The sequence below is a fragment of the Pleurodeles waltl genome, chromosome 4_1, assembly GCF_031143425.1.
Source record: "Pleurodeles waltl isolate 20211129_DDA chromosome 4_1, aPleWal1.hap1.20221129, whole genome shotgun sequence".
NCBI classification, from domain to species: Eukaryota; Metazoa; Chordata; class Amphibia; order Caudata; family Salamandridae; genus Pleurodeles; species Pleurodeles waltl.
The window spans coordinates 46,472,389-46,616,567 of NC_090442.1; the positions used below are offsets into that span (position 1 = coordinate 46,472,389).

The following is a 144,179-nucleotide window of genomic DNA, read 5'->3' on the forward strand; positions in this document are numbered from 1 at the left end:
GGCGGGATTCCGCGGTCGCGGCGGTGTATTGGCGGTCTTCTGCACGGCGGTAAGCGCCTTTTACCGCCAATGTTGTAATGACCCCCATAATTTTCTTATTGTGTGTTCTAACCTTTTTCTTACTACAGGTCTCCTTTCCAGCTGTTCCCTTCCTAATCCCCTCTTGGACTCTCTCAGTCTCTTGATTTATCTATCAGAGTCTTGGAGCTGTTCAGTGGTGTACGTGTTGGGAACGTGCACAGCAATGGCTACTAGCCCTGAGCGTGGCTACCCCCTCTTTGTGCCTCCTCCTTGAGGGGAGGGGGCACATCCCTAATCCTATTGGGGGAATCCTCCGTCTGCAAGATGGAGGATTTCTAAAAGTCAGAGTCACCTCAGCTCAGGACACCTTAGGGGTTGTCCTGACTGGCCAGTGACTTCTTGTTTTTCTCATTATCTCCTCCGGCCTTGCTGACAAAAGTGGGGACGCGGCCAGAGGGGGCGGGCATCTCCACTAGCTGGAGTGCCCTGTGGCGCTGTAACAAAGGGGGTGAGCCTTTGAGGCTCACCGCCAGGTGTTACAGTTCCTGCAGGGGGAGGTGAGAAGCACCTCCACCCAGTACAGGCTTTGTTACTAGCCACAGAGTGACAAAGGCACTCTCCCCATGTGGCCAGCAACATGTCTGGTGTGTGGCAGGCTGGCAAAACTAGTCAGCCCACACTGGAAGTCGGGTATGTTTTCAGGGGGCATCTCTAAGATGCCCTCTGGGGTGTATTTCACAATAAAATGTACACTGGCATCAGTGTGCATTTATTGTGCTGAGAAGTTTGATACCAAACTTCCCAGTTTTCAGTGTAGCCATTAAGGTGCAGTGGAGTTTGTGTATGACAGACTCCCAGACCATATACTCTTATGGCTACCCTGCACTTACAATGTCTAAGGTTTTGCTTAGACACTGTAGGGGCATAGTGCTCATGCACCTATGCCCTCACCTATGGTATATGCCTTAGGGCTGTAAGGCCTGCTAGAGGGGTGACTTACCTATGCCAGGGGCAGTGTGAGGTTGGCATGGCACCCTGAGGGGAGTGCCATGTCGACTTAGTCATTTTCTCCCCACCAGCACACACAAGCTGGCAAGCATTGTGTCTGTGCTGAGTGAGGGATCCCCAGGGTGGCATAAGACATGCTGCAGCCCTTAGAGACGTTCCCTGGCATCAGGGCCCTTGGTACCAGGGGTACCAGTTACAAGGGACTTACCTGGATGCCAGGGTGTGCCAATTGTGGAAACAAAGGTACAGGTTTAGGGAAAGAACACTGGTGCTGGGGCATGGTTAGCAGGCCTCAGCACACTTTCAAATCATAACTTGTCATCAGCAAAGGCAAAAAGTCAGGGCGTAACCATGCCAAGGAGGCATTTCCTTACACAACCCCCCCTCCAAGCGAAAGAGGATGAGACTAACCTTTCCCAAGAGAGTCTTCATTTTCTAAGTGGAAGATCCTGGAAAGGCCATCTGCATTGGCATGGGCAGTCCCAGGTCTGTTTCCACTATAAAGTCCATTCCCTGTAGGGAGATGGACCACCTCAACAGTTTTGGATTTTCACCTTTCATTTGCATTAGCCATCTGAGAGGTCTGTGGTCAGTTTGAACTACAAAGTGAGTACCAAAGAGGTATGGTCTCAGCTTCTTCAGGGACCAAACCACAGCAAAGGCCTCCTTCTCAATGGCACTCCAACGCTGCTCCCTGGGGAGTAACCTCCTGCTTATGAAAGCAACAGGCTGGTCAAGGCCATCATCATTTGTTTGGGACAAAACTGCCCCTATCTCATGTTCAGAGGCATCAGTCTGCACAATGAACTGCTTGGAGTAATCTGGAGCTTTTAGAACTGGTGCTGTGCACATAGCTTGTTTTAGGGTGTCAAAGGCCTGTTGGCATTCTACAGTCCAGTTTACCTTCTTGGGCATTTTCTTGGAGGTAAGTTCTGTGAGGGGTGTCACTATTGATCCATATCCCTTCACAAACCTCCTGTAGTACCCAGTCAAGCCAAGGAATGCCCTGACTTGAGTCTGGGTTTTTGGAGCTGCCCAGTCCAGAATAGTCTGGATCTTGGGCTGGAGTGGCTGAACTTGGCCTCCACCTACAAGGTGACCCAAGTAAACCACAGTTCCCTGCCCTATCTGGCATTTGGATGCCTTGATAGAGAGGCCTGCTGTTTGCAGGGCCTTCAAAACCTTCTTCAGGTGGACCAGGTGATCCTGCCAGCTGGAGCTAAAGACAGCAATATCGTCAAGATAAGCTGCACTAAAGGACTCCCAAGCCAGCAAGGACTTGATTCACCAACCTTTGGAAGGTGGCAGGGGCATTATTTAAACCAAAGGGCATAACAGTAAACTGATAGTGCCCATCAGCTGTGGAGAATGCTGTATTTTCTTTTGCTCCTGGTGCCATTTTGATTTGCCAGTACCCTGCTGTCAAGTTAAAGGTACTTAAGTATCTGGCAGCACCTAGTTTGTCAATTAATTCACCTGCCCTGGGAATGGGATGGGCATCTGTCTTGGTGACAGAATTAAGTCCTCTGTAGTCCACACAAAACCTCATCTCTCTCTTTCCATCTTTGGTGTGAGGTTTGGGGACTAAGACCACTGGGCTAGCCCAGGGGCTGTCAGAGTGCCCAGTGACTCCCAATTCCAGCATCTTGTGGACTTCCACCTTGATGCTTTCCTTAACTTGGTCAGACTGTCTGAAAATTTTGTTTTTGACAGGCATGCTGTCTCCTGTGTCCACATCATGGGTACATAGGTGTGTCTGACCAGGGGTTAGGGAAAAGAGCTCAGCAAACTGTTGTAAGACCTTCCTACAGTCAGATTGATGTTGGCCAGAGAGGGTGTCTGAATAGATCACTCCATCTACTGAGCCATCTTTAGGGTCTGTGGAGAGGCGATCAGGAAGAGGTTCACTCTCAGCTTCCTGGTCCTCATCTGTTACCATCAACAGATTCACATCTGCCCTGTCATGAAAGAGTTTGAGGCGGTTCACATGGATCACACTTTTGGGGGTCCTGCTAGTGCCTAGGTCTACCAGGTAGGTGACCTGACTCTTTCTTTCTAGCACTGAGTAAGGGCCACTCCATCTGTCCTGAAGTGCCCTGGGAGCCACAGGCTCCAGAACCCAGACTTTCTGCCATGGCTGGAATTCAACCATAATAGCCTTTTGGTCATTCCACATCTTCTGGAGTTGTTGGCTGGCCTCAAGGTTTTTGCTTGCCTTTTCCATATACTCTGCCATCCTGGAACGTAGGCCTAGTACATAGTCCACTATATCTTGTTTAGGCTCATGAAGAGGTCTCTCCCAGCCTTCTTTCACAAGAGCTAGTGGTCCCCTTACAGGATGGCCAAACAGAAGTTGAAAGGGGGAAAACCCTACTCCCTTCTGAAGCATCTCTCTGTAGGCGAAAAGCAGACATGGCAAGAGGACATCCCATCTCCTTTTGAGCTTTTCAGGGAGCCCCATGATCATGCCTTTCAATGTCTTGTTAAACCTTTCTACAAGACCATTGGTTTGTGGATGGTATGGTGTGGTGAATTTGTAAGTCACCCCACACTCATTCCACATATGCTTCATGTATGCTGACATGAAGTTGGTACCTCTGTCAGAAACCACCTCCTTAGGAAATCCCACTCTGGTAAATATACCAATGAGTGCTTTTGCTACTACATGGGGCAGTAGTGGACCTAAGGGGAATTGCTTCAGGGTACCTAGTGGCATGATCCACTACCACTAGGATATACTGGTTCCCTGAGGCTGTGAGAGGTTGAAGTGGACCCACTATGTCCACACCCACTCGTTCAAAGGGGACCCCCACCAATGGAAGTGGAATGAGGGGGGCCTTTGGGTGTCCACCTGTCTTACCACTGGCTTGACAGGTGGCACAGGAGACACAAAACTCCTTTACTTTCTGGGACATGTTGGGCCAATAGAAATGGTTAACTAACCTTTCCCAAGTCTTGGTTTGTCCCAAATGCCCAGCAAGTGGAATACCATGAGCTAAAGTTAGAATGAACTCCCTAAACTCCTGAGGCACTACCACTCTCCTGGTGGCACCAGGTTTGGGATCTCTTGCCTCAGTGTAGAGGAGTCCATCTTCCCAATAGACTCTATGTGTTCCAATGATCTTTCCTTTGGTCTCTTCAGCAGCTTGCTGCCTAAGGCCTTCAAGAGAGGGACAGGGTTCTTGCCCCTTACACAACTGTTCCCTTGTAGGTCCCCCTGGGCCTAAGAGTTCAACCTGATAAGATTCCAACTCCATAGGCTCAGTTCCCTCAGAGGGCAGAACTTCTTCCTGGGAAGAGAGGTTCTCTTTCTCTTGTTGTGTTGAAGCTGGTTCCCCAGTCTTCTTTCCTTTTCTCTTGGAGGGTTGGGTCTTTTTTCCAGGCTCCAACACCACTTTTTCACCCTGAGCCTTGCACTGTGCCCTTGTCTTGACACACACCAGTTCAGGGATACCCAGCATGGCTGCATGGGTTTTGAATTCTACCTCAGCCCATGCTGAGGACTCCAGGTCATTTCCAAGCCAACAGTCTACAGGGATATTTGAGGAGACCACCACCTGTTTCAGGCCATTGACCACTCCCCACTCTAAAGTTACCATAGCCATGGGATGTACTTTAGTCCGATTGTCAGCGTTGGTGACTGGATAAGTTTGTCCAGCCAGGTATTGACCAGGGGAAACCAGTTTCTCTGTCACCATGGTGACACTGGCACCTGTATCCCTCAGGCCTTCTACACTAGTCCCATTAATTAAGAGTTGCTGCCTGTATTTTTGCATATTAGGGGGCCAGGCAGCCAGTGTGGCTAAGTCCTCCCCACCCTCAGAGACTAATGTAGCTTCAGTGTGAACCCTAATTTGCTCTGGGCATACTGTTGATCCCACCTGGAGACTGGCTATTCCAGTGTTAGCTGGAGTAGAGTTTGAAGTGAAACCTTTCTTGGGACAGCCCTTGTCTCCAGTTTGGTGTCCCTGCTGATTACAGCTATGACACCATGCCTTTTTGGGATCAAAGTTTTTACCCTTGTACCCAAAATTGGATTGTGAAGAGGCTTTGGACCCTCCCTCCTGAGCAGGTTTTTGGGGCCCTGTAGAAGACTCTTTACTTTTTCCCTTGGATGTCTCAACACTCTTCTCCTGGGGAGTCTTTGTGACCCCTTTCTTTTGGTCACCCCCTGTGGAAGTCTTCGTCACCCTAGTCTTGACCCAATGGTCCGCCTTCTTTCCCAATTCTTGGGGAGAAATTGGTCCTAGGTCTATCAGATGCTGATGCAGTTTATCATTGAAACAATTACTTAACAGGTGTTCTTTCACAAACAGATTGTACAGCCCATCATAATCATTTACACCACTGCCATGAATCCAACCATCCAGTGTTTTGACTGAGAAGTCAACAAAATCAACCCAGGTCTGGCTCGAGAATTTTTGAGCCCCTCTGAACCTAATCCTGTACTCCTCAGTTGAGAATCCAAAGCCCTCAATCAGGGTAGCCTTCATGAGGTCATAGGATTCTGCATCTTTTCCAGAGAGTATGAGTCTATCCCTACATTTTCCAGTGAACATTTCCCAAAGGAGAGCACCCCAGTGAGATTTGTTTACTTTTCTGGTTGCACAAGCCCTCTCAAAAGCTGTGACCCATTTGGTGATGTCATCACCATCTTTATATTTAGTTACAATCCCTTTAGGGATTTTCAACATGTCAGGAGAATCTCTGACCCTATTTATGTTGCTGCCACCATTGATGGGACCTAGGCCCATCTCTTGTCTTTCCCTTTCTATGCCTAGGATCTGTCTTTCTAAAGCCAATCTTTTGGCCAACCTGGCTAGCAGGAGGTCATCTTCATTGAGGCTGCCCTCAATGCTTGCAGAGCTGTTGGACTCTCCTGTGAAAGAAGCAACATCTCTGACTATCACTTGTGGAGACAGGGTTTGAGAAACCCTGGGCTCCCTATCTAGGACTGGAGGTGGGAAATCCTCCACATCACTAGCTTCCCCCTCTGTGAAGATCTCATCAGAGGGGTTGTTTTTAGCAAACTCTGCCGAGAGCTCCTGGAGCTGTACTTTGGTAGGGTTTGAACCAGTCTTTATCTTTTTGATTTTGCAGAGAGACCTTAACTCTGACATCCTAAGATGCAGGTAAGGGGTGAGGTTGAGTTCCATCACTATCTCTTCTGCAGCAGACATTATGTTTCTAAAAGTTGGAATACTTTTTAAGAATCTAAAACTATCTCTAGAACTTAATTCAAACTTTTACAAAACTTTTAAACTCTAAAAGAAATGCTAACAGGGACTAACACAAGGCCCTAGCAGGACTTTTAAAAATTTAGAAAAATAGCTCAAATTTCAAAAATCAGTTTCTATTGACAATTTTTGGAATTTAGTCGTGTGATCAGGTATTGGCTGAGTAGTCCAGCAAATGCAAAGTCTTGTACCCCACCGCTGATCCACCAATGTAGGAAGTTGGCTCTGTATGTACTATTTCAAAATAAGAAATAGCATGCACAGAGTCCAAGGGTTCCCCTTATAGGTAAGATAGTGGCAAAAAGAGATAATTCTAATGCTCTATTTTGTGGTAGTGTGGTCGAGCAGTAGCCTTATCAGAGGGTAGTGTTAAGCATTTGTTGTACACACACAGGCAATAAATGAGGAACACACACTCAGAGACAATTCCAGGCCAATAGGTTTTTTTATAGAAAAAATATTGTTTCTTAGTTTATTTTAAGAACCACAGGTTCAAGATTTACAAGTGATACTTCAAATTAAAGGTACTTCACTTAGGTATCATAGGAACTTTGAATCAGCAAAATAGCATGTACAGTTTTGGCAAAAATGGCAATAAGCTATTTTAAAACTAGACAGTGCAAATTTCAACAGTTCCTGGGGGAGGTAAGGGTTTGTCAGTTTTTCAGGTAAGTAAACCACCTACAGGGTTCAAAGTTGGGTCAAAGGTAGCCCACCGTTGGGGGTTCAGGGAAACCCCAAAGTTACCACACCAGCGGCTCAGGGCCGGTCAGGTGCAGAGGTCAAAGTGGTGCCCAAAACACATAGGCTTCAATGGAGAAGGGGGTGCCCCGGTTCCAGTCTGCCAGCAGGTAGGTACCCGTGTCTTCGGAGGGGTGACCAGGGGGGTTTTGTAGGGCACCGGGGGGGGACACAAGTAAGCACAAAAAGTACACCCTCAGCGGCACGGGGGCGGTCGGGTGCAGAGTGCAAACAGGCGTCAGCTTTGCAATAGGTTTCAATGGGAGACCCAGGGGTCTCTTCAGCGAAGCAGGCAGGCAAGGGGGGGGCTCCTCGGGGTAGCCACCACCTGGGCAAGGGAGAGGGCCACCTGGGGGTCGCTTCTGCACTGGAGGTCGGATCCTTCAGGTCCTGGGGGCTGCGGGTGCAGTGTCTTTACCAGGTGTTGGGTTCTTAGAAGCAGGCAGTCGCGGTCAGGGGGAGCCTCTGGATTCCCTCTGCAGGCGTCGCTGGGGGAGCACATGGGGGTCAACTCTGGGTACTCACAGGGTCGCAGTCGCCGGGGAGTCCTCCTGTAGTGTTGTTTCTCCGCAGGTCGAGCCGGGGGTGTCGGGTGCAGAGTGGAAAGTATCACGCTTCCGGCGGGAAACGTGCAGTCCTTTAAAGTTTGTTTCTTTGTTGCAAAGTTGTTTCTTGTTCGGAGCAGAGACGCTGTCCTCTGGAGTTCTTGGTCCTTTTAGATGCAGGGTAGTCCTCTGAGGCTTCAGAGGTCGCTGGACCCTGGGGAACGCGTCGCTGTTGCAGTTTTTCTTGAAGTGGGGAGACAAGCTGGTGGGGCTGGGGCCAAAGCAGTTGGTGTCTCCGTCTTCCCTGCAGGGCTTCAGGTCAGCAGTCCTTTCTTCATCTTAGGTTGCAGGAATCTATCTTGCTTGGTTCTGGGGGCCCCTAAATACTAAATTTAGGGGGGTGTTTAGGTCTGGGGGGTTAGTAGCCAATGGCTACTAGCCCCAAGGGTGGCTACACCCTCTTTGTGCCTCCTCATTGAGGGGAGAGGGGCACATCCCTAATCCTATTGGGGGAATGATTTCTAAAAGTCAGAGTCACCTCAGCTCAGGACACCTTAGGGGTTGTCCTGACTGGCCAGTGACTCCTGCTTGTTTTTCTCATTATCTCCTCCGGCCTTGCCGCCAAAAGTGGGGCCGTGACCGGAGGGGGCGGGCATCTCCACTAGCTGGAGTGCCCTGTGGCGCTGTAACAAAGGGGGGTGAGCCTTTGAGGCTCACCGCCAGGTGTTACAGTTGCTGCAGGGGGAGGTGAGAAGCACTCCACCCAGTACAGGCTTTGTTACTAGCCACAGAGTGACAAAGGCACTCTCCCCATGTGGCCAGCAACATGTCTGGTGTGTGGCAAGCTGACAAAACTAGTCAGCCCACACTGGAAGTCGGGTATGTTTTCAGGGGGCATCTCTAAGATGCCCTCTGGGGTGTATTTCACAATAAAATGTACACTGGCATCAGTGTGCATTCATTGGGCTGAGAAGTCTGATACCAAACTTCCCAGTTTTCAGTGTACCCATTATGGTGCTGTGGAGTTCGTGTATGACAGACTCCCAGACCATATACTCTTATGGCTACCCTGCACTTACAATGTCTAAGGTTTTGCTTAGACACTGTAGGGGCATAGTGCTCATGCACCTATGCCCTCACCTATGGTATAGTGCACCTTGCCTTAGGGCTGTAAGGCCTGCTAGAGGGGTGACTTACCTATGCCATAGGCAGTGTGAGGTTGGCATGGCACACTGAGGGGAGTGCCATGTCGACTTAGTCATTTTCTCCCCACCAGCACACACAAACTGGCAAGCAGTGTGTCTGTGCTGAGTGAGGGGTCCCCAGGGTGGCATAAGACATGCTGCAGCCCTCAGAGACCTTCCCTGGCATCAGGGCCCTTGGTACCAGGGGTACCAGTTACAAGGGACTTACCTGGATGCCAGGGTGTGCCAATTGTGGAAACAAAGGTACAGGTTTAGGGAAAGAACACTGGTGCTGGGACCTGGTTAGCAGGCCTCAGCACACTTTCAAATCATAACTTGGCATCAGCAAAGGCAAAAAGTCAGGGGGTAACCATGCCAAGGAGGCATTTCCTTACAGGGAGTGCATAATATTTTGAGTTCAGTAGCTCAATCAGACGAGAAAGAAACAGATGAAGTAAGAAATTAAACCACCAGGGAAATAACTCTAAGGTGCCAGACCCTCTGTATTTGAATATAAAATCATTTATTAAGCTGCCATACTTGGATATCAAAAACATATCAACCTGAATAATATTGCACGCCAAAAAGTATGCTAAATGACATGACAAAGTAAAACAATCTATGAAAGTGTTTATAATCAGAAAATGGTGGAAGTAAAACTGAACAAAGCTGAGCGATGAGTCTACCTGAACAACACCTTAGCAGTGTTATCTGGTGGGCTCTCTGAACAGTGGTCTCTCCCAGGGAACTAGAGATGCTAAAACACTTTTGTTAATGTGTATAAAATGTTCTCATGTGGGGGGGACTGAGCGCCTGATTACGTCCTTGATGGATGGGATACTCCATCACAAGTGTGACGGATATCCCGCCCGCCGTTTTACAAGTTCCATAGGATATAATGGAACTTGTAATACGGCGGACAGGATATCCGTCACGTTTGTGGCAGAGTATCCCATCCGCCAAGGTCGTGATCAGGCCCTAAGTGTTATTTTGCAGTATCTTTATGGAACAAATCCGTTTATCAAGTTTTCAAAGTACAGCTAAAATGCCTACAACCTGGAAGCTGATGTGGACTTCTGGGCTTTTGTCACGCAATAAAAGTTCTCTCCTCCTCCCCCTTGTTTCTAACCCGAATAAGACCGGCTCTTCGGTCCCTTCCACCTCTGGAGATTTACTCTCCTGCATTTTACATGCCTTTCCTGATTTCCTTTCTATGCCTTCATGTTCTGAGAGCTCAATGTATCTACACTGCGCTCCTCATCCCTGTAGTTTGAGCAAATTGTGATGGGATGATTGTAAGCACTCTGAGTATCAGGAGGAATCTCGGTGGCGAGATAGCCTAAAATGGGACCCATCATGTGCCGAACCTCGGGGGTCCTGTGTTATCATGAAATCAGTCTTTTCCAGTCCCAGAAGATTCCATAATCTACATAGGCAGTCTTGTATACTTGGTGACCTTGCTATCTCCCATAGGGCTGTTACAACCTTTCTGCCAGACATTTGGAGACTGGTGCATTTTAAGTCAAATAGATGAATAACCTGGTTCGGGTCTGTGCTGCCAATTTACAGTTCACATTTGTAACTATTCATTTTAATTCACTCACATCATTTTCTTTTTCTGTGTGATTTAGGCCTGGGCCGGCTGGCCAGTGGAGCCAAGACCAAGTTTACGTCTGGTTGAGGCATAACAAACAATTTGGGGAAAACATGTGAATCAAGCCTTTTATAAAACACATTGTAACTGGTGATTTAAAGACAGTTTGTCACGTAAACACAGAAAGGGCAGACAAATAACCTTTCACTGTGCCCACCACAAAGCCTTGCTGGGCCAATGAAAGAACAAACAAAAGAACATCCTATAATTTAGTGAAGGGTCACTGTTTCAGGCACCACAACAAGCAACTACTTTTTCCCAGTGCACAGCAGACATTTTGTAGAATGGTAATTGGCCGCAAGAATGACATCAACTACCTCGGTTGGCAACTCAAACGAATTACGTTACCGCTACTCGATCTTCATGCATGGAGGTGCAGGTTGTGAAAACTCGGATGCAGGAGCCTTTCCTGTTGCTGAGACAGGAGGTTCTCCTGAAGTGGAAATCTGATCAGAGGACAAGTACTTCGGATCAGTACCTGTGGGTACCACACTCTCCTACCCTTTTCTGGGATGATGACAATGACTTGGGCCCTATCTGTCTGGAACATCCTAAGAATTTGAGGCAAGAGCAGTAGCGGTGTAAATACATACAGATGTCCTTACTTTCATTGTAGCCAGAATGCTTCTCCTAATGGGTGTCTTGGGAAATCGTCAATGTACAGAATTGCTGACAATGTGCATTCTTGACAGTGGCAAATAGATCTAGCCAGGACATACCTACAGGACCTGTGTGTGCCACCCGGTGTTCGGGATGAGGATGCACGAGGACAGAAGACCAAGAAGTATTAGAGCCATCCTCAATGAAACCCAGGGCTGATTCCAAAAGGTCAAGATCATATCCTGAATGCCCCAGGCTCTCTGTTGCAGTGAAAAGGCCTTAAATGCTACTGTCTCCAGAAGTGCCCAATTAATGTTATTCTCTGCACAGGGCTCAGGTAGGACTTTGGCTCATTGATGGCGAAACCCAACAATTGTCTGGAGTTGGTCTACGTCTGTCTGTGGTGAGTTTGCCTTTAGCAGGAAGATGTTGAGGCACAGGAATATGTGTACTCCTGAATGCTGGCACCACAGTGACAATACATTCACACTTGTCAACTGTGCCGATGAGTGCACATTGCAAGGGGACCTTGCCTGTCATGTTGTGCTTCGAGTTATGTGAGTCAATAGGTGTAGGTGTATGTGTGCATGTGGCATGTGGGTGTTGTGTTGTGGTCTAATGGCAATGAATAATGGTGTGTATGTGGAGTGTTGTGTCGTGTGTGATGCAGGGAGACGCATACATGAAGGGTAGTGTGTGTGTGTGTGAGAGACTTATCTTGTGGCCAATGCCATTGTCTGATGTCCATTGGGTCCAGCGATGTCCTCCCTCTGTCAGAACACAGCCTGTACAACTGTACAATCTAAATTCGGCCAGTGGGAACTCACCTTCCTGATGGCTAGTAAGGGCGCTCCACCATGGTGGTCTTTGTCTCAGCCGCAATACCTCTAAATACAGAGGGCGGAACACCATCGACTTGATGGTTTTCTCAGACCCACTGCCGATTTGGCGGTAACAAAGACAAGATCTAAATCAGGCCCTAAGTGTCATGATTCGAGCTCAAGCACCACTGACCTAGCTTGTGCTGGTCTTTGACAGATATCTGCTTCCTGCAGTGTTCATGTTCACTAGGGACAAGGTTCCCTAACACACTTTAACTGTTGGAAGACTGCCAAATGGAGCAGACTGAATTGAACTAATGTCCATGTGCAGGGTGGCACGTGTATGTGGTTTCGCTCTGTCGCTTATAGGACAGTACAGAGTGACCATGGTCCCACATTGCGCCACCTACTGATGCACATGAGCATTGTAGAAAGAATTCTCCAGATCCAATCTGGTGCCTGGGTGTATTCTAAAGGTGCAGAATCTGCGAAAAGTATCCATCATAAGAGTTTTGTTGTTGTTTTTTACAAAAAGAACTCTGCAAAATGGGGGTTCTTTTCTGTAAAACAATTAACAAAAAGCCGGAGGGGCTTGGAGTTTCCTCTAGGGACGTGGGGGACATATAACCATTTTTCCTCTTCATGGCTTGCACATTTATCAGGAGAACCACTCGACAAACAGTGGATCTTCAAACGCTGTACAGCTGTCTATTCTGGGGCGGGTGGACTGCAAGCAAAAAGATTTCAATGGTGCAGCTGCACGAGGCCCCACAGCAGAAACCCAGCAATTCTCTCAGCCTTTCAAATGAGGTGTGAGAAACAAGATGTGGGTATGACCTCCCAATTGTTAAGGTTTGCCTGTTAAACTTAAAATGCATTTTCCACCAGCAGGTCACCCTGAGGGCCCTTGACAAGCAAATTAGTTTGTGTTAATTTACAAATGGCAATTTGGCAGTTGGTATCTAAGCAGATCTTTTATTAATTGATGCTAAAATGAAACATCAGTGGCGACCAGAGGGAACCCTCAAGGACTCCATGACTGATGGGTACTAGTAAAGATATAAAATATACTAGCTAAACTCACTGTTTTATGGTCAGCACAAGATATAACAATACCAGACAAGGTTCAATGTGTAGACCCAGGTCAAAATGGAAGACATTATCAGGGAAGTCAAAGCCCCAGAGAGATTAAATATAACCGGCATGGACAGTCCTTCGTTGGCTTGGGCAAGGGTGTAATCACAAGCCCAGGCCAACAATATCTTTGCCTCGGTATTGATGAAGTCCAGAATTCTGGTTGTTTAATAGGTCCTATGGTTTCGCCAATGCTGCCTTACTACAACATTCTCTAAAACTGTGGCACCTTCCGATAAGCTATCTCTGGTTACATCATTGGATCTAAATTGCATCTCTTTAAGAGGAGGTGGTTATCACGGGTCTGTTAAGGGCTGAGGGACAGCATTTCACTTAAAGGAGGGGAAAATTACTATACAGTCTGTTCAGTCGTTTCGCAAGCAATATTGGACTGAATGTCAAGATATTTGGAAATTAAAGTTGTATTAAAGATATTGTACAACAGTGCCTCTCCTCTTAAAGAAAACTTGGGGTTAGAGAATCTACACAACATCATACACAGTCCTTGGTTCGTTCCCTGCCACATCAATTCAACTTCACAAGTAGTTATTTTTTTACTCCCATGTGCTCTTTTTATCTTTAAGGCATCACTTAGTTCCTTGACCACAATTGTGCTGTTTGTCCTCAGCCAAGTGATGACCAGGTGACAAAACTGTCTCCTGCTACCAAGACCTCCATTAAACTATAGGCCCATTGAATAAAGATCACCTTCCAATTTGGGGAAGATTGTGTCCCTGGCATCTCTATGCAGTAGGTCACTGGACTCCGTCAACCTATAAGATTTCAAATCCAGCTTCCAAACAGCAATGGAAGGTAACACCAACTGCGATCTTTCACTCCCCTCGTCATCATTTTATGACTAGTTGTAAAACATGGATGACAAATATAAAATATTGTGTGATGTTTAGAGTGACAGTTTGGCTAAGGCATTAAAACCCAAAAACAATCTACAAGTGATGATGGTTTTTTAAGTTTAGCCAGTGGCGCTTGTGTAAGGTGGATGCCTGGATGGTTTGAATTTTGTATTTGTGAGTTCTTTGGTGTCCCTGACACTAGTTCTTGACTATGGTTATCTGAATCAAAGACTCTGTACACTGTTGCAACTTTTCTCTGTGATGACCATTGTTGGAAACGGCCCTTTTTGAAGGGTTATCCCCAAATGTTTCACCTTCTTCCTCCTATTTTTTTTCATTTGTTTTTGCTGGTTTATTGTCTCTGCACCTTACCACTGCTGATCAGTGTTAAAGCGCAAGTGCTCCCTATGTACATTGTATTGGTGATTGGTTTATCTATGATTGGCATATCTGATTCACTGGTAAGTCCCTAGTAAAGTGCACCAGAGGTGCCAGGACTATAAATCAAATGGTACTAGTGGGCATGCAACACTGATTATGCCACCCTCATGAGTAGCCCTGTGAACATATCTCAGACCTGCCACTGTAGTGTCAGTCTGCAGTTTTAAACTACTGATTCAACCTGGCCCGAACCTTCCCTTTTAATAAATGTAAGGCACCCTAGGCCCTAAGTAGCCCCATGGCAGGGTGCAGTGTATGTTAAAGGTGGGACATGTACTGATGTGTTTTACATGTCCTAACAATGAGATACTGGCAAATTCGTTTTTCACTGTTGCAAGGCCTATCCCTCTCATAGATTAACATGGGGGATGCCTTTAAACTGACACCTGCGAAGCCGCACTCCGGATCTCATTGCAAGGAGCACAACGCCCTGCATTTATAAGTTACTGTTTTGCGGGTCTTCGCAACACCATAGCTGGCCTGCGACGTAGCAGCCGGCTTGAACTGTTGGATTTGTTGTTCACGATGCCGTGATAGCCCCAGACAGAGCTATCAACTTCAAGGAACTGTATTTATAAGTTAATTCTTGCAAAGTTCATATCTTTACTATTGTATGTTGGATTTTTCTCGTTTTGGTCTTGTTTTATGCAGATAAATATTGGCTATTTTTCTAAAATAGGTGTGGTGTGCTTTTGTAGTGTTTTCACTGTGTTACTGTATGTTATGTGCAAATGCTTTACACTGCTTCTGAGATAAGCCTGACTGCTCATGCCAAGCTACCAAGGGGGTGAGCAGGGGTTATCTGAACTGGGTATCTCCCTTATCCTGACAAGAGTGAGGGTCCCTACTTGGACAGGGTGCAAACCTACTGCCAACTAGAGACCACATTTCTAACAACCATGGTCAGTCTTCAATAAACTGCAACTTCAGCCGTGCCTCGTGAGATGATCGATGACACAATAGTGTAAGGTTCATGCTTACGAGGTGGATACTCACAGAAGATGGAATGAATGGTATTGTATGCTTGGTATTGCATGCTGTGCTCACTCAGTGTCTGAAATAGGATGGGGTGCGTTCACTGTGTGCCTTGGAGTGACTGAGTCAGACGATAATGAGTAGATATCACTTAGAAGGAGAGCTAGTGCCGGGGGCAGTCTGGGCAAGCCCCTGCTCTTGTACACATGATGAGTGGTTGTGACTGGTTAGTTAAATACACTGATTGCCTAGCTAATACCTAGTTCTTGTTAACACTGTGTCAAACTTAGCTTCTTTATTTGATCCATAACCAGTCTGTTTCTAGGTTCAGTCATAAAATCAACTTAATGTGCCACAACAAATCTAGAACAATTTACAAGTTTCAAGGTTTTGGCCAGATGCTGCAATCACCAGCGGCCATCCATATTCCTCTCCCTCTTTATGGGGAGGACTTGACGATCACGCTATAACATGCCTTCTTCTGAGCCATATAAGTGTAGTTGTCTTTAATTCTATATGAGTGTCTCTCATAATTCTCTTTTTATGCATTGGTGAAAGGGTGATAACAACTACATGTGCTCTCTGAGCAGCTCATGGCCGATTCTCTGGTATTTACATAATCTCCACTAGATGGAACTCACAGTCGTTTCCCATTTTTGAATGTATTTTCTGGTGGACCTGCAGATGGTCCTTTCGATTGAATCCTTTTCCGCACACAGTGCACCGATGCAGTCTTTCTCCTGTGTGCATTTTTTGGTGCCTATGGAAGGCTCCGATTTGATTGAAGCTTTTTCCACACACAGTACAATGATAAGGTCTCTCTCCTGTATGTATTCTCCGGTGTATGAGCAAATTTGACATTGCACCAAAGCTTTTGCCACATTCAGTACATGCATATCTTCCTTTTACATTGTGTGCTTGATGATACTGACTATAGCTGGTCTTCTGGCTGGTTTGCCCACTATCCGCATGCATGTATGGTTTGCTGCTCTGCTGTGTGGTTGATTCACAGAGAATGCTGCTGTTTTTCACTGTACTCTCACAGCTCTTGTTTAATCTCCATTCGCAGGATGTTGACTTCTGTAGAGCAATGCAAACTCTTTGCCATTCTGCACTTTTCTCTCCTCTCTGTTCTTGACTACTTGCTGGTGGCATCTGGCTATTAGAATGTGTTTTCTCATAAACACTCTGGGCCATGTTTACTTTTCTCTTTTGTGCCAGAGATTTGAAAATTGTTGGTTTTTCATGATATTTAAAAGAATTACTCATGTTCCTCTTCATCGATCCATTTCCTGTAGGATTGAAATAAATGAATGTTAGCTCTCTAGAAGTGAAACAGTTAATAATAATAATATTTCCAAATCAGGAGTGCATCAAAAGACAAGAAGAGAGCAAGCTCTGAGCACACAGTGAAGCACTTCCTGGCTGAACTGTGGATACCATGTGGTGGAATCACGAATGACTGACCGACCACCCAACGAGTGTTGTGAGGGTAAGCAGTGAAGACATTAGGCATCCTTTACATTGAGACAATAATAGCATCTCACCTGGGGGAGGGCATTGCTTGTCTGACGGCAGCCACAGACTGTGAAAAGAAGCTGAGAAATTGATGAGTTCAGCCCCCAATGTAGCCACCCACAAAGGCCACCAAGTGAACAACCGCTACAGCCTAAAATGTGCAGAAAGAACAAACTTCCCAGACAGGCTACTTGGAGGGAACCATCACCACCTTTTTACATGTGCGGACATGCAGAATGAACCACAAAGACAGACCGCCCAGAGAGAGACACTACCATCTTGTCACATGGAGAGAGAAGAAAATTAGTTACTTACCTGTAACTGCAGTTCTCCAGTATTGGTATCTTTCATAGATTCACATGCTTGAATCATCCCCGTCGTCGAGGTGGGAGCCTCACGGTAAACTTAAATATATAAAAAGCAGTAAGTCAGTAAAAGTAAAACCAGTAGGCCCTAGTAGGCCTCATAGGGTATTTTACAGTCTATCCACTTTGTTTTGTGAAAAGACCCAAACTTGAGTATCAACCAATCAGGATTCAGCCCCTCCCAAACACTCCCAACAGAGGCTGAATTCCCTCAGATTTTCTAGTAGGAGTGTGAAGTTTAATATCTGTATAATAGGGGAGCCTCTGAGGGGAGGAGGGTGGGTCGCATGTGAATCTATGAAAGATACCAATACTGGAGAACTGCAGTTACAGATAAGTAACTAATTTTCTTCTCCAGTATTGGATCTTTCATAGATTCACATGCTTGAATCAGAGTAACGAGCAGTAATGTTTTCTTACTTACTGAATTACATTGACTGTAATTCCATCGTAATTCTATACGTGATGTGATTCACATTAGTTCAGTTTTAAATATGCACTTACATATAATTATATTTATATTCATAAACATCCGAATATAAGAGCAATAAAAGGTGTGTGGCAAGAAATCCTGACACAATTTATGCTATTATTGTGGAGAATACGACACGTTAAACAGTATAAGAAAATGAACCATTAATGACCATACCTCGAGTGTGGTGGTGGGATGTGTAAGAGGCTCACCTTAACGAAATAGATGCCTCAGCACTGCTTGTCCCACTGCTGTATCGACCTGGTTAGTCTCCTCTAGACAGTAATGTCTTGTAAATGTGTGTTGGCGGGACCATGTCGCTGCTCTACAGATGCTATGTAGTGGTACACATGCAAAGAGTGCAGCTGAAGTGGCTACCGATCTTGTAGAGTGGGCTCTCACCCTGGTGTGGAGCGGCTTTCCTGCTTTTGAATGGCAGAATTGAATCGCCAGGCCAATCCATCTTGCTAAAGTCTGTTTGGACACCGCGTGTCCCTTCTTTGTTCCGCCGAATGCTACAAATAATTGATCCGACTGGCGGATGGCCTGAGTTTTCTGTAGATAAAACTTTAAACATCTTTTAATATCGAGAGAATGTAATGTTTTTTCCGCCACTGTTTGCGGATTTGGAAAAAAGGTTTTTAAGATGACTGGTTCATTTAAATGAAATGTTGAGGGAACTTTCGGAATGAATTTAGGATTTGTCCGCAGGATGACACCTGAGTTTGTAAACTGGAGGAACGGCTGTTTGATAGTGAACGCCTGAATGTCACTGACTCTTTTTGCCGAAGTAAGAGCTAACAGTAACGCTGTTTTCCATGCGAGGAATTTTAGGTCAGCTTTGTGGATCGGCTCAAAAGGAGCTTTCATGAGCTGCATCAACACAACATTCAATGACCATAGAGGCGGAGGTTTCCTAATTGGCGGGAAGACCCGAAAAAGGCCCTTCATAAATTGTTTGACAATTCTTGTGGAACACAAAGAGAGTCTGTCTGGTGATCTGCGGTATCTGGAAATTGCTGCCAGATGTACCCGTATGGAAGAATATGCAAGTCCTGATTTTGCCAGGAGCAGGAGATATGGAAGTATCTGTTCCGGAGTAGAAATAAAGGATGTATATTTTCCGCTGCACACCAAACACAAAACCGTTTCCATTTAAGTCTATAGGTTTTGTTGGTAGTGTCAGCTCTAGCTTTTGCTAAGATGTCTCTACACTCTGGGGAAATTTTGAGATTTAAGTATTCATTGTGTTCAGGAGCCAAGCCGACAAATGAAGAGACGACGGATGTGGGTGTGTGACTTGTCCCTGGTGCATCGTTAAAAGAGTCGGACTCTGTCTGAGTGGTAGATGTGGTCGTTCGGAGAGCATGAGGAGCTCCGTATACCATATTTGTCTGGGCCATCTGGGAGCTATGAGTAGAAGTCGACACCCCTCCGTCTTCATTTTTCTGATGACTCTCGGAATGAGCGGGATCGGAGGAAAAGCGTAGGCATAAACTCCTGACCATCTCATCGAAAACGCATTCCCCCACGAATCTTTTTGGGGAAGCCAACTTGCGTAGAACTGGCATTTCTTGTTCTCGAGAGTGGCAAATAGGTCTAAGTTTGGTTTGCCCCATAATAGAAACAGGCCATTGAGAGTTTTCTGGTCTAGCTCCCACTCGTGATAAGGAATCACTGTCCTGCTCAGGGTGTCTGCTAGAACATTGATCTGTCCTGGCACATGCTCCGCTTTTAGTGAAATATTGTGTTTGATGGCCCATGTCCAAATTTGTTGGGCTAGCTGCGAGAGTTGTAGGGATCTTGTGCCTCCTTGCTTGTTTAGATAAAACATGCTGGTCATGTTGTCCGTCCGGATTAAGACGCTTGAACATTGTATCTTTGGCAAGAAAGCTTTTAGAGCTAAGTGTATTGCTTTGAGTTCTAGATAATTGATGTGGAGCTGGCTCTCTTGCTGATTCCAGATTCCGCTGATTTGCAGGTCCTGGCAGTGTGCACCCCATCCTTCGAGAGAGGCATCCGTTGTTACTATGTAACTTGGTGTTTGAAGAAGAAAAGACAGCCCTTTTGAGAAATTGGTTGGAGTCGCCCACCACCTCATAGTGTTCTTCATTAGAGGCGTTATGCGAATCTTGTCTTCGAAGGAGCCGTGGACCTGTGTCCATTGTATGTCCAATTGCTCTTGCAGGGGTCGCATATGGAGCCTGCAATCTGGGACTAGCGGAATGCACGATTATATCATTCCGAGCAATGATTTGTAGATGCGGACTGAAACGAACTTTTTTCTGGATAGGTTGTCTGCCAAAGAGGTTAACTTTTGTTTCCTCTCGTGTGATGGGTACGCTTTGCTGCGTACTGTGTCCAAAATTGCTCCCAAGAAACTCAATGCTTGTTTGGGGTATATCTGAGATTTCTGGTAGTTGACTACAAACCCCAGGCTGTGTAACAATTGAAGGCAATAGGAAATATGATTTGTTACTTGGAATTTTGAGGGTGCCTTTATAAGCCAGTCGTCCAGGTAAGGGAAGACCTGGATACCTGACTGGCGAAGATGTGCTGCTACTGGAGCTAACATTTTTGTGAAGATTCTGGGGGCTGATTTGAGACCGAATGGTAGAACCCGGAATTGGAGGTGCATACTTCCTACCCTGAACCTTAAAAATTTGCGATGTTTGCGATATATGGGGATATGAAAATAAGCATCCTGGAGGTCTAGGGATGCCATCCAATCTCCCGTGTTTAAGAGACGCAGGACATCCTGCAACGTTACCATCCTGAACGATTGTTTCTTTAGAAACTTGTTTAGTGCTCTCAAGTCCAGGATGGGGCGCCAGTCTCCTGAGGGTTTCTTTAGAAGGAAAAACCGGGAGTAGAATCCTTTGTTCTTTTGAGATAAAGGGACTGGTTCTATTGCTCCTTTTGTTAGCATTATTCTTACTTCCCTGAGAAGTTGGTTCAACCTCGGAGGCGGTGTACCCGATGGAGGGACACTCGGTGGTGTTTGCATGAATTCCAGAGTATGACCTCTGGTCACTACATCTAGTACCCATCTGTCCGATGTTATAGCCTTCCACTTGGGGAAATAAGAATTGATGCGACCTCCGACCTTCAATATTGATTGGGGAGGTGTTGAGATTATCCGCTGGTCATTGCTTTCTGCCTGTATCTCTTCCTCGGGCAGCTCCTCTTCCTCTAGCCGGATGTTTGTAAGCTGCGGCTGGTGGTAATCGATAATGCTGCTGTTGTTGATGGTGCTGATGTCCTGGTCCTGTGGAGGAAGATGGATATTGTGACCTGTATTGTTGGTATCCACCTCGAAAGGAGTAATTACCTCTACCCCTTGCTCCACGAAAAGGTAGTTTTTTATACTGCAGGGTACCTAGGGATTTTGCTGTATCGGTATCCGTCTTGATAGCCTGCAGCATGTCGTCGACATGTTTGCCAAACAAACTCTCTCCATCGAAGGGCATGTCGAGAACACGAGTCTGGACTTCTGGTCTGAATGAAGTAGCTTTAAGCCACCCTTGTCTGCGCAGGACTGCTGCTCCAGCTAATTGTCGAAAGCCACTGAGGGAAATATCTATTGCACTGTCTATTATCTCTGCGGAGACCCTTTCTCCCTCCTGCAAGACCTTTTTAGCTTCCACCTTGAGATCTTCTGGCAGTGAATCTACAAAAGCGGACATGTCTGCCCACATCTGGCGATCGTACCTTCCCAGGATGGCGAGGGAATTGGCCGCCTTGACCGTTACTGCAGCAACCGAGGAGAATTTATTACCGATATTGTCTAGTCTCCTTCCCTCTTTGTCTGGGGAAGACGCAATAGGCGTAGAGGGGTTTTTGGATCGTCGTTGAGCCGCCTGTGATATAACCGAGTCAGGTTTCGGCTGTGAGACTAAACAGGCCGGAGAATCATCTGGGGCCTTGTATTTTTTCTCTAGCCTTGGCATTTGTGAAGGCACTGTTGCCGGGTTTTTCATTGCCTTCAAACCCTCCTGCCATAAGAAATCCACAATCGGTATGGCTCTTACAGATCTCTTTGATGGCTCTTTAAAGTCATACAAAAACACTCAGTTTCATGGGAAACAATTGCCAGGCCAAAACGTTTCGCCGCTCTCTCTATGATATTATGGAAACCTCCTATGTCTTCTGGAGGAGAATCCACTGGAGCTGCTGGAGGTGGAGATGGTGTGGGAACGAGATAATCGTCCCATTCACTAGCCGCTGAATCTGCTAGCTCGCCCTCTTCCCTTTCGTCGTCCGACGAGAGGTAAGCTTCCGGAGCTTGGCTAGTTACAGGTCGACTAGCCTGTGGCTTTTCGTAAACATTAGTAGTTTGAGCTTGCTGGTAACTCTGAGGTCTAGGTGGCGTGGACTGAGTTGACGGTGGGAACCTTTTATAGTAGTCCTTCAACATATGTTGTAAATCTGTCACTAATGTGCTAGGCATAGCTAGTGGCGATGGTTGGTTTGCCTGTGGATAAGATGTTGAAGCATAACTATGCTGGTAATGTTGATCCTCTTCTTCATCAAACTCTTGACATTTGACATTTAGTCGGGCTACTAGCTGCCCCAAACATTCCTTGATCCTCATCATCATCATCGTCTAAAAGATGTTGCGGTGGGTATGGCAGCACTTTACTTGGTGATGTATGTATCGGCAAAATGTCAGATGGCTTGTCCCCTATATTAATAAGGGAAAGGGGTAAGAATCTGGTGGAGTCCTCATGATGGTATGAGGAATGATCTGGTGAAATGTCCAAAGGTTTGTAAACTGTTAATGCTGTGGTGATCGTCGGTTCCATCGTCGACGGTTCCCTCGTCGACGGTTCCCTCGTCGACGATTCCCTCGTCGACGGTACTGTCGTCGACGGTACTGTCGTCGACGGGTCTCTCGTCGACGCTTCCGTCCATTACTGCGTCTTTGTCAATGGGTCCTTAGTCGACGGTCCCTTCGTCGACGGGTATTTTACCGACGACGGTCGCTTCGCCGACGTATCTTGCGTAGATGGGAGTGCCCTGGATGATTTGTGAACCCAGGAGGCCTCCGCTGTCGACGCTGTGGTTGCCGACGAAGCTCTTTTGAAGATTTTTGCAGTAATAATCGTCGTCGATGACAACGGCGATGATGTCATAATCATTGGTGAGGATGGTGTTGTGAACGTCGACGATACCGTGGTCGCTGTTACCGTCGACACTGTCGTCGACGGGGCGGTCGTCGACGGTTGTTTTTTCACCGACAAGAGTTTTTCTGGCTCTTTTTGTGGTGACAGAGACAGGGATGGTTTCTTTGAGGTGCTTTTCCGGTGTAACGGCGTAGTAGGTTCTGAATGAACCTTTTTTGTTCCATGTTTAACTGCCTCTTCAGTTAAGACTTGTTTTGTCTTTTTGTGCATTTTTCTTGGTGGTTCATCCGCACCTCTATCTCTCTCACCTGTTCTTTTCTGAGGGCGAGAAGTTTGTGGTGACTCTTCGCTGTCTGATGAAGGATGCTCTAAGGCTTTCTGTTTTTGCAGCCATAAGAGAAGTCTACCCTCTCGGTCTTTGAGGGTTTTTTGACTAAAGGTGCGACAGATTTTGCAGTCTCTCACCTTATGGTCTGGATGAAGGCAGTAAATACACTTCTTGTGGGGGTCATCAATATGTAGTCTCTTCTTCCCACAGTTGTCACAGTCTCTGAACAGACCCTTCTTTGCCTTTTCAGACATAGTAAAGTTGTAACTAGTTTCCTGAGAGAAAAAACAATCTTCAGTCAGAAAATAGGAAAAAAACTGAGCAGAGCTCAGGGAGACTCCCTTCACACGACGTGCGGTAGAAAATCTGAGGGAATTCAGCCTCTGTTGGGAGTGTTTGGGAGGGGCTGAATCCTGATTGGTTGATACTCAAGTTTGGGTCTTTTCACAAAACAAAGTGGATAGACTGTAAAATACCCTATGAGGCCTACTAGGGCCTACTGGTTTTACTTTTACTGACTTACTGCTTTTTATATATTTAAGTTTACCGTGAGGCTCCCACCTCGACGACGGGGATGATTCAAGCATGTGAATCTATGAAAGATCCAATACTGGAGAAAATGCCACTTAGGCAGCCATCCAGAAAGAGCTTTTGATATCTTCTAACACGTACAGACCCGCGGAACTAGGTATCAAGATAGGACACCTAGAGAGGACCAGTGCCATCTTGTAAGATATAGGCAGAACAAGCTACCTTGAGACAACCAATGCCACCATGTAACAAGCAGACCCACAGAATGAACCTCCCAGTTTGAGCCACTGCCTCCTTGTAACATGCAGACTGAAGGAGCCATCAGCCAGGATACTCCGAGAGAACCACTGCTGCCATCTAAGGTGCAGACCTGCAGAACAAACCATCCAGACAGTCCACTCAGAGGAAGCCACTGCCACCTTGTAACATGCAGACTGAAGGAGCCATCCAGCCAGGATACTCAGAGAGAACCACTGCCACCTTGTAACACAAAAACACAATGAGACACCCAAATAGGCCACATATAGCAAAACATTGCTGCCTCCTAATGTCCAGACAGAATTAACTACTCAGACAAGCAAAGCTCAACCTGAACAGGCTGCCAAACCCTGCTGTGCCTTCGCCTAACACCCTGTCTTCCAAACAAAGCCTGACGCTCATTTTAGTGTTTGGCTTTGCTTCTACTTTGATTTTTAATCACTCCATAAAACTCAACAGTCTGCTCTGATCAGAGAGGCAGACATATACAGCCTAATTCGTAAAGGTAACTTGTGAGTAAGTTTACACCTTTGAGTAAATTTTAGTAACTTACCCTTTTGTGGAAAGTCCAGCACTACACATAGACTGCACTTTTGTAGGAATTCACCCTTTTGTAGAAAGTGCAGCACTACACATATCCAACCATTGGTACTTCAACATCCTCCCATAAGAAATACTGGAGGTGGGACTTACTCAAAACTGTAAGTAGCTACAAAAGTACAGTTTGGGAACAACAATTTGTAATGAGTTTCATAATTCTACTGTAGTACTACAAAAATACTATAAAGTGTATTTTTGAGTTAGGCCCAAATTGTCAGTCGAATCCGATGCCTAAAAAGGAATTGGTAACTCACCAAAGAGAGAAAAAATTTCTCAGGTGTGTCTTATATTGGAGTTGGTCCAGAAAGCACGCTTTTTGTTATTTGGTGTAAATCTGTTCAGTAGTTTAAGATTTTAAAGGACATACATATTTGTATACCTAGGTCTGCAAATAATTTACGACGAATTGCAAATGTGCAAGCCAACTTGATGCTTGAGCAGAAAGTTGCAGCGGCCATTTTAACTAACAGGATACCATCCCTGGGAATAAAAAAAAAAAACATGAAAAGTGGTAAAAGGGGTCAGGGCTGGAATATATGGGTGTTTGAGAGACCCCGTATGTGTAAAAGACGTAAAAAAAAACGTTTTTATTCCCATGTGTGAAGATGGTGTGATGCTAAGCGTGGCCCCAGTGGAATGTTGCGATGCATTCGCTAAAATCGGCGGGGAAAAATTATTTGGACACTCACTCAGACACTAATGCACTCACTCACAGACCCACTCACAGTGCCACTCAGACACTTACACACCCACTCACAGACCCACTCTGAGACTCACACACAGTTGCAGACATACTCGGAGCCTCACACATCCCCTCACAGGGCCACTCACAGACTGACACACCCACTCACATAACCACTCAGACACGTATGAATCCACTCACAGAACCACTCAGACATTGTCATACCCAGTCACATGCCCATTCAGATACTCACTCCCACTCACAGAGCCACTCATGCACCTACTCAAAGACCCACTCACAGACAAACTCAAGCACTCATGCACCCACTCACAGACCCACTCAGACACTGATGTGCCCACTCACATACCCATACAGATACTCAAACACCCACTCAGAGACTCACTCACACTCTTACACCGACTCACAGAACCCTTCAAGACACTCAAACACCCTCTCACAGACTGTCTCAAACACTCACACACCCAATTACCCTCTCAGAGACTTCATCCACTCATAGATCCTCAGGCCCATTCAGAGACACTCACACCCACTTAGGCACTCATGCACCCACTCAGAGTCACAGTCAAACACTCACGCACCCAGAATCCCACTCACACTCTTATACCTACTCACACACCCACTCACACACGCGCTTGCAAACCCACTCCCAGACTCACACATCCACAAAGAGGCCCACTCCCAGACTCACACATCCACAAAGAGGCCCACTCCCAGACTCACACATCCACAAAGAGGCCCACTCCCAGACTCACACATCCACAAAGAGGCCCACTCCCAGACTCACACATCCACAAAGAGGCCCACTCCCAGACTCACACATCCACAAAGAGGCCCACTCCCAGACTCACACATCCACAAAGAGGCCCACTCCCAGACTCACACATCCACAAAGAGGCCCACTCCCAGACTCACACATCCACAAAGAGGCCCACTCCCAGACTCACACATCCACAAAGAGGCCCACTCAGAGACTCACTCACTCAGAGGCACTCGCATGGATTTGGTGCTTACGGGGACCAGCAATGCTGCGGCAATGGATGGATTAACACAAAGAAATTAGGTTACAGGGATGTTATAGTTAGGAAATAGAATTAAAAAAAATACAAGGAGGTTACAGTTAGGTTCTGAATATACTCACACAAAACCATAGAAATTCAGCACTTATAGTTAACTCAATTAACTATAACTCATGCCCTAAGGTAACTATAACTTGCGCCTTCACCATGCAATGCTAATTACCCCAGATATTAGACCACTCATAACATCTTTGATAACATAATTGAAAATATCACTGTAATATTTGCAGTAAAATTATTGAGGACAAAACTGTGCAAGGCGAGGGCGCCAGTTATCTTAGTTCTTAGTTACCTTAAGGGCACGAATTATCGTTTCTTGAGCTAACAATAACTATTACTACTGAATTTCTATGGTTTTATGCAAATAAATTCAGAACCTAACTATAATGTCCCTGTAACCTTTGTCTGTTTTGTATATATGAACAAAAGCGCATAGTGATTCAGACACCGTGCTTCAGTGGATTCTTTTGAAGCTTATTAACTGGATTCTCCGTTCCTGTAACTCTGAACCTGCCCTGATAGGGTGTTGGGCTCCTTGTGCTTTGCAGACACACACATATATGTGTTATTACGCAAGCAGTATGGACTGGCTTTGAATCTGTTTTTCTTTCTGACCCATTGAGATGTGATTAACAAAAGTTTTGCCTACAAGAATTGCAGTAGTCTTGTCCCATTGGGGCATGATATGAGTAATAATTGTATTCAACAAGACAGCTATATCATATGAATTGACTGATTTGATAGCAGCCCTCCTTTTAAACCAACTCATTATGCAGTGGAAATGTATGGGGTTATTAATGCTAATCACTGCCAGATGTAGAGAAATAATTTGGTGCTGTGAATCAGGGACACTCCAAGATGGTGCCCTGTTTGCTAGCGTGATGGTCACACAGTCTGTTTTCAATGTTTTACACTGGTGTGACTATACATGGTGACATAAGGCCCGAGTCAGATCTTGGTTGAGGGGAATACTCTGTCACAAACGTGACAGATGTCCTGGCTGCCGTATTTTAATCACGTTTTATCCTATGGGGATCGTAATAGGGCGAACGGGATATTTGTCACATTTGTGACGAAGTATTCCATCTGCTGAGATCTAAATCAGGCCCATACTGGTTTGCCAATGTTGTCTGTCATCAAGGATCTATTGTCAAATGCATCAGCAATCTGGATAATGGATGAACACTAATAAATGAACTTTCTGAGCAACTTGGAGTGAGCGCTGCTATTGTGAAAGGATTACAGTTTTGTGGGTATGTATGTCTTCACTGAAAAAAGCACGCAGTTAAAAAGTAAGTTATGTTTAAGGCTCACATGTGAGAAGTCACTGGACTCCTCAGTTACGTTTAAGAATGGTCAAAACTTACTAAACAGGTGTAAGCAAATAAAATAACATTGTTATCATGTACAACCCTTCTGTAGAAGTATCCATGTATGGATGGACAAAGCAGGAAATCCTCACTCCAAACACCTCTCTCTGTAGAGGGGACAGGGCACCTGTAGCTAAAAGGAGGGATGTACAATATTGATCTGCGAGAGCTGAATCCATGCAAGATTTCCTGGCTATCCTCATGATTATCTTAAAATCTGGGATAGCTCTGGCATTCGCATACCAACACCAGACACCTCGATCTAGTATACAACCTAAGCAGATCATAAAGAGTTTTAATGTCTGATTTTTAACAGAACCAGATTAATCACTGATTTCTTTAACAGTTGCAGTACTCTGAACTATTAAGGTGCATACGCAACACTTCTGCACAAACCACTGATGTCTCATCTAGGAGACTGGAAAATGTCTCCAGTTCTTCCTGTATGAGGTATCCAGACAATTGTAAACCTATCTGCTATCTGTTGGAATTATAAGCTTGCCCCTAGCTTCCTTTGTGGCTTAGCTAAAGCTCTTGTACATTGTTACAAGAAATAGTAGCACTGGTACTAACAAGCGGGTTGTTCCTAACTCTGACGTATGAGAATCAAAACCAGTCACGGGCACCTTAAAAAAGTATGAACTAAGAAGGGTAGTTCAATTGAACACCTTGGTTGTTGTTCAGTAGACTAGAGTCAAAGCACTTTTAAAGTCTCCTCTGCACAGAATATTGATGCAATACTAAACAGCACGATGTCTGCACCTGAAAGACTGCTCCAGCTCTCTCTTGTCCGATAGGCCTGGATAGCAGTGGAGCGAGTCTCTCCGTCAGCATTAATACCGTCCGGTGAACCTCCAGTCACGACTCCAAGCTCTGAAATGAGAAAACAATTCTAAGTGTAGGCAAGAATTCCGGTTAGGCATAAACACTATCACTGCTCATCATGGGACAAAACCCCTTCCATGTGCTGGTTCTAGAATGGTTCTAAGAGTAGGTAAATGTAAACTTTAGCCATCTTGATGTTAAAATAGTTCTGTGTAAGTGTAAATAAGCCAGAGAGACACCAACATTATCACTGCTGATTGCAGACAAGAAGGTGGTTCTACATCTAACTGAAGGTCTCAGAAAAGGATATACACTATGGCTGCTGGTTATAAATTAGGAGAGAAAGGAGAGAGAGGGAGCGATAGAGAGAGAGGGAGAGAGCGAGAAAGAGAGAGAGAAAGAATCACAGCCATAGACTCTCTTACTGCTGAATAGAGTACAGGTATATGTGAATATCCCAGAGAGGCATAAAACCAATCACTGCTGATTATACTTCAGGCTCCCAGCTTTCAATTTGTACTCATTTTTCAGGATAAATACAGACAGAAAAACATCTATTTTCCTGTCTGCATTTATTTTTAAATACGGAAAAATACAGAAAAGAACCCTCTAAGCATCCGTTTGTTGCATGTAGTGCTGTAGATTCACATGCTGTGCCTACTCCTGCCATCTATTTTTGGGGTCAGACGTTGCACATTGTTTTTCTTCAATGAAATCTTTCAAGTCACGAGGTCTCTATAACTCCTCTCCTCTGGCAATAGATGCGCCACTCACCAACATGTCACCAATTCATTGCTAGATTATTCTCGCCCAGCAGGTGAGAGTAAGTAATGAGTAAGTGACCATGCAAGTAAAAAAGAAAGATTTTAAAAGTAAAAGATTACTGAAACAACCACTGGCTTCTGGGAGGAGGGCGGGAGCATGTGAATCTACAGCACTTCATGCACTGAGTAGAAGCTTACAGGGTAAGTAACCTATTTTATTCATAGTATGTGTGGTTGTAGATACACATGCTGTGCAAAGACTGTAAAGGAGTACTCTCTTACGACATGGCTAGCCAGTGGATGGTGCAAAAGTCAGAAACAAAGTCCTGAGGACAGTTTGACCAGCTCTGGGCTGCTCTCTTGCCTGGACAACCACATAAGTGTTTTATAAATGTGTGTGGAGTGGGCCATGTAGCAGTTCTACAAAGATCAGCTATGGGTATACTACTCAAGAACACCATAGTAGCTCCCTGTTTGGGACTGGAGTGTGGCCAAGAGAGGGAAGGGAAGGCTCTTTTAGCTTTGGCATAGCAGGTCTAGATGCATTTGACAATTCACCTGCTAATCACTGCCTCTGAAATGGGATGACCTTTAAGAGGCTGGAAAAAAAACATACAAACAGCTGTTGTGTTTTTGCTGAAGGTTTTGATCTTGTCTATATAAGTCAAAAGAGCACAACTAACGTCAAGTGTGTCGAATGCCCTTTCAGCTACAGAGTCAGGTTGAGGGGAAAAAAACTGGGTGCTCTATAGACTGGTTGAGGTGGAAAGGGGAGACCACTTTGGGCCAACACCTAAGATTGGTTATAAGAAGCACTTTATCTTTATGGAGTTGGGAAAAAAGGTTCTTGAAGAATGAGGGCCTGCAACTCACTGATGCACCTAAGTGATGTGATAGTTATAAGGAAGGCAATCTTCCAAGAGAGGAACTGCATGAGGCATCTATGCAGTGGCTCAAAAGGGAGTCCCATGAGTCTAGAGATTATTAAGGTTCCAAGCCACAGCACGTAGCACCCTCGATGGAATTATATGATTAAGGCCCTCCATGAACGCTTGAATAACAGGGATTTTGAAGATGGAAGACGGTTTCCTGCTCTGCATATATGCAGCAACAGCACCTAGATGTAGCCTGATGGATGTTTAAGCCAATCCAGACCTTTGAAGATGTAAGCAGTGACATGTAATGTCTTGCACTGTACAAGTTGGAGAACTGATTTTGGTGTACAATAGTGCCCAAAACACTTCCACTTTGCAGTGTAGTAAGTGCGTGTGGTGGGCATATAGGCTTCTCTGAGAATGTTTATGCACTCCTACAGCAGAGCAAGATAACCAAACTCTAGGACCTCAGAAGCCGAATTGCTAGGTTGAGGTGTCTGGGGTCTGAAGGCCGGACTTTGCCTTGGTCTTGAATGAGAAGGTCTGGCCTATGGGGGAGCTTCTCGTAGGGGACAATGGACATGTCCAGCAGGGTTGAGAGCCATGGTTTCTGGCCCATGTTGGAGCCACTAGGATGAGGCTGGTGAATGTTTGCCTCAACCTCCTGACCACAAACGGCATGAGCGAAGATGAGGAAAAGCATAGGCAAAGATCCCTTACCAATTCATCCACAGAGCACTGCCCATGGACTGGGAGTATGGAATCCTGTCAGTGAAGTTTTGGCATTTTGCGTTTTGAAGGTACAGCACAACAGTTGTGTAGTCTGTACGCACTGCAACTACCTTACCTTGAATCAGGATTGGCGCCGCAGGATAACCAAGCTGTTCACCTCCCTTGCAGTAGTATCAGGTGCATCTAAAGCACACCTCATGGTGGCATTAGAGATGGCCTTGTCTTCCTTAGCCAGCTCTTCCACCCTCTTAGGGTATTGATCAGGGAGGTGCAGTAAGAGTCCCTCCATTTCTTCCCAGTGGGCTATCTCGTACCTGGAGAGGAGGCCTACTGAGTTGGTGATATGCCAATGAGTGGTTGAACCAACCGTCCCTCTCTTTTTCGCAGCATCAATCCGCTTACTCTCAGTGTCAGGAGGCGGAGCATCCCTGATGGCCTGTGCTGCTGCTCTTTTTCTAGGAGCAGTGCACAGCTTTGATGTGTGGCCACTTATGAGGAAGGGTGAGAGATGGGAGGTCCTCACACACAGTCCGGAGGTGACGAGGTTGTTATAGCATCTTCTGGAGCCTCTTGTTCCTCTCCCAAGAAAAGCTCCTCACCTAGCTCCAAGATGTCAGAGTAGATGTATTCAGGGGCTTGTGGGCCAGGAGGTCTGGCAACTCATCCAACCCCACTTCTTCTTTGGCACCCAGGGGATTGGCCTCGCTGAAAATGTCTGGTGTCTCAGAAGAAGAATGGGCCCTCCTGCCATGTATCCACCTGTGGTCTTGATGCTACCATAAAATCCTTTTACCACAAAACACTGAGCAGTAGTCACAGTGGCTCTTGTCATACTCTGGTGAGAAGCACGAGTTGGTGACAGCAATTTGGCCAGTCCAGGGATACTTAGAATGGCACTAGGGGAATCTCTTGCACGTCATCTGTTCCGATACTTGAGGAGTGTCTTCATTCTCTGATCTGGTGACCCCAAGGGCTGCACTTTGTCGATGTGTTCTAAGGATGGAAGTGGTGCCACACACTAAAAACCATGTTGAAGAGTCTTTTCGCAATGGAGTGGAGGACAGCAGACACAAGGCCGTGATGGGAACTGACAAACCAGTCTAGACCGGGAGCACACTGGAACATGTCTAAACACGATGGCTGAGAAAGGCAATCTAATAATGGAGTCGGTGACATGCGCATCTACCGCCAGAAGAGGAGTTACCAAGACCTTGTAACTCAAAAGACATCTTTGGAGAAAAACAACTTGCAAAGCTCGAGCCCAGAATTAGATGGCTGTATTATACACAGCATGTGTATCTACAGCCACACATGCTACAGACATAGGTTTTCTTTCAGATGGTTATCACTACTGTCTTTAATCTGTGCTAGATCAACAGTGGTGTAGACTGATAGACAGGGCACCTAAAAAAGCTTAAATAACTGCAGTACAGTTTTTTAAGCTGTTTTACAATCCAAATGATTTCAGATGACTGCACTATACTATAAATTGCTAAACCCCATTGCATAGTCAAACATAAGTAATCATTTGGTGGTTAAATAAATGTGGAAATACTGCAGCTTCTTTCTGTAAGCTAAGCAACATAAAACTAGAGATAAACACTGATGGAGATTGTAGGAGGCTGGCCTGGCTTATAGTGGGTACCTTGTGGTACTTACACTTTGTGCCAGGTCCAGTTATCCCTTATTAGTAGAATAGAGGTGTTTCTAGCAGCTTAGGCTGATAGAAGGTAGCTATGGCAAAGCAGCTTAGGCTGAACTAGGAGACATGCAAAGCTCCTACTATACCACTTATATCATATAGCACAATATCATAAGAAAACACAATACTCAGTTACTAAAAATAAAGGTACTTTATTTTAGTGACAATATGCCAAAAGTATCTCAGAGGATACCCTCACTTAGGAGGTAAGTAATATACACAAATTATATGTACACAAACCAAAAACAGGTAAGTAACAGTAAGAAAAGTAGTGCAAACACTGTAGAATCACAATAGGATGCAATAGGTGAACATAGGTCCAGGGGCAACACAAACCATATACTCCAAAAGTGCAATGCGAATCACGAATGGACCCCAGACCTATGGGAGATTGTAGAGGGTCACTGGGACTGTGAGAAAACAGTAAGGGTGTCCAAAATACCCCACGCCCAAGACCCTGAAAAGTAGGAGTAAAGTTACCCTACTACCCCAGAAAGACAGAATAGTCGTGATAGGGGATTCTACAAGAACCACAAGCACCAGCAAAACACTGAAGACGGATTCCTGGACCTGAGGACCTGTAAAGGAAGGGGACCAAGTCCAGAGTCACGAAAGTGTCTGGGTGGGAGGGGGAAGGGGGGGGGGGCAGGAGCCCACAAAAGCCCGGATGAAGGTGCAAAAGGGCTGGAAGAAGCCGAAGATTCTGCAACAACGAAAAGGGCTAGGAACTTCTCCTTTGCATGGAAGATGTCCCACGGTGTGCTGGAGGTTGCAGAAGTGTTTCCAGGCAGAAATACCGCAAACAAGCCTTGCTAGCTGCAAGAGTCGCGGTTGAGGATTTTGGGTGCTGCTGGGGACCAGGAACTCATAGAGCCCCCGCAGAAGTACCGGAGCAGGCACTTAGAAGATCTGTGAACTCAGAGTCACAAAAGGAGGGTCCCACGACATCGGAGTCCAACTCAGCGAGGTGGGCAATGCAGGACGGAGTGCTGGGGACTCAGGCTAGGCTGTGCAGAAAGGAAGTCCTGGAAAAGTGCACAGAAGCCGGAGCAGCTGCAAATCACGCAGTACACAGGTTTGCTGTGTGGCGTGGGGAGGCAAGGACTTACCCCCACCAAATTTGGACAGAAGGGCCACTGGACTGTGGGAGACACTTGGACCCAGCTCCTGTGTTCCAGGGACCATGCTCGTCAGGATGAGAGGGCACCCAGAGGACCGGTGATGCAGACGTTTGGTGCCTGCGTTGGCAGGAGGAAGATTCTGTCGACCCACAGGAGATTTCTTCTTGGCTTCCAGTGCAGAGCATGCACCACCAGGAAACAGTCGAGAAAGCTGGCAGGATGAGGCGCTACAATGTTGCTGGTAGTCGTCTTGCTACTTTGTTGCAGTTTTTCAGGCGTCCTGGAGCAGTCAGCGGTCGATCCTTGGCAGAGTCGAAGAGGGAAGTGCAGAGGAACTCTGGTGAGCTCTTGCATTCGTTATCTGAGGAACAGCCCAGAGGAGAGACCCTAAATAGCCAGAAACGGAGGTTTGGCTACCAAGAAAGGAGGCTTGGCTACTGAAAGAGGTAAGCACCTATCAGGAGGGATCCCTGATGTCATCTGCTGGCACTGGCCACTAAGAGCAGTCCATTGTGACCCAACACCTCTGAATCCAAGATGGCAGAGGTCTGGGACACACTGGAGGAGCTCTGGGAACCCCCGCAGGAGGTGCAGGACAGGGGAGTGGTCACTCTCCTTTCCTTTGTCCAGTTTCGCGCCAGAGCAGGGCTAGGGGGTCCCTGAACCGGTGTAGACTGCCTTATGCAGAGATGGGCACCATCTGTGCCCATCAAAGCATTTCCAGAGGCTGGGGGAGGCAACTCCTCCCCAGCCCTTCACACCTATTTCCAAAGGGAGAGGGTGTGACACCCTATCTCAGAGGAAATCCTTTGTTCTGCCTTCCTGGGACTGGGCTGCCCAGACCCCAGGGGGGAAGAAACCTGTCTGAGGGGTTGGCAGCAGCAGCAGCTGCAGTGGAAAACCCGGAAAGGCAGTTTGGCAGTACCCGGGTTCTGTGCTAGAGACCCGGGGATGCATGGAATTGTCCCCCCAATACCAGAATGGTATTGGGGTGACAATTCCATGATCCTAGACATGTTACATGGCCATGTTCGGAGTTACCACTGTGATGCTACATATAGGTAGTGACCTATATGTAGTGCACACGTGTAATGGTGTCCCCGCACTCACAAAGTCCGGGGAATTCGCCCTGAACAATGTGGGGGCACCTTGGCTAGTGCCAGGGTGCCCACACACTAAGTAACTTGGCACCTAACCTTCACCTGGGTACCTAGGTACCATATACAAGGGAATTATAAGGGTGTTCCAGTGTGCCAATGAGAATTGGTAAAATTAGTCACTAGCCTACAGTGACAATTTTAAAGGAAAGAGAGAGCATAAACACTGAGGTTCTGGTTAGCAGAGCCTCAGTGATACAGTTAGGCACCACACAGGGAACACATATAGGCCACAAACGTATGAGCACTGGGGTCCTGGCTAGCAGGATCCCAGTGACACATATCAAACATACTGACAACATAGGGTTTTCACTATGAGCACTGGGCCCTGGCTAGCAGGATCCCAGTGAGACAGTAAAAACACCCTGACATATACTCACAAACAGGGCAAAAGTGGGGGTAACAAGGGTAGAAAGAGGCTACCTTCCTACAGAGATGTACAACAAAAAAAAGAAAAACAAATCCCATGAAACCAGGAGCCCTAATTATAAAGCAATTTTAGGTATACAAGAGTATACCAGAGAGGCATAATCCCCTCACTGCTGAATACTTAAAGCAGTTCGAAATATTAGGGATTATCCCAGAGAGTCAGAAACCTAATCGCTGCGTATTATAACACTGTTATAAATTCAGGCATTTATCTCCGAGAGGCATAACCCCATTCACTGCTGATTGTAAAACACTTCAAAGTTTGTGTGTGAATACCCAAGAGAGGAATAACCCCAATCACTGCTGATTACAAAGCAGTTCAAAGTTGGTGCTTGAATATCTTAGAGAGACACAAACACCTTCACTGCTGATTACAAAGCAGTTGAAAGTATAGGTGATAATGGCAGAAAGACAGAAACACAGAAGGGGGAATGGGGGGGGGGCAAGAAAGAGAAATGAGAGAGAAAGAGAGTGAGAGTGAGGGCGTGTGTGTCCCCTCGAGAGTATTAACTCAATCACTGCTGATTATAAAACAGTTTCTAAGTATACAGGAATATCCCAGAGCGTCAGAAAACCAATCACTGCTGATTATTAAACAGTTTCCAAGTACAGACAACATTTCTAGGAGGCATAAACCCAATCACTGTTGATAATAAAAGTGTGTGAGTGGATATCCCAGAGAGGCATAAACCCAGTCACTGCTCATTATAAGATAGCTGCAAGCTTGTGCATGAATATCACAGAAAGGCACAAATCCAATCACTGCTGATTATAAACCAGTTCCAAGTTTGTGTATGAATATCCTAGAGAGGCATAAACCATATCACAGCTGATAATAAAGCAGTTCTAAATATAGGCGATTATCTCCGAAAGGAATAAACCCAATCACTGCAGACTACAAAGAAGTTCTAAATACAGGTGAACATCCTGGGGAGTCAGAAGCCCAATCACTGCAGATTATAAGCCAGTTCCAAAAACTGATGAACATCATAGGCAGTCATAAACACACTCACTGCTGATTATGAAGCAGTTCAACAGACACACAAATATCACATAGAGGCATTACCCATATAATTGCAGATTCTCTGGAAAATGTGTTGCTACTACACACCAAGCACCAAGTAGATGCCACGTGCCACATGATAACATTAGGTGAAGCGAGCTCTCACTTTAATCCCAGCAGCACATCAATGTAGAAGCATTATAAACTGTGCGAGTTTAGAAGGACTCACTCTCCAAACTCATGAAAATAAACTTGGAACGGATCTTGGGAAAAATGTGAAGGACCGGGGGGCAGGAAATGTGAGAAGCAAAACCTGAGGCCAGCATCATTTTACACCTCACATAACTCTGGGGTGAATAGATTCATACTCAACATTCATACTTATGGCTATGAGACACTCTCAAGAAAGCTAACCTTTGCAGTAAAAGAAAGAACAATATCACCATTTGATATGTGTTGTAATTATTTTTTTAACCTTTATTTTTCTTTTCTATCTTTTTCTTACTAGTTCTCATATATTCTACTCCTCATTTCCTGAAGTCTACTTTCTCTTACTTCAACTCACTTTTGCTCTGTCAGCAGGTTTCGCTATCCTTAGCCTTAACTTCTAATAGCTTTCTAAGTGGTTAGGTAGAAAACTGAACAAATGACAGAGCATGCTACTCTGATGTCAACTGCAGTGTTTGCAAACAATGTAAAATGAGACTTCCAATCCCAGAATTTAGTAACCTCTGTAACCCTCAACATCTCTTCTCTGTAATGTGTTTATAGTGGGTCTCTGCAGGTTTTGAGGCATATGCAGCTCACTTCTCTTCCAGTGCATTTACAATCGGTCAGATTTACATCAGCCTCACAATGGGACATGTAATTCCTACTGCACAAGTTAAAACGTATACTATTGTAAAACCACGTTACAGCACCTGGGCATTAAATCAGATCAGAAACTGAAAAACATCTCTGATGATGAATCAAACTAATCTTGATCTGACGGCAGATGCTGGATAAACCAAACCTGTGTACTTTTACTGTTTGGTCTGTTGTAGGAAATGACCATCTTTTGTGTGGTGTACCCCCAGATTTTTACCTTGACTGTTTTTGTTGGCTGTAGAGCTGCACGTTACCCTTACTAACAAGTAGTAATATGCATGTGCTCTTCCTTTAAACATGGTTGAATTTGCATATTCCTAATTGGTATATTGAACTTGGCTATAAGTCATTAGTATGTGGTACAAGCTGTAACCAAGGACTGGAATGTTATTGTCAGCACTGGACTGTAGCACCCATTGTGCCACCCAACTAGTGGCATTGGAAACCACACCAAAGGCCTACCCCTGTAGCTTGGCTGTTGCAGTTTTTAACTGCAAATTTGTCCTGTCAAAATAACCCCCTTTGAAAGGCCTAAACCTTTCTTTTAAATATTAATATGTCACCCCTAAGGAGACTTTATTGCCTATAAGGCAGGGCACATGGCATTTAAAAGTAGGACATAGGAAACTTTAATGTTAGACATGCCCTTACAGTGAAAAAGCCCCAAAAGCTATTTTTACAGTAGAAAGGATGTCTGTTCCACAGTAAGACACTGGGTTACATCATTACATTTTATAATGCTGATTTCAGTCTGGAAAGAGCTAGAAATATAATTCAAAGGCTCCTTAATTGTTATTTAAAATCCGATTTAATGGTAGAATCAATTATTAACAACTTTCAAGGAAAATGTACATTTGGAAAGTTATCTTCCAGATGCCTAAAGCCTCTAAAGGCCCATTAGCTCCAGATGTTACCTGGCAGTTGAATAACCACCTTGATGAAGTGTGAAGGTCTTGGTTAGGGGTGGTGTTTCTGTTCATCTAGCACAATGACCATCTGGGCTGTGCTCAGGAACTAGATTAACTTCAAATATGCTTACCTTTGCACAGACAAATGTTAGCTGACACCTGGGCAGAGTCTTTCTGTGCTCCCTCCGTCAGGCAGACTCCAATACGAGAGGGATAGGAGATGGCCCCAGAACTGGTTTAGAGTGACCACAGAGGAGGGATTGCTAATTTTCAAGGCCACATCTTTAGAGTGGGCACACAGGCAATGCATAAAGGAAGGAAGGTTTTGCCATCTTGGATTAAGGCAGAGAAGGGCACAGTGGGATTGCTTGCTGTAGGGCACACAGGAGGTGCTGCAAAAGTGGGAAGGTTTGCCCCTGGGAACATTTACTCCACTAGTTAGAGAGGGGCCAGGAATAACCCCCATCATCGGGCTGGTGCCAGGCATAAATATGATGCCCACAGTTCGAAGTATTAGGGATTATCCCAGAGAGTCAGAAACCTAATCACTGCTTATTATAAAACTGTTATAAATTTTCAGAGTACAACTGGGCTTGAGGAAGATTAGAAGACGACTGAACCAGCAACCTGGGACCTGAGAAGAGCCTATAAGACTGGGCCTGCTCTCCCTTTTGAAACCAGGACAAGGAAGCTGATCTGCTGTGCAAGCAACAGGAAAACAAAAAGATACAAGAGACCTTTTCTGCAACAGTTTAGCTGACCATTTCCAAACTGGACCTGCCCTGGGCCCTGCTAGTGTGAGTCTTGAAACCCAAGTGCTGCCCTCAAGGCCATGGGACCCTTTGCTTTGTCAAAGTGTACTCCTCCTAACATATCCTGAAAGCATGGAATTAGAAACGTTTTGGCTCCAAAGACCTATGGGGGACCAGGAACAATCTGCCAAGCTGCTCCGATGAAGGTGCGATCCTGCTCGCCTTAGGATTCAGGTTGTGACGGCTTTGAATGTTTCTGCAGCAGCAAATGCGAGGGCCTCAAGGAGAAGGTATCTGCTTTTTGTGGAACCCTCTTCTGTATCAGCCTTGTTCCACTGGAAGAATCTAAGCTTAAAAAAAGTGACTAAGGGGGTCATTCTGAGTTTCCCGCTGGGCTGGCGGGCGACCGCCAGAAGGCCGCCCGCCCGCCCAGCGGGAAACCCCCTTCCACGAGGATGCCGGCTCCGAATGGAGCCGGCGGAGTGGAAGGGGTGCGACGGGTGCAGTTGCACCCGTCGCGATTTTCAGTGTCTGCCACGCAGACACTGAAAATCTATGTGGGGCCCTGTTAGTGGGCCCCTGCACTGCCCATGCCAGTGGCATGGGCACTGCAGGGGTCCCCAGGGGCCCCACGACACCTGTTCCCGCCAGCCAGGTTCTGGCGGTGAAAACCGCCAGAACCAGGCTGGCGGGAAGGGGGTCTGAATCCCCATGGCGGCGCTGCTTGCAGCGCCGCCGTGGAGGATTCCCTGGGGCAGCGGGAAGCCGGCGGGAAACCGCCGGTTTCCCTTTTCTGACCGCGGCTTTACCTCCGCGGTCAGAATGCCCCCGGAAGCACCGCCAGCCTGTTGGCGGTGCTTCCGCGGTCGTTGGGTCAGAATGACCCCCTAAGTCTGAACATAGAAATCTTCACAGGTTGAAGGGACTAAAAGTAAACCCAGATCTGTGACTGGGGGTGAGTGTTTGCATTGTTCAGCACTCCGTCCATCATCCTTTTGTGTTGCTAAAGTTGCCCTAAGTGGGACGGGTATGCCCAGACGTGGGTCCCTTGCTCACTGTGCCACTGGATTCAAGCTAGCCTGACTGATGAAGGGTGATACCCTGAAACTGGTCCTAGGACGCTTTTTTCCGGTCCAGGGAGGACCTGGCCTGGCGGTTCGGGCTGGACTGTTTCCATGAGGAACAGGGTCAAGACTGATTTGCATATGGCTGGGTCCAAACTGGGGTGGCATGGTGAGCAAAAGAGTGATGGAGTAAACCCAGATCTGTGACTGGGGGTGAGTGTCAGCGTTGTTCAGCACTCTGTCCATCATCCTTTTGTGTTGCTAAAGTTGCCCTAAGTGGGCGGGTATGCCCATACATGGGTCCCTTGCTCACTGTGCCACTGGATTCAAGCTAGCCTGACTGATGAAGGGTGATACCCTGAAACCGGTCCTAGGATGCTTGTTTACGGTCCAGGGAGGACCTGGCCTGGCAGTTTGGGCTGGACTGTTCCCATGAGGAACAGGGTAAAGACTGATTTGCAAATAGGTGGGTCCAAACTGGGGTGGCATGGTGAGCAAAAGAATGATGGATTAAACCCAGATCTGTGACTGGGGGTGAGTGTTTGCATTGTTCAGCACTCCGTCCATCATCCTTTTGTGTTACTAAAAGTATTCGACCAGCAAGGGACATTTACTCGACGTGAAATCCGAATTACTCCAGGTCTGCGATTTCCCACAAAAAGTCAACGGCTTCACCAGGACCTTGTCCAGCAGGTATCCAATGCTGTGCAGCTCTTTATGGCCAGAGTCTGCTGCCTTGCACCGCTGAATAATTCTGACTTCCATTTCAGAGACTAAGGGCCTGATTTAGATCTTGGCGGTCTTACCACTAATCTGCCGTGGCGGTGGCCCCAGGAACACCATCAAGTTGACTGTGTTCCACACACCGTATTTAGATGTACTGCGGCGGAGCCACTGACCACCAAAACAGAGTGCTCTTCCTACCTCAAGTGGGAGGGTTCCTGCTGACCATATTTAGATATTACAGTCCTACAGGCAGTGTACTGCCAGAGGATTGCTGATGGAGTGAGACCATTGTTGGACCAAATGGACATCGGACAGTGGCAATGGAATACAGGTAAGTCACACACACACAAAATGTACCTTGCCTGTCCTCTCTTCCGACCAGTGTCTGATAACTTAACACATATAAGAAGAACCCATTCTTTAAACAAACCCATTTCAATTTGCACGCCCCCATGGACAATCTTTTGTTCGTTCCTTTCCTGGTGCTATCTTTTCTCAGGTGTTGGAACCTCTACCTTTACTTTGCCTCATATCATATCAATTTAGGTACATGTGCTACATTGTCCACTTCCACGCGACAATTCACATTAGATGGGGAATAATTGAACAACTCACGCCCCAGCCCTGTCAGTCTGGCTCCAGGGCCCTTGGTCCCCTTATTCATTTATTCCTTTATCAATTTTCTCCCCAACCTTCTTCTCCTCTCTCTTAACTTATAAGACATCTCTATCTTTTTCTCACCCCTTGATTAACCCTTCTCTTTGTTCTCCTCTTTCTTTTACATACTCTCTCTTAACAGTTTATTCACAATCCTTCAACCAATTAACCGGAACATCTGTTAGATTGTATAAGTTTATATATCTATTATGGAACCACTTGCTGTAAAAAAAAAAATGCTTTGCTTTGCTTTGAAAGTATATTTCTATATATTATGTATCACCCTATATTCTTAATAAAACAATTCAAACACACAAAAAAAAAAAAAAAAAGTACCTTGCCACACACTTATCCATTACACAACATACGCACACTGTTGACGTTGAACCCACACATGACACAACCACAACAACCAAAACAACTACACACTCATGTACACAAACATACTCACACAACGGCACAACCACACAAATCACGACAATGACCACCACACAACAACACTCACATGAAGGTTTCAAGCAGCAACACAACACAACATACACAACACCATTAAACCCATATGCAGGTGGCACACATAGTGACACAACCACATCACCCGCTCCCTCCACCTCAACCAGCCGATTGCATTGGACACAAACATACACAACTGGAAGCACAACATGACAGGTACAAGACCCCTTGCAATGTGCACGCATGGACACAGTTGACAAATGTGTTTGTACCGTCACTTTGGTGCTAGCATTTATTTGGCAATTAATACTGACATCAGAATGACAGTTGTGTATGTGTGCGATACGTGTAATGTACCAGTGTGTCCTTATCCATGTCTGACCCAATTGTGTCTCAGACATATACTACATACAGTGATTTACAAAAAGTACTGTAACATGTATATGACTGCAGTGCTCCCAAGCTAATATGAGGTGCCCACACAACGTACACAGGCAATGCAGATTCCCTACCATTGAGTCAAGAGAAAGGGGGGATGGGGGGTTGTGTTTGTGGGAAGCTGGCCTGGTGTGTGTTGAGCACCTATTGTGTTATCACCCTATACCAGCTTCAGGTATCCCCTATTAGTGAGGTGTAGTCAATGTTTAGGAAGCCAGGCTCTCTAGAGCAGCCAAGACTTATCTAGAAGACATGCAAAGTTTATGCAATACCACTTATAGTCACGCAGCACTTAAACACATGAAAGAACCACACAATGTTACAAAAATAAAGGTACTTTATTAAAGTAACACAAATACTAAAATTTGTATAGGCAATACTCTACTAGCAGGTGAGTAAACACACTATTATATACACCTTATTACTCAGGAATGGGCATTGAAAGCATTAGAAAACAGTGAAATGACAGTAAACAATAGAGACCCTAGGGGGAGACTAAACCAAATACTAAAAAAATGTAATGCGAAAGGCAGATCCCCACCCAGGTAAGTGGAATCAGTAGAGGGGACCTGGAGGAACTAGGAATCCCAAAAGGTAAGTACCAGGATGCCCCCAGCGATGAGGAGCGATGAGGAGAGAAGAGGTAAGAACCTGTTTTTTTCCAAAACCACAGATAAAATTTGTAGAAGGACTGTGCAAGACCAAAGCAAGACTGGAAGAAACAGAAGAGGGATCCCGACTGAAGAGGACCTGCAAATGAAGGGGATTGTGTCCAGTTCCCATTGGAGTGTCCGGTTGGGGCAGGAGCCACTCCCCACCATTCTTGAGATGCAGGACCAGGTCGACGGTGAAGATCAGGAGTCAGCTATGCAGCACAGGAGCAGAGGAAGAGTTCCAGAAGTGATGTAGTCGATGTTCCACTTCGGAAGAGGAGTTGCAGTCCATCAGAGGTGTGGAAAAACAACCAACATGCCTTGGCAAAGGTAAGAGTTGCAGGAGAGAGGATCCACGTAGCCGGTTGTCATTGCAGTTGGTGCCTGTGGATGCCGGGGAGTGACTCCTTCACTCCAAGGGAGATTCCTTCTTGATTCTTGATACAGCCTAAAGAATTGCCGCCCTCAGAGGATGAACAGCCGGGGAAATGTTGCAGTTGCTGGAAGGAGCTGGAGAAACAATGTTGCAGAGTGAAGTCATCGCTGCAGCTTGTAGGTTCCTGTGAAGTCCAGTTGCGGTTCCAGTGGCCATAAGCCGAAGTAAACATTGCAGAGGAGTCCTACTGGAATCTTGAATGTCGAATCTGAGCATCCACCCAAGAGGGAGACCCTATATGGCCCTAAAAGGGGGACTGGCCACCTACCAGGGTGACCACCTATCAGGAGGGGGCTGTGACGTCACCTGCCAGACGTGGCCACTCAGATGCTTCCAGAGGCCTCTGCCCACCTTGGATTCAAGATGGCAGAATCACGTGGCCACCTGGAGGAGCGCTGGGAAATTGTCTGTGTTTTGCACCAGAGCAGGGACCAGGGGTCCCTGGACTGGTGCAAATCAGTTTATGCAAGGAGGCCACCAAATCTGCCCTTCAAAGCATACCAGTGGCTTAGGGACGCTACCCCTCCAGAGCCATGTAACACCTATTGCCAAAGGGAGAGGGTGTTACCTCCCTCTTCCAAAGGAAATCCTTTGTTCTGCCTTCCTGGGCTTAAGCTGTTCAAGCAGCAGGAGGGCAGAAACCTTTCTGTAGGATGGCAGCATCGCGGGCTGCCTAGGAAAACCCTGCAAAATGGTAGGAGCAAAGCTGGGGCTCCTTTAAGGAGCCCCCAGAGTGCATAGAATCATACAACCAATACTGGCAACAGTATTGGGGTATGATTCCAACATGTTTGATACCAAACAAGCCCAGGTTCGGAGTTACTATTGTGTAGCTGGACACAGGTAGTGACCTATATCCAGAACACGGGTAAAATGGCTTCCACGCACCCACAAAGTCCTGGAAAATGGAGCTGAGTCCGTGGGGGTACCTCTGCTCATGCAAGGGTGCCCTCACACACAGGTACCTGCACCCTGCCCACTGGGCTAAGAGGGCCTGCCATAGGGGTGACTTACAGTGACCTGTAGTGATAGGGCGCATGCATCTTTTCAAGCAGGCTGAAATGGTAGGCCTGCAGACACATTTGTTATGGGCTCTCATGGGTGGCATAATATATGCTGCAGCCCATGGGGAACCCATGGTGCCCCAATGCCCATGGTACCTAGGTATCATACACTAGGGACTTACATAGGGGCACCAGTATACCAACTGTAGGGTGCACTAAGTCCGGAGCAACCAAACTGAGAGGGAGAAAGCACATTCACTGGGGTCCTGGTTAGCAGGATCCCAGTGAACAGAGTCAAAAACACACTGACAGAAGGCAAAAAGTGGGGGTAACCATGCCAAAAAGAGGGTACCTTCCTACATTGTTTCTCTGTGGTCCAGGGGCAGCAGTGATGGAAGGCGTTGTCCAGTCAACAACAGAAGTAGATTCTGGAAAAAAGGTGACTTTTCACCCCATTTTACTCCCAATACGCCAACTCAGATGTGGAGGTCGGACCGCCACAGATGACTTGGCGGTAAGGCACATCCAAATCTGCACGGCTGTAAGGGTGGCTGAGGTCCTGCCATCAGCCACTATTTCCTAAGGCGCCATCGACATGGATGGGAATCCTCGGCAGAGTCTACAGGACACGGGCCGTCTATCACCTATGCGACCGCTAATATCTAAATCTGGTGGGCCAAGTCGGCAGGCAGGTTTTCAGTTGGAAAACTGACAGCGGGACCATTACTACCAAGATGTATATCAGGCCCTAAGTCCGAAGGTAAATATTCTGACTGGGGTAACCTGTTTTTTGTATCTGTCCTACACTCCATCGCAGCATCCCTTAACTCATGCCCAGGGAACAGTCAAGTCACCCAGATGAATGTGGTTAGTACTCAACACTTTTTGGTATGATTTTGAGCCATAAACCTCTGGTTCCCCTTATTTTTGTCATTTTGATGTAATTTTACTTATTAAAATTTACTCTATTTTTTCTTGTTTTGTGTTTTGACTTAATTACTTTATTGATACTGTATGAATAATTTACGCATTGCTCTAACTTAACCATATCTACTCTGTGCCATAGCTACCAGGTGGTTGAGCTCAAGTTTAGTGACTTTTGAGATTCACCCTAAAAAGGATTGTGATTTTTACTTGAGGAGGGTAGGCACCCCCTCAACTAACCCTCCAAATGTCTTAAGCTGTTAATTAGTTAAATAAAAGGGTTGTAACTGTCAATTAAGTTTAATGTTTCACCTTTCTAAAACTTGGTCAAGTTTGATAAAACCAACCACGTGTACTGTGCATTTAATTCTTTGTCCCCTATAAATATAATGGATTAAAAAAAAACACTAACGAGTAATGAGAGCTTATTAGGAGTTTACTTCATCAATGTAAAGATAGTCACACAAAGGGCTCTTGTTCACTGTAGGAATATCGAACTATAAACAATTAGCATGACTTCCATCTGCTAAGAAGGTCGACTGAGAAAACTGGCCAGAATGTCGGCACCTCGTGACAGAAGATTCTGAACGCTTTGTCTTCAGACCTCTTCAGGTAGATGCCATGTTTTATGTGATCTGTTCACTAGAGGTTCAAGATGTAGGTGTCATAAATGAAGACCATGACTTTCAAGTATCACCTCTTTCACCTTGCATCCGATGACCTCTGGTCTAAAAGAGGATAAGACGGAACCTCTGCGATGAGAGAAACCATAACATGTTCACATACGCCTGGTGATCTCTCTCAAGTACTATCAGGAGAAAGAAAATGGAATGACTCTAAGTAGGGCCCAAAAAGCAGTCTGTAGTATCAGTATCCTCCAGTCACTCTGCTGATCTTATCATTTGTTTTTCAGGAAGCACCTAAGTATTCTCCTTTACTGGCCTTGTCTGGGGTTGTCCTGTATGAACTCTAGCCTTCTTCATTCTAGATTTGCCTTAGCAAGTATTGGCAGCTGAGCAAGTGTATATAGTCAAGTTGGACCATTACGATATGATGAGTGACATTTACGTTAAATCAGTCTCTTGAAATCAATGTGGAATGTCGTTTCTGCTTCAATCCAGCACTACTTCACAGGATAAGCCATCGCTAAGTATTTGTCATATCTTGACATTGTTAAGTTGAGTTCAACAACTTACCTCGATCATTCAAAAATATTTTAATGAAAGCACCTTGAAAATGAGACAGGTCTCACGAGACACGTGTTCTCTGTACCACAGCTTCAATGTTTATCCACTTAAAAAATTGCTTTAACTTCTCTTTTCAAGTGATGGCACTCTGCATTCATTTACATAATTGTAAACAACTATGAGATATATCAACTAAATGTATACACTGAATGAAAACATATATTTAATTCCAACATATTTGTGTATTGTGGATACAACTAAGGTAAAAGAATAGAGGTGTATTTCTTTAGTACTGAAACTTCATTCTGGATTTGAATAGGTGCCTCTTACATTTATTGTTATTTATATTGGTGAATGATAGGGTAACCATCAGCCTCGTGAACACTTACCGCTGGACTTGAGCTCAAATTACCCTGATACCTTTAAATTATATATGAAAGGTGTCAAGTGTCTCCTTCTCAAGGTGGAAGATCTGTTATAAAATCAGTAGCAATTGCATGCCACGGCTCTCAAGCTGCTGGTAACAGCTGCACATACCCCAGAGCTCAGAGTGTTAAGGTTTGTGCTGAGCACAGGTGCAGCAGGTAAGAACATATGTTTGGCCATGAGAATGAACAGTAGGACACCACAAGGATGATAAAACTGCATCAAAAGTAGCCTTAACTCCTCTATGACCAGAAATCGTTGAGCCAGGACACATTTTCATAACATTCAACTGTAATTCCTTTGTTGGCTAAAATACAAACAATTTTGTCAAATTAGAAAGGTCTTTAAATGAAGATCTTCTGGTTCCTCAGGGTAAGTATGTACTAGAGCTATCTTGGCTTTGTCTAAGAAAGACTGAACTAATTCAGCTTGTGAGTGAGTTACAGGCTGATTGTAAGGCTGAAGGCGTGATATAGTATTCACCAACCAGGAATATAACTGAGGGTAAATCAAACTATGCACAGAAAACGCCTTGTAGTTTGAGGACTATTCTTCTATGGAAGAATTCTTAAACATCGAAAATCTCAGTGATCAATTCAGAATTTGAATGACTTGTTAGAGCCCATGAAAAGAGGTCTCTTTCAATACACACTATATTCTTGGGTAATTTTTCTCTTTCAAATACTGAGTAGTTCTGTTCAGACTCTGACAAAACATGAGATGGATAAAATACAAAATGTTATGATACTCGACAATACAAAAAATTCACAACAGCAGCCAATACCGAATCCATAAAGAGCTGAAAATGGCAGGAGTACTGCACAACCTAAACGGCATCATTAAAACTGTTGCCTAACCTGATTTAATTTTTGCCAATGACAAGCAAATGAAGTGACTCGTACCAGTACAAATACAAACCAGGGTTTCCTACATATGTCTGTACCTCAGTCTTTTAGTCTAATTCTCAGAGAGAAATGAGCTTCTGTATCCAAGCCAAAGTTTCTTTCCATGTATACCCTTCCGTTTGCTGATACAATATTCACAATGTAACTGTTTCATAACTTAGCTTCATTGCTATTGTTTCTCATACACCTGCCCACCAGTTGTTGACCTAGAGAGTTTTGTAGACATCTGTTATTTTGTAATCCGTTCCTGGGGGATGGCCTTTAGCGATATAGCAGGCGGAGGACAGGGGGTCCAATTATTAATGGGACACACTCCAAGGCACACTCATTGTGCTCTATTAGCAATGTTAGTATAATGATTCAACCTCATTTTATTGCTTTCTGATACTCTTTCAATCTGGAGCACCCAGATAAATCAAGTCACTCACTTGCGCCGCTGGGTGCGCTCTCTCGTCTCTCGCAGTCAGCGTGGCGCGCGGAGTACGATTCTTCCTCCGTTTTAACTTTCAGTGAAACAACTGATGCAATATCTGCAAACCCAGTAATAAAACAGGACAGAAGAATACAAATGAATGGTTGGGAGAATCAGGTCCTTTATTCTTCTATGAATTAAACATATATACTAACAGAGAAAAATAAACATGGAAGTTCCATTAGAGGAAAATGTCGATCTTCCACCGCAACAATTAGTTGTTTTTAAGCTGGTAGTATTTGTAAGGCAACACAGCACGGTTGTCCCAAGGCATCTTCTTTAAAGTTTGGATACAGAGAAGAGGGAACAAGCTTATTTATAGAAATCCCTTTGTTAATGGGAATAATGTGTGATGACAACGATCAGTCACAACAGTTTAAAAGTCTTTGGCACACGTAAGGCAGTATCCACGGATGGCCGAAACCTTATCACTGCACGTACAGTTTCATTTGCAATGATATAGAGCTGGGTCAAAGCATTGTCTCAGCTACCAACATAAATGTGAACAAATCAAAACTGGAAAAAGGAAATATTTCCCTATAAAACCCTCATTCTAATTTGACAGGACTCCTTGTTCATCTGCAAACAGGCTAGCAGCATGTGCAAAATCACAGCACACTATTTTGCTTGCGTTCAATCTTGCCAGGTAAAACCTGGCAAAATTCAGAATAAGGAGCAAATACTGCCCCCAGTAAACACCACCTTTCGAATGAGTGTTCGTACTGTGGTACTACTATCCATGATAAAAGGCAACAGAAAGCTACTGCTACCTCTTCTCATGGTCCCTAGCCATTCTCTGTCCTTTCCGGGCTCCATACCATTCTTCTGCAATTCTCCTCCTCTTCTTCAGTCCCTCTCTCTAGGTTTTCTTTGTGTCATTTAAAAATATTTTCACTCACAGCACAGAAATGTGTGAACCTTATCAGCCCTATGGGCCATCTCTCCTTCTACTCCACAATGATGCATGAAACCAGAGGCTTTGATTGCATCTACCCTCAAAACATTTTCAGAGTCCAAAACGTGATCATCCGTAAGAGAAGAATACGTAGGTGTGTTCAGGTCAACTTGTTGTCTCAGTCATGGTAAAGTAAATATTCTGTGAAAATGTTTTTGTCAAAGAATGACCGTGACTGTGCCTTGGTAATCTTACAGCAGAAGACGGGGCAGGGCACTAACAAAATGGGGAATGTTCATATCTTCCTGAAGCAGAATATGTCAAAAAGGAATCCAATAATAGACTAAGACGTGTATGACTCTGAGTGAAGTACAGGAGTGGATGGTACAGTGAACTATACAAAAATACTTTGGCCTGATTTAGATATTGGTGGAAGTTACTCCGTCACAACGGTGATGGATATCGCGTCTGCTGTGATATAACCGTTGTGATGAAGTAACATGTCTACTGAGCTCTAAATCAGGCCCTTTGTTTCTGCAAGTTTGTTCATTTAAAAGCCAGCAGAGAAAATATAATTTTTGGAGAACTTTGTCACTGACATTTTAGTTGAGGCTTAAAGAACGTACGCGAAAGCAATGAAGATTGTTGCCTATGGAGCTGCGTATTGCAGATCTCATCTCTCCTTCGCTTTATGATAGAGTGAGATCCATCACTGCTAGGAATGATGGGGTTAGATGAATTTATAATTTCATTCCTGCCTGTATTTCTTATCCAGTGACCTCACTCACAGGATTACCAAAGGAGCCTTGGTGCATAGCAGAGCTGTTAGGGGAGAATGCGTGGCGTGATGCGAGATGTGATCGTTAGTAGGAGTCTGTTCTACTGCAGATATAAACTGGCAGTGCCAGTTTACCCTCTTCACTTTTATATCCCATACCTGCCTCTGTTCCTGATCCCTCCCCATCTGACCATTTTGATCCTGAGCTCTACTAACAAGCAGAGTCGGACCTGCATGAAAGTGGAAATTTCTGAGAATTGTGTTGCTTCCGAGGTATTGGAAAGATTCGACAAAAACTTTCCGATCATATAGCATTAGCAGATCCTTCTCAGAATGGAATGTTTCATGGAAATCTGTTTATGTGGTTGGGTGGGGGGAAATGAAGGGAGGCCTTTCAATTTCAATCTGAAACTTTGCTCCTTTACAGCAAAAAAAGCAAAATAGAATTGCATCAAACGTGGCATGAAACAAGACCTTTACTCAGCGGTGTGCCTTTCCTTGCTTTAGTGTAAATGTGTGCAGTAGGCTTTGAGATTCTTACATTAAACAAGCATTTGCAATGCAACGGGTCTCGCATTTGATCGTGTTACAGCTATTAGCATTGTAAACTCCTAACCGGACTTTTCTTGCCACATAAACTAATAATGAAAAGTAAAACAGTTTCACATATGCAAGCCGATGGTCGCCATGACATGCAAAGTGCTCTACTTCTGCCCAGCAAGATAGCGCTGTGCAGGAAATAAAAAGATAAAGAAGTCCAGAAACCAGGCTGAAAACATGGATCCTCGTATGTTTTCAATAGTTTACCGGTGCGCTCGAGGCGGGCTAAACACCGGAAAAGGCATGATGTATACATGCCCTTCACAAATGGAATCAATCGATTTTTAAAAGGCAAGCCCACAAACTAATGAAAGTGACGGGCATGGTTAAAAGCCCACATAGAGATTACAACATAGTCTAGCGCGCTTCACCCTAAAAGGCGTCAGAAGGTCTTCAATGGGATAATGTATACCTATCCATAAAATATTACACTGTGGCTCCACTTTGCAAAGAAATCGTTAATCCATTTAGAAACAACAACAAAAAAACACTGGGTGAGGGAGCTTTTTCTACATAGTCCATTTTGTATTGGCAGATTTACACCCTCTAATCCGCATGCACTGAGTACAACAATAGTACAACCCTCAGCACTTGCATGCTTACCTGTGGTGTTAGCGGTCAAGCCATGGCATTGGACACGTTCCAAAGCGCGGCTGGACCACCGACACCACTAGTGGGCCAGATGTAGTACGGCTACACTGAGCGAAGCACACAAGTGTCCGCTGGTAGGTGCTCACCGGGTAGACATTTAGCACGGTGAATAAATAGGTGAATTCCTGGTCCTCCAGCCCAGAAGAAATTACCATAAAAATGACTAGGCAATGAAACATGTCAGCTGCTCGTAACATACTGGTAAACATGTACTTCGTTGTGCTAATCATGTACCGAGGACAGCGCTATTAAAATATTATAAACAGACCTTTGGATACATTTTTAGCTCAATCCTACATGAAACGTATGGATGGAAATTAAGGCTCTATCTTTAGGTACCTACAACGATTAGCAATAGGGACAGGTAATGAAAAACAAACATCTTAACTTCTGGCCTGCATGACTACACCAAGGACGAGAAGACTTACCGGTTGGATTTGGTAACCAACAGGCACTTGGTGCATGCTAACGGGAGATGTCTCCCAGCCTCTTGCATCAAACGTTTTTTAATTTTGACTGATGATATGGAACTGTTTGTATGAATCAAATATTGAATGGCCAATCTCTTTGCTGTAAGCTGAGGTTGCTAGCTGCCACGTCCACAGTAGCAATTTAAAGTAAGGTGCATAAAATAGTTTTTTTTTTGTTGAATTGATTGAATGGACGGCATCGCTGTTTTGTTTACCCTCTTTTAGCTCCCCTTTTTTGAATGTGTCAAAGTTTGTGCTAATCAATCAAGGGGCGGCAAACTTAAGGGGGTTGCAATGACATTTTCATTTGCTAACTGTTTGATACATATGCATGAAATGTAGTAGACAGTTAACAAACTGCACTCAGGTTCAAGTATTTCAAACATCCAGTGGCAGGTTTTGGAGGTTTGCAAATTAGGACGGGGTGGGTTACAACATTATTGATGAGGGGGGCCAATGAAGTGTTCATTTGCTAATAACTTTGGCACTGGTTGATAAACACACATCATCTGATAGAGACTTCTAGTTGCAGATTCCTTACCTTTGAATTTCCCCAGGCGTCAGACTGGATCCGGAGATTTTTCTTCGAGCAGTACCTCTGTGCACCGTCAGATGGCGTCGGTCGACTCCGTGGGTGTCGTTGGCATTGTGTTTGCCGTGATGACGTCACGGTCATATATAGGCGCCACCCTGGTGCGCTGACGTCAGTTCTTTTCTTTCCACGCCAGCCTACGCGCAGGTCCAGAGAGAGCTACATTAGTAATTTTTTGACTACATCGACACTTTTGTCAAAGTTTTTGATGAGTTTGTGGCTGCGTCGCGGGATATTCAAGCCCTGCGACTCCTATCACCGAACTATGTCAGTGACGGATCCGCACCTCGTGTGTCTTTGGTGCCTGGAGCGTAATCACGACCCAAAGTCATGTTCCGAGTGTCGGGCCATGAACATGGAAGCTTTGAGGGAGCGGTCCCTAAAGATCATGGCGGCCCGACACTCGACTCTGCGGCGCTCACGGTCTCGTTCGAGAGGAAAGCCTCGAGACCGGCTGCGGAGTCACAACATCTCTTCGTCCTTGAAGTCATCGGGACATTCGGGTCACAAAAAGAAGAAGTCGAAGAAGGACAAGCGTTCTTCGACTTCACCCAGTCGCTCGGATGATGCAGCACTGGAAGAGCATTGACGCTCTAGGCCTCCATCTTCGGAGCCTTCTTCTAGGTTGGCTCCGCGCTTCCCCGACTTCCCGGTAGCCGGAGCCACCCCTGCAGACCAACCAACCTTCGGCTCCCTCGGGCACAGGTGAGTTGGTGGGGGCCCCCTCGCGTTCGAAGTCGTCGCCTTTGGCCACAACTCCGGAGTGCCCCTCCGGATCCAATCGCAGATCCGTCCCGACACCGGTTGTGCCACAGCGACCTACCCCGGAGTCGGGTCAGAGGTCGGCGCTCCTGACATCAGTTGGGCCCACAATCGACGTCAATCCCATCCTCATACCCCACGACCTGGAGCTGGAACAACATTGTTCAATGCTGATTCGGTTATCTATGGGCTCTCCTGGGTCCAGGGTTGATCCCTTATGCTTGTGGGTATGGATACCGGGAGAGTATGGAGGGGACGCTGGACACTTTAGAATACCAGCTTGACCCCCAAATGGACTGGGTGCAGGATTTGGGTGATGCCAGCGGTCTAGACACCTCCCCTGAAACTAGTATGCGCTCCCCTCCTACCGTGGCTACGGAGGAGGATGGCTTTTATTCCATGGTGGTGAGAAGGGCGGCTGAGGTCCTGGACCTTGAGCTACCTTCTGTTTAGGTTAGGCCTAATATTCTAACCAACGTGCTTCAGCCGGGGTCTTCCTCTTTCGAGCCCCTTCTTCCGTTTAATGAAGCACTGACAGACGTCCTTTTGGGTACCTGGTCCAGACCCAGCACAGGTCTTCTGTGAATAGGATGATTGCCCACTGCCATGGGCCTGCGTCGTCAGACCCGAAATTCCTCACCCATCACCCCACACCTGAGAGCCTTGTCATCCAGGCTTCTTCCTCATCTGGCACAATCCCTGGCGCACCCCTGGATAGGGAATCAAAAAGACTGGAAAATTTGGAGAAGAAGTTGTTTTCTTCGAACAGTCTAGCGCTGCGGTTCGTGAACACTGCATGCCTTTTGGGCCGCTATTCCCATACTCTCTGGGATACGGTCGCGCAAGTGTTGCCTAGAGTTCTGGAGGAGGCCCGGACTATCCTTTCCCAAGCCGTAACAGATGGGAGGGATGCAGAGAAGTTCATGATTCGTTGTGGACTGAATATGACAGACTCTCTGGGCAGATCGGTTGCATCGACGGTGGCATTGAGACACCATGCCTGGTGAGAACATCTGGCTTTTCAGGGGATGTCCAGCAATCCTTGATGGATATGCCCTTTGATGGCACACGTCTTTTTGGAGAGAAGGCGGACTCGGCGCTCAAGGGCTTTAAGGATTCCCGAGCCACGGCCCGGTCCCTTGGCCTCGCGCCTGCTTCTAGACCTCAGCAGTCCGCCTTTCGCCCCTTTCATGGCTACGGAAGGGGCACCCAACCGTGTCCTTTCCCCCTGGCCATCGACCCCAGTCCACCCCACCCCCTCCTCAGCCTCCAAACCCTCCTAGTCCGTGGGTACACTAGTAACCTGTTGGCGCCATCACTTGCCCCAATGGCAATCCATGGACACTGACAGGTGGGTCCTCCAAACTCTCCGAAGGGGCTACACCCTCCCCATCAAGACACCTCCTCCAGCCATGCCACCTTCATACAATCGAATATGGGAGGATCATATGGCGCTTCTCCACAAGGAAGTCCAAGCTCTTTTGGCCAAAGGAGCTATAGAGAAGGTTCAGTTGCCAGAAGTAGGTCGTGGTTGCTATACCCACTACTTTCTAGTGCCAGAAAAGGACAAAGGTCTTTGTTCTATATTAGATCTTCGATCCCTCAACCTCTTCCTCATAAAGGAGAAGTTCAAAATGTTGACATTGGCTCAGGTCCTATCTGCCCTGGATCCCAGAGACTGGATGGTAGCGTTGGACTTGCAAGACGCATGCTTCCACATTCCCGTCTTGCGGGCCCACAGACGTTACCTACAATTCGTGGTAGGTCACAAGAACTTTCAGCTTACCGTGCTCCCCTTTGGCGTTACCAGTGCCCCTCGGGTGTTCACAAAAGTGATGGTAGTGGTGGCAGCTCATCTGCGCAGGTTAGGGGTCTCAGTCTTCTCCTACCTCGACGGTTGGCTGCTGAAGGCGAACTCACCCCAGACAGTTGTCTCCCACCTCCAGACTACGGCGAACCTTTAGCATTCGCTGGGGTTCACTATCAACATGCCAAAGTCACACCTGACTCCTTCTTCTCTAGCTGTTCTGGATACAGTGCAGTTTCAGGCATATCCTCCCGAAAAGTGAGTCCAGGATATTCGGGCTATGATACAGATGTTTCAGCCTCTGTCCTGGATTTCGGTGAGAATGACTCTGAGGCTGCTGGGCCTCATGGCCTCCTGCATCCTGCTGGTTCAAAATGCCAGATGGCATATGCAGGCTCTGCACTGGGATCTGAAGTTCCAGTGGGCACAGCATCAGGGGAATCTCTCCGACAAGCTCCAGATCTCGGAAGGAACTGCGAGAGACCTGAAGTGGTGGTTAATAAATCAGGACTGGGTCAAGGGCAGCTCCCTCTCCTTTCCCCAACCAGATCTTACAGTCGTGACAGATGCGTCACTCCTGGGGTGGGGTGGCCACATGGGAGAGGCAGAGATCAGAGGCCTCTGGTCTCGGGTGGAAGCCGGGCTCCATATGAATCATCTGGAGCTCCAAGCGATTCAACTAGCATTGAAAGCATTCCTTCCCTCTCTCAAGGGGAAAGCAGTGCAGGTGCTCACAGACAACACCACCACCATCTGGTATTGCAACAAACAGGGCGGAGTGGGGTCATGCACCCTTTGTCCAGAGGCTCTTTGCCTCTGGACTTGGCTGGAACATCAGGGCATTTCCCTGGTGGTTCAACACCTGGCGGGCTCCTTGGATGTCAGAGCAGACAAACTCAGCCGGCAATGCATGGTCGATCACGAATGGCGCCTCCATCCGAAGGTGGCGCAAGGTCTTTTCCTTCAGTGGGGAGAACCTTGGTTAGACTTGTTCACCTCCGTAGAGAACGCGCAATGTCAGCAGTTTTGCGCATTGGAGTTTCCAAGGCAGCACTCACTCTGCGACGCTTTTCGTCGTGCGTGGAATTCAGGCCTCCTGTACGCCTTTCCACCCATACCACTTCTGCCTAGACTTCTGAAGAAGATCAGGCAAGACCGGGCCCAAGTAATACTGGTGGCTCTGGACTCGGCATGAAGAGTCTGGTATTCCGAGCTGTTGAGCATGGCCATAGCTCCTCCGATCAGACTGCCCCTTCGGGAAGATCTTCTGTCGCTGCAGCAGGGGAGGGTCCTCCATCCGAACCTGTCCACCCTCCGCCTCCTTGCGTGGAGATTGAGCGGTGACAGTTGACGTCTTTTGACCTGCCACCCGAAGTCTGTAACGTTATCTTGGCAGCCAGGTGTCCCTCAACCAAAACTGTATACGCCTCTCATTGGAAGAAATTTGTGGCATGGTGCATCAACAAATCTGTTGATCCTCTATCTGCTCCTCTTTCTCAAGTCCTTCTCTTTATTCTTTCCCTTGCCCAGCAGGGTTCCACCTTGGGCAATCTTAAGGGATATCTTTCTGCTATCTCTGCTTTCTTGAGGTTACCGGATCAGCCTTCCTTATTTAAATATCCTATAGTTGAGAGGTTTCTTAAACATACCTTATGTGCACCCAGTTTGAGCCGCTTCACAACTGCCCTTTACTGCTCTTAACTATCAAGACAGTTTTTTTTAGTTGCATTACCTCTGCCCGCAGAGTAAGTGAGCTCCAGGCTCTGTCATCTAAGCCACCTTTTCTGGCCATACATCCTGACAAACCGGTACTTCGCACAAGGTCTTCTTTCCTACCTAAATTAGTGACACCCTTCCATGTCGGACAGTCCATCACCTTGCCTACCTTTTATGCACCCACACATCCCTCTCATGAAGAGGAGAGACACTATTGCCTGGACAGTCATGTCCGAAGGGACGGCTACTTTGGCTGTTCGGTCCTGCAGGACTTCCTGGTGTGATCTTGGTTCACAGCCCACCACCGGGGATGGTATTGCTCGGGTATCTATTCAAAGGTAAGGTATCTACAACTAGAAGTCTCTATCAGATGTACAAGTGACATACCTTCGGTAACAAGATATCTGGTAGAGACATATTATAGTTGCAGATTCCTTTCCGACTTGCCCATCCTCCCTGCACTGCGAACTGATTTCTAGGGACAAGAACTTCCCCATAAGGGCCCTAGTTTTGGCGCACCACTGTCAGTGTTCTTCATGGCTGCGCACTACTGCCGTGGAAAGTCGTGAAAAGAAACGGACATCAGCGCGCCAGGGTGGCGCCTATATACGACTGCGACGTCATCACGGCGAACACGACGCCCATGGATTCGACCAACGCCACCTGACGGCGCGCAGAGGTACTGCTCGAAGAAAAATCTCTGGATCCAGTCTGACGCCTGAGAAAAATTCAAAGGTAAGGAATCTGCAAATAGAAGTCTGTATCAGATGATCTGCAACTTCATCGACGACTCCGCTCTGCAGCATTGTGTCTCCGGCTCCTTCCAGCAACTGCAACATTTCCCCGGCTGTACATCCTTTGAGGGCAGCAAGTCTTCAGCCTGCACAAGAAGGAAGAAGGAATCTCCTTTGGAGTAAAGGAGTCACTCCCCTGCATCTGCAGGCACCAACTGCAATGACAACCGGCTACGTGGATCTACTCTCCTCCAATACTGTGTGGATCCTGCATCACAGGTGGTGGTCTGGAGTGGTCCCCTTGGTTCTCTCTGCTAGCTGTCCAACTTGGTAAAAAGTAAGCCCTTGCCTCTCCCTGCAGGACAGTGCCCCTGTGCACCGCAACACTTTCAGCTACCAAGGCTTGTTTGCTCTTTTTCCAAAGGATCTTCAGGCTCCAGCACCTCTTCCTGCAAAGCACTGTCTCCTTCCTGCTGCATGGGCCTCACTGCAACTCCTGGGCCTGCTGCCAGGTGGTTGCCTGTGGGGGCTGCATACTCTTCTTGCGACTCCTCCTGCTGCTAACGGTCACCCCGAGCTCCCCTCCTTGGGTCGAGTACCCTGGACCTTGCTGGTCCTCTTCAGCCTTGCCAAACTTCTTCTCCGTCTCTTGAATTTGCCAAGGCTTGTCGTGGTTTTCCAGCACCACTGACCAACTGCATCTCGATTGCCATCTTAGGACACCACTTGTATCACTTCTGGGACGTCTCTTAGGCTCCTGTGCTGCACTGCTGGCCTTCTTCATCCAGTTTTGACCTGGTCCTGCATCCACAGAAGGGTGGTGAGTGGGTCCTGCCACAACCGGACATTCCATCACGAACTGGACTTAGTCCCCTTCCTTTGCAGGTCCTCTACTGTCAGGATCCACCTTTGGGTTCTTACAGTGTTGGTTGGGTCTTGCATAATCCTTTTCCAAATTCCTCCTGTTGGTTTTGGGGAAACCCAGGTACTTACCTCTCCTCTCCTGGTCGCTGGGCATCACTGTGGTATTCACCTTTTGGTGTTCCTAGTTCCTAGTTCCTCCAGATCCCTCCAGATCCCACATCCTTGGATGGGGGACTCTCTTTCACATTCCACTTTCTTAGTGTATGGTTTGGCCCTCCCCTAGGGCCTTCACTGTTTACCCATAGGTTTGCCAATACTATTGCTTTCTATGCTCTTTACTGATTGGTAATGTGTATATAATAGTGTGTTTACTTACCTTCAGCTGGGGGACCGCCTGTTCAGTATTCTAGTATTTATGTTACCCTAAGAAAGTACCTTTATTTTTGTAACACTGTGTCGTTCATTCATGTGTGTAAGTGCTGTGTGGCTAACGTGGTACTGCATATGCTTTGCACGTTTCCTAGGTAAGTCTTGGCTGCTCATCCACAACTACATCTAGAGAGCCTGGCTTCCTAGACACTGCCTACACTTCACTAATAGGGGATACCTGGACCTGGTATAGGGTGACAGCACCATGGGTGTCCACCACACACCAGGCCAGCTTCCTACACTCGGTTTTATGTTCACTGAACAATAACTAAACTTTAACTTGTGAAATGTGACAGCATGAGGGGTAGTGCGTTTGTGAGAGTGAGGTAGTGCACCTGTGAGAACGAGAGCTTGAGCGGCAGTGTGCGTGTGAGAGCGTGAGGGGTGGTGCGCTTGTGAGATTGAGGTAGTGCACGTGCAAGAGTGTACACATGTGAGAACGAGAGCTTGAGCAGCAGTGTAGGTGAGAGCGTGAGGGGTAGTGCGCTTGCGAGAGGAGATATTGCATGTTTAAGAGAGTGCACGTGTGAAAACCAGAGCTTGAGCAGCAGTGTGCGTCTGAGAGCATTAGGGGTAGTGTGCTTGTGAGAGTGAAGTAGTGCACGTGTAAGAGAGAGTGCAAACGAGAGCTTGAGTGGCAGTGTGCATGTTGGGGAAAGAGGAAGCGGTAGCATGCGAAAAAGTGAGACAGGAAAGGCTGAGAGGATTTATATATGTATGTGTTATTGCATAGTGCAAACCTAGCCAAAAAGGTAGTAGAGCACTGTCCATGGTCAAAGACAAGCACGTGAGAGAGAGGGAAGAGTCAAGATGTGAGAGAGGCGAACAGATATCTGCACAGAGACAGAAAGACTCTGCACACAGTCTATTGCACATATTACCAATGGGCACTGCAATAAAAGCTTCATATTTTGTAATCATTGGAAAACAGTGTTTGAGGTGTGGGCCGACTGTAGAAACAATCATTGTAAGACCCCAATTTGTGGGTCACTGGACAAACAGGGGAACCTGGGGTTTTCAGGTCTGATGTCCCAGGATCCATCTGTGGCTCTTCAAACTGGGCCACATACAACATCTTCAGCACTTGACTCTCAGTGGTAGCCATGGCTGCTAGTCAAAGGCTTGTCGGGAAGGTAGTCTTCTAGCTCAGAACTCAAAAATCACCCAGCAGCGCAATAATCGACTGTCCAATTCAGTGCTAATCTTTTACAAAAAAGGACTGTTTAATATACTCACAAAATGTAATACTCGCACTACAATATGTAGGTACGGATATCTCACTGACAGGGGCCACCGTACCATGGGAATGGTAATCCCTTTTCCAATTCCTCCCCTGCACCCTCTATGTTGGTACTGGGATTGGGTCTTCTATTGGCAAGAGGCAGGTACGTGAAAATAAGCAGGGAGGGGAGGACAGAAATGGCAGGGCAAAACCGTACTGGACAATTTGAAGCATGAATCTGTCTGATATGATGCATTGCCACCCATGAAGGTAAACGTATCTGGCCTCCAACCGGTGACAGTCTGCCACTGAGGGTAAGGTAACAGGGGTTTGCAGTGGCGGCAGCTACGGAGAGAGGGTGGTTTAGGGGAACCAGGTAAGTCACTGCCCCTTGGGGCCGGAACAGTGTCAGCTGGATCGCTAACCTTGAAAGGACTGGGAGGTCTGTTGTTGTGGAGGCCCAAGAGGTCCCCTGTAGCTGATCGGTGCCACAGGCAAACAGCCCCATGGCACAGACCAGCTTTGAGGGACCCATTTTTAATCCAGCAGCACACCACAGCAGAGAGCCTGGTGAGTTAGGTCGTCACCAGGCACATCAATCCGAAAGCATTTACATCCACCCCGCCAGGGAGAGAGTTGAGAACAGTATGGGAGCAGTGGATTCCAGGCTTCTCCCAGGTGCCCAAGAGGGTGCATGTAAGGGCTTCTTTGAATAGGAGCAATGGGTCTGAAGAGATCTACCTGGCTGCAGGACCTCATTGAGTACATTTATTTTATCATCCGCTGAGGGAAGCTGGAGATGAAGAAGTTCAGTTGTTCTTCTATTCACCATGGCTAACGAAGTAGATTCCGCTGTAGAGGGGCCATTTTGGGATTTAAATCCAGGGTCCAGAGAAGTGTGTCAAGGCCACTGGCCCTCTGAAGGTGCAGAAACAGAGTCTAATTGACATATAATGGTGATCCATCATCCAGATAGTTGTCACGTGGCTCCAGGTCTGAAAATGAAAATCTATGTGGCAAAGGAACCATTTTGAATCATAATGTTGTGGAAGAGGCCAAATGGGTGCAGCTACGACCAGGGTCAAGATGGATTTACTTCAGAGTCCAACAGAATGCGGGTTCTCCCTCTAGGGATGATGCAGGGGGAACTAAAGCAGTATTTGGTGTGAGGAAGGACTTGACAGTAGGTATAGGCCTCGGAGTTGGGTCAATAGGCACAGTCAATGTCGGGGATGGATCTGCCAACAGTAACCTGACTGGAGCCCTTCTCAAATCCATGGGACCTAAAGAATCCTGAAAGGTGTAAAAAATTCCCAGCGTAGCCTCTCTGAAGGCCTAAATCTGCTGCAGCATCCCAAATAGACCTTGGAACTAGGGCTGGAACGTGACTAATGTGGGAGTCGGTTCTGTGGTGGGTAATTAAGTCTTGAGGGACCCTGACATCCATGTGGTATCTCCCCAGCGGTGGGAAGAAGAGGGGGTCTTGTTAGGGGTGATCCTGCAAAAGCATGCGCTAGCGCATGCGTCTCACTTGAGAGACTGTAGTGTCCAGTACAGGGCTTGGAGCCTGCCTGTCGCTCACCATTTGTTGGTTTGCGTTGCACTCTTCTTTACAGCCTCGTAATTTGTCAAGGCACGCCTGGCATCACTTCTGTTTCTCTGTGTGGAGCAGGGATAAGGCACTAATTGATGCAACTTAATTAGTGCCCATTGGCTGCTCCTGACGTGATCGAGGTACTATTTGTTCTTTTTTAACTTCGAGTGCCATGCAAACAGAAGGCTTGGGACTGGCAAAAAATTGCCCAACAGGCACAAAATTGCAAGGTTTTGAGTTTTAAAGCTAACTTTATTTTGCCAAGTCGTTTCTCAGTTTCTTCTCATGTTTTCTTTTGTTTTTGCTTGTGGACGCAGTTGTCAAAAGATTACTATTATGGAAAAATGCGAGACCTATTGCATTGTAAATGCTTGTTTTTACTTCTTGTGTTTCTTTTTTATTACTTACTTGAAGACTTGGGTGGGATGAATATCTCTCTTGCAGTGTTCTCTGGACTGAGATCACGTCTGCGTCCTCTACTTCTATCAGGACCGGGCTTTCCTACAGTGCCCGACCATGTACAGTTCAACCAAGCGCATTTGTCGCACAACTTCAAGTCATGTGAGCAGCTGAGAAACCAGAGACAGACCAAATGTGGGTCCGTCACAGACATCTGTTTGTGGCAATTGTTACAGGGTTTGAACCTCATCGTTTTAGGGGGGACATGTCCATTGCACACTGGCAGAAATTGAGGGAGCCCTGAAAGAAAGGAACTTACATTGACACACAAAGGTGGTTATATCGTGAATCCCAATGTCACTTCTGGGGCGTGATGGAGCCGATGGAGAGCTTAACAATACCACTTTGCGGTGCGTGAGAGAATTCCTGAGAAAAATCTCCAGATCCGGTCTGGTGCCTGGAGGTATTCACAAGGTATGGAATCTGCGGTTAGAAGTATCCATTAGAAGTTAGCTTTACTGCAGGAATTATTTACAGTTTATAGTACCAGTCTCAGAATCGACAGCATTTCTTGGCCGCTGTAGGATGTTGGCTCTGTATGTACTATTTCAAAGTAAGAAATAGCATGCACAGAGTCCAAGGGTTCCCCTTAGAGGTAAGATAGTGGCAAAAAGAGATAATTCTAATGCTCTATTTTGTGGTAGTGTGGTCGAGCAGTAGGCTTATCAGAGGGTAGTGTTAAGCATTTGTTGTACACACACAATCAATAAATGAGGAATACACACTCAAAGACAATTCCAGGCCAATAGGTTTTTTAATAGAAAAATATATTTTCTTCGTTTATTTTAAGAACCACAGGTTCAAGATTTACAAACAATACTTTAAATGAAAGGTATTTCACTCAGGTATCTTAGGAACTTTGAATTATCACAATAGCATGTACAGTGTTAGCAAAAATTGCAATAAGCTATTTTAAAACCAGACAGTGCAATTTTCAAAAGTTCCTGGTGGAGGTAAGTTTTGGTTAGTTTTGCAGGTAAGTAAAACACCTACAGGGTTCAAAGTTGGGTCCAAGTTAGCCCACAGTTGGGGGTTCAGGGCAACCCCAAAGTTACCACACCAGCAGCTCAGGGCTGAGGTCAAAGGGGTGCCCAAAACACATAGGCTTCAGTGGAGAAGTGGGTGCCCCGGTTCCAGTCTGCCAGCAGGTAAGTACCTGCGACTTCGGAGGGCAGACCAGGGGGGTTTTGTAGGGCACCGGGGGGGACACAAGTCAGCACAGAAAGTACACCTTCAGCGGCACGGGGGCGGCCGGGTGCAGTGTGCAAACAGGCGTCGGGTTCGCAATAGGTTTCAATGGGAGACCCAGGGGTCTCTTCAGCGATGCAGGCAGGCAGGCAGGCAAGGGGGGGCTCCTCGGGGTAGCCACCACCTGGGCAAGGGAGAGGGCCACCTGGGGGTCGCTTCTGCACTGGAGGTCGGATCTTTCAGGTCCTGGGGGCTGCGGGTGCAGTGTCTTTACCAGGTGTCGAGTTCTTTGAAGCAGGCAGTCGCGGTCAGGGGGAGCCTCTGGATTCCCTCTGCAGGCGTCGCTGGGGGGGCTCAGGGGGGTCAACTCTGGCTACTCACCGGATCGTAGTCGCCGGGGAGTCCTCCTTATAGTGTTGGTTCTCTGCAGGTCGAGCCGGGGGCGTCGGGTGCAGAGTGGAAAGTCTCACGCTTCCGGCGGGAAACGTATGGTCTTTAAAAGTTGCTTCTGTGTTGCAAAGTTGCAGTTTCTTGGAACAGGGCCGCTCTCCTCGGGAGTTCTTGGTCCTTTTAGATGCAGGGTAGTCCTCTGAGGCTTCAGAGGTCGTTGAACCCTGGGGGACGCGTCGCTGTTGCAGTTTTTCTTGAAGTGGGGAGACAGGCCGGTAGGGCTGTGGCCAAAGCAGTTGGTGTCTCCGTCTTCTCTGCAGGGCTTCAGGTCAGCAGTCCTTCTTCGTCTTCAGGTTGCAGGAATCTGTTTTCCTAGGTTCTGGGGGGCCCTAAATACTCAATTTAGGGGGGTGTTTAGGTCTGGGGGGTTAGTAGCCAATGGCTACTAGCCCTGAGGGTGGCTACACCCTCTTTGTGCCTCCTCCCTGAGGGGAGGGGGGCACATCCCTAATCCTATTGGGGGAATCCTTAATCTGCAAGCTGGAGGATTTCTAAAAGTCAGAGTCACCCCAGCTCAGGACACCTTAGGGGTTGTCCTGACTGGCCAGTGACTCCTCCTTGTTTTTCTCATTATCTCCTCCGGCCTTGCCGCCAAAAGTGGGGCCGTGGCAAGAGGGGGCGGGCATCTCCACTAGCTGGAATGCCCTGTGGTGCTGTAACAAAGGGGGTGAGCCTTTGAGGCTTACCGCCAGGTGTTACAGTTCCTGCAGGGGGAGGTGAGAAGCACCTCCACCGAGTACAGGCTTTGTTACTAGCCACAAAGTGACAAAGGCACTCTCCCCATGTGGCCAGCAACATGTCTGGAGTGTGGCAGGCTGGCAAAACTAGTCAGCCCACACTGGATGTCGGGTATGTTTTCAGGGGGCATCTCTAAGATGCCCTCTGGGGTGTATTTCACAATAAAATGTACACTGCCATCAGTGTGCATTTATTGTGCTGAGAAGTTTGATACCAAACTTCCCAATTTTCAGTGTAGCCATTATGGTGCTGTGGAGTTCGTGTATGACAGACTCCCAGACCATATACTCTTATGGCTACCCTGCACTTACAATGTCTAAGGTTTTGCTTAGACACTGTAGGGGCATAGTGCTCATGCACCTATGCCCTCACCTATGGTATAGTGCACCCTGCCTTAGGGCTGTAAGGCCTGCTAGAGGGGTGACTTATCTATGCCATGGGCAGTGTGAGGTTGGCATGGCACCCTGAGGGGAGTGCCATGTCGACTTAGTCATTTTCTCCCCACTAGCACACACAAGCTGGCAAGCAGTGTGTCTGTGCTGAGTGAGGGGTCCCCAGGGTGGAATAAGACATGCTGCAGCCCTTAGAGACCTTCCCTGGCATCAGGGCCCTTGGTACCAGTGTTACCAGTTACAAGGGACTTACCTGGATGCCAGGGTGTGCCAATTGTGGAAACAAAGGTACAGGTTAGGGAAAGAACACTGGTGCTGGGGCCTGGTTAGCAGGCCTCAGCACACTTTCAAATCATAACTTGGCATCAGCAAAGGCAAAAAGTCAGGGGGTAACCATGCCAAGGAGGCATTTCCTTACAGCTGCTCTGTAGCTCTTTGGAGGGAGGAGAACGCGATGGACGGGAAGCATGTGAGCTGGATGTGCATTTGACGAACAGTCCACTGCATACTTTAATCCCAGGATGTTTACATCCTCATGTCTCCTCAACGACTATGATTTTAAGCTGTGTCTGCATACAGACACATGGCCAACTAATGCCAAATGGAAAGCAGTGGGTGGCCCTATTTTGTTTGCTTACAAGTGTTTGCTTTTCTCCATCATAACACATACCATTATATTTTATTTAGTAAACATCATGCACTTTGTTTAGATGACGTTAAGTACTAAGCTGTTAGTTTCAGGTTATTTTGTGAGCTCATAGCGATTACACTGCATTCCAAAAGTTGTAAATGACAATTTCACATATCGCTGGACTAAGTAGCAGATTTAGGTGATGATGATGACTAATTAAGTCTCTAAATGTAAGGGCACACAGCAATACAAATATTACAAAGCATGGATGCAGAGGACGCTGTCCCCATCATTCTGATCTCAGCTCCTTGTGTTTCTATGGCAGTCACAAGCTTTACTGTCAAACCTTAGGTTACCAGCTAGTTCAGTCCCCATTCCTGCCACCTTTACTTATTCTAAAGTAGATAGCTCAGCCCAGCAGCAATCCAGTTATCATAATATGTTAAAACCCTGACCAGTTTGCTGGATGGATCCCTTACTTGGGTCATCCGTCATGAATTTCCTCATAACATTACACTTCTACACGGTCCCGTTGAGTTTCTCCGCAACACACCTGATCTGCCTCAGTGGAAACAGACTCATCCTTCTCAGGGTCAACAACATTCACCAGTACTAGGGTGGTGAGTTATATAATCACTACCCATTGGGTCCAGGTTCTTAAGAGACCAGCCCCAAATGATCATCTTTAACAGAGGTACACTTGATCACAGCATCAGTAAGCGATGATGGGACTCTTCTGACTCAATTGATGTTGGATATTCTCTGGGATTTGAATTTTTTTTTCCAATAGTTCATAACATGATGTGCTGCACTATAAGTGGAGTTGTAGTATCAATTTCGGGAGATAAAAATTAGGAATCCAGTTTACTCCATATCTCGTCATAGTTCAAGGCTTCCTATTAAGTCACTGATAGCTATATTGGCATTAAAATTGTCCCTTGCTGAACATCTGCAAGGTTCCATTCTGTTTATGCCTTTGTTTTAGTGACCTATGCCCCTTCCTCATAAACTAGAATCTGCTAGGGTCTCCGACAGGTCTGAGTGCAAGTACAATATACATGTTCCTTCAAGTATAGTCTGACGGAGGGGCTACAGGACTTGTGCTCCTTTTCTCAGTTCTGCAGGGCTTGTAAGGTATACCTTTGCCTTCTGGGGACCCAGAAGGATCTTCTGGGCAGGAGGTTAATATTGCCATGCATCAACTCTACAGTGACAAGCATTTTCATACATTTCTCTCACCTGTGCTGGGACTGTCACCTTGTTCCTTCACAGCTGTAACACGCGTATCCTTCACAAACTGGTTTCCAATGAATAACACATCAGAATCAGCAGTCATATGATCTGTCAACGTAAGACAAAAGCCGTGTTTTACACTTCTGTGTGCAAGATTTGTGAAATAAATAACATAAGGCCCTAAAACTTTCAACCTATCTGCAAATATTAATTTATCAATAGTCATATTTTAAATTGATTATAGTACACAGGCATGTGTTCACTAGATAAGTCAATGATATAAAAACAATAAATACTTCATTTGTGAAAAATACATATGGGTTGATTTGGCCTTTTTGCCCCTTTGTTGCTGAGAATTGTCTCCCCAGTGACAGCCCCTTTTTTTAATGTTTGAGGTAATTCACACTTAAGCCTTCAGAACTTTTATCCCGCACGTATCACAGCCAAATTTTCATTCTTTTTTCCACACATCCTGGGGATTCTAAAGCTACCCAGGGTTTGTGGATTTCTTTGGCGGGAACAGAAAAAAAGTTAAAAACAAGCTAAATTTTCGTTTTGAAAAAAAAGGAAAATAGGAAAACATTCTGTGCAACCATGGTATTCTCTTCTAAAAAAAAGCATGTACAAAAGATTTGCAGTGCTAAGATCACTAATATACCACCTTCCAGGAACAAGCTGAGTTATAAAAAAGACCAGTTTGTTATTTTTTCCAAGTGGTGGTCTAGTTTCCCTTGTTTTGTTGTTTCAGTTTGCAGCGCAGAAAGGTGGGAAGGCCATGGGTGAACTCGGACAGCTATACATTTCTGAAAACTAGTCAAAATTCCAAACAGGTGGTGTCAGTAGACACCTTATAGTTTCCTCAAAGTAACTAGTCGTTGAAATAAAAAATAATGGAAAAAATAGCTGAGGTTTTCATCTGTATTTTTTGGCCTGAATGTCTAATTTACAAAAGCAATACAACATTACGACTGTTATATAACATTTGTTGGTTGTCCACAACATCCGAGCTGCAGCTTAGAATGATATTTCACTGTGTACCAACCATGCCTCAAGTAATACAGTAAAATATAATAAATGAAAAGATTTGTGACATCCAGGCATTTTTTTAAACATGTCCTAGATACTAATTTTAGGAATAGTGGTTAATGGTAAACTTCTGAGTTATTCATCATGTGATTCAGAGGGCAATTTGCAAAATGTGATCTTTCTGGAACACTGGCTTATACTTGGAAGCCAATAATGGAGGGACATTACATTCCTAATAACAACTGTTACATTATTCTGTAGTCCCACACTTTTCCCGATAAACATGGTGTGCTCCACTGAGGGGTTGGCCTAGTAAACATGACACAACAATCCTCAAAAAGCAACGTGGAGACATCAACATCTCCTGTGGAAAAAAATAACATGTTTTGACGATAAAGGTAGTTGCATTATCTGGGCCCAGTCTCGGCCACCACCCAGGAAAGCCTACCAAAGCCAGACATTTCTGAATACTAGACACCCAAGGGAATCAGAGTGGTCGGATGTGTTTGGATCCCACAAGGTTTTCTTACCCATAATGCCCTGCAAACCTCAAACTGTGGCTAAAATCAAACTTTCCCCACTCTTTTGTGACAAAGCTTTCAGAATCTGTGGAATTAACAAAATTCCAACCATCCAGCAACACACGTGAGGTACTGTTTTATTAGGAGAAAGGTGGGTTAAGTTCAGTGGTAGAAATTTAGTAGAGCCCCACAGAAATGTGAAGTTTGCAGGGCATTCTAGTTAAGAAAAAGTAGTGTGATCAATGTAAGATACACCACCCTGGACACCCCTGGGTCTCCAGTTCCAGAAATGTCTGGGGTTAGTTGATTTCCTCGACTGCCAGCTGAACAGAGCAACTATTCAGCATGGCAAGAAAGAGGATATTGGGATTAACCACAACTCTGTAGGCCTGTATGTGAAAACTACACTCCAAACAATTTCCTCTTGTTTGACGTGCAATAGGGGATGCTGTAGGTTCCAGGAAGGCAAAAAGACTGTTAGGGCTTCACGGGTGGTGATAGGCCCAATGCCCCACTTAGGGACAGGAAAGTAAGAAAAAGGAGGAACGAGAGCCAGATATAAAGGAAGAAAGATAGTGAGAGTGAATGAGGGAAGGAAATAAAGGAACTGGAAGGGAGAAGACAAACGTGGGGTGGTGGGGTGGGAGGGAGAACCAAACAGAGTGACAGCTGGTGTGTAGCATATGCATTTGTGTGTTGTGGACTGAGTGTTATGCATTGGTCTGTGTATACAAAGAGGGTGAGGGAGAGAGTAGAACGACAAACTTTTGTGACTTACCTAGATTTCACAGACACAAATTAAGGTGAACTTTTTAGTCCAATAACAGCAATTGTTTGTAAACCTCATGATCCTGACTACGCTCTTCGATACCTGGCTGCGGCCAAGATACTGATTTGCCCATGAAAGTGGCAGATGATGAACTGTACTGGAGTCTGGAGATTCAACATGTTTGTGAGTGAGTGCTGGCCTTAGGTGTCCATTCACTAAATGACAAAGCTTCGGGAAAACCTTTTTGTTGATACTAGTCATTTTTACCCCTTCTGTAGCAGAGTATGTGGTAAGGACTTATATCCATGTATGTGTTAAAACTAGTCCTGGAGGTACATTTTGGACTCTGACTTTCTCTTAACTAAACACACTCTATTTCAGGAAGAAGATGGCACTTGCTGAAATATATATGTGAAAAGAGTTATTCATCATGTAAGTGCATACCAAACTGACGTGTTTCGCCTTCTACTGGCTGAAAACACACCACACCTGAACTCCTCTTAAAACCCCCACCAAGGTATTTAGAGGAACATTAACAACAACTAGACTGCCTCTCTACTTCTTCGGTTAACGGGCCTCCCATGGCCACTATTACACGATTCAAACAAACTCCAAGTATCCGCTTTTCTTTAGATACATTTTTCAAATGTCATTATGTTACCCATTAATGAACATAAGCACCTATTTCCAAATTAATTTAAAAGGTAACCAGTTATAACTCTGAATTTCATTCAATCTGTAACCTTTTCAAGCTCCTCCCTAGGACAAGCACAACAACTTAGTGATCCCTTCTACCTCAGTTTACATTCATGCAGGAGACATATCCCCCCCTTTTATACCAACAATGACACGAATTCTCAATGGTAAGGTACATATTTGATCCCTGCACATCTGTGAAAAAACAACTGTAATGCCCACAATGTTCATAATAATCATCATTGCCTTTCTGTTCTTGAAACAAATTATTCAACCATCCCACATATTTCACAACTCCTGGAACATCAGGACACATAAATTACTAAGTACATGAGTCGGTAACTAATAATCCATTCTTTGTACTAGGAAATAATTTTCTTTGTTGATGCTTGCAAGGCCAATCATTGTTAAACAACAATATTCCACTGTCATCTGGAAACATTAACATTATACAAGCCCGAGTTTGCAAGAGCTCATCTAAGGGGAGAGGGACATTGAAGGCACCGACAGGGGGTTTCTAAATCCATGGCTGCCAATATCTTAACATAGTCATTTCGCAATGTAGTTACAAATCATTATAGTGCTATACGCTCACTTTTGCAAAAGCACATGTATAGGGAGAGAAACCTTAAAGACACAAACTGAGGTTCTGAAACCACGCTTGCACGGTTCTTCACAATTTCACCACAGTTGTCTTATCTACAATTACGTTTTTAATTATATTTCGGATTGGTTTTTACTTTTCAATAATTTTTGCTAAGGTACAAGGCACCATGTAGAACGCATCTCTTTAACAGTTTCCCAATATATATATATACATTGTTAGCTACTGGTTCAGCATTTGTCTTGGATACAACTTTCTCTATGAATATACATGAAGCTCGGCATCCTGGTTATGGCCCAATATTTTTTCCTTTCCTAGTAGCAATTTCATTTTAGACCCTTCTTTCCTTAGGGTCTCTTCCCAGTTTCTGCCACATGAGTTTTTGTTGATGTCCGAAATACCATAAAAAATTAGAATGCAATATTCCGCACCGCCAATGCTTGGAAACAGGATAACTTATGTCTTTATTTTTGATCGCCCTAAAATGCTTCAGGATTCTCACTTTCAGTTTATTTCTTGTGCTGCCCACATAACGTCTGTGACATTCACATTCCAGCACATGTACCATATAATCAGTTTGACACGTAATTCATTCTGTGATGTTTTTCTTTACTCCTGCAAAAGTGGTGTATTGTTTTATAGTTTCACCATTTTCATAAGCCTTACATGAAGCTTATCTACAAAATCCTTTACCTTCAATCTCCAGCCACCCCCGAGTCCCTCTCGTCACACCAGCTTTCATGTGACTGGAGGTAAGAATGTCCCTGAGAGAAGCTGTTTTCTATTAAGTGATTTGGGGATATGTGTCAATGACTTCCTTCATATGTTCATCACTTCTTAGGAGGTTCCAGTGCTTGGTGAAAATATCTCTTATAACCTATTTATGAATATGCACACATCTGTGTCTGACAACCTGTCCCTTGTTGCTTTTTTCATTGTTAATGGAAATAGGCTGCAGATTTTGTTCGACCTCTGGCCAGTGCATCCACTATAACTGTTGCAGGATATCCCTTAGATCTATATCAACTGATGATCCTCTCAGCCTCTAATTCAAAGTATTCATCCATACATCAGTTCCTCTTAGCAGTTCCCCATAGCATATGTTCCATTTGACCTCCTTCTGATGCCTACTGTTGTCAGACAGAATACTATTACTAGCGTTGGCTTTTCCATGAATCTTTGTGCACAGTTCTCCATTACTGATAAACAGTATAACATCAAGGTAGTCAATAGTCACCCTGCTCATGTTACTCATTAATCTGAGATGTACTCATGGCTATTTAACCTCTCAGTATGTTCTTTAAGTGAAGATTCAGTACCATTCAAGATAAAACATAGGTCATCTATGAATTGCGGCCAAAACATCACATTTAGCATGTTGTCCTGGTTATGCTCTGCCCAGGACACCTCCCTCTCCCACCAGCCCATGAAAAGATATAGATGGGCCGGGGCAACAGAAGTGCCCATGGCTGTGCCTTACCTCTGAGGTACAGCAAGTTATCAAACATTAGATATTTTGTGCTCCGAACAAAAGCCTTACATCTCAAAAAATATTTGTATGTTGTAGGAGACTGATAGATCTTTCTTCCAGAAAATGCCTGTGGGCTTTGATCTCCCATTTGTGTTGTAGTTACAAGAGTAATTATACACAGTCGGGGGGAAACATCAGATAACTACTCTTCCAAAGATTTGTTCTGGATTTTCATCAGGAATGTAATGTATTATAGTAGCATTAACAAAATTCCAAAAAGAAAATGGTCTATAAATCTAAAGTTGGGAGCCAATGGAACTTACAATAGGTCTTCCTTATGAATTTTCAGGTGGAAGTAAACCAAGTGGATGGCAGAACTTAAGGGTACCAGTAATCTTCTTCATCGAATAGGCCATGTTGCTCCTGGGTAGTTAGCATGCCATGAAACTGCTTTTTTAATTTCTGGTAATGATTACCATTTTTTAACTGAAGTTAAGATTCTTGTATATACATTTTCTTGTCCGTTATGGCAACATTACCCCCTTTGTCAGAGGCCTTGATCATTAACGTTTCATCATGTTTGAGTTCCAGCACCATCAGTTCCTTCCATTCAGAGGCATTCAAATTTTGGTTTTGAGAGTACTTCCTTTATTTTATCTAATTTGTTTCCACCCTATTTATCTCATCCATCACTAGCTCATAAAATATATAGATCTTGTTGCCCACTGGCAATTCTGGATAATATAGCTCTTGGGCTTTGTCACTGACATAACAGTAGGGAGCAGACTCAAACCTATCTTCTCACATTTTCATATACTCTCATACACTGAGTTACCCACATCTGGTTTTTGCTCAAATTTTTATTACCTCTTTCCAATTCCTCACATCTCACATCGACTACTTGATGCAAATTAGTCAATTTATTTGAGATTCAAAATATAATTTCCACAAAATGTAAACAATAAAATAACATCATGCTTGTTTTTTGTGTCAGGCTGTGTGGCAAAATGTTTGTGTTGTTTTAAATTTCTGACACATTTGTATGTGTCAAGTCTGAGGCCTGGGAAATCCATCTCAAGTTATGCCTCTCTTAAGAACTTCCATTTGAATTCCCAAAATAGTTTTATTGAGATACTTAATATTGTCTGGTCCCTTAGAGCATTTATCTGTTCTCCCACAACTTTGAGTGTCCCTGATCTTTTTGTTCAACATATAAAAAAATCAGGACAGCTTGTGCACAGCTCAGCAGGGGGCATGTTCACAGTGCAACATATAGAGGCATGCAGTAGATGGTGAATGCACACATAGCAGCTGAATGAGGCACTTACAGCAGCAGAAAGAGGCATACACACACTGGAACAATTAAAAGGAATGCAGACATGGGGAGAGGGACTGTGCAAATAGGTAGTAAACATTAACATCTGCAGGTGTTAACATCTGGAGGTGCGAGCAGGATAATGAAAAACAGCCGTGCATGCCAATAAAAATGAGTTCACAAAAGCTGCATCCAAAGTGAAGTCAACATTGTGTCCATAACATTTCTTGCCACTTTGTCGATTTGGCCTGTGCTACAATACATGTGGACAAAATGCTGAGGTCTATGGAAAATAAAATTAACTATTTCCTAAAGACCACAAGTTTCTTTTGCTTCTACTCACTTGTGGATGGGTCAACATTGATGCTTTTCTCTACATCCTGAAGCTCCTCAGAGCACAAGTCTTCTTTTTCCTTCGGTCGTAATGAAAAAACAGAATTGGCAATAAGGGGGCCTGTTATGGAAATAAAAATATTATTAATACAAACGTTTGTAAAATGACAAAATACAACAGAAGCATTGCTATGAATGAATTCAGGGATAGTTAAAGTATAATGGAAGTAAATGTACAACGAGGTGATTTAGGAAGTAAGTGAGAAGGAAGTTTAGGCCAAACACTGTACTTCCTGGGCCAGGCCCAAGGTCACCGAAAATAGTGATCAACCCTGGCTGCGTTCATAATCTGGCCCAACAGTGCATTGGCTGCCATGTAGCCTTAGCAGCAGTCATTTCTTTATCATCTGCCAAACTAAAATGAGGGAAAGCACACACATGGGAGGACCCACTAGGGTTAAAGGCCACCAACTCCCACTTTAAGGTCTTAGAGAGAACAGCTGAATTAAGGGTCTGATCTACTAAATAAATAAAAAAATGCAGTATGCAACCAGTAAAGAATTGAATGACCCGGCCTACATACGAAAAAGTAAGTTCACTAAATTCCATTTCGGAGTGGGTCACAATCTGAGTCATTAATGTATATTGAGTAGGTTGCAAATTGTGACTCACTCAGATTTGTGGCCATCACAGGAATGGAGACCTGCTAGGGTCACCAAACCACCATGACTTTGATCGCCTTTGGAACTGCTGTGTTTAAAATGAGAAGTTTTCTTAAAAAAAAAAAAAAAACACAATTTTTGAGTTGACAGTGGTCCCTCGTAACACTGCCTATTCCCAAACAAACCTTTTTTACATTCATAAATGGGAAAGGGTTCCAGGTGGACTACTTCCCTTTTGAGAAAACGTTTCCTCCCAAACTTAGGAGTCTGTAGTTGTTCAATATTTTTCAATGGATTTTGGTCACAAAGGATTGATACATCTTGTTGTAATGAAGAATATGAAAACGCGGGTAAGTGAAGACAAAACTCTTTCTTTATTCGTCTCCCCCACAACTCGCTTCCACTCACAGACCTGAACATTCTAAGGGGAGCTCCCAGGCACCTGTCAGACCGTTCCAAGTATATAAAACAGAGGGGAGTAGGGCAGAACCATTCTGAAATGTGATCTATTACAGAGTTTAACACTTACAATTATTATTGTATAAAATAACCTAACTCATTATAACCCAACTTCTCCCAAACTTTGAACTTCGTTGAATTTACATGAGATGGATATAACTGATGAAGTGATGAAAAGAGGACATAACACAACGAAACAAAATCATCCTATTTCCAGAGGATGTCAAGAGTTACTAAGATTCTGATATAATCCTTATGCAACTTAAGGCGATAATTATTACTGTATAAAATAACATAACTCATTATAACACATCTCATACTAAATTGCTATTTGGGAGGGAAGCTTACAGTGCGCCCCTTCTAAAGAGCTATTTGGAATGGAGTCACAAACCCTTTTTGTGTGTTGGTATTAATAAAAACCCAATATTGTATGCCTGAGGGAAATGCTGATTCCTGATAAAATGGACTGTTTGCGTATGGTCAGATCTCTCAATGTTTCAGACAGACATGGGTCTTTTCTTAAATTACTGGGACTTCGGGTGTCTACTGGTTACAGTATTTTTAAGCATGGGTAGCATGTCAGTACTATAAATTTAGATTAGTGATAGTCTAGGAAGGGATGCGAGACAGCGTACAAGCATTTGGCGGCATGAGAGAGAGTGAGTGCTATTTTTCCTGCTGCTAAGATATGTTGGAACCTATTCAGCCATTCCTGTGTTGAGGGCATTTTTATCTTCTTCCCCTCTGTGCTATAACCATCTATTTCACTTCTAGTAGTTCAGCAAGATTTGCTTCCTACTCTGGGACTGTAAGAAGAAAGTATTTTTTTCCAGTAAGCCAAGGATCATGTATATGGAGAGTCTGGTAATTTTGGTTTGAAAGAGTTTGTCAGTCGTGTTGAGAAATGTTTCCCAGTAGATCTGGGTTTTTTGGCATGCCCATAGCAAATGAACTAAGGTCCCTTCTGAGTGACAACCCCTTCAGCATTTGTCTGAGGTTCTTGAATCCTGTTCATGGAGTTTAACTGGAGAGTGATATCAATAGCTACTTAGGTTTACAGCTGTTTTCTTGGGTCTGGCTACCTATGTGGTATTAGGGCTCTAACGTACCAGGAAATGGGTTGCTCCTGCTCATCTCTGACAGGATTTTGTAGATGTTTTACACCAGTTTCTTAATGTCTACTTTTAGTAGAAGCCACTTCTTCAAGTCTGCCCGGTTGCAGGTGGCAGCCTGGCGGATTTCTGGCTCCATTACCCAGCTCCTATTCTGCTAGTGGCATACTGTCCCATCGCTGGGATCTTCAACTCTCTTTTCAGTGACTCCAAATCTTTGATCCTTCACCAAAGAGGTCACAAATTCTGATACATTGTGTTTGTCCATGCTTTGAACATTGTGGGGGTTATTCCAACTTTGGAGGAGTGTTAATCCGTCCCAAAAGTGACGGTAAAGTGACGGATATACCACCAGCCGTATTACGAGTTCCATAGGATATAATGGACTCGTAATACGGCTGGTGGTAAATCCGTCACTTTTCCGTCACTTTTGGGACGGATTAACACCTCCTCCAAAGTTGGAATAACCCCCTGTGTGTCTTGTCCCCGACAGGACAGTGGATTGTTGACTAACGGAGTAAAAGGTGAAGGGCCTTTTTTTAACTCATATTTCATCCCGCGCGCTTGGGTGGTTCTGGTGACTCCCCAAGCTCTGTGCTTATAGCCAAACACTGGGACTTTCAATATGTGAATGTAACAGACTATCTGGAGCACGAAGCATCACTGCTTATCTGACTCAAAAGAACAGAATACTTCTTATCCCAAATAAAGTCACCAAGACTATAATGTAGTTTCATAAGAGCTGAGGTATGGGACTCTAGGCAGGGTTGTCATCTTTACTTATACAGAAAGGTAGCACCTCCCATTGAACAAACATAAATGTGGATAATGTGAATAAAGAACACAGCTGATCAGGGTGGTGCTTGATAGGTATTGCGTACCCTACTGCCAGTAGGTCCACTTCATACTAGAGTATACAAAGATACCCAAGCACTTAAATAGCATTCCAAAAGTAACTGTAAGTAAATAGAGAAAGGATTTGTAGATGATGAGTCAAATCAAGTGAGTTTTATTGATATTTATTGAAACGTGGAAGGTTTTGTGCTCCAAATTGCATATATTATCACAACAGCCAAAATGTGTTTTGTCACGGATGGTGACAAAACATGTGTCAGCTGTTGTGATAATACATGCAATTTGGGGCAGGGTTGTCATCTTTACTGATGCTCTCCAACCCAGCCAGAATAGGCCCCTGAAGTGCCATGACTTCACATATTTTCTGGTGTCCTGCATTAGCAGGTTGTAGATGAACCTCATCAGGTTCTTTGACTTTTGAGTGATTCAGATACTCAAGTAATCAATACACGTGTGACTAGGAACTGAGCTGTCAGATTCTCCAGTGTCTCTTGGGAAAGAGTAAGATTTAGAGCTTGTGTCTTAGATATGTAGACTTTGAAGCCTGAGGCTTATTGTAGCCTTGCAGTTGATTCGTAAGCGCTGGAATGGATCTGCCGGGATCTGCCGGGGTAAGCCGGGTCAACAGAATGTCATCCACATAAATGGTCAATTTTTAGGGTATAATCTTACTTTTATACCTCACATAATTCTGTCTGACAAGAGTAGAACCTACTGACCGCTAGAATGGCAGAAGGAACCAATGAGGCGATTTTGGGACTGAATACCAATATATTGATTGTGTTTGTAAGGAATTTTCAGCTGATCTGGTCACATTCCTTCTCTGAAAAAGCAAACAGAAAGTTGATCTTTTATTTCCTGCGGACAATGGTGATAATGTGCATAGTTTTTTTTCCACAAGGTCTTTCGGAAATAAATACTGATTGGTCTGGGTCTTTCAGACCTGCCAGTAAAAGATTCAGTCTAGCTACCAAGACTTTTGTAAAGATTGTTATGTCCACGTACAGCAGTAAGATGGGTAGATAAGCACCACATCTTGCAGGGTGTTTACTAGCTTCCAGAATAACACTACCTTAGCTTTCCACAGGGATTTTCGAAGTACACCCTGTTCACCAAAGGAATCAATAAGGTTTGTTAATATAGAAGTTAGGAAGGTGCAATTATTTTTTTATAGAAGAAGGGGGAACATGGATCTGGTCCTCTGAATTTCCCATTCTGCCATCTATGCACACATTTGTCTCGTCAGTTCTAGTGGCCTGCTCCGATTTACCAGCTTGCCCTTTTTCAAGACATTGCGCTTTGACACTCTCTTGGAAGCGCTTCAGGTCTTCATCTAGAGGGTCTTCCAGGGTGTGCCCGGCTCTGTTAAATTAGCTACTGAGTCATCTTTAAAGTTGGTCAACTCTCTTGTCGAGTGGTCAGCACTCTGAGTCTGCAAGCTAATACCTGGCCTGCTACGTTTGTACCAGTATAGAATGTTTGATTAGTTTGGAATAAATGGTTTTCCGCCCTATCCATGTCTGCAGTTCCTCATCACTGTCATTTTCCGCTAGGTAGGATTTGATTTCCTCTGCCACAGAGTTGCTGAACTACAGGTCTTCTGCGTTACTGTTGGCCCTTGTGAAAAATCTGGCCGGTAACTGCAGTCCTAAAGAGATAGGAGCATAAGCTGACACAGTTATCTTCCTGTTATCTGTTGCTTTGATATACCTCTAGAAGGATGAGAAGCTCAGGAAATGGTCAAGTCTATGATCTGAGTTGCGAGTGGTATGTTCAGTCAAGATTGCTCGGTTAGGAGCCCCTCCAGATAGATGTGGTTAAGCCAGTAAGTTGTGTAGTTCAAGAGAGTCCCCGAGTTATCCGCAGTTAACACTGATCTTTCTTGTGTGACGTACCTCACAATATTGTCTCTATGATAGATCTGGTCTCTTCTTCGAGAGCAAGTGTAATTGTATCAGTGAGGAAGTCCTTCTGTCTGCTATTTAGGGTGTAAAGGTTTTGTATAGGCAGTGAGTGCGCCCATTCTTGGACTTGTAACATACATCACCCACCCTGAAGGTCTAATACCACTTAGGACACCGTTTAGCTGTAGCATTTTGATATGTGCATATCCATACCTCTCTACTGCTCACTGTTTTGTTGTTGCACAAGTGAAATACTGTCAGGGGAACTACAGAAATCTAAATCTGAAGGCTATCCTGAAGGTTAGGTGGGTCTCCAAAAGGAAGTATACATCCGTCCCCTGATCTTTATGAAATCCCATCTCTTCATATGGCTGTTTAAGCCTCTGACACTAAGACTTAGGATGGGGGCTCATTGCAGGACAATGTGGTGGTTGCAGCAGTGTTTATTTTTATTTTTTTTAAGGGGGCATCACTCGATAAAGGAGCCAGAATGTTACCCTTCAGTGTTTTCGGTTTAGCTTTCCTCTTGGCGTGCATGTTCCCCCTCTTCCTCCCTTTGCCACCCCGGTACCGGAGGAAAGGCCCGTAGCTAAATCACTTATTCACCTGGGAACTTCATTACTCCAGCCAGCAGCCTCTGCTCCTATCCACTGGGTCTTTTGTTGTCTATGGCTGGTTTCATCATCATCAGTAGTTTCAGTCTAGTTCCTGTGGCTCATCAGTCATCCTGAGGCTGTCCAGCAGACCACTTCTCTCTCTGGCTGTATCCTCGGGGCAGAATGTCTTCTCTACATGTGCATCACAACTTTCTTCCACTGATCTCCTTATGGACTGGGGGAGTGGCATTACTCCTGTCTTTACTTTTCCTGAATTGTTTCCCATCTCCCCTATCTTTAATCCAGCAAGAAAGAAAATGATTTTATTTTTTATTTTACCTTCCCATTGTCTCATTAGTCTAAATGGACGACCCTAGTTCTCCTGAGATGGTCTATTAGGAGCTTCAAGATCTGTTCTAGATGGTAACTGTCAAGAGGTCCTAAAATTGTTGTATGTTTGTGCCCATGTGAAGATTTTCACCTAGCTTCCTTGTATTTATATCAGGAGATTGCTTGTTGGTACAAACAAAGATACTGTTTTGTGAGTTCCATCGAGCTAGATCATTTCCGATTCTTCTGGGGGAAGAATTTTCATTAAAACATGGTGGCCAAATCCTTCATTGCCTCTTTTTGCCACTGGGGTAAACTCAGATCCGAATGTTACTGCACCCAGATTTGTTTTCTAGTTTTCTAGCTTCCCTTGGAGGCCTATATTTTATTCCTGTAGTGTGAGGAGCTCATACTTGATAAATTCTTGTCCTTGTACTCCATTGTCTTCCAAAGCGAAACTGCTTTCACCTAGAGCCCCAATGGCTTTTTTTTACATGTCAGTGATTACTTGCAATATATCAGTTCAAAAACCTGTTAGGTCTTCAGTATTACCGGAAAATAGTGCTTGCTGGTACTGGCGAGTTATGGGAATCTCTGTGGCTTCACTTTCTGACTTTGACCTTCAGGCTGTCCTTTGTTTTACTCTTTGTATGCGAGTCTTGATCTGCCGGGTTTGGCTTTGACAACAGTTCTTTGATGTTATGTTCCCTTTTGCCTTTGGCAGAGGCCATTGTGTTGACGGAGTGAAAAGTCTGAACTGACCCAGGAGGTATCGTGAATGGCCAATGCATTGTTGTGGTCTTCTCCACTGATATCCTTGGGCAGGTAGAAGGCTTTTTAGCTGCAATGAGACTGCTTTCCTTTTATGACAGTGGCATACGCTATTACGCCAGCTTGAGAGAGGCCATCTTTCCGAGGGCGTCTCAGGGTGTCCCTGAAAATGTTCGGTTTATCTGGAGGGCATTACACTCTCTGCCAAGCCAGCTGGTGGTGCTACATGCTCAAGGTTTGGTTCGGGAAGGAGTGAGGGGTAGAAGTGTGTAGTACCCACCTCCTTTCTGTGTGCCCGCTCCTTGGTGCTTTGGTCAAGGAACAGCTTGTGAGGTAGGGCTTGGCCGAAGCATCCCAGCCCAGGGAGCCCCACTGGTAGATTTGCTGTCGGTATGGTGCTAGGGGAAGGAAAAATACCCTTCCCCCTGCTGCTAATGACAAGTCGAGGCCTGTGGCAGCCTGCCACTCTTTTAATCTGGATTGGGTGGTGTGGGGGGGGAGCTTCACCCCTGTCCTTACCTCCCCCAACTAATAGGCCCCATGCAAACTTGCATGAGAATGCCACCGTTCATGTTCCATGTATGCGGGTACAACGCTTTTTTGTCCTGTGATTGACAAATGGCCACCGCCCGTCCACACTCCCCCATTCTTTCTCCTAGACAGAGCTTGGCCTCCCATCTCCTCTTAGTTGGATCCACCAGTGGATGCTTCTATGTGAGCTGTTAGAAGCTCAGGATGTTTTCTCTAGTTACGATCGCCCATCTTTTTTAATAACAGGAGAGGCCTGTATCACAAGCATGTCAGGCTCAGCTCAGGCAGCCCCCCCCCCCCTCCTTTGAGGACTGAAGTGGAGAAAAGCGAGCCCCCTCCCTGGAGATCTCAGGTAGGTCTACTCTAATTTGTCACCACAACATGTAACTACTCGGGAGAGCTCTGTGACCACCATTTTCAGACTCAGTGCCTGATTTAGAGTTCAGCGGACGGTTTACTGCATCACAATAGTGCCGGATAGCCAGACTGCCAAAATATAAATCCCATTATATCCTTTGGGATTTTAATTTGTCAAGCCCTCAGTGTTGCAGGCCTCTCCAGTAATCTAGTCACATCTCATGCACCACTGGCCCTTTGCTTGTGCTCCCCAATGCTTCTTGGGTCTCTAAGTATTTTTTGGGTGGGCCTGTGAGGTAGTCAGCTGTCTTTCGGGGTGCTGCTAGGCAAAGTTAGGGAGAATGGGACCACTCACTGAGCCATTTGAACTCCCCCTGGCCTCTTTAAATGAGATGAGAAACAGTAGCAAGCTGCATGAAGCAACCCTAGTTAGGAAGCATGTCAGTGAACCTACCGAATTGTTGGTTTGGGTTAATGAGACTGCAAACACAGTTTGAAAAGCTGCTGGCCATTACAAAGCCTTCTTTCAAATCTCTCTAAACTGTTAGTCATGGACTCTAAAGACCTAGGGACACTTAGGTCTGACATTGTAAACAATGAGTATGTTTCACAGTGATATATTTAATCACCACAATGAGGTTTGCTCTACAAGTGGTAGTTAACAAAAAGGAGCACTGTACACACAAGCATTGGCTAAGCCAATAGGTCTCGCCAATTTGATTGTGTTTTAGCCATGTTGTACACCAGTGTGGCTAGTGCTCCGCGTGTCTAAGTGTTAGTAGTGTGAAATGTTGTGCAGTGGGGTGGTGTAGATTTGAGTGGGGCAGAGTGACAGAGTAGATGGGGGTAGAGTGGAGTGTGGTACTTTGGCGGGGGTAGAGTGGGTGGAACGGAGAGGGTTGGATTCAGGTAAATTGGACTGTAGGAGTTGGTAAATTAGCATGGTAGAATGGAGTGGGGTAGATTGAATTGGGATAGATCCTGTTGGAGTGGGTAGACTGGGGTGAAGGGGTAGACTGGGATGGAGCGGGTAGACTGTACTGAGATATACTGGGGTAGATTGGAGTGCAGTGGGGTAGACTGAGGAAGTGTGGAGCGCAGTGAACTGGGTTAGACTGGAGTGGGGCAGATCGGAGTGGGGTAGATTAGAGTGAAGTGGGGGTAGATTGGAGTGGAGTAAGGTAGATTAGAATGGAGTGAGGTAGAATGGACTGGCGTAGATTCGGGTGGAGAGGGGTAGAGTGGAGTGCAGTAGATTGAGGTGGAGTGGGGTAGATTGGGGTGAGATACAAAGGAGTTGAGTAGACTGTGCAAGATTTGAGTTGTGTAGGGTGGATTGAGTGGAGTAGGTTGGAGTGGAGTTGGATAGAGTGTTGTGATGTAGATTATGCTGGGATGAGGTAGACTTGAGTGGAGTAGATTGGAGTGGGGTAGATTGGGTTAGGATTCGGTAGATTGCAGTGGAGTGAAGTAGACTGGAGTGGGGTAGGGTGGAGTGGGCAGATTGATGTGGTAGAATGGAGTAGTATAGTTTGGGGCGCAGTGGGATAAGGTAGACTGGAGTGAGGTTGATCTCAGTGAAGTGGGTTAGATTGAACTGGAGAGGGTACATTTGAGTAGCATGTCGTAGTATGGAGTGAAGTCGAGTGTGGTAGATTGGGTAGAGTGGAATGGATTGGGGTAGATTGGGTACATTGGTGTGGGGTAGACTGGGGTAAAGTGGAGTGGGGTAGAGTGGAATAGGATAGATTGGAGTTGAGTCGAGATTGGGGTGGAATCAGAGACTGAGGAAAGGTGGGGTGTAGGGGGTAGATTAGGGTGGAGTGGGAAAGATTAAAGAGGGTTGAGTGGGTAGTCTGTAGTGGGGTAGATAGGAGTAGACTGGGGCAGGCAGGTAGGGGAAGGGTAGATTGGGGTAGGGTAGAGTGGGGTGGGGTAAATTGGAGTGGGTTAGAGTGGAGTGGAGCGCAGTAGATTGGAGTGAATTGGAGTGGTGTAGATTTGGGTAGAGTAGAGTGGACTGTGGTGAGTGGGGTGGAGTGGAATGGTGTAGAATAGAGTAGAGAGGAGTTGGATAGACTGCAGTAGAGTTTGGAGTGGAATGGGATAGAATTGGAATGGAGTAGGGTAAACTGGAGTGGGGTGAATTGGAGTGGAGTAGATTGGAGTGGATTCGGGTAGACTGGAATTGAGTGGGTTAATTGAGGTACACTGGAGTGGGGAGGACTTGGGTAGTCTGGAATGTGGTAGATTGGAGTGGATTGGGGCAGACTGGGGCAGATTTGAGTTGAGTGTAGTAGACTGAGGTGGAGTGGGGCAGACTGGAGTTGGGTGGGGTTTACTGGGCTAGATTGAGTGGAGTGGTGTAGTGTGAAGTATGCATGGGTTGGTAGCGCACTGCCATTACAGAAACACATTTCAATTGAAATGTCCATTACATTAGCACCGAAATACAGTTTTACTGCACATAAACGATAATGTGTGCAAATGTCATCTCCTAGTTGTTGATGTGTTTTGATCATACCTCAAATATTTGTTTCCACCACACTTCAGAATTACAAATAAAATATGGTTCATTTGTACTAATTATGATATATTCTGATTATTTTTTTGTAATTTCCTAGTAAGAAAACATCATGCCTTCCCGTCTTACATGGGTACTCAGCAGGATTGTCACATAATTTGAAGTTTGAAGTCAGAGATTAAAAAAATTAAAAAACACCATGCTCCCCGGAAGAGAGAGCCTGACATTTGACCTCTTTCTTTGAATGTACAGCAACTGTGACAAGATAAGAACCAGATTTAAAGGCCTGTTTACAGAAAGTGAGTTTGTGGAAGAATACAGTAAACACGGTTTAAGCACTGGACAGCCTAAGCACATAAAGCCAGCAAACAGAAAGCCAATCAACGAAGGCATTCTTAGGTCAACTTTCTGAACGTCCCCAAGATGTCTTTAGCAAAACATACAGCTGGGCTGTCTGGTAGACTGCAACCTAAAATAGCTTTGGATTTACAGACCCATGTGGAAATATGCACCCATAGTTCTACTATCTTTCAACAGTGCAGATTTACAAACAACTGGAATTCACAAAGGTTTCAAAGAACACTTCTGGGAAAGTCTTAAGAATTTTGAATGTCTTCCACAGAGTAACTTCTGGAAGCTTAAGCTTAACTGTACATCACGCTTGATTGCGTGGAGAGGTATGCCATTGCCACCGTACAGTTGTGCATTTGATTTTGGTGTTTTCTCACTGAGAATATTTTTTTTCATGACAAAGAAACCTCTTCTATTGCACACCACCATTTCTTAGGGTAATCACTTTCTACAACCACCACAGTAGAAATACACCTGAAAAAAGTTTAGTAACACCAGTGACATTCAAATTCTCTAGTTTGGGGTGTTCCCTCCCTCGTATGCCCATTCACCACCACAATGGAAGGATTTACTCAAGAGCAATATTACTCAATCAAGAGATAATGATGCACATAAGTGAAAGGATTTACAACTACAAGGTCACCTTCAGTGAGTACATTGTCCTGCTAAGTGAAGTCATATGGGGTTGTAGGCTAGACTAGTATACAGAAATGGCCTAATGAGTCAAGCTGAAGTGTTAACAAAAGGAAGGGCCTAAACATAAGGGCAACAGGTGCTTCTCCTACAAAGAAGAATCAGGTGCGATGTTATGTCCAAATAAAAGCAGCCCAGTCTAGTTCTTGCATAATTAAAAAAATGTATTAGTTATTAACATTTTCTTGCTTGAAGAACATGTGTGATCTCTTTCTTAGGCTGCCACCTATTACATGGTCCAGGGATGTGCTCTAATCAGTGAAAATGTTGGGGGATGGGGGCAATTTATGTGTGGAGGAAGGGCAATGCTGGGCATGCAGTGTGGTGAAGATGCAGATGGGGTGATGGGTGGATCAACCACAGCTGATAGAAGATTAGGCACCTGTTGATCAGGAGCAGAGAGCAGTCAGATATGACCCTCAGAAAGACAAGGACATGGTGGAGGTGGAAGGGTCAGACAAGCGGAGGAGCTGCTGAGAATAGCACACTATCTCTCATTTTGAGATACTATATACAGAGCCAACTTCCTACAACACCCATGTGTCAGTTGACAGCAGCATGCAGGCTTTACCATGACTGGTCAACAGGTAGATTCAGTGGCCATTCAGTGGCCACGCCTTTCAAGTCGTTATAGGCAATCGCAGGAGGAGTTCCTTTGAAGTTTGGAATTACTGTGGGTGCAGGAAAGGAAATCTGTTTCTTTTGGGATTTGTGCCTTGAGATTCATAATGCTTCACCTGACCCAACATATCTCCACGAGGGCCAGATGATCGGGTTAAATACGTAACAAATCTACATTTAGGGAAATTTAAATATAAATTCTTTCTTAGTCAGTGGTCATCCTACAAATCTGCCATGGATGCAGCTTACGTTGGATACACCTCACCTCAATATGGTACAAGATGAAACCTTGAAACAGAATGATGACTGAGTATCGCTTGACCTTACTAAGTAGTCTATTCCTATGAAATACACAAAAAACTTTGCATAGGGCTCTTGCTCAGTAATTCATGCAGTATCCACTGGTAACCTAAGCCGGTCAGTGTCATCTCACCCAGAGAGCTGAAGGCCAGTTGGATTTCCTTCATGACATTCTTGTACAGCTCCTTCTGCCAGCGCTGCAGCAGCTCCCACTCCTCGTCAGAGAAACAAGCAGCGACATCACAGAAGGTAAGAGGGGCCTGGAACAGCAAGCATCAGAGCACAGAGTTCAATCTAGCACACCAGGTGTAGGATATTTCTGTAAAGGAGTTTCACATTTGCAAGTGATCACAGTTTCAAAAGACACCAGGAGAAGACTGTACCTCCCCACTTTGAAACATCTCTAAATCCATATTAACGTTGTTTTAGCCAATGGCACTTTAAGACATTCAGGACCTGCTTAAAACAAAACCAGGGAATATACAAGCTTCATCAAACAAAAACTCAATTTCGAGCATGTCGAAATCCCTGCAAAGCAGAAAAATGTCCAGTAAACGACAACCACATTATTCTGAAATTACTGGAAGGAAACACTACCCCATTACAGGTAATTATTGTATTCTTTCACAGCTTTTACCTGCTTTTGCTTTCAATCCATTTTTCCTGACCACTGTTTTAATAAATAAGTATATAAGTATGGGGTATTTATATTTTATAAACCTACCTGAAAGGCCAATAAGGCAGTAGTGTCTCCTGGTGATGGTCAAGTAACCAGAGTGACCTCTGTAGAAAGTATCGGGCGCCTGTGGCTCCCCGTGTTGGGCAAGTAGTCAGAGTGGCCTCTGTTCAAAGTATTGGGCTCTTGTGGCTCCCGGTGATGGTCAAGTAGCCAGAGTGGCCTCTGTGGAAAGTATCGAGCCAATGTGGCTCCCGGTGATGGTCAGGTAGCCAAAGTGGCCTCTGGCAAAGTACTGGGCCCTTTCCACCATTAAGGACTAAAAGCCAGACCTCGACACCTGGATTATACATGACATTGGCCACTTAGGATCTGATTTTGAATTCGGCAGATGGGTTATTCCATCACATTGATGACAGATATCTTGTCTGCTGAAATATAAATCCCTATAAGAAATAATTGTTGTGATGGAGTAACCCGTCCACTGAAATCTAAATCTGAGAGAGGGTCAAGGCTAGAAGAGCCCTTTGTTTTTCCAAACAGACATCTCACAGACAGAGGAAAGTTGATGAACAAAGCCGGCAGTTCAACCAGGTGTAGATTAATAGCAGGACGATATCAGAGCACAATGAGTCACCAACTCCCAACCCATTGGTCTACTGAAGTTATGGAGGGCTGCTCCCCTGCAGCTAAAACAGGGAAAATGGGAAATGTAAAACTGTGACTGTAATACATTTCTAGATAAGCGCTGAAGGAAAAAACAGCAGTATTTCACAAGCAGCTGCTATTTTAGGAAACTGCTCTGATAAGAGATCAGAAGGCACTTGACAAAAGATAGCTCATTCTTCTACATAGAGTACACAATGATGCTCTGTAGATGTGGCCTTCTTTGGTCCAGAAAGTCCTTTCCTTGGTGTGCTCCACTAAGCCACATTGTCCAGGAGATGTAAAGCGGTGTGGGGCTGGCAGCACAGCAGGAGATCAGACTGTGCATGTTCCTCTGTCCTAAGTGACTGACTGTTGGTATGTGGTATCCTGTTTTTTTGATTTTTGCAATAGTCTCCAGATAATCTAGTGTGTGCACAGGTGCCTAAGCGTGTCCCGTGACATGAGAGATGTCCTTCACCTGGAGGAATTCACCAAGCTCACTGGCGGACAACTGACTGTCATGAATGTAGCACATTTAACGGTGGTGCAATAGTACCATATTGTATGAATCCATAGCTAGGCTTCGCAAAATTGACGCATCCGATGGCTATGGCGAGTCAGATTTTAGTTTGAGAAAACTATTTTTAGGGCCTACTGACCCAGTCTGGTGAGAGAGCTGTAGCTGGCAAAGAGCAGGTGCTCTCTTCCCTCAGAAAATGAATGAGCAATAAAGATGCTTTAAAATCTTGTTTTTATCTTGTCACATTTGTTGTGCGTTCAAAGACAAGGTCAAATGTCAGCTTATGTTTTCCAACAATCTGCTGCTTTTTAGGTCGAGCGCACGCGTTCAACCTTGTGTATACTTTTAGTATATGTCTTAAGGCTTAAAACGATTTCATTGGTGGTTGCAGTGTCCTTTAAAAATACATGCTCGCTAGTGGTCAGTTCTACCTTTTTTTCCTCCTTTTTCTGTTTCAGAGAAGTGACCAACTACTGTATTATTCCGCTTTGGTTTCTTTATCTGTTCATGTGACAGACTATTTTTGTTATTTCTTTGGGGCTCCCCTTTCACTATGGTGTTTTAGGCTGGTAGCTGCCTGCGTCTTATTGCAGCATTCAGTCCCTCCCATCTCCACCCATGTAGCTGACATTTGTTTTGGTTTTATTCCAGTGCTGCCCTCGTTCACCTCTGGCTCCTATAATAAGCTTATTTTACAAAAGAAACACCTGGTCATTTAGCTCACTGCTCACAAAAGCCACAATATGCCCTTTCTGGTAGAATATAGCTAAACCTAGAAGGAATGATGTGAAACTTGCTTAGCCTCGCATGGCATCTGGAGTCGCTCTCTCCAGGGCCCCTCCCTGCCACCACTCTTGACATTACACACAGGGCATTGCGGATCTCCTTTATTGGGGCCCTACACCTTCTCAGGCTGCTCTGCTCATTGAAACGCGAGACAAGAATGCTTGCAAGACTTTTCTAATTTGTTTACACAACGCAAGGTAGTGCAGTCTTCTTCTAGTCTCTCCTCAAGCACGTGTGATTTCAGATATCAGTAGCTGCTAGTGACCACCAAAACACAGCAGAAGAAGACGAAAGTATGAGACAGGGTTGACCAATTTATGTGGCGAGAAAAGTCCAGTTCTGAATTTACAATGCTAATAGCTCTAACTCAAGAAAACGTGTGACCTACTGCATTGCAAATGCTTGTTTTATCCTGGCAACTGGTGTTTTCCTTTCCTTCTCTGGCTGCAAAATTAGAGACTTTTGTAAAGTGAACCATCTGTCAATCCTGCTGGAAGCACAACATTTAAATAGCTTGTGATTGAACTGTTCAAATGTTTAAAATATATTTCAGTAGTTAGGAAAGCAATTTTTTGTAATTTTGAAGTGAGATGGAAACAAAGATTTTAATAGAATCAAAGCAAATCAGAACACTTAACTTGATGATGTGCAAATGATTAATATTTCCTGAAACTAATTTCCACACATTATTGTTGGTTTTATCAGTAAAACTGCTTGTGAGTGGGAACGTTTGATGTCATTTCAATGTAAAATGCCTGTTTGTAAATGACAGTGCACAACCACATCATGTTTTAGTGATATATTTTTTAAAGGGAGTTTTTACACATGAACTGAGAAACATTCCTGCAAGTCAGGGGGCATGTACACCCCATAAGTGGGCTACATTTTGATTATACGTTTAGCAAACATTTAGTTTATCAAATAAAAAAAAGAATGTTTGTATAGCAGACATGCTGAACTCACATATTTGAAGGGCCACGCGTATGTGATAATGAAGAAAAAAAACACTCAGTTAAATAAAGTATTTGCCTAGAATCATAGTATTTGAGATCGGCTTATGGGTCAAGTGCATTACAGTTAGGTCAAGTAGGTTATTCATGTCACTAGACCTGCAGGTCTGGTAAACGTTTTCTGCTTTTTCAAGGCCTAAAAGTTGTGACCAGATCTTTTTAACATCTTGTCTAGACAGTGCATGCTCTGTTTCTTCAAGACCTTTTGTTTTCTCACAGTGGTCTTAGAGTCCGCCCATTGCTCATCATTAGCTGGCTTCATTGTCACTCTCATTTGCTTATTTTGTTTATACATTTCCTGTTTGCTACTCCTGTGTAAAAGTGGAATCCAACTTATTCTAGTTCTATGCTTTCTATGGTGAGTTGAGTCCCTGCGAAGTACTCAAAAGAATGCTGTGCAACCAGAGATTGTGTATGCCTGACATTCAGCTTCCCAGAGGTAAGGAGACTAAATCTATCCCTTGAAGAGACAGTGAAGGAGCCTGATAACCCTGCAGGAGGAGTGACTATCCAGGAGAATAGTGCATGACCCTTATTCTTCTGGAGGTCTTACAAAGAGAACTACAGAGAGCAAGCTCTGTACCCTATGTTCCACAGCAGTCCCTGCTGTAACAACTCAACCCGAAGATCACCAAAGACCAGTTAGGACTGTGATTTGACTCAGTGTGGTCAGTACAGCCATCGTGCCCAGAAGAATCAAGGTTTGACTTCAGGTGTTATACCCAAAGGAACTGTGGCTTTAACTCAGCCATAATGCCCAGAAGAAGCGTGGCATGAACCAAGCCACATTGCCCAGGAAACTTAAGGTAGTTTGTGCCTTTGTGCCCATCTGCAGTTCAGCATGTGCGTGGCCACATTGTCATTGAAAACTAGCCTGTGCACCAATCCATCACAAGGTTGAGTTTGGCCCAGGCACCTGTGCACCTATTGCATGAGTGATCCCGACTTCTGCTGGAACCGCCATCCCTGCCCAGTGCGAAAGGTGCAGCAGCACTGTCGCTGGCTCATAATAGAGCTGACAGCAATGCTACTGCACGCAGGGAGCACCAGCAGACAGTGCGCATTTCGAGGGTGCTGGGCAGGGCACTTTGCATGGCTTTTCGTGGCCTCGTAGATATGATGTAAGGAAACAGTACAAGTTGCTGCGTTGCCTTATATTGTGTCAGGGGCATTCCATGAGCGTTTCAGTGGGTTTTCTCATGCAAGACCCATGGATTTTGATGCAGTCCCAGATTTACAAGAATCTGTAAACCTGGGAATACGTCAAAATCTTATGCCTCTCCACAGCAGGTGCAACTAGGAGAATTATCTTTATTGCTCCTTGTCGGTTTATTCCTATTTCTATGTGTGATGCAGGATGCAGCACACATAAAAGGAGGGAAAAGCCTCTCAGGATTGTTTTTGTCCAGGAAGATGTCCCAAGCACAACAACAATCCTGCATGCAATGCATGCACCCTAGTATTGTCCCTAGGCAAAAAAATGTTCAGCCGCGCAGGAGGAAAGGACAGAAATGGACTGTATCTTGTAAACACGGTGCATTCCTGCCCTTTCAATCTGACGTAGGGCAGCGCAGCAAAAATACTTGTGGTGCTGCCCTATGCCAAATCGTTGTAAATATGCCCCAGAATGTCCTGCACAGTAACATTGCCAGTAGCAGAGAATGCCCAAGGTGAATTTGCTGGTTAAAACAAAAAAAAAAAAACACACACAAATTCAGTATTAACACAAGCAGACAATGTCTTAAATTGAGATTGCTGGTAATACCACACAGAGATGTGTGTCCCGCATAGCTGTGTAAACACTAGCAGAAAATGCCATAGAGGGAGACTGTTATAATTCCCAGACACAAGGGGCCTAATTTAGATTTCGTCAGATGGGTTATTTTGTCACACCAGTGACGGACAGCCTGTCCACCAAAATATAAATCCCATTTTATCCTACGGGATTTATATTTCGACGTCCGCTGTGATAGACTAACCCTTTGCCAAAATCGAAATCAGGCCCCAAGTCTCCTATGCCGGTGTATAAACAGTAGCAAGAGAATGTCTGATGTGACTCTGATGGTAATATCACACAGGGAGATCTGTACAGGTCCATGAATGCTTTGCAGAGAATGGCCTAAAGTGAGACTGCTGGTACCAACACACAGAGAACTCCACAAGTCCCAGTTTGCACCCTCTTGAACCCCTCCACAGTGCACCCACCTCATCCGAGGCCCAGTGACACAGCTCTCTCCTCTCCACAAGGCCCAGTGTACACGAGTGTGCACCTCTCCACAGTGCACTCACCTCACCTGAGGCCTAGTGATACAGCTCTCTCTTCTTCACAAGGTCCAGTGTGCACAAGTGTGCATTCTCCAGCACCCCTCCACAGTGCCCTCACTTCATCTGGGGTCTGGTGACACAGCTCTCTCCTCTCCACAAGACGAGTGTGCATCCTCCTGCACCTCTCCACAGTGCACTCACCTCATCTGAGGCCAGGTGACACAGCTCTCTCCTCTCCACAAGGCCCAGTGTGCACGAGTGTGCATTCTCCAGCACCCCTCCACAGTGCCCTCACTTCATCTGGGGTCTGGTGACACAGCTCTCTCCTCTCCACAAGACGAGTGTGCATCCTCCTGCACCTCTCCACAGTGCACTCACCTCATCTGAGGCCCGGTGACACAGCTCTATCCTCTCCACAAGGCCCAGTGTGCACGAGTGTGCATCCTCCTCCACCTCTCCATAGTGCACTCACCTCATCTGAGGCCTGGTGCCAAAGCTCTCTCCACAATGGGCTCTGTGTGCACAAGTGTGCATCCTCCTGCACCCATCCACCGCACACTCACCTCCTCTGATGCCTGCTGGCACAGATCTCTACTCTCCACAAGGCCCAGTATGCACGAGTGTACATACTCTTGCACCTCTTCACACGCACTCACCTCATCTGAGGCCAGGTGACACAGATCTCTACTCTCTACTAGGCCCAGTGTGCACGAGTGGGCATCCTCCTGCACCCCTTCACAGTGCAATCACCTCCTCTGAGGCCTGGTGGCACAGAATTCTACTCCCCACAAGGCCCAGTGTGCACAAGTGTGCATCTTCCTGCACCCATCCACCGCACACTCACCTCATCTGAGCACAGAACTCTACTCTCCAAAAGGCCCAGTGTGCATCTTCCTGCACCCATCCACCGCACACTCACCTCATCTGAGCACAGAACTCTACCCTCCACAAGGCCCAGTGTGCACGAGTGTGTATTCCATTGCGCCCCTTCACAGTACACTCACCTCCTCTGATGCCTGTTGGCATAGATCTCTACTCTCCACAAGGCCCATACTCTTGCACCTCTTCACAGTGCACTCACCTCATCTGAGGCCTGGTGACACAGCTCTCTCTCCTCTGCACAAGGCTCAGTGTGCCCCCTCGTGTACCCCTTCACAGTACACTTACCTCCTCTGATGCCTGGTGGCACAGCTCTCTCTCTTCTGCACAAGGCTCAGTGTGCCCCCTCTTGCACCTCTTCAAAGTGCACTTACTTCCTCTGGAGAACTGGTGGAACAGCTCTCTCCTCTCCACAGACCCAGTGTGCACAAGAGTGCATGCTCTTGTACTTCTCCAAAGTGCACTCACCTTATCTGAGGCCTGGTGACACAGCTCTCTCCTCTCCACAGATCCAGTGTGCATCCTCTTTTACCTCTCCACAGTACACTCGCCATCTCTGAGGCCTGGTGACACAGCTCTCTCCTCTCCACAATGCCCAGTGTACACGAGTGTGCACCTCTCCACAATGCACTCACCTCACCTGAGGCCTAGTGATACAGCTCTCTCTTCTTCACAAGGTCCAGTGTGCACAAGTGTGCATTCTCCAGCACCCCGCCACAGTGCCCTCACTTCATCTGGGGTATGGTGACACAGCTCTCTCCTCTCCACAAGACGAGTGTGCATCCTCCTGCACCTCTCCACAGTGCACTCACCTCATCTGAGGCCTGGTGCCAAAGCTCTCTCCTCTCCACAATGGGCTCTGTGTGCACTAGTGTGCATCCTCCTGCACCCATCCACCGCACACTCACCTCCTCTGATGCCTGCTGGCACAGATCTCTACTCTCCACAAGGCCCAGTGTGCACGAGTGTACATACTCTTGCACCTCTTCTGAGGCCAGGTGACACAGATCTCTACTCTCTACTAGGCCCAGTGTGCACGAGTGGGCATCCTCCTGCACCCCTTCACAGTGCACTCACCTCCTCTGAGGCCTAGTGGCACAGAATTCAACTCCCCACAAGGCCCAGTGTGCACAACTGTGCATCTTCCTGCACCCATCCACCGCACACTCACCTCATCTGAGCACAGAACTCTACTCTCCACAAAGCCCAGTGTGCACAAGTGTGCATCTTCCTGCACCCATCCACCGCACACTCACTTCATCTGAGCACAGAACTCTACTCTCCACAAGGCCCCGTGTGCACGAGTGTGTATTCCATTGCGCCCCTTCACAGTGCACTCACCTCCTCTGATGCCTGTTGGCACAGATCTCTACTCTCCACAAGGTCCATACTCTTGCACCTCTTCACAGTGCACTCACCTCATCTGAGGCCTGGTGACACAGCTCTCTCTCCTCTGCACAAGGCTCAGTGTGCCCCCTCGTGCACCCCTTCACAGTGCACTTACCTCCACTGATGCCTGGTGGCACAGCTCTCTCTCTTCTGCACAAGGCTCAGTGTGCCCCCTCTTGCACCTCTTCACAGTGCACTTACTTCCTCTGGAGAACTGGTGGAACAGCTCTCTCCTCTCCACAGACCCAGTGTGCACAAGTGTGCATCCTCTTGTACCTCTCCACAGTGCACTCACCTTATCTGAGGCCTGGTGACACAGCTCTCTCCTCTCCACAGATCCAGTGTGCAAATTCTTGTATCTCTCCACAGTACACTCGCCTCCTCTGAGGCCTGGTGACACAGCTCTCTCCTCTCCACAGCCCCAGTGTACACGAGTGTGCACCTCTCCACAGTGCACTCACCTCACCTGAGGCCTAGTGATACAGCTCTCTCTTCTTCACAAGGTCCAGTGTGCACAAGTGTGCATTCTCCAGCACCCCTCCACAGTGCACTCACTTCATCTGGGGTATGGTGACACAGCTCTCTCCTCTCCACAAGACGAGTGTGCATCCTCCTGCACCTCTCCACAATGCACTCACCTCATCTGAGGCCTGGTGCCAAAGCTCTCTCCTCTCCACAATGGGCTCTGTGTGCACTAGTGTGCATCCTCCTGCACCCATCCACCGCACACTCACCTCCTCTGATGCCTGCTGGCACAGATCTCTACTCTCCACAAGGCCCAGTGTGCACGAGTGTACATACTCTTGCACCTCTTCTGAGGCCAGGTGACACAGATCTCTACTCTCTACTAGGCCCAGTGTGCACGAGTGGGCATCCTCCTGCACCCCTTCACAGTGCACTCACCTCCTCTGAGGCCTAGTGGCACAGAATTCAACTCCCCACAAGGCCCAGTGTGCACAACTGTGCATCTTCCTGCACCCATCCACCGCACACTCACCTCATCTGAGCACAGAACTCTACTCTCCACAAAGCCCAGTGTGCACAAGTGTGCATCTTCCTGCACCCATCCACCGCACACTCACTTCATCTGAGCACAGAACTCTACTCTCCACAAGGCCCCGTGTGCACGAGTGTGTATTCCATTGCGCCCCTTCACAGTGCACTCACCTCCTCTGATGTCTGTTGGCACAGATCTCTACTCTCCACAAGGTCCATACTCTTGCACCTCTTCACAGTGCACTCACCTCATCTGAGGCCTGGTGACACAGCTCTCTCTCCTCTGCACAAGGCTCAGTGTGCCCCCTCGTGCACCCCTTCACAGTGCACTTACCTCCTCTGATGCCTGGTGGCACAGCTCTCTCTCTTCTGCACAAGGCTCAGTGTGCCCCCTCTTGCACCTCTTCACAGTGCACTTACTTCCTCTGGAGAACTGGTGGAACAGCTCTCTCCTCTCCACAGACCCAGTGTGCACAAGTGTGCATCCTCTTGTACCTCTCCACAGTGCACTCACCTTATCTGAGGCCTGGTGACACAGCTCTCTCCTCTCCACAGACCCAGCGTACACGAGTGTGCATCCTCCTGCATCTCCCCACAGTGCCCTCACTTCACCTGAGGTCTGGTGACACAGCTCTCTCCTCTCCACAGGGCCCAGTGTGCACAAGTGTGTATCCCCCTGCACCCATCCGCAGTGCACTCACCTCCTCTGAGGCCTGCTGGTACAGCTCTTTCCTGCCTCTCATCCTGGCACACAGTTCCTTCCCCTGACCGCCCTGGGCAGAGACAAGCTCAGGCCCAGACTTCACAGCTGTCCTTCGAAGAAGCCTCTGAGCGAGGGGTGTGAGAGATCTGAAGGATATGGGATGTATACCCTCGAATCCTGAGCACGCACAATGCGCATGCGCAGAAGAGACCTACTGGCACGCCCACCAGAGACACTATTCCTCGCGCCCAGACCACGCCCACTAGTGATGTTGCTCATCTCCGCCAGCTGTGTGAACGCCAGAAGTAATGCAAATATACATAGCATGATTATAACTCTGAACACATTCACTAAACAGACACTGCTTATCTACGCGTGCTGCACGTATTGATTTGAAACATTTGCACATGCTGAGTGTGTGTGTCAAACACGGCAAACACATGCTGTATCACAGGCGCAGGGTCAGTTTGGTAATAGCGCATGCTCAATTTGAGACGCAACAGTGGACAGACACTGCGCGTGCGCGGTATGGGGTCAGAGACCAATGGCGCCTATTAGGACGTTATCGGTGTGTGTAGTCTTCGTGTGATTGGACCGCCCACTGACCACGCCCACCAGTGAGTCACGTGGTCAGTCAGCAATTACCGTGTGCCTGAGAAATTCTGTCACGACAGGAGGCGTGGATTATGCATTCGCTTCATTTTAATAAACAGCGGGTTCAAAGTCAAAGACAAACACTTTTACTACAATTTAGCTATGCAGCTGTTGGTAATGAAGGATTGTTTGTGGGGTGGGTGACCAGACCCAGCAGATGAGCTCGAACTACTGACAGTGGCCTTCCCAAAACTTATTGGGGTACGGTATTGAGCCCCCATGTCTAGAGAGATTCCTGATGGGACGAAGATGGTACTTGTGGAGTGGAGGGCGGTTCAATGAGAAACGGTGGTGGGCACGCCTTACCCAGCAGACTCCACTGTGGCGAGGGACATGGCTTCAAGAGGTCTCTGCTCTGGAGGGGTTCCGCAACTGGGATACAATACGAATCTCGCGCCTGGGAGAAGCCTGGGCAGGTTCTAACATCCTCTCTTTTCAGGAACTACGACAACATTACTCACTCACTTAAGTCCTAGTTTCATAAATATCTACAGCTTCGACATGCATTGCACACAGAGGCAAAGGTTTTGATGGGCGGCCTGGGTAGAGGCAGGATCTCCCAAATATACCAAACTCTGGTCACGAACACGATGAAGCCGCTCATGAGCCTTCGAGATCTATGTGAGGGCTGGCTGGGGCAGATGGAGGAGGAAGACTGGTGGGATGCCTTAATGGCCCAGAGAGGCCTAGCCATTGCTTCCTGCATACACTTAGTATAGTCATAATACCTGCATGGTGCACAGCTCACACCTGAAAAAATGCAAAAGGCAGGTCTTCAGCCACACTCTGCCTGCCCCCATTGCACCCAGAGTAATGCTGACTTTTATCACATGGTGTGGAGCTGCCCATGTATAGAGGCCTACTGACGGACAGTGAATGCTGAAATATCCGGAGTGTTGGGGACTGAGCTAGAGATAGCCAGTTGCCAATCCTACTGAGTGTCCTAGAAGGAGTGGGGAGCAGCAGGGCAGATCATATTTTTCTGGGGATAGCATATGTGGTGGCCAAGCGAGATATAGCTGCCAGTTGGAGATTGGAAACGGTGTCCACAATTGCCCGGTGGAGATGAGTGGTGGATTGGTATGCCCAGCAGGAAAAGCTAGTCTATGAAATGTGGGGATGTCCAGCTAAATACCATAAGGTGTGGGGTAAATGGAGGGGGAGTCCTCTGACATTTGTTGACAATGAATAACCTCAAGTATGGCATTGGTTGCTCAGTGTGAAGGTTCATGGGGAATACAATGTGTTAAGAGAATGTTATATCCATACGCTGTCTGGTGTGAAGACCGTCAGTACATGCCAAGGTGTAAACGTGACCTGTCATCAAGTTGTTCTAATAATAAATCAATAAAGATGTTTATATAAAAAAACATTTACTACATTTCCCATGAGCACACAGTCCCAGTTATCCATAACAACCAATAACCAGTCATAGTGTAGTCCACAATTTAACATTTTCTAGCTATTGCGTCAAGAATTTTCAGTTCTATTAAGTACACAGGGGCAAGGATTATGCTTCTCTTTCTATGCTTTATTTTCACAGCTGCCAATAAAAAGACCTTATTAAAAAAACTACATTTCCCAGTAAAACATACTGATCACATGATCAACCATAGAGTATCTGTAGGAGGCTGGACTGGCTTGTAGTGAGTACCAAGGGGTACTTGCACCTTGCACCAGGCCCAGTTATCCCTTATTAGTGTATAGGGTGTCTAGCAGCTTAGGCTGATAGATAATGGTAGCTTAGCAGAGCAGCTTAGGCTGAACTAGGAGACGTGTGAAGCTACTACAGTACCACAAGTGTCACTTGCACAATATCATAAGAAAACACAATACACAGTTATACTAAAAATAAAGGTACTTTATTTTTATGACAATATGCCAAAGTATCTTAGGGTGTACCCTCAGTGAGAGGATAGGAAATATACACAAGATATATGTACACAATACCAAAAATATGCAGTATAGTCTTAGAAAACAGTGCAAACAATGTATAGTTACAATAGGATGCAATGGAGACACATAGGGATAGGGGCAACACAAACCATATACTCCAAAAGTGGAATGTGAACCACGAATGGACCCCAAACCTATGTGACCTTGTAGAGGGTCGCTGGGACTATTAGAAAATAGTGAGAGTTAGAAAAATAACCCTCCCCAAGACCCTGAAAAGTGAGTGCAAAGTGCACTAAAGTTCCCCCAAAGACAAAGAAGTCGTGATAGAGGAATAATGCAGGAAAGACACAAACCAACAATGCAACAACGGTGGATTTCCAATCTAGGGTACCTGTGGAACAAGGGGACCAATCCAAAAGTCACAAGCAAGTCGGAGATGGGCATATGCCCAGGAAATGCCAGCTGTGGGTGCAAAGAAGCTTCTACTGGACAGAAGAAGCTGAGGTTTCTGCAGGAACGAAAAGGGCTAGAGACTACCCCTTTGGTGGACAAATCCCTCTCGCTGTGGAGAGTCGTGCAGAAGTGTTTTCCCGCCGAAAGAATGCCAACAAGCCTTGCTAGCTGCAAATCGTGCGGTTAGCGTTTTTGGACGCTGCTGTGGCCCAGGAGGGACCAGGAGGTCGCAAATTGGACCAGGAGGTAGAGGGGACGTCGAGCAAGACAAGGAGCCCCCTCAGCAGCAGGTAGCACCCAGAGAAGTGCCAGAAACAGGCACTACGAGGATGGTGAAATGGTGCTCACCCGAAGTTACACAAAGGAGTCCCACGTCGCCGGAGACCAACTTAGAAAGTTGTGCAACGCAGGTTAGAGTGCCGTGAACCCAGGCTTGGCTGTGCACAAAGGATTTCCGCCGGAAGTGCACAGGGGCCGGAGTAGCTGCAAAAGTCGCGGTTCCCAGCAATGCAGTCTAGCGAGGTGAGGCAAGGACTTACCTCCACCAAACTTGGACTGAAGAGTCACTGGACTGTGGGGGTCACTTGGACAGAGTTGCTGGATTCGAGGGACCTCGCTCGTCGTGCTGAGAGGAGACCCAAGGGACCGGTAATGTAGCTTTTTGGTGCCTGCGGTTGCAGGGGGAAGATTCCGTCGACCCACGGGAGATTTCTTCGGAGCTTCTAGTGCAGAGAGGAGGCAGACTACCCCCACAGCATGCACCACCAGGAAAACAGTCGAGAAGGCGGCAGGATCAGCGTTACAGAGTTGCAGTAGTCGTCTTAGCTACTTTGTTGCAGTTTTGCAGGCTTCCAGCGCGGTCAGCAGTCGATTCCTTGGCAGAAGGTGAAGAGAGAGATGCAGAGGAACTCTGATGAGCTCTTGCATTCGTTATCTAAAGTTTCCCCAGAGACAGAGACCCTAAATAGCCAGAAAAGAGGGTTTGGCTACATAGGAGAGAGGATAGGCTAGCAACACCTGAAGGAGCCTATCAGAAGGAGTCTCTGACGTCACCTGGTGGCACTGGCCACTCAGAGCAGTCCAGTGTGCCAGCAGCACCTCTGTTTCCAAGATGGCAGAGGTCTGGAGCACACTGGACGAGCTCTGGACACCTCCCAGGGGAGGTGCAGGTCAGGGGAGTGGTCACTCCCCTTTCCTTTGTCCAGTTTCGCGCCAGAGCAGGGCTAAGGGGTCCCCTGAACTGGTGTAGACTGGCTTATGCAGAATTGGGCACATCTGTGCCCAAGAAAGCATTTCCAGAGGCTGGGGGATGCTACTCCTCCCCTGCCTTCACACCATTTTCCAAAGGGAGAGGGTGTAACACCCTCTCTCAGAGGAAGTCCTTTGTTCTACCATCCTGGGACAAGCCTGGCTTGACCCCAGGGGGGCAGAAACCTGTCTGAGGGGTTGGCAGCAGCAGCAGCTGCAGTGAAACCCCAGGAAAGGCAGTTTGGCAGTACCAGGGTCTGTGCTACAGACCACTGGGATCATGGGATTGTGCCAACTATGCCAGGATGGCAAAGAGGGGGTAATTCCATGATCATAGACATGTTACATGGCCATATTCGGAGTTACCATTGTGAAGCTACATATAGGTAGTGACCTATATGTAGTGCACGCGTGTAATGGTGTCCCCGCACTCACAAAGTCCGGGGAATTGGCCCTGAACAATGTGGGGGCACCTTGGCTAGTGCCAGGGTGCCCTCACACTAAGAAACTTTGCACCTAACCTTTACCAGGTAAAGGTTAGACATATAGATGTCTTATAAGTTACTTAAGTGCAGTGTAAAATGGCTGTGAAATAACGTGGACGTTATTTCACTCAGGCTGCAGTGGCAGGCCTGTGTAAGAATTGTCAGAGCTCCCTATGGGTGGCAAAAGAAATGCTGCAGCCCATTGGGATCTCCTGGAACCCCAATACCCTGGGTACCTCAGTACCATATACTAGGGAATTATAAGGGTGTTCCAGTAAGCCAATGTAAATTGGTAAAATTGGTCACTAGCCTGTTAGTGACAATTTGAAAGAAATGAGAGAGCATAACCACTGAGGTTCTGGTTAGCAGAGCCTCAGTGAGACAGTTAGGCACCACACAGGGCACACATATATATAGGCCACAAACTTATGAGCACTGGGGTCCTGACTAGCAGGGTCCCAGTGACACATAACAAACATACTGAAAACATAGGGTTTTCACTATGAGCACTGGGCCCTGGCTAGCAGGATCCCAGTGAGACAGTGAAAACACCCTGACATACACTCACAAACAGGCCAAAAGTGGGGGTAACAAGGCTAGAAAGAGGCTACTTTCTCACAGTATCCCCCCTATAAAACCTGGCAACATGAATACTCGTCGTCTTTCTTTGCAACTGAATATTCAACAATGCCTCAACGTGAGACAAAACAAGCGCAAAAACAGTCCCAGAGTTCTAGAACATCCTTAACAGGTGGAGGCCGGAACCAGGCCCACCCAGATCCTCTAAAAATCCATGGAAAGACCAACTCCAAACACGAGGACTGCGAAGAAATGAAGAACTCCCAAGATGGAAATCCGACGAACTTCAAGTTTGTTTCTGCTCATTGCCTAGGAATAAAGAGGAAAGGCCATAAAAACTATTCAGCAAAATCATCCCATACATAAATGCCATAACGGAGGAGAACTAACACTTGGAACATTTGAAATACTTGAAGTGTTATACTTATACCTGGTGACGTATGTACACATCTCCTTTGGGTGGGATAATCCTCACCTCTGTGTCCTTAATAGAACTGAAAATTCTTGACGCAATAGCTAGAAATTATTTTATTCTATGTCAGGACCGGAGGCTCCAATTATGCTTGTTCAAAGCTGTGCAACCACCACTGACGCTATATCCACTATCGGTTTGTAATAAAAATACTTAAAAGTAGATTCAGAAGACCAATCTGCTGCCTTCACGATTTCATCCAAACTGGCACCTAGTGAAAAAGATTTTGAAGCCATAGCGCCTCTAGCAGAGTTAGCGCCAAACACTGAAACATCAATACCAGCTTCAGAGAGTATCCAACGCATCCATCTGGCCAGAGTGGCAGAGGAAACTGGTTTAAATGGCTTTTGCAAGGCGATAAGACTTAAGACACAATACCACATAGAGTTTATAATCCTGAGGAAAAGACGGATAAGAAATCAACCTCATATTAGTTTTGGTTCTCCTAGAAACAGAAAAAGATACTCCCTCTGGAGAAAATTGTCTACCCTTGAGATACAAGGCTCTCACATTTGAGACCCATTTACAGGAAATCAGACATAATAACATAGTCAACTTGGCCGATAACTGTTGGTGTGACAAATACTTATTATCAGGCCAAGATTTTAAAAATCCAAGCACAATATCTACATCCCATAAAGAAGTATATTTAGGCTGAGGAGGCGTGGAAAATCGAACAACTCTCAGTAATTTGCACACCAAAGGATCTTCTCCAACAGGTTTACCATTAATTTGGATATGACCCTCTGAAATAGCGTATCTGTAGTTATTCACTGATCTATTAGCAAGCCCTGCTTCAGCTAAAAAGGACAAAACATTTATTACAAAACACACCTCAGCCTGAGAGGGATCTACACCCCTTTCACCACAACAATTAGCCCATCTCCGCCATGCCGAAGCATATCGTTTGTGGGTATTATTGGACCAAGATTGCTCGATGTATGCCAAAGCTTAGGGGGACTTGGACCGGGATCCGATCCGCAATCCTGACGCTTTTTCTTACTGGAGCATCATCCTGATCGCTGTCTGATGAATCACAGGATGAAGAGTCTGACCCCACTGGGTCTGGGTATTTGAAAGAATCATCTGATGTTGAAGCCTGGGGCTGTGAATGGCTATAACCATGTTCTTCCATGATAGAAGCTGAAAATTGTTTGAAGGCATCAGAGTGCCAACGTTTCCTCTTTGACTTCCCTTTAGCTTTGCCCCCAGATGGATTGGCCGTTTGAAGAATGGACTCTGACGAGGCAGTAAGAGGGGGAAGCCAGCCTTGCTGGTGCTCAAATCCTTTGAGATGAGATGTCAGAGGGCCTAAAGCCTTAGCCAAGGCCTTATTGACTGAGAGCAACACATTAGAATCTAGTGCCTCGACGAGGCTGTACTAAAAAAAAAAAAAAAAAAAAACTCTTGACCTTTGCCTCTATGCTCCTCATAAGGGTCATATTGGGCCACAATGCAAGATCTACAGGTATTATCACCTAGCAATTTGATCCAAAAAATAACCAAAAGCTATAAGGGGGAGTGTGGCCCCTACAGGCGAGATATACTTTAAAAAGTAGAGGGAGACGCCTGCTAACACTCTAGGCAGAGCCTATGCCAAATTTTACTACACTGGACACACTCAGATGTCCCAGGGCGTCAGGAGGCAAAAATCTGCACCGAGGAGGGAACAGACACACTTGGGCTGAAGTTAAATGCAGAAAAAGCGGTGAAGCGCACTGCCCAACGCTCTCCCAAGCCTCCTCGCCGCTTTAAAACACATGGCGCATAAACACGCATGCGTGCTCATTGTTGAAAAGTCCCAAAGGACTAGAACACTTGGATCACGGCCGACCAAGATGGAGGCCACAATCAGCTCCTCTCCTGCTCCACAATAAAGAAGGTACGCAGGAGCCTCATGACCCAGGAGGCCGTGGCACTCCACCTGAAAATCAATAAATTATCAATGCAATTGCAAACACAGCGCGATTGACAGAGCAACCTGAAAGGGTCAAGACAAATACCATGCAGATAATTAGGCCAAAGAAGAATCGTAACTTAACTGGCTGCAGAGCAGCAAAGAAAGAGGATGAGTATTCATGTCACCAGGTTTTATAGGGGGGATACTCTATGGTTGGTCATGCGATCAGTATGTTTTAATGGGAAATGAAGTTTTTTGAATAAAGTCTTTTTATTGGCTGCTCAGAAAATAAAGCATAGAAAGAGAAACATAATCAGAGCCTCCGGTCCTGACATAGAGTATATATATGTCCATGACGTTTTTTCCTCTTCCTTCTTCTTCACTTTGCCTCTCCCTAGGGGGTTGCGGTTTCTAGTGGGATTCAAAACTGATGTGACTCATGATATTGCATGCTATTTTGTGCACTGTTCTGATTGCGATTGTTATTCTGCCACTGTTTTTCTTTGTAGATTACATTGCGCGGTAGGCTTCGGCCTGAGCACACTTCATTTTTGATACACAGAGGGTCCAATAGAGGGTGCTCTTTCGTGCCGCTAGCGGTCCTCAGGCATATCGCAGTCTGAAGGATCAGCTTTTGTCACGCTCCTCAGCCCAGGGATACACACTAGGGCTTATTCTAGACAATCTACGCTGTAGACCTCTCTAGTGCCTCAAGCCCTACAACCCTCGCCTGACGCCGCAGACGATTATTACTATTGTGCCGCAAGTGCGGTTAGCGGCGTACGGGCCTCAGTGTCCTCTGTATAAGTATAAACAGCAGTTTCAGCCATTTTTTTAAGTTCATTCTTCGATTAATTACAAACAGCCTGTCAATCTAGAGCACCGGCGAGGAGGCTGCCCATTTTAATAGACATCTGGGCATGTTTTGGCTGCTATATATATTTACACTGGTGCTCACACCCTGCATAATTCATGGAGCCCTTTCAGGTACCACGCGTACACCCCTTGTTTTGCCTCTGAGGAGGAATGGCCACCCCAACACCGCCTCCCTGCAGAGGTGGACAAGCTTTTTCCCAAGCACTTACACCTCTGCAGGAGAGTGTGGACAAACTGATGTCTCAAGTCTCTGGGGGAGCGGGTCCTCAAATCAACCCAGATCAGGGACCCAGTAGCCAGTTCCTGATGAGAATGCCTAAGGGCCATAAATGTGACACTTGGCACCTTGAGGGTTTCAACCGTCTTCAGGAAGCTTTCTCAGAGAGTGCGTGCATGTTAAAAAATGCACACTTCCAGGGGGAAGAGGTACCCGGAGAAAAACATGACTTTGTCGTTCCAAACTTTGACCCAAACAAGGGTTCACCCAAAGAAGGAAAGGGTGAGACTAATGTCGGCAGCTCCTCCGATGAGGACCAGGATTCTGGATGTCCTTGGTGTCCCAGGTCTGCCACCTCAGGAGGGAGAAGCAGGCTCATCTGATATGTTTGATCCAGAGGGAATATTCCAACCCAGGTCGTCACAATGGCTCCTGGAACCCAAAGTGGCAGAATATGTGGCCAGCATTTAAGGCAACGCTTAGACAGGGAGGTACACGCCCCCTTGACAGCGGAATGCCCACTGTCCTCTCTCTATGGGGAGGGTAGCTCTAATACCAGATATTGACCCAAAAATGTGCACCTTTTTTTTCCAAATATATACGAGACCCTAAGAAGAGAATTGATATATCTTGGCAGACGTGACAAGATAAGTTGCTTGATGTCTTGGGGCCACTGACCAAGATCATTGAGCTTGCAGAAATGGCTAAATAGACGTGTGAACCACTCCCAACTGAAATTGCGGGACGGGTGCAGAGGGCGGTGTGCCTCCTTCTTAATGCCAACTGTGCCCTGTCTGCTGAGAGAAGAAGGTCTTTGTTGATTAAAATCGATCCCAAGCTGGGCGAGCTCGCCTCATCAGAGGTCAGAGCAGTGGAGCATGGGCACTTATTCGGGGACCCATTTGTGAAGGAATTTAGAAAGATTTTCTCCAACTTCTCGGCACTGGACAAGGCCCAGGCCTCCATAAAAAAGATCTTCCCCAGTAAGATTTTTACTGGGACCGGAAGAGGCAGGTGGCACTCCTCAGGCCGCCCATCCAAGGCTCCTACAGAGGACAACTCAAGAGGAACAAGAGGAACAGTGGATGGCATGACGGGGTCTTCTTCCCCAATAGGTAGAGGCAGAGCCAGACGAATGGCGAGAGAAGGGGCGAATGGCCCTGGAAGTTTTAATGGTAAGGATTGTCCTTTCTTCCCCTCAACGCATCAGGGGGAGACTGAGACATTTTGTTCACAAATGGGCAGAGATTTCAGCAGATCCATGGGTACTGGAAATGGTACGAGGATACCATATAGAGTTCTACGGGACTCCAGTGCAAGGAATAAGACCTTCACCTTTGTACTTTTCAGAAGAGGAGACAAACCTCATTGATGCAAAGGTCTAAGAACTGTTATGAATAGAGGCAATTTGCAGGTCGGGTAATTCACCTTCAAGGTTTTTCTCAGCAACCTCTTTCTTGTGAAAAGAAGGACAATGGTTATCGTCCAGTGATAAACCTCAAACAGTTCAACGAGTGGCTGATATACTGTCGCTTCAAAATGGAGGGGATACACCTGCTGAGTGATCTCCTCCTGCAGGACAACTGGATGGTCTGGCTGGACCTCAAGGATGCGTACCTCACAGTACCCATTTTCCCACCACACCGGCGCTTTCTCCAATTTGCTTGGAGGGCGCAAATATACAAATTCCAGACGCTACCATTCAGCCTTCCTTCAGCACCATGGTGTTTCACCAAACTTCTCCAACCGGTAGTGGAAGTCCTGTCATCGAAAGGGGTCAGATTGATAATCTACCTGGACGATCTCCTTATCGTGGACAAGTCTTGATCTCAGCTACTTACTCATTTGACCATGACTATCATGCTGCTCCAGAATTTGGGATTTGTGACCAATGCCCAGAAATTGGAGCCGACGACGGACGCCAGAATGGAACTCCAGTGGCAGATCGACCACATGGAGGCCTGGAATGGCAGAGCGATTTTCGGCGCAGCCCTGGATCTGATTATAGAGTCGGATGCCAGGCTTCAAGGCTGGGGAGCAAGATCTGAGCAAATCTCAATGGGGGGCAAATAGACGGTGGAGGAATTGAACCTACACATCAACTGCTTGGAGCTCCTTGTGGGCTCATTTGTTATTTGCTCCCTCACTCGAGAAAGAGTTTCATACTGTGACCTACTGCAGATGGACAACATTTCGGCGGTACAGTACAACAAGTGCCTGGGAGGTGCGAGATCCAGGGCCTTGGCGGAGTTGGCAAAGGATTTCTGGCATTATTGTTTGCAATGCCAGATTTAGGTGACGGCAGAGTATCTGCCAGGGGTACAGAATTCAGTGGCAGACTGGAACTACCGCCATTTCAAGGAACTGGAAGCTACTTACCTCAGAATTCTGAGCTCTGATGGACAGATGAGGCCCGTGCAGCCTAGACCTATTTGCATCCAGACTGAACACCCAGCTTCCCCTCTATGTCAGCTGGCGACCGCATCCAGGGGCCACAGTAGTGGACGCGTTTTTCCATTATTGGACAGTAGGTCAGCCGTACGCCTTCCCTGCTTTTCTTCGAATTCCCAGAGTGGCAGCCCAAGTCCGGTGTAAGAAGTCATCAATAGTGTTGATAACTCTAATACGGAAATCTTAGGCGTGGTTCCCTTCCCTGTTGGAGATCAGCAAAGTTAGCCATGCTCCTGTGCCTAATAGCTTGCAAAAGGGTATCTGACGTCAGGGTTCTAGACATTTCTGCGAGAGTGTTCACTCCAGAAGGGGTGACAATTATGGTTTCCAGGAGGACTAAAACTAATACCAGGACAGTATCCTACCTAGCTTTGTGTTGTATGCTGCATTAAGGCATACGAGGATATGACAGCGGACATCAGACCACCAGGTGAACGGCAACTTCTGATGTCTATTCTAGAAACCCTTTAAGGCAGTTTCTTCCCCTTCCATTGCCAGGTGGGTAAGGTGGATCACGTCAGAGGCAGGCATTGACTTTCGTCAGTTTGGGGCTCATTCTGCCTGGGAAGCCATGGCTACAAAATCTATCCAGGTAGGTGGTAGGCTTGAAGATATCATGAATGTGGCTGATTGGTCATCCGTGTCTACGTTCAAAAGGTTTTACTTTAAACCTGTTTATGAGGCCACATATCTTGTGGCAAGTATGCTTTGAACCTGCATAATCCTTGCCTCCGGTCCTGACATAGAATGAAAAATTTCCTAGCTAACAAGAAGGAAAGTTTCAATTCTATTAAGGACACGGAGGCGATGATTATCCTTCCCAGTATATATATTGGGATGTATATAACTCTCCCTACCTGATTTCACATTGACAGGTGGTATCTGCCGTTTCATTCTTTGGAATTGTTTTGACATGGTACTGATCTGTTTTTTATTTTTTTTATTTCAACAGGAGAGTTAGTAGAATCTAAACATCAGCCAATCTGATGGAACCTTCAGTTGATATGTAATTGCACAAGTGTTCTTTGCTGTGATTCAACATGTGTTTTGATTAATTTTAACAGATTACGATCTAAATCTAATGCTTTCTTTTCTCTGGTTGTATATACCGTTCTTGTTGTGGATTCTAATGGGTATCAATTTGATATAATAAAATATTCAATTCTTTTGTAGACATTAAAGGTGCATGAAACTTACCTTCCTACAGCGAATAAGAAGGAAGAGGCAACAGCGTCATGGACATTTATACATTGGGGAGTACACTATGATTGGTTATTGGTTATTATGGATACCTGGGAGTGTGTGCTCATGGGAAATGTAATGAAACTGCTGTAAGCAATAAGCTGGCCTGGTGTGTGGTGGACACCTATGATGTTGGCACCTTAAACCAGGTCTAGGCAACCCCTATTAGTGAATGTAGGCAGTGTCTAGGAAGCCAGGGCTCTCTAGAAGTAGCTGTGGATGAGCAGTCAAATCTTATCTAGGAGACATGCAAAGCTTATGCAACACGACAATAGTCATACAGCAACGTATCACACATGAAAGAAACCACAAAGTGTTACAAAATTAAAGGTACTTTATTATAGTAACACGACACTAGATTACTTATACGCAGTCCCCCAACTGGAGGTAAGTACACACTCTATATACAGACACAGTAATAATCCGGAATTGGCACCTTCCCCTGCTTATGCTGGTCAAGCAGCTGGAGGGCAGAAACTTGTCCGAATGGTGCCAGCAGCGTGGGTCGCCTGGAAAACCCTAGGAGATTGGTAGAAACAATACTAGTGGGGTCCTTTAAGGAGCCCTCAGAGTGCATGGAATCATACAACCAATAGTGGCATTTGATACCAAACATGCCCAGGTCCGGAGATACCATTATGTAACTAGACACAGGCAGTGAGTGACCTGTGTCCAGTACCAGGTAAAATGGCTTCCCCATACTTACAAAATCAAAAGCAATGGAACTGGAGTTCGTAGGGGCACCTCTGCACATGCAAGGGTGCCCTCACACACAGGGTACCCTGCCCTTTGAGCTGTAAGGGCCTACCATAGGGTTGACTTATAGTGACCTGGTGTAGTGACCTTTGGTGAAAGGGTGCATGCTCCTTTTCACCCAGGCTGCAGTGGCAGGCCTGCAGACACATTTTGCATGGGCTCCGATGGGTGGTAAAATACATGCTGCAGCCCATGGGGGACCCCTGGAGTCCCAGTGCCCTGGGTACCTAAGGACCAAATACATGGGACTTATAAGGGGACACCAGTATGCCAACTGTGGAGTGCAGAAAGATCCTAGTCAACCAAATTTGGAGGGAGGCAGCACAATCACTGGGTTCTTGGTTAGCAGGATCCCAGTGAAAACAGCCTAAGCACACTGATAGCAGGCAAAAATTGGGGGTAACCATACCAAAAAGAGTGACTTTACCATACTGTTTATTAAAGTGAAGAAGAGACTGCATAATCCTCGCCTCTGTGTCCTTAATAGAAATTGAAACTTTCCTTCTCGTTAGCTAGGAAATGTTTCATTTCCTAGTTAAGGAGAAGGAAAGTTTCAGTTCTATTAAGGATACAGAGGTGAGGATTATCCCTCCTGACACATAGATGATATATCACTCTCCCAGGAATGGATATAAGAGAAAGTAAAATACAGCTATTAATAGGTGGTATCGCTTTCATATGCCATGATTAATGGAAGGATTGCTTGTTGTTCTATTCCATACATTAATAAAATGTGAGATGATGGTATTGTGATTGATTTATTAGTACATTGTACTAAGCTTACATGGTTGTGATTTAAGGTATGTTGTTGAACATTATTGCAGTGTGTATTACATATACAGGGATGGATTTAACAAACAGTGTTTATCCATAGGCTCTGATACCAAGACTGAGCGAGGCTCCTTAAACTTAGCCTCCTACAGTGAAGACTAGGAAGGACTTTGGGAGCCATGGTGCGGACAACATTTATATTGACTATTGGTTGTCATGAACACTGTTCCCTGGGGTCAAGGGATATGTAGTGTTTATGATTTATTTCTTTAAACTTTGAACCTGCTGTTTAATAAAGAGTGAAAAAGCTAATGCATAATCCTCACCTCTGAGTCCTTAAAATAAATGAAACTTTCCTTCTCGTTAGCTATGAAATTTCTCCATCTTTGTCAGGACCGGAGGCGCGGATATGCATTTTTAAAGCTTACTCACCACTAACGCAGACGCATCATGGATAGGTTTGAAATAATACCTTTTAAAATTGGAGTCCGAAGACCAGTCTGCCAAATTCATGATGTCTTCTAATCTGCTACCAACCTGGGTGGCTTTAGAGGCCATTGCCCCCCCCTTGTTGAACGAGCTCCAAAGACATCGGTATTGATTCCAGCTCCTGCCATAATCCATCTTACCCACCTGGCAATGGTAGGGGACAAAACCACCTTGAAGGGTTTCTTAATGGCAATCAATGATTGTTGTTCCCCGGTGGTCTGATATCCGTGTCATTTTTTCATAGACTTTAAGACACCTGACTACGCACAATTTGGAGCCGCCTCAAAATGTTACTGACCTGGTATTGGATTTGATCCGTCTAGAGATGGTATACATAACCCCTTCTGGGGTGAATACTCTTGCTGAAGTGCCTAGAACTCGGACATGTGAAACTCTCTTACAAGAAATCAGGCAGAGCAGAATGGCCAGCTTCACAGAGATTTCCTTCTTGGCTGTAGAAATACTTTATTCGGTTGTTATCAGCAACCATGAAAGCACATAAAAACAGAATTAAAAAATAAACATTACTTGTTTGACTTAAAATACGAAAATAGGTTACATCAATTAATAATAATAAAAACATGGGTGTAGGAAAGTACCATCTTGCCTGGCATGTTACCCCCATATTTCACTGTATATATGTTGTTTTAGTCTATGTTTCACTGGGACCCTGCCAGGCAGGGCCCCAGTGCTCATAAGTATGTGCCCTGTATGTGTTCCCTGTGTGATGCCTAACTGTCTCACTGAGGCTCTGCTAACCAGAACCTCAGTGGGTATGCTCTCTCTGCATTCCAAATTTGTCACTAACAGGCTAGTGACTAAATTTACCAATTCACATTGGCATACTGGTACACCCATATAATTCCCTAGTATATAGTACTGAGGTACCCAGGGTATTGGGGTTCCAGGAGATCCCTATGGGCTGCAGCATTTCTTTTGCCACCCATAGGGAGCTCTGACAATTCTTACACAGACCTGCCAATGCAGTCTGAGTGAAATAACGTCCACGTTATTTCACAGCCATTTACCACTGCAGTTAAGTAACTTATAAGTCACCTATATGTCTAACCTTCACCTGGTGAAGGTTGGGTGCAAACTTACTTAGTGTGTGGGCACCCTGGCACTAGCCAAGGTGCCCCCACATCGTTCAGGGCAAATTCCCCGGACTTTGTGAGTGCGGGGACACCACTACACGCGTGCACTGTACATAGGTCACTACCTATGTACAGCGTCACAATGGTAACTCCGAACATGGCCATGTAACATGTCTAAGATCATGGAATTGTCACCCCAATGCCATTCTGGCATTGGGGGGACAATTCCATGATCCCCCGGGTCTCTAGCACAGAACCCGGGTACTGCCAAACTGCCTTTCCGGGGTCTCCGCTGCAGCTGCTGCCAACCCCTCAGACAGGTTTCAGCCCTGGCCCAGGAAGGCAGAACAAAGTATTTCCTCTGAGAGAGGGTGTAACACCCTCTCCCTTTGGAAATAGGTGTGAGGGCTGGGGAGGAGTAGCCTCCCCCAGCCTCTGGAAATGCTTTGATGGGCACAGATGGTGCCCATCTCTGCATAAGCCAGTCTACACCGGTTCAGGGATCCCCCAGCCCTGCTCTGGCGCGGAACTGGGCAAAGGAAAGGGGAGTGACCACTCACCTTACCTGCACCTCCCAGGGGAGGTGCCCAGAGCTCCTCCAGTGTGTCCCAGACCTCTGCCATCTTGGAAACAGAGGTGTTTGTGGCACACTGGACTGCCCTGAGTGGCCAGTGCCAGCAGGTGACGTCAGAGGCTCCTTCTGATAGGCTCTTACCACTCTTGGTAGCCAATCCTCCTGCCTAGGTAGCCAAACCTCCTTTTCTGGCTATTTAGGGTCTCTGCTTTGGGGATCTCACCAGATAACGAATGCAAGAGCTCACCAGAGTTCCTCTGCATCTCCCTCTTCACATTCTGCCAAAGGATCGACCGCTGACTGCTCAGGACGCCTGCAAAACCGCAACAAAGTAGCAAGACGACTACTAGCAACCTTGTATCGCTTCATCCTGCCGGCTTTCTCGACTGTTTCCAGGTGGTGCATGCTCTGGGGGTAGCCTGCCTCCTCTCTGCACCAGGAGCTCTGAAGAAATCTCCCGTGGGTCGACGGAATCTTCCCCCTGCAACCGCAGGCAACAAAAGACTGCATCACCTGTCCTCTAGGTCCCCTCTCAGCACGATGAGCGTGGTCCCTGGAACTCAGCAACTCTGTCCAAGTGACTCCCACAGTCCAGTGACTCTTTAGTCCAAGTTTGGTGGAGGTAAGTCCTTGCCTCCTCAAGCTAGACTGCATTGCTGGGTACCGCGTGATTTGTAGCTGCTCCGGCTCCTGTGCACTCTTCCAGGATTTCCTTCGTGCACAGCCAAGCCTGGGTCCCCGGCACTCCTTCCTGCAGTGCACAACCTTCTGAGTTGTCCTCCAGCGTCGTTGGACTCCCTTTTGTGACTTCGGGTGGACGCCGGTTCACTTTTCTTCTAAGTGCCTGTTCATCCAAAGTGGCGACATCCTGGTCCCTCCCGGGCCACAGCAGCATCCAAAAACCCTAACCGCGACCCTTGCAGCTAGCAAGGCTTGTTTGCGGTCTTTCTGAGTGGGAACACCTCTGCAAGCTTCTTCACGACGTGGGTCATCCATCCTCCAAAGGGGAAGTTCCTATTCCTCTTCGTTCTTGCAGAACTCCAAGCTCTTCCAACAGGTGGCAGCTTCCTTGCACCCTCAGCTGGCATTTCCTGGGCTCCTGCCCACTCTCGACACTGTCGCGACTATTGGACTTGGTCCCCTTGTCTTACAGGTACTCAGGTCCGAAAAACCACTGTTGTTGCATTGCTGGTGTTTGTTCTTCCTGCAGAATCCCCCTATCACGACTTCTGTGCTCTCTGGGGGTAGTAGGTGCACTTTACACCTACCTTTCAGGGTCTTGGGGTGGGCTATTTTTCTAACCCTCACTGTTTTCTTACAGTCACAGCGACCCTCTACAAGCTCACATAGGTTTGGGGTCCATTCGTGGTTCGCATTCCACTTCTGGAGTATATGGTTTGTGTTGCCCCTATACCTATGTGCTCCTGTTTCAATCTACTGTAATTTTACATTGCTTGCATTACTTCCTTTTGCTATTACCTGCATAATTTTGGTTTGTGTACACATATCTTGTGTATATAACTTATCCTCATACTGAGGGTACTCACTGAGATACTTTTGGCATATTGTCATAAAAATAAAGTACCTTTATTTTTAGTATATCTGTGTGCGTTTTCTTCTGATATTGTGCATATGACACCAGTGGTATAGTAGGAGCTTTACATGCCTCCTAGTTCAGCCTAAGCTGCTTTGCCATAGCTACCTTCTATCAGCCTAAGCTGCTAGAAACACCTCTTCTACACTAATAAGGGATAACTGGACCTGGCACAAAGTGTAAGTACCTCTGGTACCCACTACAAGCCAGGCCAGCCTCCTACATTGGTTGTGCAGCGGTGGGATAAGTACTTGTAACTACTTACCAATTTGTCAATGTGTACTTTTCATAAGAGAATAATATCCAAAACAAGTTCAGTGTATGTACACCCAACCAAAAAGTTTTGCTTTTCTCCTCTTACACTTTCTACTAAGTGCTGAAAAGTACTCTAAAACTTCTAAAAAATTCCAAAAAGTTAGAAAAAGTTTCTTTTCTCTGTTCTCTAAAAAGTTCTGAAACTTTTTCTTTCTTCTCACTGTCTCTAAACCTTCTTCTATCATGTCTGATGTAGAGTCTGCTCTTAAAATGGTCAATACTACCTATGACAATTTGAATTACAAGAGCCTAAGGAGTCTCTGCTTAGATAGAGGTTTAGTGATAGGAAAGAACCCCACAAAAGAGTTTCTATATAGCATGCTGATTGTGAATGATGAGTCCCAAGCAGGCACTTCAAATGAGAAGTTAATAGATGGCTCCCATTCTGACTCAGGGGATCACCTTGAGGGAGATGGGGAGGGTTCTGTTCCAAATCTGCTCCTTAGCAGACCACCTAGCAATGCTGGTAGTAATAGGAGCTCCCATCATAGTAGGGATGTTTTTAGTCCTGGAGGCCAGGTTGTTAGAGTCCAGTCAGTTAGGGACAGATCTCCCTCTGTTGTTTCCAATTTATCCTCTGTGTCCAAGCATTCCCAACCCACCCACCCTGAAGACAATATGTTAGAAAGGGAACTCAAAAAGTTGAGAGTGGAAGAGACCAGACTGAAGCTTAAACAGCAACAGCTGGCTCTAGACAGGGAATCCCTAGACCTGGAGAAGGAGAGACAGAGAGTGGGGTTTGGACCCCATGGTGGCAGCAATAGCAGTATTCCTGATAGTAATCCTGTTAGAGAGCATGATTCCAGGAATCTGCACAAGTTAGTTCCCCCTTACAAGGAGGGGGATGACATCAACAAGTGGTTTGCTGCACTTGAGAGGGCCTGTATGGTACAGGGGGTCCCTCAAAGGCAGTGGGCTGCTATATTGTGGCTATCTTTCAATGGAAAGGGTAGGGATAGGCTCCTTACTGTTAGAGAAAGTGATGCTAACAATTTTGCAGTTTTGACGGATGCACTCTTGGATGGATTTGGCTTAACCACTGAACAATGCAGGATTAAGTTCAGAGACACCAGAAAAGAGTCCTCACAAGACTGGATAGACTTTGTTGACTGTTCAGTGAAGGCCTTGGAGGGGGGGTTACATGGCAGTAAAGTTTCTGACTATGAAAGCCTGTATAATCTTATTCTGAGAGAGCATATTCTGAATAACTGTGTGTCTGACTTGTTACACCAATATCTAGTGGACTCAGATCTGACCTCTCCCAAAGAATTGGGAAAGAAGGCAGACAAATGGGTCAGAACAAGAGTGAACAGAAAAGTTCATACAGGGGGTGACAAGGATGGCAAGAAGAAGGATGGTAAGTCTTCTGACAAGGGTGGGGACAAATCTAAAAATGAGTCTTCATCAGGCCCACAAAAATCCTCTGGTGGGGGTGGTGGGTCCAAATCCTCTTCAAATCAAGTTAAAAAACCTTGGTGTTATTTGTGTAAAGTCAAAGGCCATTGGACAACTGATGCCAGTTGTCCAAAGAAAAACACCAAACCTCCCACTACCACAACCCCTACTGCAAATTCTAGTGCCCCTAGTAATAGCAGTGGTGGTGGGAGCAAACCTACTAATAGCCAATCCAAGGGAGTAGCTGGGCTCACTTTTGGTAATTTAGTTGGGGTTGGTCTTGTTAGGGAGACCACAGAGGCTGTATTAGTCTCTGAAGGTGCCATTGATTTGGCCACCTTGGTTGCTTGTCCCCTTATTATGGATAAGTACAAGCAAATTCCCCTAATAAATGGTGTTGAGGTTCAGGCCTACAGGGACACAGGTGCCAGTGTTACCATGGTGATAGAAAAACTGGTACACCCTGAACAACACCTACTTGGTCACCAGTACCAAGTGACAGACGTTTATAACAACACTCTTAGCCACCCCATGGCTGTTGTGAATCTCAACTGGGGGGGGGTGGTTTACTGGTCCAAAGAAAGTTGTGGTTGCCTCAGATTTACCTGTAGACTGTCTACTAGGGAACGATTTAGAGACATCAGCTTGGGCAGAAGTGGAGTTGGAGGCTCATGCAGCAATGCTGGGCATTCCTGGGCATATTTTTGCTTTGACAAGGGCTTAGGCCAAAAAGCAAAAATGACTGGGTAACTTGGATCCTGGAGCAATGGACCAAGTGCTCCCTAAAGCTAGGGGTAGCAAGGGTAGTTCCCTACCCACTATCCCTCCCTCTACGGATGATTCTCCTTCTGAGGAAGAAGAATTTCCTCCCTGTGCAGGACCTTCACCAGATGAGCTGGCAGCAGACACTGCTGAGCTTTTGGGTGGCGGGGGGCCTGCCAGGGAAGAGCTGAGTGTGGCACAGCAATCCTGTCCCACATTAGAGGGTCTCATACAGCAAGCTGTCAAGCAGCAAAATGGGGATGTCAGTGACTCACATAGAGTTTACTGGGAGGACAACCTCTTGTACACAGAGGCAAGGGACCCAAAACCTGGAGCAGCCAGGAGATTGGTCATTCCCCTGCAGTACAGAGAGTTCCTCCTAACTCTGGCACATGAAATTCCTTTGGCTGGGCATTTGGGCCAGATCAAAACATGGGAAAGGCTTGTCCCCCTGTTTCACTGGCCTAGGATGTCAGAGGACACAAAAGATTTTTGTAAGTCTTGTGTGACCTGCCAAGCCAGTGGCAAGGCTGGTGGCACACCAAAGGCTCCCCTTATTCCAATACCTGTGGTTGGGGTTCCATTTGAAAGGGTAGGGGTTGACATAGTTGGCCCCCTTGACCCTCCTACTGCTTCAGGCAATAGGTTTATCTTGGTGGTTGTGGACCATGCCACAAGATATCCTGAAGCAATTCCTCTAAGGACCACTACAGCACCAGCAGTGGCAAAAGCCCTCCTGGGAATCTTTTCCAGGGTGGGTTTTCCAAAAGAGGTTGTATCAGACAGGGGTAGCAACTTTATGTCTGCATACTTGAAAGCTATGTGGAAGGAATATGGTGTAACCTACAAATTGACCACACTTTATCATCCACAGACTAATGGACTGGTAGAGAGGTTTAATAAAACTCTCAAAGGTATGATAATGGGACTCCCTGAAAAACTCAGGAGGAGATGGGATGTCCTGTTTCCTTGCCTCCTCTTTGCTTACAGGTAGGTACCCCAGAAAGGAGTGGGCTTCAGCCCCTTTGAACTCCTCTTTGGACACCCTGTAAGAGGTCCACTAACACTTGTGAAGGAAGGTTGTGAACAACCTTTAAAAGCTCCCAAACAGGACATAGAGGACTATGTACTTGGCCTAAGATCCAGAATGGCTGAGTACATGAAAAGGGCCAGTAAAAACCTTCAGGCCAGCCAAGAGCTCCAGAAGCAATGGCATGACCAGAAAGCTGTTCTGATCCAGTACCAACCAGGACAGAAGGTGTGGGTATTGGAGCCTGTGGCCCCAAGAGCACTCCAGGACAAATGGAGTGGACCCCATCTAATTGTTGAAAAAAAGGGCGAGGTCACCTACTTGGTTGACCTGGGCACTGCCAGGAGTCCCCTTAGGGTGATTCATGTCAACCGCCTAAAACCCTACTATGACAGGGCTGATCTCACCCTGCTCATGCAACAGATGAAGGACAGGAAGAAGAGAGTGACCCTCTCCCTGATCTCTTCTCCTCCACTGAAGAGGATGCTCTTGTGGAGGGAGTAGTTTTGGCAGACTGTCTTACTGCAGAACAGAAAGTCAACTGCATAAATCTCCTTGGACAGTTTTCTGAACTCTTTTCAACTGTGCCAGGCAACACATCTTGGTGTGAACACACAATTGATACTGGAGACAGCATGCCTGTCAAAAGTAAAATCTATAGGCAGCCTGACCATGTCAGGGACTGCATAAAACAAGAGGTTCAGAAAATGCTTGATCTAGGAGTGGTTGAACCTTCTGAAAGCCCATGGGCGAGTCCTGTGGTGGTTGTACCAAAGCCTCACTCAAAAGATGGAAAAAGGGAGATGAGGTTTTGTGTAGATTACAGAGGCCTCAACCAGGTAACGAAAACTGATGCTCACCCTATATCCAGGACAGATGAGCTCATAGATACACTGGCATCTGCCAAGTATCTAAGCACCTTTGATTTGACTGCAGGGTATTGGCAGATCAAATTGACTGAGGATGCTAAACCTAAAACTGAATTTTCAACTATAGTAGGGCACTACCAATTTACAGTGATGCCCTTTGGTTTGAAAAATGCACCTGCCACTTTTCAGAGGTTGGTGAACACAGTCCTGCAAGGGTTGGAGGCTTTTAGTGCAGCATATCTAGATGATATAGCTGTCTTTAGCTCAACCTGGGATGACCACCTGGGATGAGCACCTGGTCCTCCTTTGGAAAGTTTTGGAGGCCCTGCAAAAGGCAGGGCTCACTATCAAGGCCTCAAAGTGCCAGATATGGCAGGGAAAGGTGGTTTATCTGGGACACCTGGTAGGTGGAGAACAGATTGCACCACTTCAGGGGAAAATCCAGACAATCATGGATTGGGTTCCCCCTACAACTCAGACCCAGGTGAGAGCCTTCCTAGGCCTCACTGGGTATTACAGGAGATTAATTAAAAACTATGGCCCCTCTTAATGATCTCACAAGTAAAAAGATGCCTAAAAAGGTATTATGGACAGCTAGCTGTCAGAAAGCTTTTGAGGAGCTCAAACAGGCCATGTGCTCTGCACCTGTCCTAAAAAGCCCATGTTACTCCACAAAATTCATTGTTCAAACTGATGCATCTGAATTAGGGGTAGGGGCAGTCTTATCACAACTGAATTCTGAGGGCCAGGATCAACCAGTTGCTTTTATCAGCAGCAGGTTGACCCCTAGAGAAAAGCGTTGGTCTGCCATAGAGAGGGAGGCCTTTGCATTGGTCTGGGCACTGAAAAAGTTGAGGCCATACCTGTTTGGTACTCACTTTATTGTTCAGACAGACAACAAACCTCTACTTTGGCTAAAACAAATGAATGGTGAAAACCCTAAATTGTTGAGGTGGTCCATATCTCTACAGGGAATGGACTATACAGTGGAACATAGACCTGGGAGTACCCACTCCAATGCAGATGGACTCTCCAGATATTTCCACTTAGACAATGAAGACTCATCAGGTCATGGCTAGTCTTATTGTCCTTCGTTTGGGGGGGGTTGTGTAGGAAAGTACCATCTTGCCTGGCATGTTACCCCCATATTTCACCGTATATATGTTGTTTTAGTCTATGTGTCACTGGGACCATGCCAGGCAGGGCCCCAGTGCTCATAAGTATGTGCCCTGTATGTGTTCCCTGTGTGATGCCTAACTGTCTCACTGAGGCTCTGCTAACCAGAACCTCAGTGGGTATGCTCTCTCTGCTTTCCAAATTTGTCACTAACAGGCTAGTGACTAAATTTACGAATTCACATTGGCATACTGGTACACCTATATAATTCCCTAGTATATGGTACTGAGGTATCCAGGGTATTGGGGTTCCAGGAGATCCCTATGGGCTGCAGCATTTCTTTTGCCACCCATAGGGAGCTCTGATAATTCTTACACAGGCCTGCCAGTGCAGCCTGAGGGAAATAACGTCCACTTTATTTCACAGCCATTTACCACTGCACTTAAGTAACTTATAAGTCACCTATATGTCTAACCTTCACCTGGTGAAGGTTGGGTGCAAAGTTACTTAGTGTGTGGGCACCCTGGCACTAGCCAAGGTGCCCCCACATCGTTCAGGGCAAATTCCCCGGACTTTGTGAGTGCGGGGACACCATTACACGCGTGCACTGTACATAGGTCACTACCTATGTACAGCGTCACAATGTTAACTCCGAACATGGCCATGTAACATGTCTAAGATCATGAAATTGTCACCCCAATGCCATTCTGGCATTGGGGTGACAATTCATTATCCCCCGGGTCTCTAGCACAAAACCCGGGTACTGCCAAACTGCCTTTCCGGGGTCTCCACTGCAGCTGCTGCTGCTGCCAACCCCTCAGACAGGTTTCTGCACTCCTGGGGTCCAGGCAGCCCTGGCCCACGAAGGCAGAACAAAGGATTTCCTCTGAGAGAGGGTTTAACACCCTCTCCCTTTGGAAATAGGTGTGAGGGCTGGGGAGGAGTAGCCTCCCCCAGCCTCTGGAAATGCTTTGATGGGCACAGATGGTGCCCATCTCTGCATAAGCCAGTCTACACCGGTTCAGGGATCCCCCAGCCCTGCTCTGGCGCGAAACTGGACAAAGGAAAGGGGAGTGACCACTCGCCTGACCTGCACCTCCTAGGGGAGGTGCCCAGAGCTCCTCCAGTGTGTCCCAGACCTCTGCCATCTTTGAAACAGAGGTGTTTGTGGCACACTGGACTGCTCTGAGTGGCCAGTGCCAGCAGGTGATGTAAGAGGCTCCTTCTGATAGGCTCTTACCTCTCTTGGTAGCCAATCCTCCTGCCTAGGTAGCCAAACCTCCTTTTCTGGCTATTTAGGGTCTCTGCTTTGGGGATCTCCCCAGATAACGAATGCAAGAGCTCACCAGAGTTCCTCTGCATCTCCCTCTTCACCTTCTGCCAAAGGATCGACCGCTGACTGCTCAGGACGCCTGGAAAACCGCAACAAAGTAGCAAGACGACTACTAGCAACCTTGTATCGCTTCATCCTGCCGGCTTTCTCGACTGTTTCCAGGTGGTGCATGCTCTGGGGGTAGCCTGCCTCCTCTCTGCACCAGGAGCTCTGAAGAAATCTCCCGTGGGTCGACGGAATCTTCCCCATGTAACCGCAGGCAACAAAAGACTGCATCACCTGTCCTCTAGGTCCCCTCTCAGCACGATGAGCGTGGTCCCTGGAACTCAGCAACTCTGTCCAAGTGACTCCCACAGTCCAGTGACTCTTTAGTCCAAGTTTGGTAGAGGTAAGTCCTTGCCTCCTCAAGCTAGACTGCATTGCTGGGTACCGCGTGATTTGTAGCTGCTCCGGCTCCTGTGCACTCTTCCAGGATTTCCTTCGTGCACAGCCAAGCCTGGGTCCCCGGCACTCCTTCCTGCAGTGCACAACCTTCTGAGTTGTCCTCCAGCGTCGTTGGACTCCCTTTTGTGACTTCGGGTGGACACCGGTTCACTTTTCTTCTAAGTGCCTGTTCATCCAAAGTGGCGACATCCTGGTCCCTCCTGGGCCACAGCAGCATCCAAAAACCCTAACCGCGACCCTTGCAGCTAGCAAGGCTTGTTTGCGGTCTTTCTGCGTGGGAACACCTCTGCAAGCTTCTTCACGACGTGGGATATCCATCCTCCAAAGGGGAAGTTCCTAGTCCTCTTCGTTCTTGCAGAACTCCAAGCTCTTCCAACAGGTGGCAGCTTCCTTGCACACTCAGCTGGCATTTCCTGGGCTCCTGCTCACTCTCGACACTGTCGCAACTATTGGACTTGGTCCCTTTGTCTTACAGGTACTCAGGTCTGGAAATCCACTTTTGTTGCATTGCTGGTGTTTGTTCTTCCTGCAGAATCCCCTATCACGACTTCTGTGCTCTCTGGGGGTAGTAGGTGTACTTTACACCTACCTTTCAGGGTCTTGGGGTGGGCTATTTTTCTAACCCTCACTGTTTTCTTACAGTCCTAGCGACCCTCTACAAGCTGACATAGGTTTGGGGTCCATTTGTGGTTCGCATTCCACTTCTGGAGTATATGGTTTGTGTTGCCCCTATACCTATGTGCTCATATTGCAATCTACTGTAATTTTACATTGCTTGCATTACTTCCTTTTGCTATTACCTGCATAATTTTGGTTTGTGTACATATATCTTGTGTATTTAACTTATCCTCATACTGAGGCTACTCACTGAGATACTTTTGGCATATTGTCATAAAAATAAAGTACCTTTATTTTTAGTATATCTGTGTATTGTGTTTTCTTCTGATACTGTGCATATGACACCAGTGGTATAGTAGGAGCTTTACCTGCCTCCTAGTTCAGCCTAAGCTGCTTTGCCATAGCTACCTTCTATCAGCCTAAGCTGCTAGAAACACCTCATCTACACTAATAAGGGATAACTGGACCTGGCACAAGGTGTAAGTACCTCTGGTACCCACTACAAGCCAGGCCAGCCTCCTACAATGGGGATATAATTTGTTATAAAGCCTCGAGACATTCCAAAGCTAAAAACATCTACAAACTTATCTTCAAAACTGCGCATAAACAAACTGCAAGACCATTGCAAATTTTGATTGATGGAAGAGTTTGTAGGTGCAGAAAGGCTGGGCAACACTGTCGTATTTGTAAAGATTTAAAAAATGGTATTTAAAATGTCTTTCTCTGGTTAATATACAGTTTACAAAATAAGACTGTATGTATTGTACTTTGCATCGAGACTGAATCACAAGGACAGTTCTCCAATTCAGCACTCCAATCATTCATTATGGGAAAACTAACTAATCAATGGAATGTCTCTAATCTTAAGCGGGTGAGAACAAAGCGATGCCTAGGATTCAAAACATGCTGCAAATATGGTTCCATGCCATCCGTCATCTGCATCAGGTGGTTCCTCATAACACTCAGTTTTTGTGCTTCTGCAGCCCACCTTAAATCAGCCAGATGGGTAAGGCATTCCATTTTAAGTTCTTTCCTGGTCAGTGTTCTCCATTATTTCTGGTGTAGCATAATAATCTGGATGACCCAAGTCCATAAAAAAGTTCTTAATATACTTCAACCAAGGAATTTGCAATAAATAATTTGAAGTTTGACAATCTTTTATAATTGCCCTATTCAGACTCCCATGTTCTGAAGACCAGATTTTATGCCATAACAATACTGGTTGTATCCTTATGAACTCTGCAATATGCGTAACCTCCAGTTCTGAATGGCACGCAAATGATGAAGTAAATTTAGAAAGATTTAAAAGTGACTTTAAAAAATCATTTTTCGCTATCTGCAACGCATTGCACTTTTTATATCCCCATAGGCCTGCCCCATACATTGCAACAGAGACACATTTGGCACTATAAATTGTCAGCATGTCTTTTGGAGTAATTCTCCCTACTCTTTTAGAAAAAAATTGTATATTAGTTTAAATAAATTGTAATTTCCTAGAACTGATGCATTGAGACCAGGTGCCTTTGTTATCAAACAGGATTCCTAGGTATGAGAATGTCGATGTAACATATATTTTCTCTCCCTTTATTGTGATGGGGCAGTTTTTAGTAGTCTTAATGCCACATTTTATCACATATGTTTTACGCGATTAACTCTAAGGCCTAGTTCTTCCATATAATTGACAAAAGTTGTCAAAAGACATTGCAAAGCTAATGGGGTTCGTGCCATAATCATCAGCATACATAAGAGCTGGTATCGGTCGGTGTCTAATTTGTGGTAAAACCTTGCATACATTAACTAACACTGACTCAAGTTTGTTTATATATAGTGAGAAAAGGAAAGGCGCTAATACACAGCCTTGTCGTACCCCTTGTTTTAGATTGAATGTGCTGGTGCACTCCCCGTGCACCCCAAACCGTAACTTTGCTTTGCTTCCAGAGTATAACTCCCTTATGAAGTGGACTATTGTTTTGTCTACCCCCAGTTGCAAGAGGGTAGACCATAACTTGCTGTGGATCACACAATCAAACGCTGAGGTCAAATCTACAAAGATATATATAGGTTATATATAGATATATATATATAGGTTTACTTTCCTGACCTTAGTATATTTACCAGTCAGGATATCTAAATGTAGAGCCTGTTCCACCGTTCCTACCCCTTCACGAAAGCCATATTGCAAGTCTGTTAGATATTATTTGTTACAGCCTACTCCTGTAGTCTGTTCAAGATAATGCGACCAGCTATCTTTGCAAGAGTGTCAAGAAGCAACATTGGTCTGTAACAGGCAGGATTATGACGTTCGCCTTTTTAAAATATTGGTACTGTAATGGACTCTGCCAAGGTTGAGATAAAACCTGTGGAACAACATGCTCTATGAACCTGTGTCAATAGAGGGCCCCAGAGAGCAATGTTGGACTTATATATGTCCACTGGGACTCCATCTAGACCTGGTGCTTTCCCACTCTTGCTTGCGTTAATGGCTTCAATAACCTCACTTATACTAAACGGTGGAATAATAGTCAACAAATCACCTCTATAGACATCTGTATTTAAAGTCGCCATTTTTTTGCAGTATATTTCGGAGAAATGGGCAATCCATTCCTCTTCCATAATAGCTATTTCTATGCTGACAGGTTCTCTTTCTCCCACCAGCGGGGAATTTACTACCTTCCAGAATATAACATTATTATTTTGAACACTTGCTTCATACAGGGTGTTCCAAGCCTTTTCTTTTATAAGTTTCTCCTATTTTTTACAGCCTTCTTATACTCCTGTCTAAGAATAGAGATCTCACTCCTGCTTCTTTCTGGATTATGTAGGGCCTTCTTGAGGGTTTTGTAAGCCCGTGGGCATTCAGAGTCGAACCAGCTTTTTTTTTCTGAGGTCCTGACATTTTCGCATTAACACTAAGTGACTTTTTAATCCCACGTGTGATTGCTGTGAAAGCTCTAATACATTCTTGTGGATTTATGTTATCATTAAGGCAAATCTCTAAGTCTCTAGCGTGATCACTAAGCACTGCTTCATAAAGCCTATTGGTTCAATCTGGGACCAGCATAGAAAATACCAGTTTCTTGAGCCCAATTCTATATTACTAAGATTATCTGAAGGCAAAGCAAGATGTATGCTTTGAGGATAGTGATCACTAAGTGCAATATCATGAATCTGGTGATTAGATACACTATACGAAAAATTATTAGATGTTAAAATAAAGTCTATTGTTGTGTTTGCGTGTCTGCCTTTAAAAGTAGGTTTAAATTGCGAATTACTGCCATGAATTCCATTTGAAAATGATAAATCAAACTTAAACATGGTGTCATTCAATATGCTGCCATAGTGATTGTGGCTGAAATGGACATTGGCCTCGTTACCCCCTACGTATAGGCCACAGACTTTCTCGGTCAATTGTGTGCATAGGTGTGTATTAAAATCACCTCCCCATACAATCAGAGTCTCTCTCCTGGTGGAGTTACACACTAGTCCCAAATCATCCTGCAATTGTCTAATTATATTAGAGATTTTATCCGAAGGGTCATTATTGTAAAAGTTTACAATAACTAACTGTAATAGCTTTTGTAGTTTGCACAGAATCAGCTGGTAAAAAACATTTTAAATTAGGCTAATCTCCTTTATCAGATCAAACTTATTTGAAATATAAGTGCAAAGCCCCCTTTCGACCTGCCATGTATGGAAGGAATCGCGGGAGTATGGAATGTCCTATATCCATTTATTTGTATGGGATCTGTACACCAAGTCTCTTTCGATTTTACTACGAATGCCTGCCACATTCCAAAAAAAAAGATCGAGACCTGGTCTTGCAACCCCTGAATCATATGAATCAGGGGCGGCATGATCTACATCATTGCAAGGGGTGAGTGAGTGGGTGATTGAGTGAACAAGATCTCCTCCCTTGCGCGCTCCAGGTCTGATATTATACTGTTCATTATTAATTCCCGCAGGTACTTCCCCACTACTGCCCACCATACCATTATTAGTGTGTAGCGGATCAAGTGAAGGTTCCGTGGAGGTAATCCCCCTGCTACCACCGGCCTGATCATCCAATAGTCAGTCCAAATCTTCCAGAGACAAAAGGGCTTGAAATTTGTTACTAGTTGGGACAACATTGTTACACTCAGTTCTCTTCCATAATAAAAGGGTCCCATTTCTAGGTTGGTCCTGGCCCTTATTGCCTTGGTAAAAAAAGCCGAATGGGAGTAATGAAATACCGTCATTAGATACCCGTCGAGGACTTATTCCCCATAAAATTCTTTCTTCCAATTTGGGAGATTTGAATGAGAGTACCACACAGTCTCCCATTAATGATTTCTGGCTCCTACCTACCCATTTAACTCTCCTGCCCATTTTTATGTCTTCAAATAATGTGCCAATAATGCCGGGTTCCATTCAAGATCCTATCCAATTTAAGGATTTGTTTCTTGATGCCATCCATGTTTCACAGTTCTCGCCAGGTATGGTGGGAACATGCGCAAGGACCACTACATAGGGGGTTGCTGCGGGGGGTAGTTGTAAAATATAACTCGGTAGAAATTAAATATCCAAAGGGGAGTAGGACGTATTATAGGTCTCAGGGCCCCTTGTACTTATATGCACCATCATCATTTGGTGTGTGTTACCGGTGCGACCTGCATGTGTACACGACTCTATGGGAAGCTGCTTAACTGGAGATGTAATCGACAGGGTTTGCAGCTCCGTTACTGGACGTGGATTTAAATTGACTATAGCATTTGGTTGGGGGATTATAGAAATTGGATCAACCGGTCGTGTCTTCACTAGATCAAGGATAGATGCCACATTACTCTCACTTGGATGAAACAGTTTAGAAGAATATCAAATGATGTTTTGAGTGTGAGTTCTAAGGCTTTAATTGTGTCTAAAATGTTTACATGTACTTTTGCCAAAGTTTCAGTTATCTTCTGGGGGAGTTTCTTCGTGACGATTTTAGTTTGCGACTGTCCGATAGGGTGAGTGCTTATATCATCCTTATTACGAGGTTCAGCTATCAAAGGGCTTATAGAACTTCCCTTTTTAAATACTCAAGGCTTCCGTATACGTTTAGGTGGATGGGGGAAATCATCAACCTCTAATATGGACTTGTTTACATATTGAATACACCCGTTTTGTTTTTCATCCTGATTCTTACTTTCTGTTACCCTAGACTGGTGTATTGAGTCAGGGTCTGAGTTTGAGGGATTATTATGAACGGGTAAAGCCCCTATAGGGCTCCTTTGTAGTAATAGCCTTTCTTCTACATTTGTGATCTGCTTACCTATAGCCCCTATTGTACCTGACAAACACTTTAATACTGATGTATGCTCTTTATAATGGGGGGGGGTTTGCATGTGATTGCTTCCTCTTACCCATATCTGGGGTTCAGACCTACACTGGAATATCCAGGTAATAATGCTTTGATGCACATATTTCCACACTAGCCCCCTATTAGTACACTGGTCAATAAAACCAATAAAATCAATGTAAATCAAACTTAATACATGAATCAGTGAAACATTAATGTTACTTAATGAAGTAGCAGTTAAGACTACACTTTCTAACAGTAATGTTAGAGGGGTGGCCAAGCCCAGTCTCCTCCGGACTCTGACGGGTGCAGATGGGCCACTCTTGGCCCGGGCGTGTCTGTGCGCGTCCCCCGCAGCGGGACAAAGATCCGGTGATGAGCGCCTGGGGGCGCGAAAAGGCAGTGGGAACGGCTTCCTGCCACTAAGGAATCTGGGAATGTCATCAGCAGCCCCCAGGCCCCTATCGAAGTGTCCGCGCAGCGGGGCAAAGATCCGGTGATAAGCGCCTCGTGGCGCGTAAAAGGCAGCAGGAGCGGTTTCCTGCCGCTAAGGAATCTGGGGAATGTTGTAAGCAGCCCCCAGGCCCCTCTCGAAGCGTCACACGCAGCGGGGCAAAGATCTGGTGATAAGCACCTCCGGGTGCGAAAAAGCAGCAGGAGCGGCTTCCTGCCGCTAAGGAATCTGGGGAATGTTGTAAGCAGCCCCCAGGCCCCTCTCGAAGCGTCACACGCAGCGGGGCAAAGATCTGGTGATAAGCACCTCCGGGCGCGAAAAAGCAGCAGGAGAGGCTTCCGCTAAGGAATCTGGGGAATGTAGTCAGCAGCCCCCAGTCCCCTCTCAAAAGATTTCTTTCATATAAAGCTAATTGGTTATCTTGCCATCCTGACAAAAAACGTAGTACCAGATTGGCATCCCACAACCCAGAATATCTGGGTTCCGGGTGTTTAGACATTTTGACGCCTTTAAGCAACTTATAAAACCAAGGATGTTCCCCTACTGGAGTACTGTTGATGGGCAGATGGCCGGCCCAAATCGCCAATCTGAAAGAATTCACTGTAAAGTAGGCTAAACCAGAACCCACTAATTTGGCCAGGAAATTGAAGATATCTGTAATCTGGGTCCCCACGGGATCCAGGTATCTCTCCAGGGCACAAGTGGAGTGTACACGTGGGTGGATGTGGACGCCGTCCCCCTCCCAAGAAGATGGGCTCAGGTATAATATGATGGAATTGTCCCGGTGTAATATGCTGACACTGGGACACACAGCAGAACCTACACGTTGTCTCTTTTCCCCTTCACAGCAGCAATGTGCAGGCAGCGACGGGGGCTTTCACGTTTAAGATTCCAGCTGGGCCCAAAACAAAGATGAAATTTAGGGGGCCGTTAGCTTTTCTCTTGCTTTAGTGTGATCCTGGCTGGGAGCTATGTGAGCCTCACACATAGATGCCAAAGCACTGAGACACAGATTATCGTTTCATAAATTGCTAAAAGAAGCTGTGACCTGGAGGCAAGCTTTTGTCTTTGTTCAGTTGCTGCGCATATATATGCATGTGTGGGTGTATTGGTCTGTGCGAGTATTTACACACACAAAAAATTAAATACTACTATTATTTTAGTTAAATTATTTTATAGTGCTACTCATTCCAAGTAGTGTCTGAGTTCTTTACATCAGACACATATTTTAAATTGACAATAAATCATACAAGTGTGTAAATCAATGTACAGAATTGTAATTGTATTTATATAGCTCTCACTACCCCTGACATGGAGTCGCAGAGCTTTTCAGTGAGTAACAGGAAGTTCCACAACCCAAAATCGATCAGTGAGTTGGATTAGTATAAGGAAATATGAGGATGTGTTACAGACAGTGAAGATTACACGTTGTAGGAGTCACATGTCCTTCATAGATCACTGTGCTATATTAGAAGGGTTGCAATTTATGAACTGCAAAATGATCCAATAAAATCAGTAGCCCACTTACCTATTTATATAAAATAAAAATCTGTCATCTGGATTTACAAGATGTGCTTTGCAGATTACACATTAACCCTCTATGCTACTTTGATTCAAAACAGTGACTAGACAAAACTGTGGGCTCTCCAGCAAGTGCATTAACCACCAGAGTTATCTTAGCAATACTATTATTCCGTGAGATTTACTGGGCACACAACGATCTCTGCAGCAGGTGCCTTAATCCAAATAAGATATTTTAAAATGTAGTCTTTACAACCAACTAATCCAGAACAGATTTACTGTCACGTTTACCTTTGTTGCCACAATTCTTCTTGTTGCCAATTTTTTGTAGCAGATTAAAAAAAAAAAAGTATAAGTTGACTGTCTTCCTTTCAGGGGTGTGGAATTCCTATAGTCTGATGCCCAGGGAATATTGTTTGGGGTCAAGGACAACAAGTTTTCTTGTTTATTTTATCTTGGGAATAAGTAGGCCCAACCCCCTGCAGCACAAACCCTTTAGGTGCCCATTTAAAGGGAAGGGAACTGTCTGCATTTGAGGTCGTATTTGTGTCAATATGTGTCAATATGTTAATGCTGTTCAAACTTGTATTTATGATTCATTAATGCAAAGCTTTTATTTTTAGGGTGAATGCTGTAAATAATCGCTGTAAGGTTACACTGCACTACTAACAATCATTCCGATAAAAAAAAGTGGACACACATTTGAAAAGTTCAACAATATGAGGCTATGTATAATGCTCCCAGAATGCTCTCTGACTAGATGCACATTTTTGAAGAAGCTTGTAAGCAAGATTGATTCTTTGCTTCCAGAAATTAAATGTTCAGAAAAAAATGCAAGTAGGAAAAAAATGTTTGGCTAAATTACTGTGAAATTTGAGGTACTAGCGCTTTGAAGCATCATTTTGTAAATTGTTGAGGCACACTAGTATTTCCAAAAAATATTCATAATGGGAAATCAGTGTTGTCATTTTCAAAAAGATTATGGGAAACATGAAAATAAACAAGCACTGGCAAAGCCAACAGATCCAACATTGGTTGTAGGTTTTTTAGTTTTATCAATGCTTGTCTTCTTTTACCATGCCTGTTGTAACACTTTATTGATGTTGGAGCTTCCAGGCCCTCGCCATTGTAACAAACATTGGCAAAAAGAAAAATAACGTTTTTTGGTCTCAAAATGCACACATTTTCACAGTAGTTCCTGGCACTGAACAAAACTACTTTGTGTGCCAATATGCTCCTTGTGGAAGAGCAGAATGCTGTCACTCACAGTAAAGCCAGCGGATAGGTAGATAGAGAGACAAAGAGAATTTTAATAAAAGCAAAATGTCTTGGTTAATGCCAGATCTAATTAGGGGACCAATTCTTAAAGAAAGTCACAAAAGTGCACAAATGGTATATGTCTTTGAATTAGTGGCTTTCATGAATTCACAAGAATTTACAGAAGTAGACCAGGAAATCATACTCCTAGAACATATTTGTGAACTGTATTTTAGCACAAGCAAATTTGCATGTGTAGATTTGCTCAAGCGAAAATCTGTTTAGCATTTACAAGTCCACTTTCCCTCCAACCACTTTTTTTCCCATCCCTGGAAGAACTTCTATTTCTGCCATTGTCAGGAGTAAATTTCCATCCTTTCTCAGTACGGAAAAGAATAGAGAAGAGCTGGTGAAAATCCTTAAAACATGCAAGCTAGTAGATGTGCACAGACTCAACAGCATTCCAGCTCTGGAACTAGTGCTTACTGCTTCCTCCAGCCTCAGTATGTAAATCTGTGACAAGGTGGCTGTAGACAGTCCCCACAGTATAGACACTCAGGAGAGGTAAATTTGGGTTTTTGAGGTAAGTATTTATTAGTAATTTGAAATAAGAACCGATGAAAAGTCAGTACGACGTTTAGCGCCGGTTTCTTCTCTGGAGTGGTGAATATCTTCCTTCTAATCTGTGTCCCTTTTCTTCCTTTTCTCTAGGTGGCGTACCGGATCTTCCTCATAAGGTCCCGGATGTGACATACAAGAAAAAGGGAACACATACCGCTGGTGAGTGGAACGAACGCCTTACAACACGTCTTCTACTTATTTGTTTTACTGGGGAAAAGGTTTAAGGAGGGGGGGGGTTTTATGTGTGATATAGGTGCCAGTGAGGACTTCAGGGCTTGTGTATATTCCGTACTTTACCCTTTTGTGCTCTCCCGGTGCTCTTTAAAGTGCCCTTCTCTCCTCCCTCCCCTCACCCTGCCTCCCTCCCTTCCCCAGCGTTTCTCCCCTTTTATTGTGCCCCTCGGTTTGTCCAGAAGGACCGTACCTTGTAGAGCCACGACCCTCCAGGGTCGTGGCTGGCTCTGTGGAGGTCCTCTCGTCGGTCTGGGCTGGTCTCCCCTGCTTCCGGTCGGGCGCTGTTCCTCTGGGTTCGGGTTCCGCCGCTTCCAGGCCACTGGGGTCCTCCTCCGATGTCCTCGTCGCCGTCTCTCTCTTCTTTCTTCGGTTCGTCGTCGCCGCCGTCGTTCTCCTTCCTCTCTTCCTCCCCGGCTCTCTCCCTCTCGACCGGAGCTTCCGTCTTTTGGCCGCCTCCTCGTCATCGGAGGTTGCCGAGGCAACCTCAGGACGCTGGCCTCGTTGCGGACGCGTTCCCAGGGGAACCTGGGAACGCGGCCGTAGCGGTTCCGTTTCTGCCGGTTCCCCGCTGTTGCCCGGGGCGGCCCGGTCACACACCCTTCCCCAAGAACTGTCCTGCTCCAGGACAGGCGAAGACAGAGGAAACCGGGACAGATAATCAGCGGGGGCCTGGTGAGATCCAGGGACGTGCCGAACCTGAAAGGAGAACGGTTGCAGTTCAAGGAACCATCGCAGTATCCTGGAGTTAGAATCCTTATGCGCAGCCAGCCACGTAAGAGGAGCGTGATCCGTGAATAGTATAAACGGCCGCCCTAGGAGATAGTACTGCAAACAGTCAATGGCCCACTTGATAGCCAAGCACTCTCTCTCTATAATTGGATAGTTACGTTCCCGGGAAAACAGTTTTCTACTGATGTAGACCACCGGATGGTCAAGCCCCTCGCTATCTGGCTGAGTCAGAACCCCTCCAAGCCCAACATCCGATGCGTCAGTGTAGAGGTGAAACGGCTTCGTAAAATCTGGGCAGTGCAGGATGGGATCGGAGGTTAAGGAAACTCTCAACTGTTCAAAACTCGCGTTTTGCGTCTCCGAAAAAGGCAAAAGTCGATTGGGATATTGTTTAGTGAGTAGGTCCGTAAGAGGTGCTGCTAAGGTGGAGTAATGTGGAATGAAGCGCCGATAATAGCCCACTAATCCTAAAAAGGAGCGTAATTCCTTTTTCGTGTGTGGAAGAGGGGCATGTAAAATGGCATCCACCTTCCCATTTAGAGGTTGTAGTGTACCCTGATTAATCCGATATCCCAAATAGGAGATGTCGGTTTTACCTATCACACATTTCTTGGGATTGGCCGTCAAACCAGCAGTTTGAAGGGCTTGGAATATTCTCTGTAGGTGTATTAAATGGTCCTCCCATGTTTCACTAAATATGACTACATCATCTAGATATGCAGCGGAGAATGCAGGATAGGGTTTTAGAATCCTATCCATTAACCTTTGAAAGGTTGCAGGGGCTCCATGAAGCCCAAAAGGTAGTACTGTGTCGTGACCCACCCTTTCTAGTATACTTGTTTTTATGTCTTGATAGGGGTTGACACCACCTGGGTTAGCGGCTTGATATGCTGATTGTAAGAGACCGGTGAGCAGGGGGGCCACATATTGTCCCCATTTATCTTCTGGCCATAGGGCGGAGGAGGCTACCCGTTCAAAGTTGGTGAAAAAGGATTCCGGATCCTCTCCCTCCTGATACTTCTGTAATACGGAACTAGGTACATTCGGATGTACCTTACTAGCGGCGATAGTCTCCGTTAGTTTTTTCATCGCACTTTCATGGACTAACTGGTTGTTCGCCAGTATGGTCGCCTGGCTCTTCAGAGCAGATTGTAAGGTTTCTCGGTCTTCTTTGGCCTCTCTCTGTTGGGCCTCCCATACGAGTTGTAAGTGTCTTTGCCCTTCCGCTAGTTGCTTAATCATGGTCTCTAACGATGGACTTTCACTCATTGTGTATACTGTCTGGACTGTTTTATGGAGAGGGATTAGAAACAAGATCCCACTTCTGACACCACTGTAGACAGTCCCCACAGTATAGACACTCAGGAGAGGTAAATTTGGGTTTTTGAGGTAAGTATTTATTAGTAATTTGAAATAAGAACCGATGAAAAGTCAGTACGACGTTTAGCGCCGGTTTCTTCTCTGGAGTGGTGAATATCTTCCTTCTAATCTGTGTCCCTTTTCTTCCTTTTCTCTAGGTGGCGTACCGGATCTTCCTCATAAGGTCCCGGATGTGACATACAAGAAAAAGGGAACACATACCGCTGGTGAGTGGAACGAACGCCTTACAACACGTCTTCTACTTATTTGTTTTACTGGGGAAAAGGTTTAAGGAGGGGGGGGGGTTTATGTGTGATATAGGTGCCAGTGAGGACTTCAGGGCTTGTGTATATTCCGTACTTTACCCTTTTGTGCTCTCCCGGTGCTCTTTAAAGTGCCCTTCTCTCCTCCCTCCCCTCACCCTGCCTCCCTCCCTTCCCCAGCGTTTCTCCCCTTTTATTGTGCCCCTCGGTTTGTCCAGAAGGACCGTACCTTGTAGAGCCACGACCCTCCAGGGTCGTGGCTGGCTCTGTGGAGGTCCTCTCGTCGGTCTGGGCTGGTCTCCCCTGCTTCCGGTCGGGCGCTGTTCCTCTGGGTTCGGGTTCCGCCGCTTCCAGGCCACTGGGGTCCTCCTCCGATGTCCTCGTCGCCGTCTCTCTCTTCTTTCTTCGGTTCGTCGTCGCCGCCGTCGTTCTCCTTCCTCTCTTCCTCCCCGGCTCTCTCCCTCTCGACCGGAGCTTCCGTCTTTTGGCCGCCTGGTGGCCAATCCGGAGCCTCCTCGTCATCGGAGGTTGCCGAGGCAACCTCAGGACGCTGGCCTCGTTGCGGACGCGTTCCCAGGGGAACCTGGGAACGCGGCCGTAGCGGTTCCGTTTCTGCCGGTTCCCCGCTGTTGCCCGGGGCGGCCCGGTCACAGTGGCAAAATAAGGAAATTGCTATAGTGATAGTTGGCATTGCTAGTATTCAAGCCCTTCTATAGTGCTGGCCCTGGCTAGAGAGGCTGTTCTCAGAGCTCTTACATAATGAGACTGCTGCCATAATTTGCCAGCACACTACATGGAACCAAAGGGACAAGTCGATTTTTTTTACAGGATAAGTAAATTTAAGAAGCAACCTGTCCCATGGACAAGTAGACATTTTATTAAATTCCACACGCCTGCCCTTTCCATTGCCACACCTAACCACATTATGGGTTATCAAACTGAAGATTTTCCTGTTACAGCATTGATGTAAGGATCACACGCACTGCTGTAGCAAAGCTGCAAAACCGTTTCAACTCCTGGGACATTGCTTTAGGGGGTGGGTGGAAGGGAGTTAATAATTTTTTAGTCAGGTTTTGTCCTGACAGTGAAAGTGGGTTCAACCGTCTGCAGCAACAATGAAAACAGTCCCATAAACTCTAAGCACTCTAAGGCCCAGATTTACATGCAGCCTGCACCACCGATGCGTAACTTTTTTTATGCATCGGTGGCGCAGACTGCTGACCCATATCTACAAGGCCACGCAAAGACACTTTGCATGGCTTTACATTGCCTTGTAGATATGATGTTAGATACGTTGCTGTATTGCCTTACTTTGCATCAGGGAGGCATTTCCATGGGAGTTGCGTGGGTGTTCCGATGCAACACCCATGGATTTTGATATATTCCCAGATTTAAAAGGTTTTGTAAACCTGGGAATTCGTCAAAACCCTATGCCACCTCAGGGGTGGAGTAGAAGTGACACAATGGGGAGAAATAACTTTGCTTCGGAGCATGTGCATTTGAAAGAGGCCTGAGGGCCTGAATGAACTTGCCGCGATGCATAGGCAAGGGTTGGTAGGGAGGTGAAACACAAATGCATGGAGTCCCTGGGGAGCAGGGAACCACCTTATCTCCTTAGCCCACATCACTGAACCGTTGTGTGCTAGTAATAGAGGTGTGCTTCATACTGGATCGTGTCACGCCTCACAGAAACTACGTCAGTGCAAAAAAGCGCCACCTCTAGGACCCACACGTTATCAAGAAAAATGCGCTCAGGTTACAGATCACTGTGCTATTAAGCAACACGTTCAACAGTGCTGAAAATCAAAATAATGTACCCAACAGAAAAGCAATCTGACAAAAAATCCCTACAATACCAGAACAATCAAGAGAAGTTAGGAAAGTGAGGGTTTTAACTGATGCAGCAGTGAAGAAAAAGGAAGGACTTTGGGAGCCATGGTTATATATATACAGACGTGTGGGCGGCATTTGGATTGACTATCCATTGTTATGGACACTGTTCCATGGAATTATGGGAAATGTAGTGTTTAGGATTTTTTGTTTAACCTTTGAACCTGCTGTTTAATAAAGAGTGAAGAAAGTAATGCATAATCCTCACCTCCTGTGCTGACATAGAAATATATTTCTTGTTGCTACGTGTGTGCCTTGTCCTCCCCAATCCAGTAGCATGCATAAGAACGCACCACACACGGAGCTCGGAATTAACGTCTTTACTCTTCAGTAGGGTGATCACCTGGCATAGAAGCAAATTCAGGATGGGACTGTAAAAAATTCAGGACAAAGGGTCAAATTCAGGACAACAATTCAGGACAAAAGGAGGAGCGATCATACCCCATTATTTTAGCAATGCATTCATTTACTATTTTTTATATTGCACTCCTTATTGACTGTGCTGTGTATGAGATTGTATGAAACTAAATATAAGAACATGATAAAGACTTTAAAATGTAGAAAGTGATTCTTTAACACATGGAAGTGTTTCAATTTATTATTTTAAAACACAACATTCCATTGACATTTATATGGAATGTAAGTGTCTAAACATGAACTTTAAAACATTGATTAACCCTCCATCCCGACAAAGCCATGAGTGTGTAAAGCATATGAATTGCGGGTGACCCTTTATGTCATGGCCAATATGATTTTTATAGATGGAGGAACATTACAGGCTGTTAAAACATATACAAGTGAGGTTTTTACCCAGGATCCTTCTTGAACTGAATTACTTGAATGTGTTCTCAAATGTCACTATCAAGTAAACTAGACACATGAAGTAACTTGATTTGACTTAAATCACTAAGGTTAGTAATGCGAGCCGGGACTTGAACCCAGGTTTCCTGGTCACACATAGGGCAATTAAGCAACTGAATAGATCACTTTCTTTTTCTCAATCCCCTATTGGCTCAGAGGGCAGTTGTTTATACTGTTCTGTCAGATGAATAGCACTCTGTGCTAAGTAAATACAGATCACAGTTTAATTTGACACTTTGTAAAAAAAAAAAAAAAGGCATATGGCGAAGGGACTGTGGGCCCACAAATGCTAACATCTCTGGCTCTCTCAGTGATCAAAGGTCATTAAAAAAGTATGGATACTGTAATCATGAGTAAAATAGAGATGAGGTCAGTGGGCGTGGAGGCGGAATCAAATGTGTAGCTAAAAAGAACAAAATATTCTGTGACTATTTTTTAATGTTTTAACCATGAGATTTCTGCATATAAAATAATGCACACCATAAATAAAAAGTAAAAAAGTATAAATATGGGCTTTTATGTTATGAAATCTCTGTTGGCTAATGTGATTACTACAGATGTAAGAGTGTGCAACCAGAAGCCCTTTAAACTGAATTCTGTTTGGTTCAGCAAGAAATAGTGACTAGAGTATTTTTAGTGCTAGGAAGTCCCTGCCCGTGGCAGAAAGCAGTGAATGTGTAAGTAATTATTTAAAATTTGCATTACACACAGTATAAGATAGAATGTGGACAAAAAATTAGGGTAAAATTAAAAAAGTGCTTTCAAAGTGTACATTTTAGTAATATGGGCAATGCACCTAGTGCAAACAGTTTTACAACTGTCCATTAAAAGCCCACACTTCATACCTCATTTTGGAACACCCCTACAATACCTCTCAAAAGGAATAAATCTTTGTCTTCAGGAAGCTTAAAGTGTGTCCCTTTAATACTGTCACGTCTACGGGCTCCCAAGCAGCCTTTACATTTACAGATGAACCAGCGTCACTGATCTGCATTTCTTGTCAGGCAGCCGGCACCCTGGCGAGAAGGCTTGTTTCTTGTCTGTGTCTGCCCCTGCCCCGGGATCACAGCACAGGAGACCTTTCACTTCAGCTGAGGCACATAACTGCAACATAGGTCTTTTAGCTTAAAGGCTAAAATTACTGACAAATGCCATCCATTGAAATCTTCATCACTGACAACAAACTTTGCGGTTAATTGATAGACAGTCTGTGAAAATTACAGACAGGTGGTCAACCTAAACTATAGCGCATAGCATGTAACTGAACTCATAATATGCCAATAACTGTTAGGACCACACCCTGACACCTCACATATTGATTACATAATTTGCTTCATAATTCCGCCCCCGGGTACTAGGTCCTTATACGTACAGTTCTAAGACACTACATCTGCCCCATTGTTAAATAAAAAGACACAAACAAAAGACATGAACAAATAGCAGCATTAGATTTCTTCGATCAACCATCTAGGTAGTCGCACAGTTCGGCCAGACCGCAGGATGTGAGGTAGTTGAGTTGTACATGGGGTGGACCCTAGGGGTACAGGGTCGAATGTTTGGTCAGAGTCTTCAGGTGGGGCAGTTTCCTCTGAATTTCACTCAGATGTCCACTGTGGTAATTTGGTGTTCATGACTGCCCGAACATTAGAGTGTCAGTACTCTTGCTTCTAGTGGAATGAGGGATTGACTGATATGCACGGAGGGCTTGGCATAACACCTGACTCAGATAAAGCTCCTCTACAGATGCACGTTGGATCAGGGTCCCCATAAATCATTGCACAACACCATTGGCTTGAGGCCACAAAGGTGTGCTTGTCTGAAGTTAAGACTGGCTAGAAACTCCTTGAACTCCTTACTGTTGAACGGTGGACCATTGTCAGACTTGAGAATGTCTGGTATGCCCCACACTGCAAAGATGTTATCTAGCCAGCCAATTACTTTATTGTGGGTTGTGGATAACATCTTCTATCAGAGGAAACTGAGATTATTTGTCAATGATCACCAGAAGGTGATGGCCATTGGTCAGAGGCCCAAAGAAGTCAACAGAAATTCTTTCCCATACATGACCAGGAGATCGAACATTGTCAGGGGGTGCCGGGTCACCTTGGGAGACAGGCAGTTGCATAAATGGATTTCCTTTCATTCCCTCTCCACTTTCTCATCCAGGTGAGGGAACCACGCATCCCTAAATGCCCTTTTGGGGGCCATAGTGCCACAATGGCCTTCATGGGCAAGTTCAATCACTTGCTGTCTCAAACTCCAGGTATGACAATCTGGGATCCCCTTAGCACAATCTTTTATTTGGTAACAGACAGTTCATCTTGGACATTGCAATATTTTTGAAATTCAGCATTATCTCTTACAGGTCGAACACTCTGGGGGTCATTACAACCCTGGCGGTCTTTGACCGCCAGGGTTGTTTTGACGGATTTCACCACCAACAGGCTGGCGGTGAAATCCTGGGGATTATGACCGCGGCAGAAGCGCTGCCCAGGGGATTACGAGTCCCCCTCCCGCCAGCCCTTTCATGGCGGTTTGCACCACCATGAAAAGGCTGGCAAAAAGGGGAGCCGCAGGGCCCCCTGCCACAGCCCATGCAGCTTTTCACTGTCTGCTACACAGACAGTGAAAAGCGCAACGGGTGCAACTGCACCCGTCGCACAGCAGCAACACCGCCGGCTCCATTTGGAGCGGGCTCCTGTGTTGCGGCCGAGATCCCCCCTGGGCCGGCGGGCGGAAACCTGGTTTTCGCCTGCTGGCCCAGCGGGGATCTCATAATGGCCGTGGTGCGAGTGTGGTTGCATTGGCGGCCGCCCGGCGGTCAAACCTTGGCTGAGCCCCTCTGTGTCCAGAACTGGGTTGCAATAATGTATTTAAGGACTCACTTGTACTTATCAGCATTGGTAGTGGCAATCATCTGCTCAATGGACAGAGCTGCAGGTGTGCTGGTCTTTACACTGAAATTGTTGTACTCCTCAGCAGTTTTCAACGTTGAACTGTGCCGCTGTAAAGGTAATCGTGAGAAATAATCAGCAGGGTTTTGATTTTAGCCTGGCTTATGCACAGTTGTATAGCTGTACTCTTGTAGATGCACCCCCCACCTCTCGATGCGAGGATGCATTATCGCTTTTGGATTACCAAAAATGGTGAGTAATGCCAGCGGATCAGTGATAATCATGAAATGCTTTCCATGTAGAAACACATGAAAATGTTCACTGGGCCATACTCTCCTTTTCCGGCTGGGAATAGGCACGTTCTGTGTCAGACAAATTTTGACTGGCGTATGCCACAATGTGTATCTGAGCATTTGGATATCCCCTATGCTGAGCAAGGACAGCACCCAACCCCACGGGCTTGCATCAACAGTGATCTCAGTGTGCAATTTAGGATCAAAGTGGGCTGTCTCAGTCACATTTTCAATTGCATGTTTTATATTCTTGAAACTGACGTCACTCTCAGATGACCATCAGAACTGGGCATTTCACTTTGTCAGGTCTCCCAAAGAGGCACTTGCTGTGGCAAAGTCACAAATGTATCTCAACAATAACTGGTCATGCCCAAAAAAGACTGTACCAGGGTGACAACTTATGGAGAGCTGGTGGATGATCTCATACTTTGTCACAATCAGGAGTCATGCCTCCATCAGAAAATACATGTCCAAAGAACTTGAGTTTTGTTTTACAAAATTCACACTTTTCAGGATGTAAGGGTTCAGGCCTGCGTCTGTAAGTGATTGACACACTGGTTTCAGGGCCTTATTATGCTCTTTCCTTTTGGCACCAAATACCAGTATATTATCACTGTAATTGAAGGTGTGTGTCACATTTTGAATAATACTACATATGACATCTTGAAATATTTGTGCAGCAGAGGAAACTCCAAACCTTAATCTTTTGTATCTAAATAAACCAACATGAGTCAAAAAAGTGGTAATTTGCCTGGAGTTCTTCCCCAATTTGGACTGATGGTAACCCTTGTTCAGATCAAGACAGGAGTAACCTTTGGCTCCATTTAACTGCATGATCATATCTGCAATGTGCGGACCAGGATTACTCTCTCTCTCGATTGCTTTGTTGGTTTGGTACATATACATGCAGATGCGCACTGCACCTCCACTGTACTAGTGTTTCAGCACTACCACGATGTCTGGGACTCATGGTTTGGGACCAGTAGAGTGCTCAATAATGTCATGTTTCAGCAAAGCTTTGAGCTCCTTTCTACTGCTTCCTGTAGATGAAATGGTATCCTGCGGTGTCACTGTGCAACAGGTCTAACGCCTTCATTGCACCTTCATTGTTTTGAACCTTCCTAGACCATGAAACACTGATGGGAACTGACTCACAATTTTACATTTGTGTATTTAAGCTGTAATTGATATCAGCCTCATGTCAAAAGCAGTTGTACAGCTCAGTAAGCATGCACTGGGTGGAGTAACTTGAAGAGCGTGAATTGGGGCCTGCACAGACATCTTCTTGTGCCGCAGGGTCGCTATGAATGATCCTTGACTCCTCAGTGGTTTGGAAGCAGCCCATGTGTACACCTTCGTACTTGATGCTTTGAGTCGTGATACAGGCCAAAGAATGTGAAACTGTTCAACTTGATTATATAACTCTCCAACATCAACTAACCCATTGTCTCAATGCCAAGCCATATCACTTGATAGGGCCAGAGGCCCAAGAGTGTTGAATGAAGTTTACAGTGACTTCTGAAAGTTAACTGTCTTCCCAACATCCCTTGAAATCTTCCAGGCCATGAGTTTGAGATGTCCCTGCAGAATCAGAGGTTGCGGGTGGGCCTTAACAATCCTGCAACATGTTTGGTGATGACGGCAGTTCTATCAGGAGATCCAACAATAATTCAATCACAGTTGAAAACCAAGCATGCAGTCTCCATACTGGTGTCACCAGAACATGAGACGTCTTCTGACGTCTGACTTGACCTGCTACTCTGGGAATCATTACGAAAAGGAGAAAGGCATACAACTGTCCATTCAACCAGTCTGTAGGAATGCATCAACCGCTTTCGCTCCTGGGTCCGGTCTCCAACTGACATAGACCCGAAGTTGATTGTTCAGCCTGGAGGCGAAAAGATGCAAGTCAAAAGGTCCCCATCTACACATAAGGGCGATGAATATCTTGTGATCCAACCTCCAATCTCTGTTGTCTGTGATGTATTTGGAATTCCAGTCAGCTGTCTTGTTCTGTGCCCCCAGGAGATATTCTGCTGTTACTGAAATCTGTCTCTCTAGGCAAGAGTGCCAGAAATCTTTTGCCGTATCTGAAAGGTTCTTTGATCTTGTGCCTCAGGGACGGTTTATGTATCTCTCTGCTGACATATTGTCCATCTTTAGGAGTATGATGCAAGAGACCGTTTCCCTGGTTAGAGTCTTGATGCCAAAAGAGCCTTCTAGAAGTTCCACGCAGTTGATATGGAATGACAATTCCTCTTATGACCATCTGCCTCCCATTGAGATGTTGCCGCATCTGGCGTCCCTGCCACAGTGCCTGGTGTCCAATTCTATAATAAAGTCCAATGAGGCTCCGAAGATCGTCCAGCCATTCCAGGCATCCACGCGGTGTAGCCACCACAGGATTGCCTTCATGGCTTCTTGCGTTAATTTAATCAGTTCTGAATAGGTCCATTCTCTCCTGTGATGGGATGCCTTGTCTCTGCAACGTTGTGTAATTGAGCGCATCCAGAAAAATGGCCTGTATCAATGCTGATAACAGTCCCACTATGAGTTCTTTCCTCATTTTAATTATTTTCATTTCTGAGAGATGCAGAGTGGCCTGAGTCGAATCTATCATGTAACCTAGAAAGGACATTACCTGTTTTTGAATCAGGTTTGATCTTCTCTCATTAATTATAAATACCAAGTTTTGAAGCACTGTGTAGGAAAATGGCTCCTTGTTGTAATTACCTCCCCCACTTTTTGCCTGATATTGATGCTGACTTGACTGAGAAGTGTGCTGGGGTCCTGCTAACCAGGCCCCAGCACCAGTGTTCTTTCACTTAAAATTGTACCATTGTTTCCACAATTGGCACACCCCTGGCACACAGATAAGTCCTATTTAAAAGGTACCAGTGGTACCAAGGGAGCTGAGACCAGGGAAGGTCCCTAAGGACTGAAGCATGTGCTGTGCCACCTTAAGGGACCCCTCACCTAACACATGCACACTGCCATTGCAAATTGTGTGTGTGTTGATGGGGAGAAAAAGGCAAAGTCGACATGGCATCCCCCTCAGGATGCCAAGCACACAAAATACTACCTGTAGCATAGGTAAGTCACCCCTCTAGCAGGCCTTAAATCCCTAAGGCAGGGGGTACTATACCACAGGAGAGGGCATAGCTGCATGAACAATATGTCCCTACAGTGTCTAAGTCCATTCTTAGACGTTGTAAGTATAGTGTGGCCATATTAAGTATATGGTCTGGGAGTTTGTCAAAATGAACCCCACGTCTCCATAATGGCCACACTGAATACTTGGAAGTTTGGTATCAAACTTCTCAGAATAATGAACCCACACGGATGCCAGTGCTGGATTTATTACAAAATGCACACAAAGGGTATCTTAGCGATGCCTCCTGTATTTTACCCAATCCTTCAGTGCAGGACTGACTGGTGTGTGCCAGCCTGCCACTGAGGGACGAGTTTCTGACCTCCTGGGGTGAGAGCCTTTGTGCTCTCTGAGGCCAGAAACAAAGCCTGCACTGGGTGGAGGTGCTTCACACCTCTCCCCTGCAGGAACTGTAACACCTAGCAGTGAGCCTCAAAGGCTGTGTTACAATGCCCCAGGGCACTCGAGCTAGTAGAGATGCCCGCCCCCCCCAGACACAGCCCCCACTTTTGGCAGCAAGTCCGGGGAGATAATGAGAAAAACAAGAAAGAGTCACCCCCTCGGCCAGGTCCACCCCTAAGTTGTATAAACCAAAAAATTGCACACACAGTTCCAAAAGGCGAGAAATAATATCTACTGGTTCTGCAAATCAGGGAAACCAAAAGGTTGTAAGCACGAGCCCTCACTCACCTTTCGGTGACATGCTTCATCATAGGGCAGTGCTCCTCGTCAGGCCGGCGCTGCTATGCCTGACGGGCCCCACACGGGGGCTCTTTGCCGGAGGTCTTTTTAGAGTGAAAATGCGTGCCGGTCAAGAATAGAACACGAGGATTGGAATAGGAAAGGTTAAAAATGTCTAGAGGTAAAAACTGTTAAATTCTTTAATTGAATGTTAGTACCTCTGGCATGATTAAAAACAAAAGACTAGGGATATAGTAAAATAATGTCTACACTCCCCATAAAACATAAAAAATGCTAATTATAGCTACCGCCTCTCATACTAGGGGGTGGTATAAGTGAAATGAGGTAAACACAGGGTCCCCTGTGTTACTCTGCATCACTGGTCAACATGTTTCTCGCTATGCGATTCGTCAGGACCTCAAAAAAACGTACCTAATCCTTCAAATACTTGGGCTGCCCATACTAGGGAAAGCAGAACCTAACAAAATAGAAAGAAACGAACATCACAACATGAAAAACCAAAATTGGACAAAAGTGACATAAACTCAATGCTTTTACAAAAATGCAAACTCCACTCGTGATAAAACCCAAAGGTGATGTGTTGTCAACAAACAAAGGTTACGAAGGGGAAGTACAGATTAGTGTAACTTCCTAGATGCTTACCCTTCAAAAACTAGATGCAGGCCCTCTTCGGGGAACAAACATCGTGTTGAAAGAAACCTCTATGGTCTAAGTATGCATGAAAGAAATACACAGGCCGTATGTTGAATAAACAAATCGTTTGACAATCATCACATAGTATGTAAGTAGGACCTCAATATACAAAAATAATTAGCAGGTCTACTCAGGGGTCCTCTACTATAATCTCGCCTCCCCAGCTAGCAAGGAGGGGGAAAGTAAAGATGATAAAAATACATACAAATTGCGAAAAACAGTAATAAAAATTTAGAAAACCCATAAGACAGGATATACGTGCGAGCACATGGGTGTGATGGTTACTGAATTACAGTATAGTTAGATATCAGGTAGAGTAGGCATAACAAACAATACTATCAAAAATGGGGTTAACTGGGGCCCACACACCGCAACTAAAGCGGTATGCCAATTAAGCGGTAAGGTCAAGAAAAGACGACGGAAGGACTCAGAAAGTCCATGACACAGAGCAAAGCCGGTTAAATAATGCCGGCAGCCGTCGGGAGTAGAGCGCGTCAATAAACGCGTATCTTAGTTACCCATAAAATATCGCTGTCATCAACACTCGCGTCCCTCTCATTGCGAGTACCTATCCCTGACGCTAAAGGACGCGTCCCAATCCCAGCCAACAAAGGGCTAGGTGTGGAATCCGAGGTGCTTCCAAAGCGGAAAGCGCATCTCGGAACATACAAAAGAAACCGAATGCAATCTTGCTCACTACTGGGCAAAAGAGGCTAAAAAGAAGGTAAAAAGTAAAAAGCCCGTGCCCAGTACACTTACTAGTGTAGAGTCGTGGTTACAACTGCAAACCTACGATCAATGTGGTTCCCCGGAACTGGGAACAGCAATCAGCCGAGAGCCTTTTAGAGACGAGGGGGAAACAGTAGAAATAGAGAGAGGACTAGCGAGGACGCATAAAAAGAGACCAGATCATGTCGGCCATCCTAAGAGACGGAATAAGTAACCTATTCTCTAGTAATCGAGTCGGAAGGAAACAGATGGCAGAAAATAACACCACAGAACCAGCAAAAATTGAAAATTATGCGAGCTGGTACGGGACATCAGGTTGAAGTACGGGTCAAATTAATAAATTGGTACAAGGTACTGGGAAGTGATCTGTCACTAATGAGGAAGTATGTATGTCTGCCTCAAAATTTTATAAATATCAAAGAGTAGAGGTCAGTCTATTATTAAACATAAAAGTAATCAGTGGATAAAGTTACTCCACTGAATGTCATCATTAAGACCAATTATGTGTGTCTGTAATCTGAACACCCATCGTTGTTCTTTCTCAAAGAGTCTAGTGATGCAATCATTGTTATCTCTGATAGTCTCTAACACAAACCATTTCATGTCATCAGGAGTGTGTCGTTGTTCGATGTAGTGATTAGTCAGTTTTGTGGAAGATCTC

General features: G+C 45.7%; 1 protein-coding gene across 2 annotated transcripts; it reads right to left on the bottom strand.

Moving 5' to 3' along the window:
- Positions 1 to 15,495: 15,495 nt before the first annotated feature.
- LOC138287360 (zinc finger protein 558-like) lies at positions 15,496 to 95,113 on the bottom strand. Of its 2 annotated transcripts, XM_069227730.1 has the most exons (7): positions 94,916 to 95,113; positions 85,179 to 85,305; positions 72,990 to 73,100; positions 66,251 to 66,352; positions 47,996 to 48,097; positions 28,325 to 28,435; positions 15,496 to 16,507 (listed from the first exon to the last, which is right to left on the bottom strand). In XM_069227730.1, the coding sequence occupies exons 1-7, from the start codon at positions 94,955 to 94,957 to the stop codon at positions 15,828 to 15,830; spliced, it is 1,275 nt and encodes a 424-aa protein (XP_069083831.1). In that variant the 5' UTR covers positions 94,958 to 95,113; the 3' UTR covers positions 15,496 to 15,827. The 2 variants fall into 2 exon arrangements, with proteins under 2 accessions (XP_069083831.1, XP_069083832.1); XM_069227731.1 differs by lacking the exon at positions 47,996 to 48,097 and having other exon boundaries at positions 94,916 to 95,100.
- Between the last annotated feature and the right edge of the window lie 49,066 nt (positions 95,114 to 144,179).

Excerpts from the sequence above, each read along its gene's own strand:
- LOC138287360 (XM_069227730.1), bottom strand. The coding sequence starts at position 94,957 with ATGAGAGGCAGGAAAGAGCTGTACCAGCAGGCCTCAGAGGAG. Across the intron at positions 73,101-85,178 it reads ACTGGCCTTCAGCTCTCTGG|GCCCCCTTATTGCCAATTCT; the intron begins GTGAGATGACAC and ends TTTCCATAACAG. Across the intron at positions 48,098-66,250 it reads AGGTGACAGTCCCAGCACAG|ATATTGCATCAGTTGTTTCA; the intron begins GTGAGAGAAATG and ends CTGGGTTTGCAG.